The sequence below is a fragment of the Mesocricetus auratus genome, unplaced genomic scaffold (assembly GCF_017639785.1).
Source record: "Mesocricetus auratus isolate SY011 unplaced genomic scaffold, BCM_Maur_2.0 Super-Scaffold_100013, whole genome shotgun sequence".
In the NCBI taxonomy this organism is placed as follows: domain Eukaryota; kingdom Metazoa; phylum Chordata; class Mammalia; order Rodentia; family Cricetidae; genus Mesocricetus; species Mesocricetus auratus.
In genome coordinates this window covers 61,720,972-61,847,888 of record NW_024429196.1, presented here as the reverse complement: position 1 = coordinate 61,847,888, position 126,917 = coordinate 61,720,972, and the positions used below count along the sequence as shown (strand labels likewise).

General features: G+C 45.0%; 1 protein-coding gene and 1 long non-coding RNA gene across 8 annotated transcripts; one reads left to right on the top strand and one right to left on the bottom strand.

Annotated features, from left to right (window-relative positions):
* The first annotated feature begins 19,574 nt into the window (after window positions 1–19,574).
* On the top strand, window positions 19,575–21,685 carry LOC121143765. Of its 2 annotated transcripts, XR_005881091.1 has the most exons (4): window positions 19,575–19,645; window positions 19,912–20,053; window positions 20,683–20,904; window positions 21,556–21,685. It is a non-coding gene; the product is annotated as an uncharacterized LOC121143765 (long non-coding RNA). The 2 variants fall into 2 exon arrangements; XR_005881090.1 differs by having other exon boundaries at window positions 20,683–21,685.
* Window positions 21,686–29,028: 7,343 nt separating this feature from the next.
* Gcnt2 (glucosaminyl (N-acetyl) transferase 2 (I blood group)) lies at window positions 29,029–115,347 on the bottom strand. Of its 6 annotated transcripts, none has more exons than XM_021224978.2 (3): window positions 113,903–115,331; window positions 33,595–33,687; window positions 29,029–29,433 (listed from the first exon to the last, which is right to left on the bottom strand). In XM_021224978.2, exons 1-3 carry the CDS (start codon window positions 114,813–114,815, stop codon window positions 29,243–29,245), a joined length of 1,197 nt encoding a protein of 398 aa, XP_021080637.1. In that variant the 5' UTR covers window positions 114,816–115,331; the 3' UTR covers window positions 29,029–29,242. The 6 variants fall into 6 exon arrangements, with proteins under 6 accessions (XP_021080637.1, XP_005066422.1, XP_005066423.1 ...); XM_005066365.4 differs by lacking the exon at window positions 113,903–115,331 and adding an exon at window positions 89,156–90,711; XM_005066366.4 differs by lacking the exon at window positions 113,903–115,331 and adding an exon at window positions 57,524–58,780.
* Window positions 115,348–126,917: the final 11,570 nt, after the last annotated feature.

The following is a 126,917-nucleotide window of genomic DNA, read 5'->3' as shown; positions in this document are numbered from 1 at the left end:
AGCACTCTTGCACTGTAATGTGAGTGTCCCCAGACATAGCCAAATGCCCCCGAGGGGTGAAGCTGTGCCCTCACCTAAGATGACTAGAATAGGACCGTGATTACCAGGCTCCAGGAAGATGTGTTTAGACTGAATCAGAAAGCTCACCCTGGGATTTGACAGTCAAATGAAAAGGACACAGATACAAATCAGCAGGGCAAAACTTTAAATTTAGTTAAGCAATTCTTTGTTAGAGAAATGACCACAAATCCATATTGCTTGCATATTTGTTTTAAAGGAACAGCCAATTTAACCTCATTTCCATCCGTCTTGTGTATAAATAAAAAGAAGGGTTAGGGATAGGGCTCTGCAAAGTGCTTGCCTGGCACGCATGGAACGGGCTTGATCCTCAGCACTCGGTAGACTAGGGATGGTGGTGCACACTTAATCCCAGCACTGGAGATGGAGGGGAAGATGAGGCGAGCAGGCTCTTTTCTGTTTGTTTAGGTTGGGTTGAGTTTTTGAGACAAGGCCTCCTAAGTGCTTGGAAAACAGGATTTTTTTTATAATGTGGCTAAATGAAGCCAGAACAAGAGATGCCTTTGTTCTCTTGGCCTTTTGAGTCTTACGTTGTATGTAGCTCGAGCTGGCCTGGAGCAAGAAGCCATCCTCATCCCTCAGCCTCCCAAGTGCTGGGATCCCGGGTGCGAAGCCCCACACCTGGGTCCAGATAAGGACTTGCTACTGTGCACACTGTCCTGTCTTTCTAGCAGAGATTCAGCTGTGAGCTTGAAGAACGAATGTTTAAGGAGAACAAGAGGCGACCCAGGGATGCCGTGTTCTAGTAAAGTTTCACTTACATGAGCAGGTCAGGTCTAGCTCCCAAGACAACAAGCCCTGAGTGGGTAGAGGCTCCCTCAGAAGGCAGTGGCCAGGCGGTAGCAGCAGACTATGAGAAGGGACCATGAAAGCCAATGGAAATATACACGGAGGAAAACAAAAGTCAGGTAGCCCATGGTTCTGGGGGGGAACAAAAATGGTTAACCAGGAGCTGTGTGGTATTGAGATTGTGAATACCTTGGTTTGGAGACAGGAGGACTCTGAGATCTGACTGGCTATATTGTGAGTCACTGATTGTCGAGTCTACCAAGTTAGACCTTTTTGGAAATACTCTCATAGCCAAACCAGAGATATGATTCCCTGTTTGATTCTAAATCCAGTCAGCTTGACAATGAAAATGACCCATTATAGAAATCTCATGATGTGATCCCCTCAGACTGTTTCAGCAGAAGACTCCCTAAGCTGGTCGTGTCTGCTGCCCAGCCTCCAACAACAGTAGGTACCACTTTTGTACTGCAGTAACTCACTCCCGAAAGGCTGCCCTCTGATCTCTACGCAAACACTAAGATGGGACACATGCACTCATTAATAAATAAATGCATGAAAAAATGGTATTTTGTCTTTTGGGTTTTTGTGTTCCAGGTTGGCCTTAAACTCTTAACATTTCTGCCTCAACCTCCTTAGAGCTGGGCTTACAGGCTTATGTGTCACCAGGCCCAGCTAAAATTTTGTGGCAGTAAAATATACATAAGGTAAATTTTATTGTCATTTTAAGAAACATTTCAATAGGTATTTTTTTGTTTTTTGGTTTTCTGAGACAGGGTTTCTCTGTATCTAAGCTCTGGCTGTCCTGGAACTCACTCTGTAGAGCAGGCTGGCCTCGAACTCACAGAGATCCACCTGCCTCTGCCTCCCACATGCTGGGATTAAAGGCATGCGCCACCACTGTCCAAGTTAATAGTTTTAATACACATGTAATTGTTTAACTATCACCACCATCTATATCCAGATTTATTCCTCTTCCCATGATGAAAGTCCATATCCATTGGACAATAGCTCCTTATGCTCTCTCTCACCCCCTCCAGCCAGAATTCTCTTTCTATAGTAAAGGACTTGCTTTTGGTGTTGCTATTTGTGAGCTTTTGTGTTTGATGCATTTTCAATTGGCATATTTTCAAAGTTCATCTATGTTGCAGCATGTGGGAATTTGTTTTCTCAGACTGAGTTGTATTCCACTGAATAGATTTACCATATTGTACTCATTTATCCATGGGTGGGTATTTGGGTTGTTTCTAACCATTGGAATGATTATTATGCTACTATAAATTCTTAGACATGATGCCCAAGCCAGGCTTCTTAAATTCTGAGATGTATGTGCAAGCAATATGCATACACTCCAGTGTGGCCCATGCTTTTTGTTTGTTTGTTTTTTGAGACAGGGTTTCCCTGTGTAGCTTTGGAACCTGTTCTGGAACTAGCTCTCGTAGACCAGGCTGGTCTCAAACTCACAGAGATCTGCCTGCCTCTGCCTCCCAAGTGCTGGGATTAAGGGCGTGCACCACCACCATCACCACCACCGCCACCGCCATCGCCACCATCACCACCACCACCACCACCACCCTGCCCAGTGTGTCCCACTCTTGTTGTCTGATAGAAACAGTGTGGAGAAAGAAGACATGATTCAGGGTCCAGGCAGATTTGTTCTAGGCCATGATTTCCTAAACTATGGTTTATGGAACACATGAGTTCTATAAAGAGATGAACAGCTTAAAACAGAGGCAGTGATTCTATGTTCAAATTCATTGAAGAAAGGCTGTGTTTTTCCTCTCTGTGTTTTCAGATGAAAGGCTCTGACAATGTGCCATTTCTAAGCATTTCCCAAATGGACCAGACCATACAATAAGCTTCTTTACCTGACACACCTAGCTGGTACTGGAAAGAATCTTCTAAACTCATGTACTGAAGGTGTGTTCTGCAGATGGGATGGGCTGTTGACTGTGCTGACACCGACATTAAGTTGAATGTAGATATTAGGTCATAGTAGAAATCCCTCTGGCAATGTGGCAGGTCCACAGAGTCCAAGCAACATTGCACTTTCTAATAATTTACTCCGTCATATTTTGAAACAGCACAATTCCAGAACTGTATGCAAATAAAATACCAATTCTCCATCACTGATGGAGAGGGAAGTAGTCTAGAGGCAAGTGCAGACATTTGAATTTCATGGGTTTGAAATCATAACAGAAGACAACCATTAGTATATAGTGGCCAGCTGCTTTTAGCTTTAAGACTTGCACTCTCTGTTCCTTTCATTTCACATTTAAATGTAACTTTTTAAAAAGGTTTTTTTGGAAATGGAGTTTCTCTGTGTAGCCAGCCCTAGCTGTCTTGGAACTCACTCTGTAGACCAGGCTACTTCAAACTCAGAGATCTTCCTATCTCTGCCTCTCAGAGTGCTGGGATTAAAGGCATGTGCCACCACTGCCTGAATAAATATGACATCTTAATAGTCTTTAAAAATGGACTTGCCGAGAATGCACCTCAGTGGTAGACTGGGTACTTAGCATGTTGTCAAGGACCTGGGTACAAACCCCAGTACCATGTAAATAACATTTAAAAGAGAATGTATGCAGTTGGCAAGATGCCTCAACAGGTAAATGTACTTGCCACCAAGCCTGAATTGATCCTTAGACCCTACAGGGCAGAGGTAGAGAATCAACTCCCCAAAGTTATACAATCTCCAGAACCAAGACCAAAGGGGAGAAAGAATTTCTTAACATCATAAATCCTTTATACTTCAGAAACAATATTTTCTGAAAGCCTTGCCTCATTCTACCAAGGGTCTATATTGTACTTTAAGTGTTCAATGTCCCCCACCAACCCATGTGTTTGAATACTCTGTCCCCAGTTCAGTTAGTGGCACTCTTTTGGAAAGTTCTAGAACCTTTAGGAAATCAGTGCTTAGTAGAAGCATGGGTCACTGGGGGTGGGTTCGAGATTTAATAGCCTGGCTCCACGTCCTATCTACTCTCTGATTCCCGACTGAAGAGCCAGTGTGACCAACTACCTCACACTCCTGCTGCTATGCTTCCCCCACCGTGACAGACTGTGTCTCCTCAAACAATAAGACAAAATAAACCTGTCCTCCTTGACATGACCTGCAGTCTGGTATTCACTTACAGCACAAGAAAAGTCACTAATACAGCCCATAAGAATGCCACTTCAAAGTGGCCTTCTCACCTACCAAGCTGTGGAAAGTATTAGCAGCAAAGAGTGAGTTCTTGGCTGCTGGAACAAGGGATGAGAAAGGGAAGATTTCTCCCCACACTACTCTCTGAAAGTTCCAGAAGCAAGATGAGAGCAGCTTGTTCATGTGAGTCACAAATGGGACCTTTAGACCAATCTGAACCCCAAGACGTAACAGTTGTAGCATTTGCCTATATATTCTATTCACTGTGGAGACAGGGCCTTGCTCTATAGCCCAGGCTAGCCTCTAACTTGGGATCCTACTGTTATCTGTACACTTTAAATCATTTTGGAGTCACATATACTACCTAAAGCCAAGCAAATGGTCTGTAAATAGTCGCCACCCTGTCTGGTTTGGGAACAATGACCAGAAGTCTGCACATGTTGAGCACAGACAAAATGTTTTTTCTTGAATGCTTCCTGGCTGTAGCTGACTGGCTCTACAGTGTGGAAGCTTCATGTCTGAAGCATTGTCAGGCTGGCATCTATGACATTTCCTTTTTTGAGTCCTAGAAATTGTATTGATAGTCTTGTGTACAAGGGAAAAACACTCTCCCTCTGAGATGGATCCCCAGCCCTTAAATTTTTTTCGGGGGGAGGGGTTTCAAGACAGGGTTTCTCTGTGACTTTGGAGGTTGTCCTGGTACTAGCTCTTGTAGATCATGCTGGTCTTGAACTCACAGAGATCCGCATGCCACTGCCTCCCGAGTGCTGGAAAAAAATTTTTTAAAGAGTTTTGAGACAGGATCTTATTAGATTGATCAGTCTGGTCTTGAACTCACTGTGTAGCCTGGACAGGCCTTGAACTTGCAATCCTTTTGTCTGAGCCTCCAAATTAGCTGGGATTATAAGACTGTGCCACTAGGCCCAGCTCATTCCATATTTATAGTAAGGTTTCATACAAACTATGTGTCTAAATTTCTAAAAATTGATTAATAACTAAATTAAAACGCATGCATTTCCTTCTGTTAATGGGGATTACTAAAGGTGAGGGGACATTAGGGTCACCTCCACACTTCCTCACCTCTCCATTCCTCATGTTGAACACAATGGGAATGGCCCAGGAACAAGAAATGCCTCCCACTGATAGTCACGCAGCATAGTGTCAAATGTTTGTAGAGGATGACAGATAGACTGAGTGAGAGGGACCCGCCTCTCCCTGGGCACTGGACAGGTGTTAGCATTGCTAAGATGGAATCACTGTTAGAAATCTCTTTAAATCTCTTTAAATCTCTTTAAATCCCTACTAGCATTGCAATAACTTAGAATTTTGTTGTAAACACCCCCCTGTGATGCTCATTTTATATATGCTTGGTAGGGTAGGGAGGGGAGCTAAGACTTCCTAAATGACCATTGCATCCTGCTTCCCTGGCTGCCTTCAGGAAAAGAACTTTCAGTTAAAGAGCCAGCTCGACTACTCTTGGGCCAATACCAGCTGTTTTGAACATTCCCTGGGTGCTTTGAAACACTATTGCTTGCCCTGGCTCCTGGAGGAAACGCAGTTGTAGCTATTTTAAACAGCACCAAGAAGTGTTGCTGTGGCAACCAAACCTTAGTAACCTCTGAAATAACACTGTAACCTGTGTCTTCTCGGGCCAGAGGGGGAGCACTTCCCTTACTGCTGCAACTGCTACTAAAAGGATAATGCAGTGAATGGTGCAAACACAGACCTACATTTGCATGGGAGGTTTGCTGTGATTGGTGCGGCATCCCCCTCCCCCTTTCTAGTTATATAAGAACTTCTGTTCATTTGGGGAGTTGGAGGAGAAGCCCAGCCATTTGACAGCTACAGGGAAGGCAGCGGAGCAGTCTGAGGAAATGACCTGGTGGGAGCAAAGGGGACAGTGGAGGCCGAGAGAGGATGAAGAATTGAGACAGAAAAAGCATAGTGGACTGTAAAGAGGCAGGCATGGTGGAGCACGCCTTTAATCCCAGCACCAGGGAGCTCTGCAGAGACCAGTGGATCTCTGTCAGTTAGAGGCTGGTCTGGTCTATCACGAGTTCCCGGTCAGCCAAGGCTACACAGTGAGACCCTATCTCAAATGCACAAGCAAAGCTAGAGAAGAGAAACTGCAGACCCTGGTCTCTGAAAGAGTTCTAGAGAGCTGTCACGCCTTTGGGACCAAGGGTCTTGGATACTTCTGGCCTGAAAGCTACACCGGGCACTGTCAAGGGTTGAGCAATCGCAGCTTCATAGATCCACACAAGTGCTGTGGCCCCTCTAGCGTGGAGTCCTCTTAAGCGACCTGTGTGAGAACTGCAACCCTAGAGGGCACCACCTGCTGCTGTGCCTGCCTACTGGCTGCCAACAAAGCCAACGGATACAAAACTTGGTGCATACCACCACTTGAACCTTTCTTCTTGCTTGCCCATAGTTTCCGTCTGGGTAGAGTCGCAAACTGACCCCAGCCAGCCAACTGACAATAGTCCCAATGAGAACTGTCCATCCCTACAATCACAGAGGCCTTAAGGAGTTCCAGTTTACCATCTCTTCCTTCCAAGGGGGCCCCAGACAGCAATTGTGCAATGGTGAATGTTCATCCATTATGTTATTGATATGCACATTTTGATGGAGGGATCTTTCCCCATTCTGTTTCTTGATAATTATTATAAGAAAGCTAGGAAATGTCTCATTGTTTACTTTTACTTGATGAACTTCATAAACACTCTGGTTATTTCTAAAGTGACTAAGTTAGCCTAGTTAGATGTATTCATGTCTAGCCTTTTAGGAAGTTACATAAGAAGGAAAAGAAAAAATAATTTCTTGAGTTCTAGATATGTTAGAGAGTGTCTAGTTGTCTCTACCCAGCTTTGAAACAACCGTTTGGTCAGACTTTGTAAAAAAGAAATCCATTAAGGAATGCACGGTGTCTTGGTCTGTTCCACCAGCCATGGAGGGACAGAATGACATGGAGATTTGTTATTAATTATGAAAACTCAGTCTATAACTTAGGCTTCTTCCTAACTAGCTCTTATAACTTAGATTAACTTATTTCTATTAATCTCCACTTTACCTTGTGGCTTTTTACGTTTCTTTCATTCTGTTTGTCCAGCTCCCTCCATGTCTTGTTATCATCCTCTCCTTTCTTCTCCCCGGAGCTCTCTCTGCCCTGAAGCCTGTCTATACCTCTCGTCTGGCTATTGACCATTCAACTTTTAATTACGCCAATCCCAGCAATACACCTTCACACAGTGTACACATATCCCACAGAACAAAAGAAGGGCTAATGTCTATCCTAATACTCTGGCGAGGGTTATAACAGAGCTTGTGCTTAGCATGTACAAGGACGTGTGTTCTACCTCAGACTCTAGCGTCAGAAAAGGAAATTCTGGTGTATCTATGTGTTTTCTAGTATTGAAGACTCAAAGGAAGACCATACCAGATCTTTCTGTGTTAAGTCACAGAGCCGCAAAGCCCTTCCCATACAGTCAGGCTCAGAATTGGCAAAGACTTTCTCCAGTCTAAGTGCAAATGTTGACTTGTGTACAAGTGCCAGTGTCCAGCACGGATAGGTCAGTGTGCACAAACCTAGCAAATGCACTTTCTGCCTCCAAGAGGTTTACAGCCTGAGACTGCTGGCTCTCAGACTCCTACCCAGTCTAGCTGACACCTCTCCCTGTGCTGTACACAATGAAGACACTGAGACCCTGCACTGTGGAGTAGGAGATGCGCACCATCTGAACAAGCCTAGCCACCTGACCCCAGTTTTATTGTACCAGGGAGCAGATATCCTCCAGTTAGGAATGCAGCCAAGCTAGCACATGGCTTTAGCTCTGTGAGTCCAGGCCTGATGCTGTGTTGTTGGACTGTGAGATGGTGATGCATCTGTGTTGTGAGTTGTCAGAAACAAACAAGCAAGCAAAATTGATATGAAACTAATACAGACCCTGACATAACAGGATCTTGTCAGTATATATTGTTTTATCATTGAGCTTTGGTGGCTAAGGAGGTTGAGGGGATTGGGAGCATCTGGCATTATGGACAGAGGCACAGATAACCATTTCTGAATCCTTGTATTCTGGTAAGGCATACTGATTTCAATGGACTCCAGAACTGTAGGACCTGTGCGGTATCAAGTGTGATGCTATCGATGTTACCAATGAAGCTGCATCTGGATGCTCAAGGCTGTGTGCAGAGATGCCTCTGCTGGGAGCCTCTGGGACTCAGGCAGGGACAAACTACATGAGGGCCAAGAAGCTCCAAGGGAGAGCCATGCAGACTAAGAAACGGATATGTGCTTAGAGAAAATGAGTTCTGGTCCCTGCCACCGTGGCCTATGGACTTCCTTTCACAGAAGGAAAGACCCCAGGCTCAATATGAGTGGCAAGAGCTTTCAAAGGATTTGAGAAAATCATTTTCAAGAATTGAGGACAAGCTGGGCGATGGTGGCACATGCCTTCAGTCCCAGCACTGGGGAGGCAGAGGCAGGCAGATTTCTGTGAGTTCAAGACCAACCTGGTCTATAAGCGCTAGTTCCAGGACAGTCTCCAAAGTCACAGAGAAACCCTGTCTTGAAAAACAAAAAAAAGATTTGAAGACAAATTGAATCTTCTTGTTGGAAGTGCACATTGAGGGGCAAGCATACTATTTCTTTAAAAATTCATACATTGTATGTTTCCTAATGAAATTCCATGCTTTCAAAGACAAGGAGAAAACTGCAAAAGATCCTAAAGAGAGAGAACAGAATGCATTACTTGGAAAAGAGAAAAATCTCACTGGTGCCAAATTCCTCATTAGGGACACTTGATACTAGCAGTGACCAAAGTAGAGTTGCAATGGAAATTACTTTAAATTCATATTTATCTATAATTTAAGAATAAAAATGAAAACCATAAGCAGTTTGCACCACTTTCAAAACACTTATTAGATGATTACTCAAAGCTGAAATCTAATCATATAAAATATTAATCCAAGGAAAAGATAAATGGAATTTAAGAAAAATTACAGCAAATAAATAATGTAAACTCATAGATAAGCCCAAGTAGTGCTAATGGTATTGCATTGAAGCTTCTGGTAATAATGGAAATGTCCCTAAAAGTCCAGGCACAGGCTGGGTAAGTATAGCAAAGATTCCTTTCTTGCCTTAAACTCTACATATAAGAGAGAGACTGGGGAGATAACTCAGCAGCTCATACAGTGACTCACAACCACTTGTAACTTCCATTTCCTTCTGGCCTCTGTAGACACCAAGCATACATGCTGAGCACAGTCATACATGCAGGGAAACACTCATGAATGCAAAATTTAAAATAAACTTTAAAAAATAGATGGAGATGTGCTTTTTATTATGTACACATGTACCCGTTTGTGTGTGTGCACATGCACGGACACCTGAGCCTGTGCACAAAGACTAGGAGAAAGCACCAGTACCTCCCTCCATCACTTTTCCTCCGTCACTTTGATGCAGAGTCTCTCCCTGAACTTGGGGATCTGCTAGGCTGGAAAGCAACAAGCCTTAGAGATCCTCCTGTCTTCACCCTCCTTGGAACAGTTGTGCACAGGATGCCCAGTTTGTTATGTGGGTGCTGGCTATCTGAACTCCTGTCCTCATGATGGCGTAGCAAACATACTTAACCATGAGCAAATAGCAGCAGCAGCCTCTCTCATACTCAGAGGACATTGGCGAATCTGGACCAAGTCCAAACACTCATTGTGGTTTTTCAGCCAATCACCATCTCCTCCTCCACCTCACCACCCCCATCCCCAGATCCTTCTAACCTCAACCAGGACTTCAGCGGATTCCAGCTTCCGATAGATACTGCGCTCAAATGGATATCAGTGATGGGAAGCTTCAAGCCAGACTTGCAGCTTATCCCATTTTTAAACAAAACAGTACCTCGTCGTATGGTCCTGATTTTCATGGTGATGGCAAGAAATGAAATATGTTAATATTTGCACTTGGGGTTGCTTAAATGAAACTTTCTGATATCAGGATGTTGTAAATGAAATACCGTCATTTCAAACTAAAGCTACTGTAGAAACAAAGGGTTTTTGTTTGTAAAGTTTCTTGGTAGATTTTTCATAATATGAGATGGTTCCCAAATTTGTAACTTTTTCCCCTCTCCCCACTTTTTTCTTAATTATTTTTTTTCCACACTGTGGAATTCTTAGGGAATCTGTAGTGTGTTTCCATTCCCGTGTGGAACAGAATGCCCACATACTGTCTAATGAATACATTTTAATGATTTTTTAGATTAAAAATATATAACAAGACCATATATATATATATATCCAATATGACTGGAGAAAGAAAAGAGAGGCAGTCAGAGGCAAGGTGGGGGGGGGGCTGCAGATTCCATCAAGGCTTCAGGCTTTAATCTGGGTTGGTTCTTGAGGCCTGAAACATCAGATTTGTGATTTTCCAGCATCACAGTGACTACAGACTGGATGACAGGACAAAAGGAGGTCTTAGGAGCTCATTTAGGAAATGGTTGCAGGAGGCCAAATGATGATTGCAGAGAGGTGGGGAAAGAGTCCATGCCAGGAGAGATGCAGGATGCAGACTCAGCGTGACCCGGTGTGTGTCGTGAGGGACCTTGGCATATGTTGACTTTAAGGTCACAGTGATACATCCAAGAGAATTGTTTGTTTGTTGAGCAAAGTCTCACTGTGTAGCCCTGTAGGCCTTGAGCTCACAAAGGTCCACTTGCCTCTGCTGGGCCTAAAAGGCATGCTCACTACACCCAGTTCTCCCAAGGATGGATGCTGACCAACTTCAACACACATGTTGGAAGGGGAATTAAAGGTTGGCAGATTTAAATTTGGTGTTTACTATGTTGAGATGGTTCAATAGGTAATGGTACTTGCTTTCAGGCCTAACCACCTGAATCCCATCCCTGAGCTCACGTGACCACAGCCTGAGTTTGATTCCAGAGTCTATATGCTGGAAGAAGAGAACTGACTCTTACAAAATGTCCTCTGACCTCCAAATCATGGTGTACACAGGCCCATACATACTCATGCAGAAAATAATTTTTAAAAATGTTTTCATGTAGGAAGTTTCTGTATGTGAGTTACAGCTGTGAAGAAATCACTTATATCAGGCAGAAACTCTGGCCTAAGAGCTAGCAGTGTTCCCTGTACAGCCTACAAGCTAGCTATGACCTGTACCAGCCCATTTCTTACTGTTGAATGGGACACCTTTGGCCGAATCTCTTACGAGAGCAATCAATTGGGTTGGGCATGTAGGTAAGTGGAAGGATGCTTGCATATCATGTTTGAGGCCTGGGTTTGATCATGAGAAAGAGAAATAAACAAGCAAGCAAAAGAAGAACCAACCGTTCAAACACTTGAGCCTGTGGGGGCCATTCTCTTTGACACTGCCACACACCCCACTTCATGTGCTTTGATGGTTGAGGAAACACTCCAAAGTGGGGTGTGTGTGTGTCTGTGTGTGTGTCCGTGTCTATGTGTCTGTGTGTGTGTGTCTGTGTCTATGTGTCTGTGTGTGTCTGTGTGTGTCTGTGTCTATGTGTCTGTGTGTGTGTGTCTGTGTGTGTGTGTCTGTGTGTGTGTCTGTGTCTATGTGTCTGTGTGTGTCTGTGTCTATGTGTGTCTGTGTGTGTGTCTGTGTCTATGTGTCTGTGTGTGTCTGTGTGTGTCTGTGTCTATGTGTCTGTGTGTGTCTGTGTGTGTCTGTGTCTATGTGTCTGTGTGTGTGTGTCTGTGTGTGTCTGTGTGTGTGTGTCTGTGTGTGTCTGTGTGTGTCTGTCTGTGTGTGTGTCTGTGTCTATGTGTCTGTGTGTGTCTGTGTGTGTCCGTGTCTGTGTGTCTGTGTGTGTCTATGTGTGTGTCTGTGTGTGTGTGTCTGTGTCTATGTGTCTGTGTGTCTGTGTGTGTGTGTCTGTGTGTGTGTCTGTGTGTGTGTCTGTGTGTGTGTCTGTGTGTGTGTGTCTGTGTCTATGTGTCTGTGTGTGTGTGTCTGTGTCTATGTGTCTGTGTGTGTATCTGTGTGTGTGTCTGTGTCTATGTGTCTGTGTGTGTGTCTGTGTCTATGTGTCTGTGTGTGTGTGTCTGTGTGTGTGTCTGTGTCTATGTGTCTGTGTGTGTCTGTGTGTGTGTCTGTGTCTATGTGTGTCTGTGTGTGTGTGTCTGTGTCTATGTGTCTGTGTGTGTGTGTCTGTGTGTGTGTCTGTGTCTATGTGTCTGTCTGCGTCTGTGTGTCTGTCTGTGTGTGTCTGTGTCTATGTGTCTGTGTGTGTGTGTGTGTGTGTGTGTGTGTCTGTGTGTGTGTGTTGGGCATGTAGCCCAGGCTGGCCTTCACTTGCCGTGTAGCGAGTTGAACTTCTGATCCTTCTGCTTCCACCCCTGGGTGCATACCGATATTGCAGTCTCAGCTACTGAGTGCTGGGATCACCGTGTACACTGCTATATTCAACGAGCATACTGTTTGCTAGTATGTGTTTTTTAATTAGTATACAAAGGAATAAATTTCATTATGGCACTTTCTTCATTTTTTAAACATTTATTTGTTGGGTATGGGGAGGTTAGGTACACATGCCAACATGCCATGTGAAAGTCAGGGGGCAACTTAGGAGTGTCACGTCTCTCCTACTATGTGAATTCCAGAGATCAAAATCGGGACATCATGTTTGGTAGCAAGAGCCCCTACTCTCTGAGCCATCTCACGGGCCCCAATACATCCTTTTCATACTTTGATTCTGTTGATTCTCCTTTTCTCCTTGTGCTGGTCAGTTCTTGTCAACTTGACATCAACTAGAGTCGTCTGAGAAGAGGGAATCTCAGTTGAGGGACTGTCTCCACCTAATTGGCCTGTGGACATGGCTGTGTGGGTATTTTCTTGACTGATGATTAATAAGGGAGGGTCTGGCTCACTGTGAGCAGTACCACTCCTAGGCAAATAATCCTGGGTTATATAAGAAAGCAAGCTTGACAAGCCATGAAAAGAAACAAGTGCCAGGCAGTGGTGGTGCACTCCTTTAATCCCAGCACTTGGGAGGCAGAGGCAGGCAGATCTCTGTGAGTTTGAGGCCAGCCTGGTCTACATAGCTAGTTCCAGTTCCAGGACAGCTAGGGCTGTTATACAGAGAACCCTGGATATATATATATATATATATATATATATATATAGATAGATAGATAGAGAGAGAGAGAGAGAGAGAGAGAGAGAGAGAGAGAGAGAGAGAGAGAGAGAGAGCAGCAATCAGTGTTCCTTTGTGGTCTCTGCTTCAGTATCTACCTCCAGGTTCCCCTCTTGAGTGACTACCCCAACTCTCCTAGATGATGGGCTGTAGGATGAAATAAACCCTTTCTGCCCCCAGGGTTACTTTTGGCCATGATGTTTACCATAGCAACTGAAAGCAAACTAGGACATCCCTCTTCTCCCCTGCCTTGTACCCTTCCATCCAAGCAGACCCTTTTCAGCTTGCTTGTTTGCTTTTCAATTTTTTTTATGCTCATTGGTGTAAAGGTGTTAGATTCTGAGTTGCAGGCAGTTATGAGCTGCCGTGTGGGTGTGGGGAGTTGAACCCGTGTCCTCTGGGAGAGCAATCTGTGCACTTAACTACTGAGCCATCTCTCCAGCCCCCCCTTTTTAACTTTTATGTTACAGGTATTCTATTGTGCCCCATTCCCTAACTCAAAACCTCTTTTTTTCCCATCTGTGATCTCCTTTCTGGTTATATGACATCTATCCAGGCTCACACTCACACATATATATTTATAAACATAAATTAGAAGCTAGGATCCACATAGGAGAGATATCATATGGTATTTATCTTTCTGTATCACTTAATTTAAGAGTGCCCCAAACTATTCCTTTTTATGCAAATTTCCTTTTTCTTTATGACAAAATAAATTCCATTTTGTATTTATACCACATTTTCATTAGCCATTTGTTCATCGATGAACAAGTAGACTGGTCCCATTTCCTTGCTATTAAGAATAAAGTAAAAATAAACATGGCATGTAATAGGGCAGAGAATCCTTTAGGATTCTGTACAGTGGTATTTTAGAACTCCCTCACCTCTTGCTTTATCTGGCCCAGCCTCCCATTTGACCTTTTGCTAGTTTTCGGATCATTTCCATTTAATCTTTGGTCTCACCCTATCTATCCAAACTGAACTTGCATGATTGAATGAATTAGAGCACAGATAGAAATATATCCATGTGCCACTTATCATCTAGGGATGTGCTGTAAAATGTGTCACCAAGCAGTTTCATCTTGTAACAAACACCACAGAGTGACTTACATTACCTAGATGGCCTAGGTCAGTCACTACCCTGGTCATGATGCCACCAAGCTGTGGTAAACATGAGATGTTAAAGGCGGATGCCCACACAATGTGGCCTGTTCTTTTCGTTTGTTTGTTTTGTTTTTGTTTTTTATAAGCTAGAATAAACAATGCAAAAGATGGAATAGTAAATGCATAAGCATTGCATTGTTCATCTTTGTATTGCTGTATGCATTCCTCTACAAGGCAGGAAGTATGTTTGTCCCTCATTGCCACACACAAGAGGACTGTTTTGTGTTGATGTAACAGACTTGGCAAAAATGAAGGTATTCACAGGAGAAACTGTATCTCTCAATCTATCAGATGATGGAAACACTAGACTCTAAAGAAATGAGAATCCCCCCACCCACCAAAATCTCACTCTGGGAGAAGGAGAGGGTCCCAGCCAGAGGGGAACTTGTCTCCCAGAAAGAGATTTCACAGAATTCTAACAACAGTCCACGTTACAGGGGGAGACGGAAGCCCAGACAGTGATGGGCCATACCTTGTTGTGGACTGCTAGATGTGTATATCCTTGGTCCTCTTTTTAAACTTTAATCTCACTCAGGACACCAAAGATGGAATTGGGAAGATTCACCAGCTCACTTTGTCCTTTCCAATGTAGCCACATTAAACAAATCTCCTTTTTCTATTTGCACTATTATTGGACTCTTTCATTGGCATATCAAGGATAGGCGACTGAACCTTGATTGGGACACAGGCTATGACTCTTAAATCTGAGCTGCTAGGATGACTTTTAATGTCATTAAGCAGTAAGAACTCCTCAACTTCATTATAACCTTCTACAGGCACTGTGTTCAGCCCACTGTTGTATTGTTTTGAAATAAAGTCCCACTCTGTAGCCCAGGCTGACTTTGAATCTTCAGCAATCCTCTCACCTCCGTCTCTTGGGTGTTGGGATTGTGGTGTGAGTTATGCGCAACTCTGTGCAGTCCCTGGTTAGTCATGATATTATTACACAAGATGTGACAGCATTTCAACATGGGAAATTCTCTCTGCGATAAGATAGCAAGTCCTCTGTGAAGTAATATAGCAGGAATGGTACAGTTGTGTCATGTGGTACAGTTTTTAAACTCCAAAGCTTATGGGACAAAATATATGTATAATTGAAGGCAAGAAACTAAATATCTGCTTGTTTTGTTACTCTGATTTTGGAAGGAAGGTCATCTTCAATGGGAAGTAGATGGAGGAGGCTGGCAGTTGGGAGTGTAGAAAATCTGAAGCAGTCATCACAGGCAGTGGAAACGTTCAGACAACATAGAGCCTGGGTGCTAGTGAGGCCACATGAGGGCAGCAGGCAGTGATGGTGCCCAGCCTGGTACAGCAGTACTTAGGGCAGGAATGGAGATGCTGGCTGCCCAGATCCATTCTGAGACTTCTCATGTCCAGATTCATGTAACTAGTAGGCAAAGGGAGGTGGGAATTTGAGAAGGCTGGCTCAAGGGAGGTTTATGTGAGAGATCATGAGTGGGAAATTGAAGCATCATAGGGTGGGAAGCCGAGGGTGTCTCAGCTGAGAGGTGGTGGCACAAACCTCTAACCCCAGAACTTGGTGGGGCAGAATCCAGGAAGAGAGAGGGGAAAAAAGGAGAAATAAGAGGGTAAAAATATGTAAATTGGGGTGATAGACGATGTTAGGCAAGCTGCAGGGAGATGATGAAACAATCGGGTTTCTTGGGGGTGATGGGTAGATTGGAGGAGGATGTTACTATAAATATTTCCTTTATCATAACATCTCTATTCTAGAAAATGTCAAGCTGTCTTCCAACTAGATAATTTTATTATGAGATTATACAGTGGGGCCAGAAGAAATGGCTACATGTCAAATAATCTGGTCTGAGTGTTCTATTTACAACTTGTTGGCTGTGTGACAATGTCTGCCCCTACCGAGGGAAAATCATAACAGGGCTTGTATCATGGGTCTCTTGTGATAAACTGAGACAATCCACCAAAAGCTCTTAATGCAGTGTTTCTCAACTTTCATAATGCTGCGACCTTTTAATACAACATTTCTCATATCGTCACCACCCCCAGACATAAAATTATTTTGTGACTACTTCATAACTTTAATTTTGCTACTGTTAAGAATCGTAATGTGGGGCCAGACAGTGGTGGCACATGCCTTTAACCCCAGCACTCAGGAGACAAAAGCAAGCAGATCTCTATAAGTTCAAGGCCTGCCTGGTCTACAGAGTGAGTACCAGGACAGCCAGGGTTAAGTAGACAAACTCTGTCTCAAAGCACAAGAAGAAACAAAAACACCCCAAACCAACCAACCCACAACACAAAAAGCATCATAATGTAAATATCTGGTATACAAGATATCTGATATGCGACCCCTTGGAAAGCATTGTTCGATCTTCCAAAGGGATCATGACCCACAAGATAAGAACCACTTGGTGCTACACCTGGCACATTACAAATGGTAGGTAGTAGTAAATGTTGTTTCATAGGTTCAAACAGTTCCCTTTGGTTTAGAAGTTTGTGATGGTTAATCTTGGTTCAACCTGACTACATTGGGATCAACTAAAACTCAAGCAGCTGGGCATACATGCAAAGGATTTCCTTGATTAGATCATTTGAGGTGAGAAGACGCACACTGAATCTGGGCACTACCTTCTGGTGACAGCCCACATAGAAGGACATGGAAACAGGAAGTTTTTGCTTCTTGCCTGCTTGCTGTGGCTGGCAATTTCATCTATCTTTCTGCTGAGACATCCCTTTGCTGGTATTAGAACCTACTTCAGGATGAACATACGATAAAAACAAGCCAAGGCATCCAGCCTCTTGGACTACTGTGTTCTTGGTCTTTCTGTAAGGAAATAGACATTGTTGGATTAGCAGGACCACAACCTGTAAGTCACTCCAAAAAAATCTTACACACACACACACACAATCACATACACAATTATAAATACACATACATACACAGTATCAGTTCTGTTCTTCTAGAGAACCCTAACATACAGTGATTGGGGTGCCACAAGTAACTCTTTCATACATACACAGCTGATCCCCAGTATCTCTAATTTATCTATGGACATCAGCACAAATTCTATGGCAGTCACATGGGCCTTGTTAATGGCTACTGTGAACATACCCCTCACCCCCAAAGATGCACAATCATATCACTCTAGTCTGAAACAATAGATTACAAATTTTTCATTAAAAAAATAAGATTATTTTTATTTATGTGTATGAGTATTTTGTCTCTCTCTGTGTGTACACCATGTTCATGTCTGGTGTCCAGAAAGGCCAGAAGAGGCCACCCTATCTCCTGGAACTTGAGTTATAGATGGTTGTGAGCTGTCATGTGGGTGCTGGAAATTGAACCCAGGTCCTTTTCAAGAGCATCAAGTGATTTTTTTTTTTTTTTTTGGTTTTAGGAGACAGGGTTTCTCTGTATTGTTTTGGAGGCTGTCGGTCCAGCCTGGCCTGGAACTCACAGAGATCCGCCTGCCACCACCGCCCGGCTGCATCAACTGATCTTAACTGATGAGCTAACATCTCTCCAGTGCTTGTAAATTTATCTTATAGCTACATAAAATTACCAGCACAAAACTAAATTACTGTCTTAAACATTTAAGTATAACTTAAGTACAATAAAGGCATAGTAGTAAAGATAATACCTTTTATTAACTTTATCCAAATATTTGTTATTACTTGTAAGGAGGTATCTTTATTCAACAATAAACATCCCTTCTCTTTCCTCCTTTCTTTATTCCTTTCTTTCTTTCTTTCTTTCTTTCTTCCTTTTCATTTTTTTGAGACAGGGTTTCTCTGTGTACCAGCCCTGGTTGGCCTCCAATTGTAGACATTGCTGGCCTTGAACTCACAGAAGTCTACCTCACTCTGACTCTTCAGTGTCAACGACTCATACCCTCCCCCCATTAGTTACAGAGTTGGGAGTCTGTCGAAGCAGGATCTTGATTTATTCTAACAGGCAGGAACTTATATAGGGCTAAGGTAGGGGATGGGAATCTTAGGATGGGGTAAGGTGACGTGAGTAAGGGCCAATAATATTCCACCAGGCAGGCAGGCAGCTAGGCAGGGGGCAGTCTTACATCAGGCCCTTGCTGAGTCACCCCATGTGGAGGGTACAGGTCAGAGACAGGTCACCAAACTCTAGCCAGGCTCGGAAGGTTACACTGGGCCTCACATCCAAGCTCTAAACTCAAGTCAGGTTCGGGAGCTTACACTGGGCCTCATATCCGAGCCTTTCTTAGGCCCAACACTTGAGTGCTGGGATTAAAGGCGTGCACCACCACTGCCCGGTTTGTGTTAGGAAATGAAGGAACTGAATAAGACTTTGTGTATTCTAGAAGGTGTTCACTCTGGATACAATGAGAATCATGCATTAACTGTAATGTGAGAAACCTAATCTTAGAGGAATAACAAAAGTGAATGGGAAGGGAGAGGAAGGGTTGGTTATTCTGCCTGGAAAATTCAAAGAAATGAACCTGTCCTTTAGTGGTTCTGTTCATTTTAAGCTTCTTCAAAGGCCTTCTCTGCTTAAAGAATGGAGAAGAAGAATTAAAGACAAAGGAGGATTCTGGAACGTGGGAGCCAACCCAGAAGGAATATGTAAGCTGTTTCAGAAGATTCTGCCTGAAAGGAAGACAGGTGGATGCAGAAAGAGCACTTGTAGGAGGGAGTGGGTAGATTCTCCCAGGGGCATATTCGTGGGTGTTTGCAAGAAGTGCACGTTGGAAATCACTCAGTGCTTATAGCATACGCTAAAAGGGGGCAACTGGCAACTATATACACGGGATCAGAACCCATGTAGAATACTCAACCCCACCTGCCAATCAAACCTTAATATAACCATGATTTGCCATCCAATTCCTTCCAGTCTGCAGGAAGTGACAGTGTAACAAGTCAAGAAATAAAGTAAGAATGCAATCAGTCGTTTCTTGAGTATGGGACAGTCTACAACAAAAGAGCTAACGAAAATGAGTTTCAAAGAGATTGTGAACAAATTCAGAGGAAATCTTGTTCAGGTTCTTATTTCCTTGAGTCAGCTCTATCCATTTTTAAATGACTTATTTATTTTTATTTTATATGCATTATTGGTGTGTTTTACCTGCATGCATGTCTGTGTGAGGTGTGAGATCCTGTGGTACTGGAGTTACAGACAGCTGTGAGGTACTGTGTGACTGCTGGGAATCAAACCCAGGTCCTCTGGAAGAACAGTCAATTCTCTTAATTACTGAACCATCTCTCCAGCCCCAACTCTACATGTTTTTAATATTTAGAGAACTTTGAAGTGGAAATTCAATTAACTGAAGGAATTGATCTTATCCAGGGGATGATAACATTATTTTGGGTGAGAAATGTCCTAGTTTTTTCTTCCTGTAAGATGCACAGTGAAAGTATTTTGAGGTAAAGTTACATTAAGTCCTAGATAAGATTTTAAGTATTCCATTTTTGGTTTTAGGTGGAAGGGGATAAGTGTAGTGTCATACAGACAGTTGTGAAGTTGATTGATAGGGTTGTGAGAGGTCACTGTACTCCATTTAAAAGGATTCTGGGAAACTTCACACTAAAACAGTAAACGTAGGCTACATCTGAACAAATGTGTGTCATTGACAGGAGGAGAGAAGGCATGGCTAATGATGGAAGTGCAGACCTGAGAAGCTGCCCCATGCGAGAGTTCCTGGGTGTGTGTGTGCTACAGCTGAAGTTGTGCTGTGCCCACCAGGCAACAAGACTTTGTTGCCATCAGTTTTCTAATGTAAATACATGATAAACTGATTCAGATGCCTCTATGGAGTCCCCAAAGCAGAGTCCTGCCCTGGTTCCTTTTCCTGTTGCTCTAATAAAATCACCTGATGACAGCGACTTAAGAAAGGGTTTGATTTGGCTCACATCTCAGTAGCAGTTTCCTCTGAATTGAAATAGCTCACCCCTGAGGGAAGTTCATTCAGCCTCAGGAAGGAATGGGACTGACCCAGACCCCCTGAATGTGGGTGTCAGTGAGGAGGCCCAGGTAATCTACGGGGCCTTGGGTAGTATTTATCCCTAGCATACAAATGGACTTTGGCTGCCCATTCCACAATGAGGGATGCTCTCTCAGCCTGGATTCTTGGGGGAGGGTCTAGGCCCTGCCCTGGATGAAATGACAGACTCTGGAGATCCTCCATGGAGGGCCTCACCCTCCCTGGGGATCGGAGTAGAGATTGGGGGAGGGGAGGAGATGGGATTGACATGTGAAGCAAGCTTGTTTGTAACTTAATAAAAAAAGGAAGAAAGCAAACAAACAAAGAAAAAGAATAGTGGTAGGGAAAGCTTGGTGCTTTGGAAGATGGTGAAGGGGAAGAGTTGAAAAAATAGACTAATCAGTGTTGTCTGTTTATATTTCAGATAAGCAGAGTATTAAGTGAATTTCTACCTACCAATATGATTAAAGCTGTAGCAGCTCACATCAAAAAAACAAAAACAAAAACTCAGGAAGTCCCTATAAGCAAGTGCTCACGATCCTGCTCTCCTCATGGTGACTGCCCGTAAGGACAACTGAGGAGAGGAGACTTTCTCACTTGTCGAGCTGCCTGCGTGATGCAGAGAGCACTCTGGAAGGCCAGCTTTGTGAGTTACCACCCACTGTTGGGTAGACTTTCAGGAATGTAGCTGCTTTTTAGTCATCCCGACTCCTAGGAGTAACCTGTCACACACACTCCTGGAAGAACTCATTGGTTCATCAAGTTGGACTTCAGTGATATTGTTACTTTGGCCTGTGGTCAGTTTCCTATCTGGGATCACTAGATATTTATTCACATCCCCCTAGGAAAAGTGTCACACAACAAGGGTATAGTCAACTATGACAGGAAAGTCATGGCAGTAGGAGCCTGAGGTCACACTGCATCTATATTTGGAAAGTAGACACCAATGAGTGCTTATGTCGATCTTACTTTTCTTTTCTGTGGTCTGGGACACTGTACATGGTGGGGGGAGGGTCTTTCTAACTCAATCTAATCAAGATAATCTCCCAAGATATGCACAGAGGCCCGTCTGCCAGGTAATTGAGGGTCTCAAGTTCACATTTGTTATTAATACCATGACTACCCAACATATTGCCTGAAGTATTGACTGTTGGAGAATTTCTCTTTACTGCTCTCCTGGAATGTGGAATATTACGTTCTCTGAAGCTGTAACACATGGATCAGGGAACCAAAACCTTCAATGGGAGTGGCTCCATTGTGGTATTTAATAATTTGCCTTTCGCTGCTTTTACCCTAGCAATTAGCTGAACAATATGTGGATCTTGGAATTCAGCAGGGGAGGTGTGTGTTAATCCAAAAGATGGAGAAGAAAGACCACTGACCTAAATCATCATGGCCAAATTAATTAAAGCAAGCAATTAACTAAAGCAAACTTTTTTATTTGTATTCATGGGCTGCCTCCCCTAAGGTGGGGTTTGAGAGGTCAGCATTGGATGTGAGGAAGACAAGGCTTTCATAGCTCAGGGGTAGGGGGTTTCCAAACCCGGGGTGGGAGGAGTCGTTGGCTGGCAAAATACTTAGTGTTATAAAAGCAGGACAAACGAATTAGTCCTAAAAACCTCTTGAAGCAAAGACATGAATTGCAAGGTGGGTGTAACAAGATAGTCACAAGTGGTCATAACATTTTTTTGAAACAAAGGTAGGGTTGCAAGATGGTTATAAACATTTGAAACAAAGACATGATTGCCATTCTTGGAATAGGCAGTACAGAATCATTTGTAGTTAAGGTTATAAGTGGGGCATATCCCAATCCTTGAGAAACAGAGGCTTAATCATTAAACAGGAATGAACCCAGTTTATTCTTACTATAAGATGGCTTTTAAGCCTAAGATGGAGGCAGGCTGGTTCCTCAGTGTGGTTATCAGACGCACAACAGATCTGTGGCTTCCAAAGATGAGGTACTGTTTGGTTATTCCAAGTTGCTAATGCCACTTAACCAAAACTACTGGGGAAAATGATTGATTCAATGCTTCAAGAAGCAAATTACACACCCAATGGAGGGGGGTTGGTGTGCAAATCAAACACTGGAACTTAGATAGAGCACCTCTTAGTACTTCCAAGCCCAATCACAAAGGCTAATTGAAAACTACAGCAGACCAAAGGAAACAAAACTATTGAGGGTCATACACTTCATAAAGGATGATTTCAGTCACTTCATGAGTGGGAGAAACTTAGCTGGCTGAGGCCAGGCTGAAGGCAAGGGGAATGTGAGTGGCGGAAAGGATTCACGGAGGTAGCCTACAGTCCTCTGATGCACTTTGGAGGTAAGGATTTTGTAGCTTTGTGCGCTTCCTATTTGCACATGGTAATGATTTATAATCTCTCTTCTCACTATTACTTTCTATATCAGTTACGGGATGTTAAACTTTACAGGGCATTCCTCTGGGTTGTGATTATTACATGGGTTCCTGGTAAGAAAGGAACTAGCATGTATTCACTCCAGAGAGGACATTGATGACACACTAAAGAAGCCACTCCACACTTCTAGTTTCATGAACCAGTTAGTGCATTCTGGTTATTCACAGGAGCATGGCCAGGGTAAGGAGGCAGCTACATTGAAGAACTATTAAGACTAAAAGACTGTATTCCTAGAGCTGCCTGTTTATCTTGCAGGCGGCCTCGTAGAAGAGTGTCTTTTCCTACAGCAATTGCTTGCTGCTCATATGAATGGGGATAGGGGCCTGAGTCTGGTAATTTTCTGCACCAAGCTTGCTGGTTTTCTATAGCATCCCTCCTCCCCCAAGGATGTTTCAGCATGGAGGAAATTGCTGCCCAACAAGGAATTGATCGTCTGCTGATTATAGGACAACCTGTTCTCCAGTTTGGGAGAAGTGTCTTTGTTGTAGGATATTTGTACACTGTGTGAAGATGTATGGCTGTGATAGTGTAATAAAAATCATAATGGCCAATAGCTAGGCAGGAGGCATAGGCAGGAATTCTGGGCAAAAAGAGAGTAACTGGGAGGAGGAATCTAGGTTTGTAATTTCACCAGCAGACTGAGAGCAAGTCCGATGTGCCATGTGACAAAACATAGATTAAAAAATATGGGTTAATTAAGTTATGACTAAATTGGGGAAAAGCATAAGCTAAGGCCAAGATTTCATAATTAATAGTAAGTCTCCAGGTCATTATTTGTGGGCTGACAAAAAGGCTTGCTACCTGTCTTCAGTTAGGGGGCACTGCGGTTGGAAGCAGCACTGTGATGTTCTAGGGGAGCTGACAAGCAATGGAAACTCAAGAGCATGGTGTGGACAGTCAGTCACAGTTCCTCCCTTTCAGCTCTCACGTGTGTTTCCTCCCAACATGGAGCTGGGCCTTTAAACACCTCTCCTTTGCCGGCTCACACAGAGTTTCACCAGCAAAGGCAGAAAGAGGGCTTCCGCAAAAGCAAGTGGCCTCCTTCCTAGTCATAGCAGGCATTTGCCTTGAGTCTGGTAGCTTAGAGCTGAATTCAGATTCCCAGTGAGTTTCAGTGAAGCCCTGCAGGTGGCTTCTGTGTAAGTGGCACTCGGGCACTCCGAGGCTGAAAGACACCCAGTTCACCTCTGGCGAGTTGTGTGGGCATCCCAGAAAGCAGCTTCTGAGGGAATGTTGGCAGCATCCTAGTTGTTACATTCACAGAAGGGTTCAAGTTGTCCTGCTGAAGGGCTTCCCATCATTTCACCTGGGGAGCCTTGCAGATGCTGGCCCAGCAAACTTGGAGAGACTTGGCTACACCTTCTTACTGAGTTCTGAGCCCCAGACTGTATCAGGGTCTTACTCTGTAGCCCAGACAGGCAGGCCTCAAATTAACAGTCTTCTTACTGCCTGTGTTCTGGGATTTGAGCGTGCCCCTCCATGCCTGGCTGATGTGTATAATTCATTGACCCCGCATGTATAGCCAAAGTGCTCAGTAAATAGCCCTAGGACTGGCGAGCTGTTGCAGCACATACTTAGTTTCCTAACAGCTCAAGAGCTATAAATACTAACGCTTCCCATATCCTGCAGTCTTGGTCCCCAGATGTGTTGTTCTAAGTCTCCCACCTTTTCCTACTGGAGATTTCCCAAGAGCAGCTCAAGCAGACTCTTACCCTGCCAGCTTTACCCAGCTGTCCTTGCTCGTTCAGATAAAGCACACACCGGTTTATTCATGCCTTAGACAGAGATGCAACCAAAGTATAGAAGCCAGTCTTCCTTCTGTGTGTTTGTCTCCGGCTGTCTCCTCCTGGTTGGGGGTTGAGGATGGGCTGGGCACTCAAGCATTCCCACCAAGACATAATTCACTCCTAAGAGGATGCTCTTTCACGCCCTTTGGGCTTGGCACATATTAGAAAAGGATGTGTAGAGCAGGAGATCACAGTTTCCAGACACTGCAGGGGGGCAGCTTTATCAGCACACAGCCCATGTTTATACATCATCTATGGGTCTAACCGCAGGAGTGAATAATTGCAATAGAAACCATGTGACTTACAAAGCCCAAAACAGTTACTGTCTAGCCCATCACAGAATCAGTTTGCTCAGCCCTGGGTGAAAGAAGGAACCGTGACTCATTTGTTAGCTGATTGTTGGAACCAAGAGCAGGAACTCACTTCAACAGCCTCTTTCACATTTTATTAATGTGTGTATTTTGTACACGCATTCATATGTATTTGCCCTTGTGTGCTATGCATGTATTATTCACGCTTGGTTTCTTATTTAAGTTACTGGGTCACAATATATTATTGTCACAATTTTGATGCAGTAGGAGAGTTCACGGCAACTCTTGAACCTGTGACACGTTTGTCACCCTTTTAGGACTCTTGTTGCAATAGCTTGTTCCAGGCTCATCTCAGGTCTTCCCTGCCTCAGCTCTGGAACCAGCCATGTCCCAGGGAGTCTGTGACTGACTGGAATTTTCCCAGGACTAGGGGGAAATGATGAAAGGAAACCGCAGTGTCCAGCTAGTCTTTGTGTTCGCCTGCAGAAGACACGGTCGCAGTGCAGAGCATCCATCAGGCAGGTCTCCCTGACGGCCTGGTCTAATGAAGCCCTTCTCCCACACTCCCATGCTACCACACTGTTCTGGTGGCTTTGTAGCACTCTCTGTTAATACTTCATTGGCATATTTCAGAATTTCTCTTTTCTCTCTCCATCTAGAATAGAAAGAATCTGCCTTTTTAAAAATAAAAATTAATGGTGACCAGGAGAGATCACGTTTGACTCGTTTCTTGCGACATGTGACAAATACCATTCACATCCTATTGTTGACAACCTGATGCAGACTGCTCCTGAAAACTCGCTAACTACGTGTGATCAGCTCTGTGACACACGAGTTTGTCTGTTGATCTCCAGTAATTATCTCAGTACCTACCAGGCAGGGTGCAGTTAGTTGTCTTTGCAGGTAGCCAGAATAGATGCACAACTTTTTGTGTAAGAGGCAAGGACTCCTTGGAGAAAGCAGATTGCTGGGAGTGTGTCTTTGGGACCTCTACCTTGTTCCGGCTCCCTCCTGAATCCCTTTTCTGTTTCCCAGATGCTCTGCCATGCTTCCCCCCCTCCCCCATGCTAGACTGACACTTCCAAATCCGTCTGCATTTAAACTGCTTTCCTTGAGCATCTGATCATAGTGACTGACCGAAAGCCTGATGGACACAGAAGGCAATTTTAAGATGACTTATGCCTGGTAAAATGTTTGCTTGGTAAACATGAACACCTGAGTTTGGATCCCCAGTATCTGTGTATAAGCTGGAGAAGGGAAGGGGGCATGCCTATAACTCCAATCCTAGGGAGGAGTGGAGATGGCTGGACCCTAGGGGTTCATTAGTCATCCAGTCCAGCCAAGATGGCAAGCTCAAAGTTCTGTGAAAGACAGTTTCCAAGCATACAACACACACACAAATGTATAAATAAAACCAAATTTCTGTTTCATCCTGTTATACTCAATTGCTCTCCCCTCACCCCACAAAGGGAAATGTCAATTTTTTTTAGTGAATAGATTATTTTAGACAACTACACATACATAAATGTGGGGTTTTTTTTTGTTCTTTTTAAAGCTGGGGGAACTGTACCATTGAACATATTAACTAGGTATCAAATAAATACACACACTATCCTTGAAGGTGGAAAACAATATATTAATTTATTCCCAAGAAAACAAAAACAGAAAACATGAAAACCAAAATGGATACTATACAGGAGAGACAGGAGAGTACCTTCATAGCTAGCTCACTAGCTCAAATGCTACTCCCTTTCAATATTAAAATATTTATGATAAAGAGGTGATCAGCAATGGGCATGTAAACTTCTATTCCAGGAAAAACTTCTCATTTCAGAGATCCAGTGTAAAACATTTCTTTTCAGGTGTTCTCATCTAAGTAACAAATAAAAAAGAGACCTGTTATAGACCTCACCTCAATCAAGAGCATCCCTGCCTCTCTACCCTTTAGTACCCGACACAGGCCCATTTTATTTCTCAGTAGAAGTTAACGAAGTTTTCCATGAAAATGATTCCCTTTAAAAATGGTTAACATTCAGCAGGCACAATTACAGCACAAGAATGAAATGATGGCAAGTGATATCATTTAACGCAAGTATTTTCTTTTTCATTAGGACAAATAAATATTTATGAATGCAAGATAGCTAAAAAGATGATCACATCCCTAAAGTTACATTTACTCATTTGTATGTTGGGGAGTGACTATGTGCAACAACACATGTTGAGGTAAGAGAGTAACTTGTGGGAGTGAACTCTCTCCCTCCCTTGGGTGGGTCCCAGGAATTGAACTCAAGTTGTTATGCTTGGCAGCAAATTCCCCCACCTGCTCAGTCCTTACCACACATCCTTCTGAATGACAGAATTTTTTCTCAAAGTTAACACAGCGTCCGTTCTTAAACTCTGACTTCTTTGGATATATTAAGTATGGCTTTAATTTACCTTCTCTCAACAACCCTAGGGAAATGAGCTGAGAGGATCAGAAAGACAGCCTAAATCCTTAGAATTTGCTTCCTAATGATCATTAGTCATCCCAAGGCTTGTTACATCATCTGCAAGACATAGGTACTCATGTCACCCTTGAGACAGAGGTGTGTGAGTTTTGAAAAAAATGAGACAAGAAGGAGCTGGTAGGGGCCAACAGGCTTTAGCTTTTGTTTTCTCCTTCCTCTGTGTCTCTGGAATAATTGACTAATTACCAATCCCTATGGCCTGCTATAATACGGATCCAGGTCGGGGCATGTGTGCAATGTAGGCATTTTGTAAGACTTAGAGCAGGGCTCAAAAGCTGATACCACTTGTCAGTTTTACAGGAGAGAAAATATGTCTTGTTTCCCTCCAGTGTCAACACGTGTCCTGAGGATCACAGATGTTCAAGAGGCGTTTAGTGAATGCAGGCTGAACCAATGGATGAATGAATGACCGAAAAATGACACATTAAGTCCACCTACAATCAAAAGCTCTTAAGTATCCAGAAATTCCTGTCAGCACCAATCTTTGCAAGCTACCTGGAGGCTGTCCTGGTGTGGTTCAAGCTGTGTATAACAGAACCCAGTCCCCATCTCATATAAAGAAAGGGAACCCCAGACATAAGTTATCCACAGGTTCCAGACCCACGCAATAGCACCTTTCCTGTGGGAAAGAAAGAATTCCTTCATTCCTGTGAGAATGTTTCAGTGTTCTCTGCGGAAAAGAGAACATTCTGGAACAGAACACGGAAATGCCCAGCATCCCTGAGGTCCTCTTCCTGCAGCCACACAGTGGCTCCTGTCTTAAGCACATGTTCTGTCATGTTAATGGCTTTACACTGCATGCACAACTTCAGACACCAGTAATTGAGAACTGCAGTGTTCACAGTCTGTCTGTGATGCTGGAGACGGAGTCCGGGTCTGCACATGTCAGTCAAATGCTAAGACACTGAACTATCCAGTTCCTCAGCTCTTCAAGACCGGTTCCTTTTGTTTGGTTGGGTTTTGCTCTTCAAGGCAGGGATTCTCTGTGTAGCTCTGGCTATCCTGGAATTCGCTCTATAGACCAGAACTCAGAGATCTGCCTGCCTCTGTGTCCAGAGTGCTGGGATTAAAGGTGTGCACCACCACCTCCAATCAGTTCTTGATTAAATGGAATTGGTAAGTTACTAGAAAGCTGTCTCTATGCCTTTCTGAGTACATAATTGCTATAAAGATGGTATAAAAGCCTCCTCCTCAAATAAAACAGGCTTTGATTTTTTTCAGACAGTGTTACCCACCAGTCTCCTTTCTAAGGGCATATACTAATATAAGTATCTGGCACAGAGAACTGATGCACTTAAATTTATCATTGACCATGGCAGTAGATTAAGATGCCGATGAGCATCAGGTGACTTGCAGACGTCAGAGCCAGGTGTGGTTGTACACTTATAATAGCAGCACTTGGGTGGAGGGAGGCGAGAGAGCTGATGAGAGTTCAAGGCCATCCTGGGCTACCTGGCAAGAACCAGGGTAGCCAGAGATATATAGCAAGAGCCTGTCTTTAAAAAAAAGAAGAAAAATGTTGGGTTGTGGTAGTGCACGCCTTTAATCCCTGCAGAGGCAAGTGAATCTCTATGAGTTCAAGTCCAGCCTGGTCTACAGAGTGAGTTCCAGGACAGCCAAGGCTACACAGAGAAACCCTGTCTTGAAAGACCAAAACAAACAAGCAAACAAAAATAACAACAAAAAACGAAAACAAAATAAAGAAGAGGAGGAAGAGGAAGGAAAAAACATTCAAAAGAAATGGCTAGACTAGCTAAAAATGGCGGGACAGCTGCACAGAGCCATCCTGTCAATGGATCACAGTGTCCAGTGGATATTTTAAGCATAGTCGTGAAGCCAGGTCCTGACGTTTTCCTGAAAGCAGGTTTTGATGCCTTCAGCACAGCCAGGGCAAGAGTCTCTTGGAGAGAAAGGCTCCTCTTTATGCCTTGGGTTTCCCTTTAGGCCAGAGCTGCTGCATATCAAAAATACCAGCTGGGATGTATGGCGGTTTCACTCTGGTTTAAGGTTCTCTCTCGAAGCCGCAGTTCCAGGCATTCCACGGTGAGAGGGTACGTGTTGAGCTCAAATTTGTTAGCAAATAGGCTTTCTGAATTTATTAGCCATTTTAAGTCTCCGTTTCCATAGATGCAAATGTCATGTACATAGTGACCTGTGGGGAGAAGGAGGCAGAAAAACAGTCAGACATCCCTGTCTTTAGAAGTCACAAATGGTGAACTTGAGGTAGCGGAATCCTGATCAAGTATGATGAGATGCAGTGAAACATGGCTGGGCTGCCCTAGCCCACCAGGAGCTCAAACCGCTTAGGACAAATGGCACAAAAATGCACTTGAATAAGATGAGCATTGAGCACAATGGAAACCGTGTCCTGAAGCAGTTCATGCGACAGGTAAATTCTAGAAGCACAGGGATGAAAGAAGACCTTTCGCCTTGTGTTGTCTCTTCTCTGAGCTCTGATGGTGACTATGGAGTGTCACCTCCACCTCAGTAAGCCTCACTGATGCAGCATGTCAGCAGCGGACTCTGAGACAGTTTCTGTATGCAGCCCAGGCTGCTCTTCAATAGGCAATTCTACTGCTTTGTCTCCTGAGTGCCGGGATGGCATGTGTCACTCTTGTGCCAGGATAGCATTGAAGTTCTCAATCCCATCCCTTCTCAACTGCTCCTCTGTAAAGTGTCCCCACCATCCTCTGCAGCTTCCAGCTTCCTGTCTGGACTACTCTAAAGGGCGGCTCCTCCGGTGACTCCGTGCCCTCTTAAACACACACAGTGTGGCAACCAGAGAGATCCTGTTAACACACAGGTGGAATAGATGTTCTCTGCTCAGAACTCTCACCACTGGCATTTGAGACTCCTGACCCTGGTCACTCTTTGCTCTTTTTCAATCACTTCAGACACACCTGCCAGTTGCAAGCACAGTAGGCCCACTTTCTCTGACTCTCCCAGGGGCTCGCCCATACCCCTATAACCCTGTTCTCTCGCAGATAACATAAAGCCCAGCTCTTGTCACCACCTCGAGATCAGTTTCTCAGTAAGGCCCTCCCCAACGCATTTTCCTCATCCATTTGTGTTTTGATATGTGTGCGTGTGTATATCATGTAGGTAATATACATATAAATATACACAAACTATACAAATTTATGATTTTATATATACATTCATTTTATGTTTCATAAATATATCTTAAAATGTATAAGGCTGTAAATGACACACATAAATATTTTATGATATACGTGACATTCATCTGTTTGCAGGGTTTTATATATATATGAAAGGAAGAGAGATACTATTTCTTGTCCTTTCTAGGCAAGGCCTTCCTTGCTACTCTTGGGCTGGGGAAAAGTGGGGATTTTAGGCCATTTTGCCCCTTTCTGAATTCTCTGCCTCCAGAACAATGGTTGGTAAATATTTCACTTGCATTAGTAGCTGTGGAGTGATGGGATGGAGAAGGCCAAGAGGGAGATGAGTGGATGGGTTCATCCGGGAAACACAGTGTGACTGGCAGTGGTTTTGGAAAAACTGAAGTCAATGTCTCTGGGAAATTTCTGTTGGAATACGGGTGGAAAATTGGAATGGTCCCCAGAGCTCCGTGGCGTGCTATGAGAGTCATTAAGGGTGAGAGCCAGTGTCCCAGGCCCAGTAAGTCAGGTTCAACCACCTATCTTTAGTGTGCCAAACAACTAATGGGGAGAAGCAGAAAAAGGAAATGTATTAAATGTGGCCCCATTGAGAAGAGGGACGACGACACCCAGTGACTTGCTCCACGTCCATCTTTGGGGCTTAATGGAGGGCTGGTGGTGGGAAACGGTCCCAGTTACGGTGTGGTCCCACCAGGCACTGACCCACCTTTGCCTCTCCAGCAAGATGGTCAGGCAAGCTGTCAGGCCTGTGTGAAGCGTCTACCAGGGAGACAAACTCTCCCAGTGACTGGCACCAGGCTTCAGACCTTTCCTTCTCCCAGCAGGAGGTTCCTGGGAAATCCTTGTGCCTTGGCGTGCTTTGTTTCAAGAGTCTAAAGAGAGTGTGAACACGTGGGTGTCCTTCCAGAGCCTCTTCTATGTCGTGTGACTGAGTCGCTGCAGTGATGGACCGCAGTGCCCCGCCCCTGTGGACTCTGCCTCTCTCTTCCTCTGCATACCGGTTGGGAGGACAGTGTTTACACCCTTAGCTGCACGCAGCTTTCAGGGGTTCATCCTCACGGTGGGTATTCAAAGGAGAAAGATGAAATATGAGTCCAAGGTGGCCTTGGGCCACTCAGGTTCTGTACTGTTAGCTTGGTTCCTAGCTCATGATCAATAAGGGCACCTGCAAAACACAAGGCTGACCAGTCTACACCTTCTTGACCAAGAAGGGATGGGGCATGGGTAAAGGCAGAGAGAAGAGGCTCCAGGTCTGCACTGGTGGGATGGACAGTCCCTTCTCTGATAGCGAAAGGCTATAGCTCAGGCTAAGGATGCCACCTGGGCGACTAGTGTGGATGAGGCAGTTCACAGGGGACTGTACGAGTGCTAGGGAGAGATAGTGTGGCTGGCTTGAGGCTGTGGTGAGGAGGATGTATACAGACCCTGGGAACCTGACTGGGTTTTTGTTTTGTTTTATTTTTTGGAGACAGAGTCTCACTATGTTTCTCTGACTATCCTAAAATTCACTATGTGGACCTGGCTGGTCTCGAACTCACAGACTCTATTTGCCTCTGCCTCCCAAGTGCTGGGATTAAAGGCATGTGCCACTATGCCCAGCTCTGAGTGGAATTTTGTGAGAGGAAATTAGGATACAGTGAAAAGACACAAGAGGACACAGGGAGAAGTCATTTAAAAGCCCCAGGAGAAAGGACAAGAAAGGAGCCGTCTCCATGAGGTGTGACCTTACATTTCTAGTCTTCAGAAAAGGGAGGAAATTTCTGAAATGTAAGTTGTCCAACCTGTGGTGCTTTGGTCCAGCAGCAAAATCAGGTAGATAAACTGCTCACTATGTGCTATGGTGTTGGAGTGGATGATACCCAAGCCTGATGGAACCCTTCTTCATAAGGGTCTATGGAAATGACAATGACTAGCAGAGAGTGGGGAACATTTCTGCAATCCAGCACTTAGGAGATAGAAGCAGGGGAATCCAAATTTCAAGAGCTTCTTTGGCTGCATAGCAAGTTCTAGGTTACTCTGGGCTACACGAAACCCTGTCTCATTCCATCCCCTACTGTGCCACAAAAAGCAATGACTTAGGGTCTCTAGTTTTTGTCTATTTAGGGAAGAATCCTTTGATGTCACCTGCATGTGCCAGAGTGATCACAAACATCTGAAGCTCTCCAAGGACTGTTGGGCCTAAAAAAGGCTCAGGTGTGCGGCCCAGTGTAACCTCCTGAGCCTGACTAGAGTTTGGTGACCTGTCTCTGACCTGTCACCTCCATGTGGGGGTGACTCAGCAAGGCCTGATGTAAGGTTGCCCCCTGCCTAGCTACCTGCCTGCTTGGTGGAATATTATTGACCCTTACTCCTCATGTCATCTTACCCTATCCCAAGATTCCCATCCCCTACCTCAGCCTATTTCGCCCCCCCCCCCCGGTAACTAGTAGTGGGGAGGGTCTGAGTCATAGACACTCAACAGCCCCGGGAAGAGACGGGCTGGACCAGCCCTTCTCCCACTCTACCTGCAGGAGGACCCGGCACAGGACAGCCAGAGCTGCTACACAGAGAAACCCTGTCTCAAAAACAAACAAACAAACAAACAAACAAACAAAAAACCAAAAAAACAACAACAATAACAAAAAAACCACCACCACAACAAAACAGAATGTCTGAGAAACAGAAACTTATCTTCAGGAGACAACATGATGAGGCATCAGGCCTCTCTAACAACCACAGATCAGTCGGTGTACTACTGCACAAGAACCCCCTCTATTAAGTTTACAATTACCCTTGTGCCAACAGCAACAGGCAGTATGGCCTGTTGGGGAAGTCCTGTTATTTGCCTGTTATTTGTCAATAAAGTACTGTTGAGCCTATAGGAATCTAGATAGGTGGGGCTAGGAGTCCAGGAGGATTCTGGGAAGGAGAAACAGAGAGTCGAGATGTAACGCTATTGGGGTAGGAAGCCCGGAAACCTCTCCGGTAAGAGACATACTTAGAGTAACAATTATGGGGTAATTACTTAAGTCAGAGCTAGCCAGTAAGAAACAAGCAAGGCCAACAGCTTCATAATTAATATAACCTCCTGTGGGTTTATTTGGGACTGAAGCAGCTCTAGAACCAGGCTGGCGGGAAGGCTCCTCTCAAGAAAAAGCTTCTCTTAACAATGGCCTCAGAGCAGGAGACCTTACCATGGCAGCCTCCATGCTTATCTTCCATATCCATCCACTTTACGGCTCTGAGGTTGCCCGTCCAGGATGCGTTTGGCATGGCGCCGGGGACTCCTGCAATGATAATAAAATAGCAATAAGAACCAGGAGCTCAGCACTCTCTTCCCAAAAGTGACAACCAAAACTGTCGGCAAACATTGCCTCATGTCCTATGGGGAAGCACCATTGTCTCCTTTGAGCAACACAGTGGCAAATCATCTCAGTAGTCTCAATAAATTCTGGATAAGTCATGAAAGAGCCCACTTAGCCACACAGGGCAGTTACACCCTCAAATAATACAAAACTCATGACTGGAAATGGTGGAGGGTTTTAGAACCTATACCTCCAAGGCATTTGAGAGTGTGTATAAGAATCAGTACAAACATGAAAGAGGTATACTCTGCTTTGTGAGAACTTTAGCATTTTTTAACCACAATGAATACAATATAATTTAATTTATACAGAATGTTACTTAGAGGTAATGATGCTATGCAAGTATCTGTACTCAAAATGTAATAGTCCTCTCATAGGAAAGTCTAAGATGATAAAACATACTTTGGAAGAGAGGCTAATGGTCGTTTTACACACACACACACACACACACACACACACAAACACACACACACAGTCTCAGTCTCAGTCTCTCTCTCTCAATACTGGAACATGTGGCTATTATGTGGCAAAGAGGAGTGGTGATTGCTCTTCAGCTGGGCTTCAGCTGGGGTTATCCTGAATTATTTGGATGAGTGCAATTTCATCACAGTAACATTACCAGTTTTAGGGCAAAGGCCCTAGCACTGGGAGGCACGATACACTATACTCAGCCTTTCACTCCAGTGTACCAATCAAAGATAAGATCACCGTCCAAGGCAGAGAACAAAGACTGCATTGCACACTGGGGAGTACAGAGAGGGGGCCAATGACCCCATCTTCATCTTTGGGGTACTGGCGAGAACTTTAAGTTTAAACAGAGGGAGAACTGTTTAAAGAATGGAGTCAAGAGGCAGGCAGAGTAAGCTAGTCTTATCAAAGCCTGATCCGGCCAATTATTCTCTCCCCTTTGGTTGGGCAAGGTGGTTGGAAAATGTTCAGATTGCTTGGTGGGCCGAGGCAGTTCCAGGAGGTGGCTGCCCCTGCTGGGGTGTGATCTCACCAGGGGATAGGCAGATCTAGGAGGTTCTGTTGCTCCTAGGACTCAGCACAAGTGCGGGTTCAGGACAATCACTAGAGACTTCCTGCCACCTCGTTGGAGTGGGGCTCAGAGCAGGACGATGTAAAAGCTGACAGGGAGGGCCTGTTCTTCTTATCTTTATGCCTTTCGGCCTCAGTGAGATGAGATAGTTTTAGTTTAGACAAACACCCTCAAGTGCAGAGGTAAGTAAAATTCACGAGGCAGGTGCATCAGGAAGGCAAACAGAACAGCCAGCCTTTAAGTCTTCGTCATCCTGTGATGAGGGTTCAGGCCTTCCCAGGATCCAGTTTATGGCAACAGAGGGAGAGAAAGGCAGGAGGGGTGGTCAGCCCTGGTAGTCTGAAGGTAGGGAAGGAGCCCAGAGAGGAATTCAGGGGCAAAGGCAAGGAGATGGAGGTGCTCAGAAGAAGATGGGAACACGGTCCAGCCAGTGTCTGGGTTCAGTGTTACTTCCAATCTCAGAACAGCAAGACGATCTCTGTGTTGTTTAAACTCTAGATTTGGGGTAATCTTACTGGACTTTTTAGGGTAAGGGCTTGGGCTCTGGTGCTCCCATAAGCCAGGACTGTCTACTGTCTGTCCTAGCATGCCAGCTAATAATTGGACATAAGCAGCAGTGGAGAGCAGAGAAAGTTTACTCAGTGTGGTCACAATGGGAAAAACGAATCATGGGGTCCTGACCCAACAGGTAAGCAACAGGTAAGCCACTCTTTAGTGTCCTGCTGTGAGGGTTAGGTTCAGGGAATGTGCATAATTCAGCAGCCTTGGTTATGGTGCGGTCTCATCTACCATTGACTCTCTGCCCTGCTTTGTAAGGTGGTCAGAACTGTGGGAAATCCCTTCCTGGGAGGGGAGGTCCCCCTCCGTGGTACCAGACCCTCAGCTTTCCCCTTCTCCCATCAAGAATTTCCTGGGGAATTTTAACTCTCTGGAATTCACTGCCTTAAAACGTGATGGCTGAAGGGAGGGGCTAGTGTATCTCTAGATTATCTTTTTCCCTTCCAGGACAGTTAGAATGTAATTTATTATAATAGTCTCAAATGGAAAACTGACTATGGAAAAAGATGACATTTTCCAATAAGGGTAGGGGGTGAAATCTAAGACCCAAACGTTGAAAGAGATTTAATACGATTATACATTTAAAACTAACCAACCCATCTCAGCCGGGCGGTGGCAGTCATGACCACCTTTAATCCCAGCACTCAGGAGACAGACGCAGGTGGATCTCTGTGAGTCTTGGTCTACAGATCGAGTTCCATGACAGCCAAGGCTACACAGGGAAACCCTATCTTGAAAAACCAAAACCAATAAACTAATGCATCTCATTAAAAAAATAATGTATATTTCAGAAGAAAACAGTCCTGTTCTGTCGACCTGCTGACACACGATAATTATGTTCCAGTCTAAATCTAGAATTGTATCAAGTCTCCCAACTAAAATGCAATGCTGTCTCATCCCTTCCTGCAAACAGTGTGAATCTTTTAACCCTTGTAGCTCTCTACCACTGCCCCTTTCTTCTCTTGTCTTTTTGGTTCTGTCTCCAAACTTGAAGGCATTCCACAGAAACGCTACCACAGAGGTACCACTTCCTGCTACCCTGTGTTTAAACACATTAAAGTGCTGTTATAGTGCTTCCCTAGCCAAAAGAAGCTTTCTTATTTTGCTCTTGATACATACTCTTAAATAACCTCGATTAAAAGAAAAAGAATTCATATTAACACTTGCCTGGGGAGCACGGAAAGCCAGGAGGGAATTCAATTTATTTTACTTTGTCAAGCTAATCTGTGTGTGTGATGTTTATGGGTCTATTTAGATTAAATAAGCACACCAGGCAACTGAATAAAACATCTGCCTTTCAGCTCTTATCTTTAAGCTATTACTCTCTAAGCAAGCACATGTCTGAGAAGACATCTTTCTCACTCATGCTCATTAATACTGATTGCGCAAACTGAGAAGTGCATTTCATTATCCCCGTGATAGGATCAGCACCTTTGCAATGGATGACCCCTACCTTTTGAATAGATAAACACACTCATCAATCTCCAGCTACTAAAATTCCAGACTCCTGGGCTGAAGAGATAGTGCAACGGTTAAGGCACTGACTTCTCTTCCTGAGGACCTAGGTTCAATTCCCAGCACCCACATGGCAGCTCACAACTGTCTGTAACTCCAAGATCTGACACCCTCACATAAACATACATTCATGCAAAACACTGATTCGAATTAAAATAAATAAGTATCTAGATAGATAGATAAATAACCTAACTCTTGAAAAGAAAAGAAATTCCAAACTCCTATGCTTTTTGTCTGATGACAGGCCTCAAACATGTCTGTTTAAATATTATCTGTGGTTCATATTTGTGCATAAAATGACATTTATTAACGGAAGAGGGAGCAATTCCACTTTGTCTCCCCTGCCACCATCCCCCCCTCCCCATCTCCCATAGTCTCCTGGGGCATAGAGAAGTCTGGAAGAAATGAGTGTAGCTATTGGCATAGAGAGAGTTGTTCTAATGTGCTTCTTGGACTGCAACATTGGCATCACCTGGAAATTCAGTAGAATTGCAGAATCTTGGGCCCCACCCAGACTTCCTGAACCAAGAGCAGCACCTCCCTCCCTAGGGCTGCAGAATCCTCTGCTGGACCAAGTGTGAGAAATAATGAGAGGCACTGTTAAGAGGATACCATGGAGGCTGGAGAGATGACTCGGAGGTTACGAACATTGGTGGCTCTTCCAGAGGTCCCGAGTTCAATTCCCAGCATCCACATGGTGTCTCACAACCATCTGTAATGAGATCTGGCACCCTCATCTGGCCTGCAGGCATACACGCAGGCAGAACACTATATATGTAAGTAAATAAATAGTAAAAAAACAAAACAACAACAAGAACAAGACCACTCAAATCTACTCCAAAGGTCAAATTGTTACTCTATATCCTTTCTTCAATTTAATTAATTTATCTCCATTGCTAAGACATATGTATTTGTTTCTTATTTTATGTGTATTTTGCTTGCATGTGTATCTGCATGTATATATGTGTCTGGTATCCTAGGAGCCAGAAGAGAGCATTGGATTCCCAGGGACCGGAGTTGTGAGCTACCACATGGATGCTAGGAACCAATCCCAGGTCCTCTGCTCAGCATTATGGGGCATTTTCTTTTCTTACTGTCTGAGAGCTTCTGCACAGATGAAGTGAGTAAGTGAAACCGTGGCATTTTAGTTTACACTGCATGCATCCCACGGGGAGGGACATTACATCATCTATTTCTCTCTCACATTCAGATACTACAAACAGATGTTCCGTAAAGCAGTGCTCAGGCTTCTTCCACGCATGACATTTGTTTATCCTGCTATCTAGCTTCCTTTAAAAAATTCTGGCCAAAAAGAGCTAAGTGGGGGTTGGAGGTGTAGCCTAGGTGGTGGAATGCTGACCTAGCACACACAGCCCTGGGTTTGAGCCTCAGCGCGGAATAAACTGGGTGTGGTGGCAAAAGCCTGCATGCTGGTAAATCACACCACCCGGGAGGTAATGGCAGGAGGATCATAAGTTCAAGACCATCCTCTACCACATAGTGAGTTGGGGGTCAACCTGGGGTATATGAGACACTGCGTATTCCAAATACTGTGATGGGAAATAACTACTATATGCAGGCTTCAATTCTGTTGTCATTGTCCCTATTATTATTATTATTATTATTATTATTATTATTATTATTACTGGTCAGGGGCCTGGGAGGGTCCTCACAGGGCATCTGGGTGAGACAGAGTTTATCTTTGACTCACAAGAAACCCGACAAAGCCTGGTTTTTTCTCATTATTTCCAGGGTAGGGCAAAAAGAAGATTGTCAATGTTATCAGAGAAAACATTTTCACCAAAAAAATCCCGCTTCTCTCATTTGCTCTTCATGGGCTTCTGTAAACAGAACATCTGAGGTAAGGTTTGCAGGGGGACCTGGAATGTTTTTCTTGGATCTCAGCCTTTACTGGTCAAATAACTATGTTTGTTAAATAAATGAATAAGATTCTTTGAAATGCGAGCTCTATTTATATGAACCTCATTTCTCCTCATTATCTTCCCAGAACTTCTTCCTCATTTGGGGAAGTTGTGCATGACAACAAATTCCAGCAATTGCTTGATTCAAACTCAGATGTGTCCTCTGACACTCACTTGTTAGACATGAAAGGAATTTAAATATATATCAAATATTGAAAGAGATGTCTCACAATTTAATGATGGTACTAGACAATGAGACAATTCTAGAATGAGCTCGGCTAACAAGTAAGAAAAGCTACCTTGACTGCACTCTGCTTTTGTCCATTCAAACCAATTCCTTCAAAATAAGATAAGAAAATAATTTTTGGAAGATATAGATCTATGTGAAGCTTTTGACTGTGATATCATTACCCATACTGACTGACATACAATTCGGAAGTCATGACTTCAGGTCTGTCTACAATTATTAGTTGTTTGACTTTAAATAACTAATCACTCCCTTGAAGGCAAAGTGTAACAAATCCTGGCAGGATATTGTCAGTACAGCCATCTCAGGCTACCCTTGGGGGACTGGATCCAGGGTCCCCTCCCCCTGCTTCTTTGGGTCAAAATCTGAACAGGATCTGCCCATATAACTGACCCGGCAGGAAGGAGGATAGTCTGTTTTTGTTGTTGTTATTGTTTCATCCCCCCCCCGCAAACAGGGTCTCTCTATGTAGTCCTGGTGGTCCTGGAACACTCTGTGTTGTCCAAACTGTCCTCCAACTCAGAAATCTGCTTGCCTCGGCCTCCTGAGTGCTGGAATTAGATGCGCCACCATGGCCAGCCCAAGAAGGATATTCTAGAGACACTGTGACCCTCCCATTGGCTATCTGACTACTGAACCAATGATCCCCAAGGAATATGGGTGCTGTTAGAAGCTGGTGCCAGCCAGAGGGAGAACTTATCTCCTAGGAACAGATTCTGGCAGGAGGACTTGGAGCAGAGACAATGATGGACTAAACTACACCTTGTCCAGGGCCTGCTTAGCTTCATGTGCCTCAAACCCTCTACTTCAACCTAAGCCTCACACCAGGAGGGGCTTGGGGGTGAATCTCTTTGTCCTTCCGAATGCAGCCAACATTGACTGAATCTCCTTTGGCTGCTTTTCACTGTCAGCTCTTTCTGGGGGCCGACAGAGAGTGGGTGGCCGCACCAGGGTTGTTAAGAGTGTCAGAACTCAGGCTCTAGTAACTCCGGCAACATCGGAAACAATTTGTCTTTGGATCACGTATGACCAACAGAATGTAATGCTGTGCCCACAGTTCTCATCCTGTGTTGTTTAGGGAATAATCGTCTGTACATGCTCCACAGAGATTTGGTTATTTTGTTCTTAGCACTTTTGGTTTGTTGTTGGCTGAATTTGCAGATGTGGAATTAATGGAGGGGGACAGACAACTAGTAAAAGAGACATAATGCATGAACTGTGTCTAGCAATTAATCACTTCCTAAAAATTTGAAAACATAATCCTTCTATGAAAGCCTCAGGAAATGTGGATGTTTCTTTTCCATTGCTGTGATGAGAAGCAACAGAGAAAACCATCATTTTGACTTACAGTTCCAAAAAGATGGAATCCATCACGCTGCAACCACTACTTAGGAAGTAGGCAGGGAACAGCAAGTGGGACAGGCTATAAAACCTCAAACCCACCCCCAATGATGTAGTTCCTCTACCAAGTTCCCATTCCCTGAAGGCTCTACAATCTTCAAACAGCGATACCAGCTGGGGACCAAGTGTTTCAACACATGAGCTCCCAGAAGACATTTTATATTCAAACCACAACAGCTTACATACGATTCTCTATTGTGGGATGTCCTGTACAGTGCTGGAAATTTAGCAACAGCCCTGGCCACTGCCCATTAGCAATCCTCCAATCCCAGTGTGTCAACTGAACATCTCTCTCTACACATACTGCAAAACGTCCCACAAGGCTCAAGATTACCCTTCATTATATAAAATGGAAAACAACAAACAAAGCACCACAAACACCCAGGATATCAACTTGTATAATGTTAATAACCAGGCACAAACACTTGCATGTAAAATGTAAGTCAAGCAGAGCTAAAGATATGACTCAGAGTTTAAGAACACTGGCTGCTCTTCCAGAGGACTCAGGTTCAATTCCCAGCACCCAGATGGCAGCTCACAATTGTCTATAACTCCAGGTCCAGGACTTCTGACACCCTCCCACAGACAAACATGCAGTCAAAACACCAATGCACATAAAACAAAAATAAATAAATCTTTAAAAGAATGTGAGTCAGGCCGGGCAGTGGTGGCCCACGCCTTCAGTTCCAGCACTCCAGAGGCAGAGGCAAGTGATCTCGAGGACAGCCAGGGCAACACGGAGTCACTGAAGTTGGGGAACTCTTTGCTGATTTTTAAGAGCAGCAGCAGTTGGTGAGGACTGAACGAAGAGCCAAACAGGCGCACATGGGTGCAGGAGGCCAGGGAGACATCTCTCCGGCCTTATCTTTTAGGTTTCCATCTCTGCTTCTAGCTTCTACACACAAGTGTTTCCTCACTCTGGCTGCCCAGTAGAAGCATCTGAGGAACTCTGAAAAACAAATACCAAGCCCAGCACCTCCCCACCGGTGTTGCACAAGAGTGGGATTCCAGCAAAGGAGAGGACAGATAAGGCTCGGAGGATTGTGTCTCCCGGGCATGCCTGGGCTACATACACTCTGAGACTCTGTCACAAACAAACCAATCCCGAGCTCCCTCTTGGGGATCTGCATTAGGACCAACCATGGCTAGGCTATTGTCTGTCTGGCCTGTGACACCAGTATCCTCTGGTTATTGCCACCCCAGGGCTCAGAGTAAGAGCAGCCCCACCTCCCATTGATGGACAGGTTGATTTTTTTTTTTTTTAAAGAAAAGGCTTACGTAGCCTGGGTTGTCTTTGAACTCACTATGTCAAACTTACAGAGATCCTCCTGCCTCTGCCTCCTGGGTGCTGGGACTAAGGGTGTGTGGCACTATACCAAGGTGTGACTTCCAACTTGGATTTTTTAAAAATGTGAATTCTGAGGATCAAATTCAGGTCCTTCAGCTTGCAAGGCAAGCACTTTGCCTACCAGTCCCCTCCCCCTCCCTTGTCTAAAGGTCAAAAGGGAACTGACTTTGATGTTTTCCCATGAGGTACTGGGAAATCAACTCAGATCTTACACATGTTAGTAAAAGTCCCAAGCTACATCCCCTGGGTCGCTGTTTTTGGTTGTTTGCTTGCTTTTGAGAAGGGTGTGTTTAGACGGGGTCTAACTCTGTACTCTGGGCTGATCCCAGCCTCACCACATAGTACAATCTGGCCTCAAAATTTGAAGGACCCTCCTGCTCCAGTTTCCTGAGTGCTGGGATTACAGACGTTAGGCACCACGTCTGCCTGAGGCCTGGTTCTTCACGGACGGCCTTCCCTGGCTCCATAGGACAGGCACCTGCAGTATCATCCATGCCACCTTCCACAACACTAAGTGCTGAGCATCAGTGAGAAGAGAGGTTTTTTTTTTTCTTAATCAAATCTTTTAATTTTTATTTTCAACTTTCAGGAAATTAAAAGGTAAAGTTTGAAGAAGCAGCTCTTTATTTTTCAATTTACCTAAAGTAGCTACTGCTAGCTTCACATTTGCGTTATGTATCTATGATTTCCCTCAGCTTGGGGGGGGGAGGTAATAAGGGTGGATTTTAAAATGCATAAAAGTTTAAGCAGGTCAAAGTGAAAATACACAGATACTACAAAACCTAAAGCCTACAAATAATAAATTGATAAATGTAGCCTACTATATAAACAAACTAAAAGACAAAAGCCACATGACCGCCTCAGTAGATGCAGAAAAGGCCCAGAAAGAACTGCTAGAGATATCACTATCCCCACTTTCAAGTTATACTGCAAAACTATAGTAATAAAAACAGCATGGTATTGGCACAAACATATACATTCACCAATGGAAGACCCAGATATAAATCCATAGACCCATGAACTCCTGATTTTTGGTAAAGAGGTAATAAATACATACAGGAAAAAAGATACATGGTGCCGGTCAAACTGGATGTCTACATGTAGAAGAATCCAAGTAGATCCATATCTATCGCCCTTCACAAAACTCAAGTCCAAGTGGATGAAAGAACTCAACGTGAAAACAGGCACACTGAACCTGATAAAAGAGAAAGCAGGGAATAACCTTGTGTGCCTTGATCCAGGAGACGATTTCCTGAACAAAACCCTGATAGTGCAGGCACTAAGGTCAACAATAAATGGACGTCATGAAACCGAGAATGCATGGCAAAGGACACTGCCATTCAGTCAAAGCAGCAGCCTACAGAATGGACCAGCTACACATCTGATAGAGCACTAATATAATATATAAAGAACTCAAGAAACTAGACATCAAGAAAACAAATAATCCAGTTAAAAAATGAGGTATAGATCTAAACAGAAGTCTCAAGAGAAAACTCAAATGGCTGAGAAACACTTAAAGAAATGTTAAACATCTTTAGCCATCAGGGAAACGCAAATCAAAACTACTTTGAGATTTCACCTTACACGTGTCAGAATGGCTAAGATCGACAAGCGACACGTGGAGTAAAAGGAACGCTCACAGATTGCTGGTGGGACTGCCACTATAGAAATCAGTGTGGCAACTCCTCAGAAAGGTGGAAATTGATCTCCTTCAAAATCGGCTATGCCACGCTTGTGCATATGATCAAAGGATGCTTCATCGGACCACAGAGACACTTGCTCAAACTCGTGCATCGATGCTCTATTTATAATAGCCAGAAACTGGAAACAACCTAGAAGTCCCACAACAGAAAAACTGATAAAGAAAATGTGGTACATTTTATCCAATGGAGTGTTACTCAGCCATTAAAAAAATGAAAGTTGTAGGCAAATGGATGATAGAACTAGATAAAATCATCCTGAGTAGGGTATCTCAGACCCAGAAAGACAAATACAGTTATGTATTCACTTATATGTGGATATTAGCTATTGAGTCAATGATAACCAAGCTACAATCCACAGAACCACAGAGGGTAGATATAGAGTAATGGGCAAGAGAGGCCGTATAGATCTCATTAGGAAAGGGAAATAGAAGAGACAGAATGCATAGGAGGGGGGCTGGAATGGGAGGATCAAATGGGGAGAGGGGAAAGAGAAGGGGTACGGGAGGGAATGATGAGAAGAGACTAAACTTAAGGGCTTCTGAGAGGCAGTATGGATACCTAACTTACTATGCAAACAAAATGACCTTGAACTCATAGAGATCTGCCTGCCTCTGCCTCCCGAGTGTGGGAATCAAAGGCGTGCGCCACCACTCCAGGCTGTGTGGGTTTCTTTAACTCAGAGTTCAGGTGTCTCATACACATTTGGAGTTTTGCTGGGCTTGTGAGAAAAACGAAACAAAAATTTAAAAACCTATTTCTTGAGAACGTACCTGGGAGGTTCAAGATTTTCCTGCAGCCTCTGTCTTTAGGTACAGCTCAAATGTTTCTATACAGCCTGGGTGAAGTGCTTTCAATCCGTGTGGTATTGACTAGGTTTTATGTGACTGTCAATTTAAAAAGTTCAGCATTGATTTACCTCCTGCAGGAGCATCCTGCTTTCCTAAAGTCATCAGAACGTCCTGGTTGGTGCTGTTTGTTTTACTGCCTAGAGTAAAGCCCTTCCAGACTGTTAGCAGACTCATTTTTACTCTATACACAGGGCCTTCTTCACTTTACAAAACAAGGCAACAGGCTACATTCGATTGGCTGCAACTCAAGAATTTATCTACAACTTGTAACCATCATCCCGCGTCCCCCCCCGCCGCATGCATGCACAAAGAGTCACACAGGGTGGCTGTCTAATTTTAACCCTGACTCATAGTCCAAACCTGGTCAAAAGTTGTTAAAGGTCAGTGACAAACTTTTGTTGTTGCACAAACTGGGATATATATAGGCTGTTAGTTCTGGGAACTGTCTATCCTAGCCTTTTCTGCAAAAGAGCAGTACAATTCTATTTGCAATACTCTGTCAGCTAACTTAAATAGAAAAGAATCATAAGAGAAAGGTCTTGTCCTGGGCCTGGGGTACATGGGTGCCCTTGCTCATGCCCAGTCCTCAGGAAGCATGCAACAATGAAGAAATCTAGGCCTGTATCTTTTCCCAGCAAATATCCATTTAGTCCGAAAATTTGGATGAAAAGCACCAGGCTTCAACTAGAAGTTGCATAGCATGGGGACTGGAGATGTGACTCAGCAGTCTGGAGCATGGGGTTCAGTTCCCAGCATCTGCACGGCAGCTTACAATCAATCACCTGTCATTTCAGTTCTGAAGGATCCTGTGCTCTCTAGAAGTTGCATAGCATGGGGACTGGAGATATGACTCAGCAGTCGGGAGCACGGGGTTCAGTTCCCAGCATCTACACGGCAGCTTACAATCAATCACCTGTCATTTCAGTTCTGAAGGATCCTGTGCTCTCTAGAAGTTGCATAGCATGGGGACTGGAGATATGACTCAGCAGTCGGGAGCACGGGGTTCAGTTCCCAGCATCTGCACGGCACCTGTCATTTCAGTTCTGAAGGATCCTGTGCTCTCTAGCCTCTGAGGACACTGCACAAGTGTGGTGCAGGAGGTACAGACACACCATGCATAAAATAAGAATAAATATTTAAAGGAAGCCGGATATCTAACGTGTGAGGTCAGAATAATCACTCCCGTGGGAAGTGACAGCAAGTGAACCCTGGATGGTTCAGTACTGAGACTGTACTTTCCCATGTGGGGAGTGAAACCTCAATCAGTGCTCTTGACAGCTGAGCCATCTCTCCAGCCAATATCTATCTTTTGCTCCAATACCTAGAATATTCCAGAAAACACTGAGAGAAACACTAGGTACACAATGAATACTGAGGCTGGAGAAATGGCTTAGCAGTGAAGAAAGCTTACTCTCTTGCAAATGATGCAGGTTTGGCTTCTAGTACCCACACACTCGGTAGCGCATAATCACCTAGAACTCCAGTTCCAAGGGGATCTGACAGCTCTGGCCTCCACGGGCACCCACACTCACATGTGTATGTATATGCCCCCCACATATAATTTAAAAAATGAAATCAAAATTTAAAAGCAAATACATTGCTTTACAGCTTAGAAGGTCTGTGGTGATATTTGTTTATGACCTAACAAATAAAGCTTGCCTGAAGATCAAAATGCAAAGCTAGCCACACTAGTTAACCATAGAGGCCAGGTGGTGGTGGTGCACACCTTTAATCCCAGCGCTTGGGAGACAGAGGCAGACTGATCTCTGTTAGTTCAAGGTCACTCTGGGCTGCATAAGATTGATCCAGTCTTAAAAGAGAAACAGAGCTCGAGCAAAGGTGATCTCAGCACTTGGGATACCACGCCTTTAATCCCAGCACTAGAGAGGAATATAAGGCGGGAGGAGACAGAGGCGTTGCATTCTGAGGAGCAGTGTATTCTGAAGATGCAGCCTGAGGACAGGATCGCCCCTTCAGTCTGAGCATTGGCAGAGGTGAGAACTCTCTAGGGACTTGGCTGCTTTGCTTTTCTGATCTTCAGCTTTAAGCCCAATGCCTGTCTCTGGGTTTCCACTATTTATACCAACTAGAATTCATGCTACAAAGGTCTATGTTTTGGTGGCTGGAGAGATGGCTCAGCGCTAAGAGCACTTGCTGCTCCTCCAAAGGACCTGGGTTCAGCTTCCATCCCCCACATCAGGAGCTCATAACTGTTTGCAACTCCAGCTCCAAAGGATTCAAACTCCGGCCTCCAAGGGTATCTGTACACATGTGCACACACCCACATGTAATCAAAAGTAATAAAAATAAATCTTTTAAAGCCCCATCCTTTACCTCAGCTCAGCTGCTAAATAGTGTCATGTGAACTGACCATTTTCTCTTCCTAAACTGGGTCTCCTCCTTCTTCTTTACTAATGAGACTACTTACTCCTAACTTCAGCTTGAAGTCACTCACTCAGTCTACTCTGCCAGGTCATGCTGTTGTCCTTGGGGTAGGCATTTCCCTTACTCCGCATCTTCTTGAACAAAAACCATCGCCACCACCACATTCAGTACTTTCTTCACCCGAGCACTAACTAGGGCCGACTGTGATAAACCCCTGGGGATCAGACACCGGGGTGGTGTGCAGGCCCAGTGGGATTTTCTATGTGCCAGACTGGGTGCTCTTTGCTTTGGAGTTCTATTACATGCTACCACAGAGCTAGCATTCATTTCTCACATTATATACACTTTCTCTCTAGTCCCCCGCTCTGTCTGATTCAAGCCCCCCAGCTGTTGATGGGGAGAGCCCACTTTTCTCTCCCCTGCCCTAGTTCTCAATTCCACATTGCTCCAGAGACAAACAAGGCCGAATCTAATTCATTTGACATACCCTTCCCTACCCATGCCCCTGATGGGACAGAGGTCAGAAACCGACAGGAAGACTACAAGATGTCCCTCATAGGCATCTCTTTCAAGCTGGCTCTGGTGTCCTTTCATTGTACAGAAACAGTATTGGCGGTTTGTTTTGTTTGGACTCAGGCTGTCTAGAAATTGCACAGAGCTGAGACACCTACACTGTTAGGGTTGTTGGTCACTGTGTTCTCTAATACTAAACACCTGATGCTCTACAAACAGCCCACACAGTACGATGGGTCCCACTCACCAGCACAAATTCTTAGTTGCTCTGTTCCTCTCACTTCCCAAAGAAGGAAGAGCCCTAGTGAGATGGAAAACTGAGTGAAGGAGGCCTTCAAGATGATCGTGGCTTCGCTCTAGAAAAACCTTCCAGATTGTTGCATTAATCTCAGAAGCATCAGGAGTTTTGTATTTTTTCTGCTTCTTGTTCCTCATAAAATGCCTTTAATAAAAGAAAAGGAACAGGGAAAACAAAACAAAACCAATGCCAGTCACCAGACACCTAGGCACTTTACTACGCCTTAATCCGCCATGCACTCAAGGTGACCACTACCATTTCCAGTTTACAAACACAGAAACACCCAGAGGTTTGCTTTGTACATGAGAGGTCTTCAGAGCTTGTTCTGAAGCCAAGTGGTTAAGAACAAGGGGACGTCTCCTCTGTCTTCGTACACTAACCACTGTCTGGTCTCCCATTTATGGGCGCACCAGAAAGCCTCTCTAGAAACTAGAGGGAAACATTCCATATTAAAAGAGCCACAGAAGAGGAAATGGTACATGCACGCTCAGAATCTAGTTTCCTCATTGGGTCCATACACCACCCTTGGGCACTGTCCTGAGTCCATAGTTCTGTCAGTGGTGGTGAATGGCACCTGCATATGGACATAGTCACTTGGACAAAGAGAGAGACTGATTGTGCAGAAGCCATTGTTCCATCAACCCTGCAGGTCACAGTGTCACATAAATAGGAGTCATTGCATTTATTAATAGAAAGAAACAGCAGGGAAAGTCTGAGATGATAAAAAGCACTAAGGATTGGGCTGGAAGCCAGGCTCCCAGGCCCTGTGACTCCTAACAGTCTTATGAGATCAGTACCATATGAGTAAGCTGGGATGCTTTAATTATTAGGCATGAATCTCTTTTGAGATCACCTAGTCCAATCTGTTCTTTTATGAAGCAGGAACCTGAAGCCCAGGAAGTCATATGACATACTCCAGGACAAACAGTAAGGACAGAGGTTAGGACTTAGATAGTAACTTTATTGCATGAGTAACCAGGTTACTGCCCTGCCCCTCCTTTTTTATGGTGCTGGAGACAGAGCACACCTGTAATCCCAAGGACTCAGGAGGCAAAGGCAGGCGGATCTCTATGAGTTCGAGGTCAGCCTGGTCTACAGAGTGAGTTCCATGGCAGGTTCCAAATCTACACAGAGAAACCCTGTCTGGAAAAACAAACAAAAAGAGTATAGAGTGATACATATAACTTGGTGGCAGCAGCAGTTCTCTAATTGGATGTAAGACCTGTTTAACAAGAGGGAAAACATGCCTGGTACCGGAAGGCTAGCCAACTACTCAGTGCTAGTGAAGTCATGGTTATTGGAGGAGAATTTACAACCACTTATCTTTTAAACCAGAATGATGCCTAACAGCAGTCTATAAACATTTGTCCTTATACCCACAGAGAAGCGTAATCTTCACACCTTATCAAGGAAACTTCTCTTTGCAACAGACAGAAAAACCACAGGGAGAAAAACACACTACAGAAAACCACAACTAATCAAAATGCAGAATTGGGAGCCCACTCCCAATGTATATATTTACAAAACACTTCAAAGGCTCAAGAAACACTGTGAAAGAAGGAGCAGAAAGAGTGTAAGAGCCAGAGGACAGGGAGTTTGCTATGAGATTGTGTCTCCTAGTAAGTTCATCACAAAGTCTCACCAGCATAACTGCCCAAACAGTGATGACATTAGTGGATGTGCAAAACTGAATGGGAAAAAGGCCACGAGGACTCAACCATGCACAAGGAATTACAGGGAACTGGGTAAAAGCAGGCAGCAGGAGATATGGTCCTCTTTGGGAAAGAGCACACCAACTGATTGTCCAGTGTCAAAGGTCAGCCCTGAAAACGTGCAAACAGTAACATTATGTAGACTGGACAGGTTATATTTAAGAATACATAGGTGTACACACACACACACACACACACACACACACACACGCACACACACGCCCACTAACAGTGAAAAGAGATCGTGAATTTGAAGGAGAGTGGGGAGGGGTATATGCAAGACTTTAGAGGAAGGAAAGGGAAGGGAAAAACGTAATTTTATTATAATCTCAAAAATGAAAATAAATAGAAAGTGAGTCGAGCAGAGGCATTCGTTTGCTTTCTTCTCTCTGACTGCGGGCGCAATGTGAGCAGCTGCCTCAGGGTTCCACTCCTGTGAGTGCCTTCCCGCCACAGTCTCCTCCAACTGTGAGCCCACAGATCACATCCAGGGCTCTGGGATGCCTCTAAGACCCGGCTGTGAAAATTTCCTCTTCCAAGTAATTGTTGCACTCTACACAAACAAGTTCTTTCTGAAACTAAAGAAAATAAAGCCGTCAGTTAGCCCCAGTTCCTGTTCCTTTTATGCGGTACGATTTCAGAAGGAACTCCCAGATGTGGCTGCCGTCTTTGTGCTACTGTGGACGTTTAGTGGCTAACACGCTGCTGTGTGGCGCAGACTCAGTGGTGGGTGGGGGTGGGGTTAGGAGTCTTAGAAATCACACCAGTAACATTCAAGCAATTAAAGAGTCTCCCTGAGCCGGGCGTTGGTGGCGCACGCCTTTAATCCCAGCACTTGGGAGGCAGAGGCAGGTGGATCTCTGTGAGTTCGAGGCCAGCCTGGTCTACAAGAGCTAGTTCCAGGACAGCCTCCAAAGCCACAGAGAAACCCTGTCTCGAAAACAAAACAAAACAAAACAAAACAAAACAAAACAAAACAAAAAAAGAGTCTCCCTGAATCTCTGGTCTGTTTGGGGGGAGTAATATCTAAACCTAGTTTTACATGGTGGGTTAGACATGTCACCTGCATCCTTTGGTAGTGAAAAAGACTACAATTAATGTCTTTTTTTTTTTCAAGATCTTCAGGGTTTCTGCAATATAGGAACTTAGACTATTTTCAGGCTTTCTTTATCTTCACGTTAGTCAGTAGATACTTCATGCTTACTGTTAGTTCTTTTAGAATAGTTTTTAAACATTTTTTTATTTACTCTGTGTGCGGATGGCTGCTCTGGAGCTACTGACAGCACAGGAGGGCAAGCATGGCTTTATTAAGAAGTAGCAATGGAGAAAACTAACCCCTGAAAGTTGTCCCTGTGACAAGGAGGGTCTCCAAAATGGGTTGCTCCCAATTATTGTTTGAGAACAGATACTGATACTGGTCTTGAACTCATGATCCTCTTGCCTCTTTCCTCTTCCTCCTGAGTGCTAAGATTAAAGATGTGCTGAACCATGCCCTCTGCCCTCCCGTAGGCCTCTTCCCTCATGATGTCTTATATGCGTCTATACATAAATGTGCATCTATAAATTTAAGTATAGACTCTGCATGAGAGAATACGGTAAACACAAGGAAGAGTGGAAAGAAACGCTGGGCTGTTCAGTTAAAGGAATAGGGTAAAGCTATTTCTGTTACAGAGATAATTATGATATCAAGTATGTATCTAGCATCATATCTAGCATTATATACACTGAAATGTACCTATATCAACTATATGTGGCTTTGGTATAAAACTAAAATCGAATCATTGAAATGTAATTACATTTTTGTTGTTGTTGAAAAAAGAAAAAAAAAAAAGGAAAAAAAGGGCCCTTCAGCTTCCAGAAAAGGTTTGTTATACAGTTGTCAGAGAATGATGGATGGGTGGTAGAGTTGAAATAAAGCAATGTTGCGAGTTCTAAAGTAGCAACTGTAGCAACCTTTTCTGCAGGTATTTAATTCATGTTAAATTCAGTTTAGCAGATGATTGCCAATTATAGCTGCATTTGTACATAATTAAATATTCACATATACTTTTAATCCATTTTGTAGATAAGATCTCACTATGAAATCCAGGGTGGTCTTGAACTCATGCTCTTCCCACCATCTTATCCTCCTCTGGAGTGCTGAGATTTTAGGTGCACAGAATTATGCTCAATTTCCAAATTTTCTTATCTTGTAAAAAGGTCTAGAAATTTGGAATTAAATGCTAATCAAGAGAAATGCTTTCTAATTATTTCATTCAGGATGGGTAGAGAGCAAAGACATCTGGGCACAGATTCTCCACTAAAGGAGTGGCACTCACATTGTTTTATTGGAGCCCAAGGCAGACAGATTCCAATGACTCTACAAACGGCCACAGTGTCAACATTGTTTATCATCCAAAAGTGCTGTGATCTTCTCTGCAGTGTTAGACTCATGAGTCTAGGTTACAGAACACCTGGGAACACTGCAGATACAAATCTTTCCCCATGAGCCTCATGAGCCTTATGTTTGGGCACGGTCCAATCTGTCATATTCTTGCTCTATTTCCTAAGCCAGCATTATGACACACCTTCACAGGAGCAGGCACTGCACAAACCATGGAGTAGCCCAGAATGGTACCAACAGTGGGATGATGGGGATGACACAATGCCGGGCGTGGGAGAAACACAAAGCAGGTGTGTATAATGCGAAACTTGGTGGAGGCGGCTGTATGCATTGCCTGTTGCTGCCCTGTCTGGGCATCAGGTTCCGACTGCATCACTGTCCTAGGGTGGCTACTTAGAACCATATTTTGTTTTTTTTAAATGACTTATTATCTTCAGTTTCTGTTTTAATGACTTATATTTTTATTTTCTAGTTTTAATGACTTATTATTTTCACTTTCTATTTTACTTTATGTGCATTGGTGTTTTGCTTGCATGTACGTCTATGTGAGGATGTCAGATTCCCCGGAAGTAGAGTTACAGGCAATCGTAAGCTGCTGTGTGGGTACTGGGAATTGAACCCAAGGCTTCTGGGAGAACAGCAGGTGCTCTGAACTACTGAGCCATCTCTCCAGCCCCCGAGAACCATATTTTTAACAAAGTCCTTGGTCCTATTAGCATTCCATCTGGAACTCTGAAGCTTACTGAGTGTGCCTCCCTGTCTCCCTCTTCCCCCTCCCTCCCTGACAGATTCTATTTGTATACCTGACTGGAACATGCTACCATGCACTGTTCTACCTACCGTTCTCTTTATTTCTTCATTATCAAATTTTATCCCCACCTCAGGTACAGGACACATTTTTATGCCATTCCTACATTTAACTGTTCAACTCTTCTCTGATCTTCCTCAAGCTCTATAACTATCCAGCATTCTGTCTATTTTCTGTGAGCATGGTGACAAATGGCAGTGTGTGCTGTGCAGCAGTCACAGGGAACACAAAGATGGCTGTCCCATTTCTTGCTCTCAGATATTCCAATGCTGAAGAGGTGGAGGTGAGATGTTACTACTGAGTGACTGTTACTTGGTGCTGGAAGCATCAGCCTTGGCTGTAGAAGAGCTAGATATGGAGCACCAGCTGCCGGGAGAAGGTACCAGAAGGGCCAGAGAAGACGTGTCACTTACTGTGGTCATACAGCACGAAGGGAGGTTGGATTTGAATGGCAGAAAGGGAATCCTTAACGATAGGGTGTCATAAAACAACACAAAATAGGAAGGTGTAAATTGCAGAAGGTCGAGTAGTAGCTGGAGTATGAAGAGTGGGTCATTTTATAAAAAGAGATGAGGGTAAGGAGATGGGTGAGGTTCTGGTGATGGAGGTCATGTCACTGTCAAGGTCATGGCCCTGAGGATAATGGGAAGCCATGGCAAAGCTTTAAGCAGGGATGGACTGTGTTCACAAGCCTGTCTGGCCACACTGGACATTTACTGCCATCATACACTGGGGTAAAAGTTCCCCAGTCACCAAGCCTCACAGAACTCTTGAGACCTAGATTTTAAAATGCTTTAAGATAAGTAATTGCCTTTTGAATTAAAAATACCTCCCCACATGTCTGCCTACCACCTGTTTAAATAACAAATACATCATGCAGACTCTTGTTCCTAAAGGCAGCATGGGGACTAAAAGAAAGGCCTTTTTTTTTTTCTGGACATGTTTGTAGTGAGCTTATAAAACACTTACTTGTAGTGTTTCCTACAAAGTTTTGTTAGTAGTATTATTCAAAAACATAAACAATACCTGTAGTAGGAAAACAAAGAAACAATAAGTTCTTGCATTGTGTAGCTGGCTGAACATAATCTTCACAACTCTGAGCCTTTGAATATTTTTTTCAAACTTGTGTTTGCACTGAGAATTGAAGCCAGGGAGGGCATTGTGTATGGTGAACATGGACTCTGGCCCCTCCTATTTTTAAAGTCATTTATTTTATGTATATGGATGTTTTGCCTGCATGCACGTCTATTTGCACACCAGAAGAGGTCATCTGATCCCATGAGACTACAGCTATGGATGGCTTTGAGCCACCATTCAAGCCTGGGAATTGAACCCCTAAAAGAGCACCCAGTGTTCTTAACTGCTGAACCATCTCTCCAGCTCAATATTTAAAAACTAGAAACAGATACCAAAGAAAATAACAATAAACGAAATCCAAACCAACAACAAACCCCAGCCTCCTGCCCCCCCCCATAAAAAGCAAAGCAAAGAAACTTGAGGGGTTAAGGTGTGGGGGGAGAAATTAGCTCCAAATCAAAACAAACACAAACACTTCATGCTCATCCATCCATCCATCCTACTCGGCAAACTCGATAGTATGGAGTTGCGTCTGCTTCTGGCTGCGCACTCAGCACGTAGAGCAGTGCTTGTTACAGTGGAGAACTAAGGAAACTGTTGATGTCTGAAATTTTCGTCAATCCTGCTCACTGATGGCATGTTTGAGTCAATCCAGCTCACGGATGGCGTGTGCACACAGTACAATGAAAGGATAAAGGAAAACAGCTCATTACTTGGAAATATTTCTCTTCCAGTGTGTGAGAGTGAAGTCCTTGAGACGCTTCATTTTCTTTCTCCTTCACAAAGATCTCCTGGGGTAGGGGATATGTAGCCCAGTTGGTCAGAGTGACTGCCTCACATACACCAGGCCCTGGGTTCAATTCCCACCACCTCATAAATCGGGCATAGTATCAGAAGCCTGCAATCCCAGGCTCTGTGGTAAAAGAAGGAGAACCAAAAGTCCATGCTTACCAAACACATTTAAAGTTAGTCTGCACTACATAAAATTGTCTCACAAATAAATAAGAATAGAAAGAAAGTAGGGTGCCATATTTTATGAACGCAACCTACAAATGCAGAGCATAGAGACAAAGAAAAGAATCCTTCACCCTAAGGAGTGTTCACTGCACAAATAGTGGCGACGCTGCCAGCTCGATGGGTTGAGGCGACAATGACCTGCTACAGCTTAGACCCGTGTGCCATTATCTTGTGTGGCAGCCCTCCTAGCCCCACTTCCTGGCTTCCAATGTCTCCTTCCAGAATCATAACTGGTTTGATTACAGTTTCATCTGAAGTCACTGTGGGGGCTGGGGTATACATAAGGAAGGGGTCATCAGGGAAAGAGACACAGAGAATAAGAGTCCAGTAAGGATTTAGCCAACCTTGTCCTTGGTTCTTGACCCTGAAAGTCTATTAAGAGGACACAGTGACACATGAAGTCAGGTGCACACACCCAGTGATGGGGAGAAAGCGAGAGGATGTGGCAAGAGGGTAAGCATCATTTCTCTTATTGCCAGTGGTTGTGGACACTGTCTTGGCCCAGTTGCTGGACACACTCCCAGCCTCTGAGAAAGTTCATTGATGGACAGTCCCCATGTTTGCTGGCTGGTTTAGAGACGAGGAGACAGACCAAAGCCTGCTTCAGGGAACACGAGGAAATTGGCACTGCAGGGGGTGGTGACGACTAATTCCAAAAAGGATACCTTATGGCTTGGTTAACACAGTGGGCCAAAAAGGCCTCATGTGCTTGCTGCCTTCCAACACACAGACACACACAGCACACACACACACACACACACACACACACACACACAGAGTCTCGCAGTGCTTGCTGCCTTCCAACACACAGACACACACACACAGAGTCTCGCAGTGCCTGCTGCCTTCCTACACACACACACACACACACACACACACACACACACACACACACACACGTCCTTGCTAACCTAATTTCCAGGTCAGTCAGCTTACTTCCACAGTCCTCATTTTCCCCAACCCTTTGTCCTCTCTGTAGGACATTTCTTTCTGATATGAAGAGAAGAAGAAGTGCTTATTCCTTCTTTTCCTGCCGCAACAGAAATAGTTGAAACTTCAGGCTAGTTGAACCTAGGGCCAGATCCCAGCTTGACCTGGGACCGACTGTGTGACCCACATATGTGTTAGCACTACTCCATTCTCAGGCACATGGAGATAACAAAGGTGAACCTAACACCTGGTACAAACTATACCAGCAAAAACAATACCAGGTGCCCCGCGCAGAGTACTTACGTGTGTCTTAAACAGAAATTGGTCAGATGGGCAGCCAGTTGAGCAGGTATACCTGCATAATGATCTGAGTTCAGTCCCTGGGAAGAACTCCACCAGCTGTCTTCCAACCTCTCTACACATGGGCCCACATACATACATCATAACCATGAACACAATAGTAACAAAATAAAAGATTTAAGAAGAAGAAATGGGTAGACTATAGAGTTATTAATGAGCCATAATGATGCTGGCTCACTCCCCCTCCTGTGACTAATCCTTGTGACTGAAAACTTGGAATCTCTGAAATAAATTCTCATGGGACAGCCTATCTGTCTGTCCTTAGCCAGAGACTTGTCCACTTTCTGCCTCTAAGGAGAACTCTGTGACTACCCTTCTATAGAGTTCAGCTATTAAGGAAGGGACTTATTGGAGATCTACATATGTCTAACTGCTTTGACTCCAGTATGAAGATAGTTTCCAACAGCTGTCAAAAGTGTGCCAGACATAAGGCTGCCACTCACAAAGTCAGGAACTAATTCCAAGAATGGCAGGCATAGGGCCACCCTTACCTAGAACTGACACCCACAAGCCACAGTGCAACCCTGGAAACCATTGTACTGGGACATTCCCACTGCAGCTCACACAACTTACGGGAAACACTTTTGAAAAGCATCCCACATCTGACTCAAGGGAGGAGTTTGTTACTGTCACTAGCTTACAGATGCCTGGCATACCTTGACTCCATTTCCAAATCACCATAAACAATCAGAAAGACTCCCCTGTGTGAAAACACGAGACTGTAAACAGGAATTGCTAATAAGAAAATACTGTACCCTGAAAGTTGAGAACTCTATTTGGATCGACTCCAGCCACAAGCAAGCACTCTCCATGTGTCCGACTCCAATCTGCTACCTCTAGGCAACAAAAACTTAGGCTAGGGTTGTTCAACAGAGACTGAGACCTAGGCACCAGAGTAAATCAAGAGTGACAGTTTATGAACATCCGAAGAGATTTCCAATGTGCTAAAAACAGCCCCACCCACAATGGTGCACGGAGTTTGCTCAGTTACTTCCCGCAGGTAGAAACACGGCCTGTTTCACCTCATGTGTTCTAGAGTGCTTACTTAAAAATCCATCTCCTATATGACTTGAGTCCTTGGCCCAGGGGTAGCAAGAAGCAGGCAGATCTCTGTGAGTTCCAGGCCAGTCTGGTCTACAAAGAAAGTTCCAGTATAGCCAGGGGAACACAGAGAAACAATGTCTCGAAAAACAAAAAACAAACAAACAACAACAAAAGAGTTCAGTACTTATCACAGACTATGACCAGGGTTAATTCCAAAAGATGGGGTGAAACCCCAACACCCATCTAACACACGGCAGAAGGTACAAGCAGTTTGGCCAGTTTCTGAGATATCCCTTAGGTTACTGTTCCTCAGATATTTTTAAGGTCACAGAGCCAGCACAAAACTGTCAGTAAAAGCAACCAATGTAATCATTTTCCAGAATTTTAAACACTTTTTTCAAGTAACTTAAATGAAGGAGTTCTTAGAACTCAGTAAGAAGTAGCAACGGGACCATTGAAGTAGATGGGTAGGAAAAGACACTTGCCACCCAACCTGGCGCCTGAGTTCAATCCCTGGGACCTGTTTGGTGAACAAACAGAATGACTCCCACAAGTTGTTCTGACTTTCCACACAGACACACATTTGCAATCTGAAAACAGAGTAAATAGGCAACTTAAAGAAGCATTGTCAAAGACAATTTAGCACTGACCTGGAATCCTATTGAGTGTTACCCAAAAATGTTCATCAGGGCTATAGGTATCTTTAGACCACTCTAAGAGATCAATGGCCCTTTTGTCAGTCATGACAAAGCTGGCAAAGTCTCTGGTAAGGGCCACATAGGCTGTGCCAAAGTAGATGGTCAGCTGGTGTGGAGGTGGCGTTTTCAAAGTGTTTGTTTTTTTCATATAGGCACCCCCTTTGCCTATATGTTCTTGGTAGACGTATTTAGTCCGTACAACTGCGTGCTTTGGAGGCAGCACCCCTGGGGTGATGTTTTTCCCCTTAAATCTTTTCAGATGGTGAACTATTTCCTTGTTGGTTTTCAGGGGGAAGTCCTGCCCGCAGGTGTTGAGAACATATTTCCAGGGGACCTCGGAGGTCACCAGATCTTTCATGCAGTTCAGGTCAGCCTGGAGGCGGGAAAAGCCCCCATAGACCACCTTGTTTGCCTTAGAAGCCAGGAAAGCGTTCGGGAAGCACTGTAGCAATTGCCACACCGCCCTTTTAAACTTCCCGGGGGCTTTTTCATCCACGTGCACGCAGTAGACATTCTGAGGCATATAAATGGCCCTGAAGAGCCTTTCAAAGGTGTTGAAGTCTTTGTGGATTACCATAATGTAGGCCAGGGGGAAGGCAGCCTCTTCTTCGGACAGGGGTCTGGTGATATAGTGGCTTTGGGTCTGGTACAGTTGGCAAGAGATTCTTCCCAAAGGATGTGGCAATGTGTTTCCCCATGTGAAGAACATATGATTTTGCAAGCCGTAATCACAGGCGATGACAGACGTCTTTTCACTGGAGCTGTTGAGCGACTGGTAGAAGTTGGCCGGGCTTAGCAGGCTTTGATAAAAGACCACAAAAATCACCACACTGAGCGCAGTGAAAGCGAAAACGCAACTCATCCATAGGTTCATTATTTTGGTTCCGGGCGGGAAGAATTGTTTCTGGAGACTGAGAAGCGATCACAGTTCTAAAAGTCCAGACGTGAGAAGCGGACCTGATTCCCCCAGATTCGCCAGCTTCTCCCGGAGAGTTGCCGGTTCGCGCTCCCCAGTACTCACGGCGCAGGTCTCTAGTGCTTCTAAGTCTGGTCCATCCTTGGAAATAGGCTGGAGATGCGCAGCTTTCCCCCCGCTCGCTGGCATCCGAAACCTGAAGCCTAAAGCTACCAAATCCCCGCCTGTAGGAGCCCCGCCCCGCCCAGTCTCCGGGAAGCCTCTTAGTTTGCAGGCCAAAAGCAAGAGCAAACTGTGTTCTGGAATCGAGTGATGGGACCTGGAACCGACTTCTCAAGCATCAACCCCACCCACCTCTCCTCCTTCCCTTTACAATGCCCTGTTGTGTTCTCGAGTACACTCCTAACTTTTCAGAAGAGGTGGCTCTGAGTTTTCTGGCCAGCCTTAGGGCAACAGCTACTCGGTGTTTATTTCTTTTCTTTCTAGTTTTTTTTTCCCAGTATTATCTCTGCCTTAGGGGGCAGAGATAAGGAAAAGGGGTATTGCAATAGGTCTAAGTAGATAATCAGCAGGGGGAAGAAAAAAAAAAGACTGTGGTGAGCTGTGCCGGATTAAATCATTTCGATGTGCTGTGCCAACCCAGACTATGAGACTAAGAATCAAACCGCGGGACACTATTTGAAGGTGACTTCTCATATCAGAGGGTCTGAGCTGATGATGTACTATGTCGAAATGTGATAGCCATTGGTTTCCGTTTCACATAGAGCTTCAGATGTCTTGAACTGTCAACACAGTATCATTCGCAATATTCGAGCACCTAGTCACAAAGTCTCTTTTAACAGCAGGATGCCATGGTATTTGTGGTCACTTTTTTAAAAACTCCTGGTATTCTCGAGTCTCTTTCCCACCCACCCTACCCTCGCACTTCCTGGACTCTAAAGAAAAAACAAATGCTTCTGGGCCGTTGTAAAATTCCTGGAAGTATCAGTCATTGTGACTCGGGAAAACCAGGAAGAGGAGGTCTGGTTACAAGGCTCGGAATTCTCTTAGCTTACCTGTGCCCCTGTGGCCTGCCAGCTCATGGAGAAAGTGGAGTGCTCTGGGGGACCAGGGCTGGTCCTATGATTCTTCCTAGGCAGGATCCACAAACATGAGCTAATACAGACTGGCGCCACACAGAAGGATACCACACCGGGGCTCTTTGGCAGTTGCTCTAGGGAGCAGTTCCTTGCTGCTGTAAGCACCAGGTCCTCCCTCTATGAAATGCCAAAGAAACGCTTACCTACAGCTCCAGTTTGATTAAGTGAGATTGCTCCTGATCACACTGAGCAGGAAGCAGGCCTGGACTGAGTGCGGATTCAGAAAGTGTTGCCTTCGGTTACTCTTTTGTTTTTGTTTTGTTGTTGTTGTTCTTTTGTTTTTTTTGTTTTGTTTTGTTTTTTTGTTTTGTTTTGTTTTGTTTTTTTGAGACAGAGCTTCTCTGTAGCTTTGGAGGCTGTCCTGGAACTCACTCTGTAGACCAGGCTGGCTTCGAACTCACAGAGATCCGCCTGCCTCTTCTTCCCAAGAGCTGGGATTAAAGGCATGTGCCACCACCGCCCTTTGGTTACTCTTTTTCTTCTTTTGAAAAACAGTCTATACTCCTGACCCTGCTGATGAACTGATATTTTGATTTCTGTTCTTAATAACATAAAAGAAAAACTTTGCTTAAGGCTTTTAAGTGGGTTAATTAATCACCAAAACTCACACCTTACACTGAACACGGTGTGGCAGTACATGCCTGTAACCTCAGCACTTGGGAGGCTGAGACAGAAAGATTGCAAATTCCAAACTCTAGGCTAGTTTGGACTACCAATGGCATCCTGTCTCAGAAAACCGATCAAGCTGGGTGTGGTGGAGCAATCCTTTAATTCTAGCACTTTGGAGGCAGAGGGGGACAGATCTCTGTGAGTTTGAGGCTAGCCTAGTTTATATAGAAAGTTCCAGAACAGTTGGGGTTACATAAAGAAAGCCTGTCTCAAGCAAACACACACACAAAAGCCACTACTTAAACAAAAGTTTTTCTTCCTTTATCATTTACCTCCCCAGTTTGGCCCAGGAAAAAAATAATTACAGGTAATTATACACACACACACACACACACACACACACACACACAGAGAGAGAGAGAGAGAGAGAGAGAGAGAGACAGACAGACAGACAGACAGACAGACAGACACAGAGAGAGACAGAGTTATATAAAGGGAATGCCTGAACTGACCATTCTGATGGCTATATTCATTTATACAAAATATATCAATGGCTGGGCAGTGGCTAATGGCAGAGGGTAAATTAGAGGTTCTAATTTTGCCCCTTCCCTTTGTCCCAGACTGATCTTACAAAGGGAGTACCAGTGGATGCTGAATAAAGTAAACTCAAGGATTCATCACCAAGCACACTGTACCAGAGGGGCAGAGTGGATGGAGATAGAGTGGGAGGCTGGGTGCTGCCACACGATTTATGACTTAAAGCTGACCCACCATCACCACCACCAAAACCATACCTCACAAAGCGCTTCTGTAGTTTGTGCTGGCATGCCTGCCCTGGCTCAGACGAATGGGCCGAGAGGAATCTGTGATGTCTTTTTATTGACTAGCCTAAGCAGTGGGTTTGTTTTGCCTAACCTATGTGGTAACCAGGTAGGCATTCTTCTTCTAGCAAATGATTGGGAGAGCTGAGCGTTTAGCTTCTGACACGGGCATTATTTCTGCTGTGTTCACTCTAGTTAGACATAACCACGAAAAACTCCTCAGGTGATAATTTTGTATCTAGCCTCTCTGTGGCTCAGGATAACCTTTATGGTCACAAAAGAGACAGAAGAAGACTAACAGCACACATGGGTGTGCCCACACACCCACAAAAAACTAAGCAATCGGGAGGCAGACGTAGGACCATCGGCCCTGCAAGGACTGACTTCTCATAACTTTGCAGAGGCTTTACTTCCAGTTAATGAAAGCAGAACGGGGCTGTGAATCTAGGTGTGATTCTTGGCTATAGAACCAAGGTAATGCTTATTTATTGACTGACATAATATTTGCATATGCAGGGAACAGTATTGCCATTCAGCATGCTCCCATATCATACGGGGTCACATCATAGTATTTCACATTTTCATTGCTCAATTACCATTGCTTCTCTGTTAGGAGCCCTCTCTCTCCTTGCACTGGTTACTTTGAAAAGCAGAATTAATTTTTGATCATGGCTGCTCTCCCATGCCATACAGCACAAGGACTCTTCTTAGACTCAGGCTGAATCCTGCATGGTCCTGTTCATTTGTGGGAACTCCAAAAGCATGGGTTTGATTGAGTCCTCCAGGTTCCAGCCAGATCACTCCATCCTGTCCTGTATGGAAGGCTTCCGTTGTGTCTGTCCAGCAACTTCTAACTCCTCAGCCAAAAAGGAGTTCAGAAAGTAAACAGAAAATCCTCCACCAACAACACGATGCTCAGAAGTTGTGGGTAGGCCTTGTGCTCTCCCATGCATGGGAAATGAAAGCACGGTGCTGGTGGAGGCAGGAAGGCAAGGCTGACCATGAGCTAACAGATGCAGCTACCCCAGGTCATCCCTCCCAAAGCAAGCATCTCCCCTGCCATGCTAGCGACTAGCACCACACTGGGCCGGGGACCCGGGGCTGCCAGCTCTTCTGATGTTCAAAAGCATGGGAAAAATCAGATGTTCAAAAAGCATGGGAAAAATCTGACTTTCATCAGAACAGTTCACAGTTTTTAAATTACTATCAGACAATTAACAGATTTTAAAATCACACACACACACACACACACACACACACACACACACACACACACACACACACTCGTACCTGGTCTTCAGGATAATGCTTTTACCACTTTCCATTCACACATCAAAACTCAGGCAGTGCTGGTTGCTTTGGAAGCCGGCCTTCGCTTGCATACCATCATAACAAACTTTCTCAGAGCCAAGCAGGGATATGGGACCAGCAGACCGAAGTACTCTTCTGTGAGCCCCAGGGGATGGTCCAAGAATGAAGCAGGTTCAGGTTCAAAACCACATGAGGTCATTTGGATTCCAAGTAGCCATCATGGTATAACTCAGAAACCATCCTTTTATTTAGATTCTGTTTATGTAGCCAACAGTGGCTTTGAATTTGCTTAGGTAACCCAGGATGTCCTCAAACTCTCAGCAGTCCTCCTTCCTCAGCCTCCCAAGACCTGGGATTACAACCCCGTGCCACCTACATGTCTCCTTTCTTTCTTTTTTTTTTAAAAGATTTATTTATTTATTACATATACAGTGTTCTGCCTATATACCAGAAGAGGACACCAGATTGAATTGTAGATGGTTGTGAGCCACCATGTGGTTGCTGGGAATTGAACTCAGGACCCTGGGAAGAGCAGTCAGTGCTCTTAGCCTCTGAGCCATCTCTCCAGCTCCCTACATGTCTCCTTTCAATGCCTATCTTGTTACCTGTAAGAGAAACACCTCAAGTCTACAAAGCTGGGTAAATTATTAGCTGTGAAAACCATGACATCAAGTCTAGATCAACGCCAGATGCTCCTCTGAAAATAAGCAGAGTACAAAGGCTAAAATAGAAATACAGACAAACTAACAGACATATAGTCTGCACATTCCTTCTGAAAAAGTGGCTTCCGTCTTCCCTGAGAAAATGGAAAATGACATATGCTCCAGGGACCTGCCTGCTTGAAAGGTCACAGATGCTTCAGCAGTGGCCTCAGGGGACCTTGATGGCTTCCCAGGACTGTGGTAGAAGCCTGGGGCCAGACCACAGGGATCATGAAAGCAGAGATGGAGACCAGAAATAGCTTCCCATCACCAATCTGGGATGCTGAGTCAGGGGTATAAAGAGCAAGTCCCTGGGAAAGACCAGTCTTTTCCCTCTGACCATCAAGGGGTCCAAGACCATGGCTTTTTCCTGTGGGTATCCCTCAAGGGTGAAGCTCTGAGGATCAGGCTGGTGTAGAAGTAGACTATTAGCCATTAGATGAGGTTCAAGATTTTGTCACCATTGGAAACTAAAATGGTCATGATAGCTTTGGTGTTAACTACTCCATCTTGGCATGATCTCCACTGATCCATACAAATGACTAAGATGACAAGGTCATTAAGCACCCTGCCATCCCGTGACAGACCTCTCTCTGTACTGCTCCCCTTCCTCCTCTTCTGTGTCCAAGAAGCTGATGCAGATTTTAGTGACCACTCTAGATCAACAGAGGCTGTGCTGACACCTGGGTGACTTCACTGAGGCCACTTTGGATGTTGTTTCTAAGACATATAGCTACCTGACAACTAACCTCTGCAAAGTCCATACCATGTTTATCAACTTTCCCCGAAGGAATTCATAGACCATCTTCTGAAAACTCATGCCAGAGTCTCTCTGCGTAGGATATGGGACCCACATATGTATTTGTTGCTGCTGTTGTTTTTGTTTTCAAGACAGAGTCTCCTGTCTCTCAGGCTGGCCTTGAACTCACTATTTGGCCAAGGATGAGTTTCAATTTCTAATCCTTTTGCCTATATCTTCTAAGGGCTGGGATTACAGGCATGAGCCAACCTTGCCTGGGAAAGTACTATGTCTACTGAGCTATATCCTCAGCAGTCTTACAGAGTTTTTTGTTTGTTTGTTTTTGTGTTTTGTTTTGGTTTTAGTTTTTCAAGACAGGGTTTCTCTGTATTGCTTTGGAGCCTGTCTTGACACTCACTCTGTAGACCAGGCTGTCCTTGAACTCACAGAGATCCACCTGCCTCTGCCTCCCGAGTGCTTAGATTAAAGGTGTGCACCACCAACGCCGGGCTCCTTTTAGAGTTTTATACAAGAATAATCAAGTGAGTTAAACCTGTTTTTTAAACAATAACAGAAATGCCACAGTTTTGAAACATATCTAATAACTTTTTGTATAGTGCTGAGCATTGAACTAGTGAAACACTCTACAGCTGAGCTGCTCATCAGCCCTGAAGTATGTTTTAACTACTCACTTTGTGCTTAAAAGAGTAGGCTTGTGTTTTCTAGGAAACTCACAGTCATGATCTAACTTTTCCTTCAAAAGTCCCAGGCAAATATGTTTATCATACTGTATCCATCGGTAATACCCTTTCTGAAGGGACCAGGTAGTAAATATTTTAAGCTTGTGGATAGCTCATTCATTCATTCTCCTGCTGCCATAGCACAAATGTGACAAAATCATACTATGACCGTTTTAAAGTCACACTGAAATCAGAAAGCAACACACATCGAGAAGCAATGTGTTTGTTCTTTTAATGCTGTTCTCAACTGGTTGAAAATCAACCAGGTGGGTGGTGGTGGTGCACACCTTTAATCCCAGCACTCAGAAGGCAGAGGCAGGTAGATCTCTGAGTTCGAGGCCAGCCTAGTCTACAGAAAATCAAACTAGGACTGGAGAGCTGACTCAGCGGTTAAGAGTAAGGGGTATCTTTGCGGAAAGGAGAGCTGGGTTCTAGCCCCAGTACCCACATGGCAGCTCACAAGTGTCTGTAACCCCAGTTCCAGGGAATCTAATGCCCTCTTCTGGAGCCCACAGACACCAGGCACATACATAGTGCACAAGCATACATGCAAGCAAAACTCATACACATGAAATAAAATTTTAAAGAGAAAAAACTGAAGCCTGGCATGCTGGCACATGCCTTTAGTCCTAGCACTCAGGAGGCAGAGACAGGAGGTTCTCTTTGAGTGTAAGGTCACTCTGGTCTACATAGTGAGCTCCAAGATGGACAGGGGTACACAGAGAAACCTTGCCTTGAAAACAAGCAAACCAAAACAGACAAAAAGGGGAGGAGGAGGAGGAGGAAGAAACAGTAGACAATACCAAAACAGGCCAGAGTAAGGTCACAGGTGGTCTCTGGCTGATCTCTGCCTGAGATTTTTAATTCTACCCCTCAGGCTGAATGTTGCCTCTTAACTGTTGCTGAAATCCACTGTACCATCTGCAGCTTTCCCCAGGAGGAAGTATGGAGTGGCAGAAGCCTTGATCATCCTTATACAGACAGGGAGGCCCTTTTACCTACCCTGTTTTACAGGGCACAGTGCTGGGCTTAGGAAGAGTTTTGACAAGTAACTGACACTGTTAACCTCAAGTTCCTCATCTGTAGGATATAGATAGCAGAGGCTACGGCGCTGAGGAGATTAAATGGGCTGGTGCCCACAAAAGCACTTGTATACACATACCCTGGTGCCACCCACCCCTGGTTTCTGAGAGGGTGACAGAAGAATCAAGAGTGGACAAGTTTGTTTGGCTACCCCTAGGCATGTCAGGGCAGAGTCTAATGTTGTCATTATGGTGGTTGCTCCTGTATGCCTCAGTTTCCTTTCTTCATCTATAAAACGGGGATATTAAAAACACAGCTGAATGGGGATGGAGAGCTGGGTCAATAGGTAAGAGCAGTTATTGTTCTTCTAGAGGACCCAGGTTCTATTCCCAGTGCCCAGATGGCAACCCCCAACTACTGGTAACACCAAACCCAAAGGATCTAGCATCCTCTTCCGGCGCATATAGAAGCAACACACACGCACACATACACATAAGAAAAAAAAGAAAAAGAACTCACAATTAGCCTTACAGGCTTATTACAAGACTGAAATACCCAAGCACAGCACAAAGTGTGGTGGCTCAATTGTGTAACCCTGAGAACATTTGTTGTCCTCAGTGTGCCTTAGTTTCTCTATTATTAAGTTTAATTGGGGGGGGTGTTATTTTTTTGAGACAGGATCTCATGTAGCCTAGGCTGGCCTTGAACTCCTGATCCTCTTGATGGCCCCCCCCAACAAGTGCTGGGATTTTAAGTGGTATGCACCTTCAGGCTCAGCTAAGTCTTCCAATTAAAAAAGAGAAAATCTAGGAGAACAGTGATGGCATCTGCCTAATGAGCCACTTGTGTCATCTTCCCCTAAAATCCCTCCTGCCTGGTTCGTTCTTTTCTGCCTCCTTAGCCAGTCCCACTGGGTGGAGGTGTTTGCTCCTTTCACCAGCTGTATCTCTACCTAAGCAAAAACCAAACCCAGCAGAGAACAGGAAACCTCAACCCTACATTTTAGATGTTCCTATTTGGTTCCATTTCAAAGAACAGCGTAGGTAACCATTTGTCTTTTGAAACAACCTTTATCTGATCTCCAATGTCTCCTCTGGGGGGGGGGAGAAAAAGTTGCAAATTCATGAGACAAGCTTCCCCACTTTGGGTCCAAATCTGCATATTCTTGGGGTCTCATCTCACACCAACTACTTCCAACTTGCTCTCAGACCCACAAGGGTTTGGTTAATTAAGCTTGTTGTTTGTTTGTTTGTTTGTTTTACAGTATTGGTGCTGGGAACTGAATCTCCAACTCCCACAAGCTAAGCATGAAGTCTCCACTAAGCTCCAACCAGACTGGGAGACCAGATATTTTACAACACAGACTCTGCCAGGAGTCTGTATATTTAAGATCCCATTGTCTGGACATTTTCAAATAAATGGAGACAAAACAAGGCAGCTGTTTGCTCCAACTTCTAATTTCAACAACCCTGTAAAATTTTTTATTTGTTTTTAGTTTACCCAATCCACCTTTTCACAACAGAATCTGACGTTTGCTTGAGTTTAGACAGTTTGGACAGAGCTCTTAGGCAAATCACCAAATTCAGGTATTTCTTCCACTCCCTTGGAAATTACAGCTCACACAAACCTGCCTGCAGGTTCACTAGTAACACAGCTCTGTATCTGTGGCTCCCCCTGTATGAACTGGCTTTAGTTTCAAAGTGCTGATCCAGCGAACAGAGATATTTAATTTTTTTAGCCACAATTCCTTTTCTTTTTTTCTTTTTTCTTTTCTTTTCTTTTTTTTTTTTTGAGTAAAAATGAGCACTTACTCTAGCTTCAAAGTTGCTGTGGTTGAATTCACTAATGTTTGAAATAAACTTAACTAATCTATAATCTTGCTTTTCCTAAGACAGTAAAACTGTGTACTCAGCACTTTGCTCCTCCTGTCACAACGTGTTCTTTTTTTTTTTTTTGGTTTTTCGAGACAGGGTTTCTCTGTATTGTTTTGGAGGCTGTCCTGGAACTCACTCTGTAGACCAGGCTGGCCTCGAACTCACAGAGATCCGCCTGCCTCTGCCTCCCGAGTGCTGGGATTAAAGGCGTGCGCCACCAACGCCCGGCTCACAACGTGTTCTTAAAGTATCTGGATGCTTGCTGAGCTGCCGAAGAAAGTCTTTCTGGACAGCAGGTCGGTTGCTAAGCAGTTATCACAAGAGGCATCAGTGAAGGGAACAGAAAGATTTTAAGAACTGACTCTGGCCTGAAACCAGATAGCTGAGGATGGCCTCGAACTTCTGGTCCTCCAGTGCCCACTTGCTGAGACCTGGGATTTTAGGTGCTTGCCACCATATCAGTTTATACAGTGCTGGGGCTCAAACCTAGGATATTGTGCATGTTAGACAAGCACTCTAGCAACTGGGCTACATCTTTGGTCTCTAATTCTTGATTTTTAACATGCTTTGGGGAAAAGGGTGAGTGGGAATGGGGCCAGGAGTCTTGGGGTGACTAGATATCCCTGTTAGTCCAGAGCTGAGGGAGTTCCCAGAACATGTGGTGCTCAGTGCTAAAACCTGGTAAAGTCCTAGGCAAGCCAGGAAGAACTGGTCCTCCTGGGTACCTTTGGCCCCATCTACTCCCAGATTGAGAGTCATTACCGGAAAGGTACTACTGATTATAGAATAGCCACTAATTGATCAGAATGAAAGGGAAAGGGAACCCCACACCACTGGCAAGGCTGGGGAAAGAACCAGACTGCCACCATGTCTAGAGCACACAGAAAGTAGAGTGGTTAGTATTCACAGGATGGATTCTCAGTGGACCCAGAAGAATGTCTCCAAACCAAGCTAACCACAAATTCCCCACTCCCACGCATGGACATGAGGCCTTAGTCCCAAATGATGGGGAAACCTAAAAAGATGATAATTACCATAAACGATACCATATCTACACCCCTTTGCCCCAATGCATGTGAACTGGCGGTCTTGCTATGTTGTATGGCATTAATTAAAAATAGGGGGATGATTTTATGAATGAGAATGCTTATTTTAAGGTGGCCAGGAAGTGGTAAGAGGCTTGAAAATCGTTTTAAAGGGCAGGCCAATCAACCAGACATTTCATCTCTCTGGCTCATAATTTCCAAATCCTTGCATTAGGTTTGGAATGGAATGTGCTCCATGGCTCCCTTTGGTTTGAAATGCCATCATTGGTCCTGCTTCCAGCAAAAGGGGGGGGAGGCTGTTTTTATAGGGAAGTTGCAATGGGACGATTGGTTTAGACCGAGGGGTTGCCAGGGGAAGCCCAAACGCTGTAGGATGATAGAAGAGAGATAAACGGCTGCGATGTGGGGGAGAGGGCAGCTAGCTCAGGGGCCGGCTGTGCCGGAGAAGAAAAAAAAAGCAAACAGGGAGTGGTGGGCTCTTTCCTGGCACTGCTGGGTCTGGAGAAGGCAGTGGGAAACTGGAGAAGAATTGGAGCTGGAGGCAGAGGTTTTCTTTCTACGGAACCCCAAGATCAAGATGGAACTCAGACTTGACTAGAGCACAGCTCAATGGGGGGTTATGCAAGGACTGGGGTGCAGAAAGGAGATGGCTGCAGAGGCGGTCGAACCGGAAGTGTCCGTAGAGGGCACAGGCTAAATCCGTTAAGCTGGCCTGAGCGAGCACCCCCTTTGAGAAAGAACCACGCTGTATCCTCCTGTGCGTTCACAGTTAAAGTTTGATCTTTTCAGTCAGGCTGAAGAGAAAGACCATGAGGTATATGAGACTATGGAAATACAATGTTCAGGGGCACAGGCTTTGATCTGGCAAACTCCACCCTACTGTTTCCTAGAATCATAACACTGAAGGGACACACAAGGTAAGCACGCTTGGGAGCAACTCTCTGACACTCATGGCTTTGTCCAGAAGCAGCTTAAAGAATCACACGGTGTGTGGGTCAGAGGGCCAGAGGGGACTCTGAATAGCTCTGTCATGGAGAATCACATTAAAAGGTAGTTGAGATGGTTAGGGAGATGGCTCAGCACATCACCACAAGCCTGATGAAGTGAGTTTGGCCTGAGTTCTAACCCCAGAACCCACTCATGAAGTGCAAAGCAGATGAGTCTGTGCGCTGTTGTAATCCCAGCACTCCCAGAGTGGAGAAGGGAGGCAGGCAAGAATCAGTCTTCGGTCCAGTGTAGGGAGCAGAGGAAGCCCTGAGTGAACCAAGTCCTGAGTGAGCATATATTTTGACATGACCATGGCCTATGGAGAACTCCAGAACCAACTGGTCTATGGTAAACTGAAAAAGCCATGTGGGCCAGGCTCAAAGGGAATGGCGAAGACTTCCTTGCAACCACAGACTTCCGTCTCTAGGATGTTTACAGCCCAGGACTGCTCCCCTGCAGGGATCTCCTGTGGATACTAAGCCCCACCCCTTACCCCAGCCCCCCAGAGAGGAGACTGGAAAGAAAGACTGGGACACTCTAAATACCCTGTGGGAGTGGTCTTGAACATCTCTGGGGGAGGGGTAATCATTTGTTGGGCTTTCTGAGATGCAGCAGGGTTTGGAGAGAGATAGGGGAGGGGACTTGGGGTGAAAATTCCATCAAACATTCCAGGCTCTTTGAGTGTTTGGATGCCAGGGGCTGAGGTAAAGCTTCCACCGGAACACTTTGGAGTTTCCCTATTCTCCACCCCACCTTAACTATTCAGCACCAATATCCCAGCCGTCACCAACAGCCAATGTACCACAGATGTACCACAGGTGTATTTTCCCTAAGCACATGTTCCATACATCCTATAATGCCCGCCATCATAGCTTGTCCTGTCCTTATCTCTGTCCCTGCCCAGAGACAGCCATTTTACATACCCCCCACTCCAATACATCTTTTGCATGAGGTTTTGTGACATTCTTGGGCTTTTATGGCCAAGATACTCTTGTCCTGCAAACCCCTTTCATTGGTCCCATTAGTTCACCTCTGGCTCACCAATTGCTCCACCCTCCACCCGTCACTGCCAACTGGTAAATGATTCGTCTCAGTCAGTGTAAACACAGCCCTGAGTTCAAGGAAGTGATCAGTGAGTGTCCAGTACCCTCTGGTACTCTTGGAGGCAGAGGTACCCCTAGCCATGGTCTTTAAGGCCATGGTCTGCCCTCTTCACCAAGCCCAGTCTTGACCCTTTCCTTTGGTAAAACTTCATTCCTGAGTGGCTTCACTTGAAAGCCCTGGTACCAGGCACCGAATCTCCTCGTGCTATCTCCTTGAGCTATTTGCCCTGACCCTTGCTGAGTGTGGCGATGACCCACTGAACAGCTTGTGTCTTCCTCCAGTCCACCCTGCGTCCTGGGAACACCCTTGCCTACAGGCCACAGTGACATTTTCCCTCCCCACCTTCTCTCTCATCCATGAGAACAGTGTCTTCCATCTGGTACCCGACCTAAAGGGCCCCAAGTTTATTCACTTTTGCAATAAAATTTAGCCTCTAATATCCCTTAGATAATCAATCCAAATGGCTACCTATGGTACCCTAGATCTCAATATTATTCGGGACCTTTACAAATACTGCCCTCCTTCCAATTGCTGAGATACTCTTTTTGCCAGAAAAACCCTTTCAAGCAAGATCATCTCCTAACCTCATGACAGGTTAACTCCATGAAAAGGGGGGGGGGCTTTATAATAATCCAGATGTGTTCTTTGAAGCATTGACCTTTGGCTTGCATTGACTGCTCATGTTTGCTTCTTCCGTGCACAATGTGGCTTGGTAGGTAGGCACACCGCATTAGCCACTTCTCTGTTGCTGTAATAAAGCACCCTGACCAAGGCAACTTGTAGAAGGAAGGGATTATTTGGAGTTTACAATTCCAGAGGGATAAGAATCCTTCCCCATCAGGTAGGGAGTAAGTAAAGTCCTGAGTGAATGTGTATTGATTGGCATGGGCACAGCCATGTCAGGGACTAATGCCTCAGTCCCACAGGAGTGGCAAAGTCTTCCCTGGATGAGGTTCAGGGATGCCAAAGCCTCCCAAAGATCTGAGTGCAGATGTTAATAGTGTGTGCAGAAAACACCCACTGTTCTCTCGTAGGATGTTTATGGCCTAAAGACTGCTTCCCTATAGAGACTGCTCCAGTCAAGATTACCTAAACCTGCCTCCTAGGTCCACTGTATATAATAACCCTACCTTCTTGTTTATCTTAATTAACCACCCTGTCTCTTTGTTCAGCTGTATACAATAACCACACATCCCTGTTCAACCATAAATAATAAACTGACTGAGCTTCCTGGACAGTGAGGCTTTTCTCTCTGAGAGGCCAGCCTACCCACGTGACTCAATAAGTAAGAAACTTTTAGAATCAACAAATGCTTTTGTCAGAGCTATGCCTTGATGAAAATATGTCCAGAGTTAGACTATTTTGAAAGGGCACAGGCCAGGGACCATCTGCATGGGTCAGAAGGCAGTGAGTTTATGAGGATTGAAGGGCCTGAGGTAAGGCTGGTAACTGTGAGAACCAAGAACTCACTAGATATCTTCACAGGCAGATGCACAGAACATGCTGGTTGGATGGGAGGAAGGGAGCAGCAAGTCCTGGTGGAGAAAACTTGGCTACCAGAAATAATGGTGGTGACTAAAGATATGAGTTTGGCAGGGGGTGGGGGGAGGAGGCAGATGGAAGGGAGGATGAGTAGGAAATTAGAAACAGTCACCCCAAAAGCAAAGGGAAATGTAGGAGAGGGGCAGGTGAGCTATGCATGGTTTTAGAGATGCGCTGCCAATGTCAAGATCACCAAGAGACAAGGAACAGTGAGAGCCAACAGGGAAACCAAGAACAGAATTAAGGAACATGGTCACCAAAAACTTTGAATCCCTTCATTCTGATTTCCCCGAGAACAGTCAGGCTACACTCAGCTGGTATCCCAGAATACACAAGGGACAAAATTATCCATCTCAGTGGAAGTTTCCCAATGAGGGATTAGCAAAACCATGAACTCTGACCCATTTGGCAGTGTGACAGCCCTGTCATGATCTTGAAGCTGGAGTTCAGTTTCATGACAAATTCTTAATTCAAAGATAGCTTCTGTCTTTCTCTGTGATAGATTTATTCCTGCTTACTTATTTTTAATTTTTGTTCTATGTGTATGGGTGTTTTGCCTGCAGGTACGCCTGTGCACCATCTGCATGCCTGTGCCAAGGAGGCTAGACGAGGACACTGGATCCCTTGGAGTCACACACAGTTGTGAGCCTCCATGTAGGTACTGGAGAGCAGCCAGTTCTCTTAACTGCTGGGCCATCTGTCTTCTTAATGTGAGACAGCTTCTAGAAAACAAGCAGCAACAACAGGCATACAACTCGAGAAGAATGATTCTGCGTATTGTGTTGTGAACAATGGACAGAACGTTGAATTGCATGAAAAAAGATAATGAATTTTCTGTGGCTTTGCCAACTGCTAGCTGCTCTACAAATTCAGTGAATGGAATCCTTAAGGCAGTTTTATATATCCTCACAGGCGTCAGGCAGCAAAGTCAGTGTATTACTGGAAAACTGTGATGTTGACACTCATAATCCCTTTAGGGAAAATCTCTTGGGAATGTGTCATACTAAGATGGCATGCAGTCTTTCTATCATTCCAGCACAGACAATTACTCCTTTAGTCTTGTTCCGGATGGCTGTTCCTCCTAATAAGCAACAGATGAAGAAGCTGGCTAACCCCGATGTACCCTGTGCTGTAACATTAACCAGCACAGTGGTCAGCAGAGTCCTTGCCTCTCTGTGGACCCCAGACTCATGGGATGGAAGAGAGGCCAAGCTGGGATGATTCCCACCACTTAAAAGAAAATATATATTTTTTTGAGACAGGGTTTCTCTATACAGTCCTACTTGTCCTAGAACTCACTTTGTAGACTAGGCTGGTCTTGAACTCACAGAGATCCTCCTGCCTCTGCCAAGAGCTGGGATTAAAGTCATGTGCCACCACCACCTGGGCCCACCACTTAAATTTATGTAAAATTATGGGCATACACCTATAATGTTAGCACTTGGAAGGCTGAGAAAAGTGGAACATGGGTTTGAGGCTAGCCTGGATTGCAAAGTGATGACTCAAATAGAAGAAATAAGGAAATAAACCTACATTACAGAGTATGAATACTATGGTGTTTCCTCAGGATTGAAACTTCTATCCTGGAGAAAGGAGGGAGGTTTGGATGGAGTCTTATGACACCCATAAGAAACTTTTAGAACTTTTTTGGACAGGGTTTCTCTGTTTAGCCCTGCTGTCATGGAACTCAGTCTGTAGACCAGGCTGTAGATGCACCTGCCTCTGCCTCCTCTGAGTGCTGGGATTAAAGACCAGTGCCATCACTGCTAGGCAAAATTTACAGAACTCAGCCGGGCAGTGGTGGCACATGACTTTAATCCCAGCACTTGGGCAACAGAGGCAGGTTGATCTGTGTAAGTTCAAGGCCAGTCTGGTCTACAGAGCAAGTGCCAGGACAGGCTCCAAAGCAACACAGAAAAACCCTGTCTTGAAAAACCAAAAAAAAAAAAAAAAAAAAAACAACAACCCAAAAACAAAAACAACAGGCTAGAGAGATGGCTCAGAGGTTAAGAGCACTGACTGCTCTTCCAGAGGTCCTGAGTTCAATTCCCAGCAACCACATGGTGGCTCACAACCATACATAATGAGATCTGGTGCCCTCTTCTGGTGTGCAGACATACATGGAGGCAGGATGTTGTATTCATAATAAATAAATAAATCTAAAAAAAAAAAGCCAAAAAACAAAACAAAACAAAAACAGAAAACAAACTTATATAACTCTAAAGACGCCTCTAGGGTATTATAGGCACAGTAAATGTTGCTACGGGAGAAGAGTAACTTCAGATGCCCAGGCTCTCAAGTTGTACAGGAAATCCAGGGACACTGTTTTGGGGCTATTCCAGGACACAGCTCCTGTGTTCCTGTAAGTAATCTCCTACGAGTAACCCCTTACCCACACACATTTTTCCTCCACCGGAACACTTTGTCTGGTGTGCTGTGACCCTATCGGGAGTGAACAGGCATTTCTGTGCCAATCCTCAGGCAAAGTCAAGGGCCAGCATCCAGTCCAGTGCGTGCACCTGAATATAAGGCTCCTCTGCACTAAGCATTGCTAGTGTGTGTATCCGTGTTGTGGTGTGTCTAAAGGAAAGCTGGGCATGAGTGTTACTAGTTGCTACCGAGGAACATTCACTGACAGCCGAAGTGTGGGAGCCCAGAGTGAGAGTGAGAATAGCTTTCTAGTGAATGTGATTCTAAGCTGCATTTGGAAAGAAAAACATCTGCCAGTCAGGTATGGATGAGACTAGAAGAACGCCCCAGAACATCCTATCTTGGCAAAGGGAGTAGCAGGGATTGTGACAGAAAGCTGGATATAGCACAGCTGGGCCCCACAAGGTATCTGGTAGAGCTATAAATGGAGCCCAGATAGAGGAGGGGCTGGCAAGTCCACAATCCAAGTGGCAGTGAGCATCATGGGCCCAGCCAAGAGGCTAGGATGTCACACTATAGGGGTAGATGCATGTTTCTAAGAAAAGAAGTGACCATATGACCAGAGACGCTTTTATAAAGGTCATTCTGTCACTGGGGGATAGGCCAAAGTGCCTGGAGAGGTGAAATGGCTTAGTCCCATTAGACTGATGACCTGAGTCTGAGGCCCAGAACCCACAGTGGGGAGATAGAATTGACTGTAAGTTGTCCTCTGACCTCCACACGTGTGCTGTGGCATACATACACCCACCGTAATAAACGGGACGCACAAACCATTCCTAGAGTGGTCTGGAATGGAGTCAGGGTTAGAAGACATGAAGAGAGAGGTGCACGGATACTTGACGGAAGGCAGAAACAGGGAGGCAGCTGGTGCCTGGGGTGCTGGTGGCTGGGGGGGTGCTGGTGCCTGGGGGGTGCTGTTGGTTGGGGGGTACTGGTGCCTGGGGGGTGCTGGTACCTGGGGTTCTGGTGGCTGGGGGTGCTAGTGTCTGGGGTGCTGGTGGCTGGGGGGTGCTGGTGTCTGGGTGTGTGTGCTGGTGTCTGGGGCGCTGGTAGCTGGGGTGCTGGTGGCTGGGGGGTGCTGGTGCCTGGAGTGCTGGTGGCTGGGGGGGGGTGCTGGTGGCTAGGGTGCTGGTAGCTGGGGTGCTGGTGGCTGGGGGGTGCTGGTACCTGGAGTGCTGGTGGCTGGGGGGGGGTTGCTGGTGGCTAGGGTGCTGGTGGCTGGGGGGTGCTGGTGCCTGGGGTGCTGGTACCTGGGGTGCTAGTGGCTGGGTGCCGTTTACTGAATGCCTGTACCTAGTGCTCAGCCTGGCAAGCGCTTGCCTCGTCTCTGGCCTCACCTGCTGCTACTCCCTGGGGTATTTGTCATCCTCCAGCGTTCACAGGAGAGCCTACAGAGCTCATGCTCCGCCCACTTCGCCTCCGCCCGGGCTCTGGCCCTCAGCCCCTTTGCCACAGCCACACAGTGGCTTCCAGCCCCCTCACCACCGGGTCTCTGCAGCCCCTATTCTCTCTGCCCGACTTCCCTCCCAAGAGTGTGCATGGCCCGCTCTCATCTGGAGACGCAGATGGTACGCCATCCTTGCCAAGAAGATTTTGTAACCTACCTGCCCCCAGGCAGTGGGGGCACATGCCTTTGATAACAGCTTTTGAGAGGCAAAAGTAGGCGGATCTCGGTGAGTTCGAGGCCAGTCTGGTCTACAAAGCAACTTCCAGGACATTCAGGGCTACACAAAGAAACCCTGTCTTGAAAAGCAAATAAATAACAACAACAAAAAAGAATGTCCTTTCTTGTGTCATAGGGTTTACCATAATCTATCATTCTCTGACTTAGCTTCCAACATTTTATTCTTTCTTTCCCTTCTAGAATACCCACCCCACAAGGTAGGGCCTTATTTGTCAAACTCATGACTAGTCAGCATCCGGCTCCATATGTATCTATTTACTCAATCACCACTTGACAGATGAAGCCATGCTCTCCATTAAGCATCCCTAATCCAAACATTCAGAGTCTGAAGCACTCTAAATACAGGCAACACAAGTGGAGAATTCCACCCTGGAAGTTTGTGCACCCAATTATTAAAAACATCAGATGAAATTACCTTAAGGCTATCTGTATATATAAAACATAGATGAATTTTATGTTTGGACTTGAGGCCCATCTTTAAGGTACTTCATTATATATTTGTTCAAGGACTTAAGCATTCTAAAGTCTGGAACATTTCTGGATCCAGATATTTCAGACGTGGGATACAGAACCTGAACTCCAGTGACCACAAACAGTAACCATTCGGCCTTCACTCAAAGCTCTGGTCTAATTGGTTAAAGCCTCATCATGTATTTGACAAGGCGGAGACACTGGGATACAAAAGCTAGGTAACCTATTCAACATACATAGCAGAAACCAGATTCAAACTTGGGGCTACAGGATGTTTGCATTTAGCTGTGGCTTTGGAGGTTGTCCTGGAAGTAGCTCTTATAGAACAGGTTGGCCTCGAACTCAGAGGGATCCACTCGCCTCTGCCTCCCCAGTGCTGGGATTAAAGGTATGCGCCAACATCGCCCAACCTAAATCTGCTTTCAAACAAAGTTTACAAATGGTAGATTTCACGGCTGGGCCTGAAAGAGCCAGGACTCTGACTTGGTCCACTATGACTTGGAAACCTGCATCCCAGACAGAGCCAGATCTCCACCAATGAGGGTGAGAGGCAGTGGGAGGCATCCTGGTCTTCAGGGTAGGGTCCTGCAGAGTGGAGCGCGTGAGCTCATCTGTGTGCGTGGGTGGTGCAGCACCGGATGTGTGCACGCTTCTGTGCTCCCACGGTTTCCGGTACAGCGTGATTGTTACTCATTCGCCCAGGGCACATCTACCCATTTGCAACACTGATCTAAGTACCCACCAATAGGATTCCTGTGAAGATTCAACAGAGATGATGTAGACCCATAGGCAGATGTTCAGTAAATGTGAATTTCCTTCCCCTTTCTGGGATCTCTCACATGAAAAAGCCAAGGTTTCTGAGAAAAAGGATCATTACGAGGAATGGGAAAAAATTCTTGTGGGTCCAATTATATAGCCACTCCACAGCTTAATAAAATGAGAATCTGTCCTTTCATTATCTGGACTCTTGGAGTTATTATAATAATTAAACGAAGGACTAATAAAACCCGGTTTAACTTAAAATTAGTACATGATGTGTTACTTTGCTTTCCCCTGTTAATTCTATGGTTCTGTTTGTTTTTTCCTTCTTACCAGGTAGACTTAATGTTTGTATTTGCACAAGTTTTTTTACTTCTTTTTAGAAAAAATTTTTGGCAGCATAGAAAGAAATGGGTGTCACTGTGACTTTTCATACACATGTATCACTGTGTGTGTGTGTGTGTGTGTGTGTGTGTGTGTGTGTGTGTGTGTGTGTGTGTGTGTGTGTGTTCCCGGGGGTCAAATCCAGGGTCCTCTACCGTTGTGCCACTGCTCCCAGGCCAGGACACTTGATGCTTTTCACTCCTCCCCCGTCATAAACTGTCAGGTTAAACTTCCTCATCTGTCCATTGGGAACAGCAGGCCTCCTTTCACAGGACCGCTATAAGCACTCAAGAGATCCAGCATTAGAAATTCTCTTGCAGACTAGGTCTTATAGATGAGTGTAGTTTTCAGGCCTCATCAGATAAGTTTCTTCATGCAGTGGATTGCGGTTAATGCCGAAACTTACAACTGGTTAAGTTCTGAGTGCAGAGACTAAATGTCTGTGGGGTGCTCTGCCACAATGAGACGTCTACACCATCCACCTGTGCACCAAAGCTTGGGGACTGTTGTGGAAAGAAGACTGGAAAAACTATAAGAGTCAGAGGTTGGGGGAGAGAGATTCCAAAGAAACAGTGTCTCTGGGACATGACAGCTGCATTCATGAACTCACAGCAGCCATGCTTGACTGAACAAGATCAGAGTGAGATCAAGTCAGTCAGCCCTGGAGCATGGATCAGGGAGGCTCATTAGGCTCTCACAGAGGAGCCATTGCTAGGTGACGGCTTCTGGGAGAGAGTCAATTTTCCTTAAGGATATGGCTCCCGGTAGGTTGACCATGTTCTAATGGATTGCTCCCAATCAGAAGCATTTGGGAAGCACAGACTGAACTCAGGTTATTAAAAAAAAAAAAAAAGCCAAGGGGCTGGAGAGATGGCTCAGAGGTTAAGAGCACTGACTGTTCTTCTAGAGGTCCTGAGTTCAATTCCCAGCAACCACATGGTGGCTCACAACCATCTGTAATGAGATCTGGCACCCTCTTCTGGTATTGCAGACATGCATGGAGGCAGGATGTTGTATTCATAATAAATAAATCTTAAAAAAAAAAAGCCAAGCAATTGGGAGCACATGGGGAGGTAAGAAGTAGATATGAGAGGAGTGGGAGTAATTATGATTGAAATACATTGTTGTATGCATGTATGAAATTCTTCAAGAAGCAATCTAAATAATATATATTACAAATAAGTATTTTCTGCAGGAAGAAGATATAGTGAAGAGGTCATGCCTTCCCCACAAAGATACATTCCAAGTTATAATTTCTCAGGTGGTTAAAGCCGCATAGGTGGTTCCCCTCTAATACCAAGTGAGGACAATATGAGCAGCTTTCCCGTGTAGGACAAGGAGACACCCTGCCACAGAGCCATCCGGAAGCAGGGCTGGCCCTCGGCCTTTCGCTTCTGGACAGGTAAACAACAAGAGAGAGATATGCCGGCACTTTTCATCCCCTGGCTTTTCTTACTGATGGAAATAGCGACAGAGCAGTACTAATGTGAGGTCCTCCCTCCTTGGCCTTCATCTGTCCCTAGAACTGCCAGGGAAAGGTCTTCCCTTCCTCCCAGGAGAGCCAGCCAATGACGTAAAGCTGGAGCCGCTTCTAGCCTGCCTGATACTGTGTAGAGAAGATCTGCCCAAGAGACGCTAAGCCAGAACAAGGCAGAGAAAGGGAGACCAACTCATCCATGTTGCCCAAGGATGTGTCTGGTTCTAGTCACTAAAGTCCTTGCCCCACCCCTAGCTCCCCCCCCCCCAGATTTGGGCAAATAGGGATGGCTGGTTCCCTAGGGTAGAGGACTTTGTAAGAAAAATATTGAACACTTTGTTTTGCCCTTGACCCTACTTGATTTGGAGGCCAGGTCCCTGGGATGTGGCTTCATGAGTAAGCCCTGGGATTTGTTTAAGTTTCTTTGAGCTGAGTTCCTGACACTTGCCACCTAAAATGTTAACACACTCTCCGAAGAATGTGTCACAGCTAAAATGACAACATAAATCAAAGTAGGAACTACGTTATTTTTAGAACTTAAAATACAAGGAGGAAATGGGATCATGTGGTCTCTTCTAAGGTGGAGATTATTTTGTTTGACAAAGAAGCATTGAAAATATATATATAGTGATGGAAATAAAAAACAGAAAAGAATCAAATGAAAACACTGTTAGGGTCGGAAACAGTCATGGCAGAGAAAGGTCAGATTGCTCACGAGCAAAGACCTCCACAGACAAGCAAGGCTGTTGGGCAGGCATGGGGGGAGAGGGAAGAAGGCCAGAAGCCAAACTAACTTCACCGTTTCCTTAGACTCTGACCTGCCCCTAAGGGAGATAAGACAAATTAGCTATCCCAGCAGGCACACTTGACCAGCCAACACTTCCATAGATGGTGATCCATTTCACAAGACTCGAACCAGAAATCTTCAGGAGGACTGGGGGCGAGGGCAGGTGGGCTCAGTGGGAGAGATCTCCTGTAGCCTCCTGTGAGGCTCACCTGACTTTGTTCCCAACTTTTCCCCAAATACAACAAATCACAATACAACACTGCATGACCATACAGAGCTACGTGGCTTCTAGAGCTCTGTCTGGGGCAGGCAAACCTAAGTATGACAGGACAAGAAGAGCTAAAAAACAAACAAGCCAACAAACAAAACCGAGCCTGTCTTCAAGGTGGCCTGTAACAGTGAGAACACGGAAGCGCTGGCTGTCAAGATGTCGATGCTGCCTGTGTCACCTCCTCTGAGAACGCCACTGGGAGAAGGGTCGGCTGCCAGTGTGCACAAGAGCCACCTCAGAACGGCAGGCACGCTCCGTGGCTTTCGAGGGCCTGAGAACCGGGCCCCCCTGGGCTTCTTCGTGATCTTCCCAGGTAGTTTCTTTTCCTTCTCTCTCTTTCTCCCCATAATCTTTTCTCCTCCCTCCTCTCTTCCTCCTCCTCCTCCATCCCCTCATCCCCAGCCTCCCTTATACCTGTTCCTCTCCTTTCGCTTTCAGACCCCCTTTCCTCTTCTGCCCCTCCTTCCCATCACCCTCCCTCCCTCTCCTCCCCTCCTCCTCTCCTGTCCCTCTCTCCATCCTTTCATCTTTATCTCAAGGCCTTGCCTGCCAGGCAAGGGTCCTACCACCAAACACACCGCCACCTCTCTCGCCTTGAAGCAGCTCTTGGGTTTTATGCCCCGTTCTTTCTGACTCATGCCCTTCTCTCCTGCCTTAGACCATTTTCTTAGTGTCTTTTAGAGTGCTGGAGAGAGCATATCATCACACTGGGACGCTCTCATTGTCTTTAGAGGTTATTCTCATACTTGTGGGGTTTTTTCCTCATAGTTGTCTTTGTACAGAAATTAACCTACATATTTTTCCATTGGTTCATTTTTATGGGAACCCAAGTTCCTCAATTTTTTTTTTAATGAGACAGGGTTTCTCTGTATTGTTTTGGAGGCTGTCGGACCAGCCCGGCCTCGAACTCACAGAGATCCGCCTGCCTCTACCTCCTGAGTGCTGGGATTAAAGGCATGTGCCACCACTGCCTGGACAACTTCCTCAATTTTTTAAGAGGGTGAATGCACTGAGTATGGCTAACTTTCAGACATACTTTCTGCTTTGTTTTGTCTTGACTTTTTATTTATTTGTTTGTTTGTTTGTTTGTTTTTGTGCTAGAGATGGAACTCAGGGCATTACACATGCTAGACAAGTGCCATTCAGCTAGGCTACAGCCTCACCCAGACACTGTTTCTACTGCTGTGACTAAAAACTAAGACGTAAGCCATTCTCTCCATCAAAAGACAACTCAAGGAAAAAGAAAGCAAGAGCAGTGTGATGTCATGTGGCACAGGGCTGCCCGTCAGAGTAGCCTTTCTTCACAGCCTCTTAAATGATGCACACTTTGCTTTCTAACACCATATCTGATGCAACTCAGCCTCTCAGTCATATTTCTCTTGGGGACATTTTGGGGAAGGGATACATTCAGGTAGCGTCTTTCGAACACTGACAAACAGATGAGGACTGTGAGGGAAGAAATAACCCTGTTTGCACCTGCACATGAAGGGTGAGCATTGGACAGCCCCCCCAAAAGGTGACAATGCTGAACAAGGAGGTCATGTGATTAAAAGCTACCTGGGCGTAGAGAATCAGACAGACTCCCTGAATTTTAAATCACAAGGATGGCCCCACAGTCAAATGCCAGAGTTAACCGAGCACATAATTGGATTGTTTACATTGATTTGAAGATTGGAAAGTGCTTTTAGTGGTTTGTGCTCCAATTCACTTGTCATTTGGGAAGGCTCCACCTAACAGGATTTCCTCTCCCTCTAAACCAAGATGTTCCCAACTAGCCAAGAAAAGGAAGAAGGCAGAACCCCAGGAAGTGTCCTATTATCCTGACGTGTGTCTCATGCCCTGGCATGGACTGCCAGTTGCCTCCTCCACAGGGAGCTGCTCAGCTGAGACACTGTCCCCCTCAGCTCCTGCAGAGAATGGAGCACGCTCAATGAAGCTGGCCCCCAGCACGGCCACCCATGTTAGTACAGGTGCTGTGTGGGAAATGTGATGTTCTGTGTCTTCCGCAAAGAGCGGCACATGTAGGAACAAGTGGACTCTTCTGCCTGAACCTCCCGTTCTGTAGCTGGGGACAGATGAACCTGAACACTTTACTCCAGGATCCACTGTTAGTGTGAGAAGGCAGAAGCTAGCATGCCACACTACAAGACCTCCAGTCAAAAAGGTTTTCTCTCCTGGATGAAATTATTCTACTTTAAAGATGAGGCCTTGTTATGATGCCCAGAGCAGCCTCCGGCTCCAGCATCCACACACTAGGACAGCAGGTAGATGTCAAAATCCTGGTGACACTGGTCATCATTCTTTACCTCTCATCTTATCTGTTGACTGGCAGGAGAGAGGAAGGAGGTTGAGGGAGAAAGGAGGTTCCTCTGTCCTTGTTTTTTTTTTTATTATTTTGTTTTATATGCATTGGTGTTTTCCCTGAATGTGTCTGTATGAAGGTGTCAGACCCTCTTGAACTGGAGTTAGACAGTTGTGAGCTGCCACGTGGGTGCTGGGAACTGAACCCTGGCCATCTGGAAGAGCAACCAGTGCTCTTAACTGCCGAGCCATCTCTCCGGGCGCCTGTCCTTGATTTTTTTTGCACTGATGTGGCATGGATCAAACTGGACACCCCTTGCTGAAATAATCAGAGATAGTTAACAAAAACCCAAACCCAATTTCATCTCTGCCTCCCTTTCTCGTTCTCTCCCTCCCTTGTTTCTGAGGCAGGGGCCTGACGTCTAAGCTGCCTGTCTTTGAACTCACATCCTTCTGGTCATCTCTTGTTGGGCCGGATGCGAGGCCCAGGGTAACCTCCTGAGCCTGACTTGAGCTTAGAGCTCGGATATGAGGCCCAGTGTAACCTCCTGAGCCTGACTTGAGTTTGGCGACCTGTCTCTGACCTGTAACCTCCACATGGGGGTGACTCAGTCAGACTTGATGTAAGACTGCCCTCAGCCTAGCTACCTGCCTGCTTGGTGGAAGGAATATTATTGGCCCTTAACTCCTCACGTCACCTTACCCTATCCTAAGATCCCCATCCCCTACCTCAGCCCTATATACCTGTTAAAATAAATTGAGATTCTGCTTCGACACCATCCCGCTCAGCCCCGGGAAGGGACCGGTAGCCCTTCCCCAGCTCTACCTGCTGGAGGGCCCGGCAGACTGGTGCCCCGTGTGAGGAACAACTCTTCAATGGAAGAACGCTGATGGACCAATGGGTCTGTGGGTGAGTGTACCCCCATAAATTATGGGGCAGTCTTCGTCCAACTCTAACCCGACCCTAGAATCCTTATGGGTCCTACTTAAAAGTAGAGGCCTTAAACTTTCTGATAATCAGGCTCTCCAGGCCTGGGGCTGTTTGCTCAAGATTGCTCCCTGGCTGCCAGAGAGTAACCTTTTTGATTGGGATACTTGGGATAAGGTTGAAACCCTAATTAGGAGAGCACAGATGGAAAAGGGGGAGATCCCCCTCTGGGGACCCTCCCAACAGTGTCTGCCTTAAAGGGTTGCTTCCCCCCTCAGCCCCCTAGGGAGAACAGTGGGACACCGACCCAGGAAGGGACAAAAGGAGATAAAGAAACTCAGGAAGAACCAAAGCCAAATCCTAGTGTAGGGAAAAGGGACCAAAGAAACATACCCTGAGCAGAGCCAAGGGAAGGTTACACTCCCGCTCTCCACTCTCCATTCTCCAGGAGCAGAGCTGAACTGTAGCAACTTCGCCCAAGAAACCTCCTGCAGAGCAAAACTGCTACACTGGGCGAACATCCCCAGCTAGAAGACCCTGTCCTGCTGGAGCAGAGCCCATACACCGGGGAAGCCTTTCTCTGAGGCAAGGCTGTAAGCTGCTAAGCTTACTACAACCTGTGGTGGTCCTTGGCTCCCAAGCTCCAGGATACCCTTCCATCTGAGCTGTGTAACACTCAGTATCCTTGGCTCCCGAGCTCCAGGATACCTTTCCACCTGAGCTGTGTAACACTCAGTATCCGTGGCTCCCGAGCTCCAGGATACCTTTCCACCTGAGCTGTAAAACATTCAGTATTCTGTGACTCCCGAGTGCCAGAATGCCTGTCCCATCCTGATCCACCCAAAATGCCTACACCCAGTCCCTCACACCACCCTGCGCTCCTATATCTATCCCTAGACCCCTTTGAAAGTGCTCCTTGGCCATCTAGGGGTATGCCACTTCCAGATCCCCCTCTAATCCTTTCCGGAACCCCACTGCACCTCTGCCTTACTGCGGGGAAGGATGCTTCTGGGAGAGAAATATCTTTTTCCTGTCAATGTTAACCCCGGTGGCAACCGCCTGGTATCCCTGGGAAGATGATTTAAAGAAACTCAAAAACGCCGTCTCAGAGGACGGACCTAATCCCCCCGGACAGAAACGATCCTCCAGGGCTTAGCCCACCGTCAATGTACCACTCAGGATTGGAAGGACCTTGCTAGGGCAGTGCTTCCCGGATTCATGTTTCTGAAGTGGGGCGCATTTTCTCAGGATGATTGTCACATCCAGGCAGAACGAAATCAGAAAGCCCGCCCTGCGGTCCCAGTTACTTTTGGCAGGCTTCTGTCCCCTCTGACCAGTTCTCAACAGGCCTCCAACAGGTGGCCATCCCTGATCCTTATCAGGACCAGGTTCAAGCACTGGGGCTTGCAGCTTGGAAAAGGCTAGAGGAAGGCCCGACAGAGTCCCCTGTTTCATAGACTCCAGGGCTGATCATAAGGTGATAAGAGAGGAGGAAGTCCCCTCCTGGCAGTTGGTCCCTGGCCCACCCTTGCCAGGTGTGGGCGGACAGTCAACATCATGGGAAACATGGGAAACTGGCAGCCCTAGACTGATCCTGATGGTAATTGTGGGGAGGTACGCCCTCTAGTGGTGTGGGGCTTAATGGCCAATCTCCTGGGTCAGGATATACTTGGAGAAGCTAAGGCCTATATTATCACTGATCACAAGGACTTCTATGAGGAGATACTAGACCAAGAAGACTATGAACAGCAATTTAAACAAGGACAGGTCAGTCCCCCTAACTATAGAGATTATCCTTATTTTGAAAAAATCAGACAAAAACATTGCCGGGTTCACCCCTAATCCTAAGGGCCACTGCTCACCCTCTGGTACCAAAAATTCAGTGGGTGCCTGGAAATCCCCTGGGTTGAGCAGTGGCCTATATCCACCCATAAATTACAACAACTTCATATATTGGTTGAGCAACAATTAGCCTTGGGGCACGTGTGGCCTTCAACAAAGCCCTGGAATTCCTCAGTTTTTGTTATTAAAAAAAAAGTCCAATGGTTCTTGGAGGCTTTTACATGACTTGAGGATTAAAAAAAAAAAGAGAGGCAGGGCGTTGGTGGCGCACGCCTTTAATCCCAGCACTTGGGAGGCAGAGGCAGGTGGATCTCTGTGAGTTCGAGGCCAGCCTGGTCTACAAGAGCTAGTTCCAGGACAGCCTCCAAAGCCACAGAGAAACCCTGTCTCGAAAAACCAAAAAAAAAAAAAAATGAGAGGATGATACATTTTGGGAGCGCCCAAAGGGGACTCCCCTGGATTCCAGCCATTCCCAACACCCATTATTTAACTATTATTGATATTAAGGATTGTTTTTTCTTTATCCCATTACATCCAGATGATGTAGAATTTTCCATCCTTCACTAATTTTGCAGGCCAGATCTAAGATTTGAATGGACCATCCTACCCCAGGGCATGGCAATAGCCCTCCTATTTGTTAGTATTATATGTTACATATTTTTTCTTCCTTGATTGATCATCCTAAAATATTATTCTATATTTATATGGATGATATTATTTTGGGTTGTCCCAACCCATCTGACCTCCAAGATCTTACTACCAAATGTCTTGCCATATTAGAGTTCAATGATTTTAAGGTAGTTCCTAAAAAGATTCAGACTAGTCCTCCTTTTAAGATTTTGGGTTCCAAGTTATTTCTTGATACTGTCTTTCCTGTTAAACCCCAACTTCACATACAGGATTCTTATACCTTGCCCCAGCTCCAAAAGACATAGGGGGAAATTAATTAGATGAGGCTCTGGATCACCCTATCCTATGATTCCTATCCCCTACCTCAGAGCCCTATGTAAGTTCATACCTGTTAAAATAAACTGAGATTCTGCTTGGACAGTCTCGAGGCTCAGTGTGAATCCATCCATTACCCCCCCCCCCCGTCACACACACACACCCATAACTCGTGGGTGGAAGGTTCTCAGCTGTCAACATTCACCATCCTGCTCAGCCCCGGGAAGAGACCGGCTGGACCCCCCCCCCCAGCTCTACCTGCTGGAGGACCCAACAATATCTTTCTCCATTTTAAAAAACACGACAGGCCATTCTTTGGTGGAGTCATATAATGACCTTATCTCATGCAGTACCATACCCAAGATGCACATGACTAGACTCCAAGTCTCATGAATTTTAAGAGAATACTGGAAATAGAAAAGGAATAAATATTTAATTATGAAAATCAGTTTCTCAGTGCTTAATGTCCCCAAATTGCATGCCAGTAATAGAAACAACAGAGCAAGGGTGAAAAGATGATAGGGCGTGCTGAACCTAATAGGTGGCTGTGCCAGTCACACTGGGATTCAGAGACCAACCCGCCTGGTATTTTCCAGAACACGGATATGTTTATTACCCAGCAAGCCTTGCCCTGCTGCCCCAGAGCACTTACCAGCATTCCCAACTTGGCCTTCCCCCAATGGCAGAACAATGATAGCTTTTCTCTCGCTGTAATAGTGCTTTCTAGCTCATTAGCAATCCATTTGTCTTTTTCACTGAGTCCAAAGCATGCTGTTGCCTTCCAAAGCAATTCTATCACATTTTGCATAGGTTTTGAGGAGCATGATTCACGGCTCATCAGATTAAGGCAACTGCTGCCAAGATTGACTAAAGTTTGATTCCCAGAACCCACATGGTGAAGGAAGGAAGCCAATTCCCAAAGCTGTCCTCATCATTGAACTCGGGGTCCCAGTATGCACCCTAAGAAGTTAAAGAGATCTTCTAGTGATGCTCTGCATCAGTCTTTCCACTGAGGCCACAGATAATAAATCTCTTTTTACTTTTTACTGCTAATGTGGCTGTGCTAGTTGACCAAATTTAGTTTCTTCGGGTATAGAATATGGCACTGTGCTGTGACATACTCTGCCTCCCCACAAAAATAAATAAAATTGTAGTAAAAATAACTTACCTAGTCAATGATTAAAGGTAAAAACATTTTGATGAGAAAGAAGAGGCTTTGTCTTGGAATCGCATTATTTGTATGAAGTAAAATGTAAGGTTTTCCTTTTTCTTTTTTTAACACACAATTTATTTCTTAAATTACCTGTATGTGAGTATGTCTGTTGTGCACGTACTTGCATGTGAGTGCAGGTGGCTGTGGAGGCCAGAGTCAGATCTCTGGGGCCGAGTAACAGATGGTTGTTGAGACACCACGTGTGGGTGCCAGGAATTAACTGAACTCTGGTCCTCTGGAAGAGCAGTATGTGCTCTTAACTGCTAAGGCGTCTCTCCGCATGCATGCGTGCATGCATACATATCACAGTGTAATGATATTCTCACAAATCCAAATTTCTCTCAGCATTCTGCATCCCCACAGCCAGCTGTGACCCCACACACCCTTTCCTCTAACAAACTACTGAGCATTTACTGTGTGATCTGCTCAGTGGGAATCTGCTCACACCCTTTCCTCTAACACACGTACTGAGCATTTACTATGTGATCTGCTCAGTGGGAATCTGGCAGTCATTGATTGAGACAGAAAATGATCTCAATTCCATGGAGCTCCCACAGAAAAGGCCAGCAGCAAATCCTTGCAGATGAGGATAAATGAGCGTTACGCAGAGCGGCTCTGCAGGGAAAAGTGGGCAGTGTGCTGGCACAGCACCGGGGGGTGGGGACGGAGCAGGCAGCTGGCCGGAGTAGCCCTCCTCTGACAGCTGTGGTCTGGTCGGTGAGAAGGGAGATGTGCGGTTCTAGGGCTAGGCAGGAAGGTGGCTCAGGTAAAGATCTTAGGCTCAGACGAAGTCTGATAAATCTGTGGAGAAGGAAAACTTCTAGTATGAACTAAACACAGTGTAAGAGATGACTGCAACAGACGTGAGCTGCCAGGGGCAGGAGGGAAGGCATTGCTTGGGGACGAACCCGCAAAGAGCATCATGGGCACTAATAAAGAACTAAGGTGAGGGTTCTACACTGCAGGCTCCATCTCTAATCCCTTTTTTTAAAGAGGCAGGTTCTTCAAAAGTCCTTTAAACAAAGCCACCCCTCAGCATCCCTGGGGAATTGGTGCCAGGGCCCTCTTTGGGTGATGAAAGCCTGTGGATATAAGTCCTTTTTATCAAATGGTGTAACATTTTCATATAACCTACGTACACACATCCTCCTGTATAGTAATATGTTCTCTGCATGACTTGTAACCCCTAGCTCAGTAGAAATGCCATGTGATAATTGCTAAATTGCATTGTTTTAGGAGTCATAACAAGAAAGTTTATGTATGCTCAATACAGGCACATTGGTTTTTTGTTTGTTTGTTTTTTTTTTGTTTTTTTTTTTGTTTTTTTGTTTTTTCGAGATAGGGTTTCTCTGTATTGTTTTGGAGGCTGTCCTGGAACTCACTCTGTAGACCTGGCTGGCCTCGAACTCACAGAGATCCGCCAGGCACATTGTTTTTTCATGAATATTTCCCATCCAAGATGGGTTGAACCTGAAATGTGGTACCTGTGCATAAGGAGACCTGCAGGTATTCCTTTGCATGTAACATGACTCTCACATACCTGGAATCCTATTGAGCGTCACCCAGAAGTGCTCATCAGGACTGAACGTGTCTTTGGACCAATGGAGCAAATCAACCGCCCGGGGGTCATGGAGAACAAAGTTGACAAACTCTCTTGATAGAGCCACGTAGGCAGAGCCAAAGTAAATGGTGAGGTTGTGGGGAGGTGGAGGCTTCAGGGCGGTGGTTCTGATCACATAGGAAAGCTCTTTGCTCAGGTGTTCCCGGTGGACGAACTTGGTCCTTCCAATTGCGTGAGCTGGAGGCAGGACCCCTGGAGTGAGGTTCTTCCCCTTAAGCCCTTTCAGGTACTGAACTATTTCCTTGTTGGTTTTCAGGGGGAAGTCCTGCCCACAGGTGTTGATGGCGTATTTCCAGGGAACCTCGGAGGTGGACAGATCCTTGATGCAGTTCAGGTCAGCCTGGAGCCGGGAGATCCCACCATAGACCACAGGCTCCATCTTCGAGGCCATAAAGGCATTGGGGAAACAGCTCACTAACTGTTCCACTGCGCCTTTGAATTCAGCGGTTGCCTTTTCGTCCACATGAACACAGTAGACATTCTGAGGCATGAAGATAGCCCTGAAGAGCCTTGCAAAGGTGTCAAAATTGTGATGGATAACCATGACATACGCCAAAGGAAATTCGACCTCTTCCTGAGATAAAGGGGCTGTGATATAGTGGCTTTGGGTCACATATTCTGCGCAAGAAGGTTTCTCGTGGATCGTTAGTTTGTTTCTCCACGGGAAAGGGCTTCTCCCGTTGATAAAGGATGTGCACACCTGAGTCAGCATCACGGAGTCTGAGATGTTCAGCTTCTGGTAGCTTTGATCTCCCCCAAAACTTAACACGTAGAGCACAATAAAAACGATAACAGTAGTCACAGAGACTATGAAGAGGTAACGCATGGACGGAGGCATGCCTTAAAGAGGGGCGAGATGTCAGAGCTGGTCAAGCTCTGCAAGTCTCTTCCCAGACTTACTTTTCCCTGGGAGCTTTCACCATGGTACATGCTCCAGCCACTGTGAATTCCGGCCGCTTCATCTTCCGGAGCCCGGCTGCTGGCTCTCTGCTCAGGCTGATATTAGAATCTGATCCCGCCTCTCTCAAACCTCTTTTGTCTAAATCCCAGCAGCAGGTTGCCGAGGTCCAGCCTTTTTCTCCTCTTCCTTGGGCCTTCGCGTTTGCATGTGCGGGGGTGTTTCACTCGCACTGCTACCCCTTTTTCGATTGAGTTTCTCGCCTCTCCTTTCGTTCTTTTCCCTCAGGGGTTTCTCCTAGCTCTTCCTCCTCCGGTTACAATCACCACCGCAAACGCCAAAGTTGAAGGGATAAGACGGGCTGAGCGTGGGGTTTCCTCCCCTCTTTGCTGCTTCTCTCGCCGGCTCTGTTGCCTACTCTCCGGGGTGTGCCAGCTTAACAACCCAGGGGATCTAACACAGCCTGCGTTCTGTCAGCTGCAGTTTCGGGAGACTCTGCTCAAATGACACAATCTGAAATAAAGGCACACCTCCTCCATCCCAGCTCCATTGTAATGTTTTCTGGCCCCACCCCACCAGTTTCCAAAACAAGAGCTCCCAGGGGGAGGAGTTCCGGTCCTAGGGGATCCAACACCGCAGAGGTGTGTGAGTGGGTGGGGGCATGAACCCCTCTCCTCTTACTCAGGCATCTGCTCTAGTGTTACAGAATGTTGGGGTCTAATGAGGAGGTAGTGAGCTACACCCTCTAATTTGGATGAAACCTGAAGGCTTCTCAGAATGGAGCGTGAATTCTGCCCACTTTCCGATCTGCATCTAAGCAGCGTTAAGGTTTTAACCATTTGCATTCTTCCACTTTTCCGTGACTTTATTTTCAAAACAAAACAGGGTATCGAGCAATCCAGACTGGCCTGGAACTCACTATGTAGAGAGGCTAGGTTTGAACTTCTGATCCTACTGAGTCCACAATGCTGGCTTTCACCCACACCCAACTTTCCATGGCCTACTTTCCAAGTGGTTTTAAGCATCCCCTTGGCCACTGATTGCCTTTCCATTTTCCTTCACTGTTTGTCAGCGCTTCACAAGTTAGAGTCTTTGCCCTGTGTATTGACTCCCAGTGGAAAAGGAGCTCTTGTTCTGGCCTGTGCAGAAAGAGGGCCCTTCAGTGCCCATGCTCCGTCTGCAAAGTCTCTGCTGATAGACTAGAACAGCCTGCCGATCCCTTCCTACAAGTAGGAACATGAGACGCCAAACACCCAGACGGCAGCCTGACGGCGCCCGCCCTGAGCTGGAGCGTCACTCCTCGGCTCTTATTTACATGTTTTGTTTTTCTGCTTACGTATCATTTTTCTTTCCTCCTTACTAAACTCTTTCTGCACCTGCCTCAAACAAATGTTCTGAGGAGCCCTCCCCTGGGTCTTTAGGTCAGCAGCAAAGGAGACTGCAGCCGATTCGTAAAGCAGCTCCCTTCCCTCTTTGGTGCCCTGAGTGCAAAGGACAGTTCAGTCTCCAGCTTCATCCTTTTTCCAGAAATAACCCTGTTAAATATTAGGTTATTATGCCTGCTGTGTCTAAACAACAGAGGGTAATTTTGGCATCTGTAACTTCATTTTGGCAAAGCCGTGTGGCTTAGAACTAATACTGAAATAGTTGCAGCCTGACAAAGCATTCAGTATACAGATACATAATTTAATTAGGGTAACTGACTCTGTTTACATTACCCTTTCCAACTGGCCAATAACATGGAGGTTCAGATTTACACAGACCGAGGGGATAAACAAAAATGACATTACCATATTAAGAAGTACAGATGCTGACAAAAATAAGACTCTCCAATGCTTTTGAATTTAACCTAGTACCACACCAAATGGTGCTGTTTACATATTCAAAAATACAGCTGTTGTTCCTCTTTTGCCTGCTCTTGAACCAAGCCCCCCATTCTCGGTCCTGGATTAGAAATCCGTCTAGGAGAATGTTTTACAAAGCTGGTTATCCTCTTAGAGGATGCCTGGTCCTGCTACTCCTCCTGAACAGGTGGCAGTTCAGCCTGCTTATCCAGAATGGATGCTGTGAGCTTTTTACTATTGACACAGGATGCCTCAGCCTTCCCTACCTGCCCTTTCCTACAGTCAAGAACAAAGTTGACACTCACAGGCTTAGCAACCATGCCCTTGGTCCTCACTTTGGAAGCAATTACTCCTGAACTAGCCAATTAATCAGGCTAGACATGTCTATCTTTCCCTGGGGCCATCTTAAAGGCATTCTCTCTGCTGCAGACAGAAGAACCCTTTATGTGGTGAACACTATTCAAGACTTCTTTTTGAGGGTGTATGTATGCTGCTCAGGGGTAAAGCATCTGTTTAGTACTACAAGGCCTTGGTTTCAATACCTAGGTGCATGCACGCGTGCGCGCGCGCACACACACACACAGAGTTATTAAGCTATATAGAACACCACCTCCAAAATATAGAGAGTATTGTTTATCTGAAACAACAGAAGACTTGGAACCTACTACAGTCCTGTTAGCCCAGCATTTTAGAGACTAAAACAGGAAAGATGGCAAGTTCAAGGACAGCCCGGGCAACTTAATAAGACCTATTTCAAAATAGAAATAACAGTACTTGGGAGACAGAGGCAGGTGAATCTCTGTGAATTTGAGACCAGTCTGGTCTACAAGAGCTAGTTCCAGGACAGCCTCCAAAGCCACAGAGAAATCCTGTCTCGAAAAAACAAAACAAAACAAAAAACAAAAACAGACAGAAAGAAAAGAAAAAATAGAAATAAAAGTATTTTTTAAAAAAGAGGCAAATGAGAGCATAATGAAATGCAGTTTAAAAATTTTTTCAACTGGGTCTGGAGATACAGCTCAGTGGTATTCGCACGACGTACAAGGCCTAAGGTTCAAATCCCGGCACTGCAAAAAAGATAGGAAAGAAAGGAACAGCAATCAAAGGTGGGTGAGAAGGCCTGTCCTTGGGGCACTCAGCACCTCCGACTTTCCCTTAAAGGAGGGACAAGATGGAGTTCACATGACCCGGCAAAACCCAGAGAAAATCGAGGTAGAGGCACGGCACTGGAAAAGTTGCTGCTTGGCCCGCCCAATCAGCTGAAAGGGTGGAAAGACTCGGGTGTTATGCAAAAGCAAAACAAACAGTTTGGGTTTAATCCTGTTGCCCAGAAGTACACAAAGGATCAAGTGCAGGAACACCTCCGGGCAAGCCGGGGCAACTAGTGGAAGATTTCTGGCTTCCTCGTGAATCTTCCCTTGGCTGAGCTGCAGTACTCTTCATTATGCTTTCATAATTGTTCTGGGACTACTTTTTCATCCCCAATTAATCATTATTCTTTGCTCAGGGACGAGCTTGGGAAGGCACAGGTTCATACAGAAACACCCGATTAGTAAAGTTAAACAATAGCACACAGGAAGCTTGGCCGGGAGAGTGCTGACTGAACATTTAATGTGGTTGCATTGAGGGGCCAAGTTACCCAGGCAGAAAGGGCGAACTTTTGAATTAGTTCTTGGGCTTCTCTTTGGAAGGACATTTTTTTATGTAGTTTGCTTTGAGGTTTGGTTTCATTTTGTGGCAGTGCCTTTATGAGTAGCCCAGGCAACCTCGAATCCTCCATGCTCTTGCATTAGCCTCCTGAGTGCTGGGATGACAGGCATGTGTCACCATGCTTGGCTCTGCCACCATGCTTGGCTCTGCAGTTGGCTTTGTTATGGAAGCAAGTCAAATGACTCAAATGACTCAGGGATTCTTTCTTAATTTAAAATGTAGGGAGCCGGGCATTGGTGGCTCATGCCTTTAATCCCAGCACTCAGAGGCAGAGGCAAGCGGGATCTCTGTGAGTTCAAAGCCAGTCTGGTCTACAGAGTGAGCTCCAGGAAAACCTCCAAAACAATACAGAGAAACCCTGTCTCAAAAAAAAAAAAACAAATAAATAAATACAATGTAGAGATTTGGTTTTCACTTTGAAGTAATCTGAGAAAGTAGAGGACCTTGACACCCCTATTTACTTGGTCTAACCAGCTAAGTAACTCCAGCCCAGGGTGATGGGTTAGAAATGATGCTCTTGGTTTATGTTTTAATGGTGATGCTCTTGGTTTATGTTTCAATGGTGATGTGATGGTCATGGCCCTAAAGTAAAGGAAGAATACATTTGCAAAGCCTGTCTTTAACCAGAACAACAATTCTTTCACAACTCAGACATCTTCCAATGGTGTCCTCTAGGGAAACCTTTCTCTTGGGGCCAATCATTTTGCTTTCTATTCCTTTGATCTAATTAACAACAGAATAAGTTGTTATCTGATCTGCAAAACGCAAAGCATTATTTTAGATTCTTGTCTAAGTGTAGGAGGGGACATAGCTAACACAGAGAACTTTAAAGACCCCAGCGGTCACCAGTCCATGGCATCATAGGTGAGCTGGAGGATGCTGCACCTAATGTTGCTGAGGCAAAGGTTGACCACAAAGACTCTTTCCAGCTGCAAGGTAACCGGTTTGAAGCAAATACTTACAAAACATAGTTTACAGTGTATCCAGATAAACTCATGTTAAGGTGCATGCCGTGACAGTATTGCATTTAGCAATCAGAAACAATAAGATTTTGGCTTTGGGGGCCTTAGAGAATGATAGGGCCTCAGTCTGTTGTCCAGGTTGGCTGACCTGGAGCTCACTATGAACCCCAGGCTGGTCTTGAATTAGTTCTCTTGCCTTAGCCTCAGTGCTTGGCTTGGTAACACCTCCTGACTCTGAATCATAGTTCAAGATATAATTTACATTCACTTGTAGAGATTAATTGTTTAACCTTGGGAAAGTAACAACTCCTTAATTATGTTACCAAAACAAGTGTTCTGCCAAACTGGGTGTGTCTGTAGTAGTGGGGTAAGGACAGAACAAATCAATAAATCAATGGCTTGCCTGGGACTGGGGTGGGGGTGCTAAAATACAAGATCTGAGTTTCACCCCAGGAGTTCAGTAGGGACCAGTGGAGTCAGATGGCACTCATTTCAGTCTGAGATAATGGTGATAGTGCAGATCTCTGCATCAAGGTTTGAAAACTCATGGGCCAGAGACCAAAACTCCTTGATTCCCTCCATATTCCCACCAGACTTCTTTTGCTATCCCTGAGTAATATTGTATATGAAAAAAATGTTTAGTGACAAAAAACACTGTACAATGTAGAAAAAAATTAGTATGAACTAAAATGATCGATAACCTGATCCTTAGAGCACAATTTATCATGGAAAATGAATGGGTGGAGTGTCTGGCCCAGAGCATCAGTAATGTAAAATATTGGTTCTCAGGCACCCTCTGATCCCCACCAGGGTACCAAAATCTTGAATGCCCAAGTCACTTATGGAAAGAGACTTAATATTTGCATATACCCTATGTAAATCCTCATGTATATTTTAAAATCACCCCTAGATGTCTTCAAATACCTAGTGCAATATAATTGTCATATAAAGCATTGTCAGGCTTTGCTATGTAGGGAGTAACGACAAAAAAAATGTCTGTACACATGTAGTACAGATGCAATTATTTTTAAGACAAGGCCTCATGTAGCCCAGGCTGGCCTTGAACTCACTGTATAGCTGAGGTTGACCTTGAACCCCTGGTCTTTCTGCCTCTACCTCCCAAGTACTTGGGTTACAGGTGCACGCCACCACACCCAATTGCCAGATGCAATATTCTTTTGAGAGAATATTTTCTATCTGAGGTTTGTTGAATCCATGGATTCAGAGCTATGACATGAAGGGCCGACTGTACAGAGAAGACTGTGAGAAGTTGAACATGCAGACAGACATATGGTGGCTGCCGCTGAAATAAGAGAAACCCCAGCTACAAGTCACTCATCCCCGATGCATCTCTGATTACTGTGCACAGCCGGTACCCTTGTGTGTGGTCCGTCCTTCACAAGCCACTGGGAAGGAGAACTTAACAAGCACTACTGTGTGCAACATCTAGTCTTTCTGAATTAGGGTGGAGAGGTGTCTAAAGAAAGAATTTAAAAAAATAAAAAACACAAAAATGGCTGGCCTGGAGCGCAGTTGCTACGGCAATTGCAGAGTGCACAGGAAGTCCTGGGTTCCACATCTAGCTCCCCATAAGCCTCTGCACAGGAAGTCCTGGGTTCCACATCTAGCTCCCCATAAGCCAAGCACTGGCAATTCATTCCTCTAGTCCCAGCACTGAGACAATGGAGGCAGGAGGATCTGAAGTTCAAGGTTATCCTATGGGCTAGCCTGAGAGGCTATGGATGTGACTTAGTGGATAAAAATTGCTTTCCACACAAGTGTGAGAACAGGAGTTCAGTTCCCTAGCAACATACAAAAGCCTGGTGGGTGTGGCAGCCTGCCTTTGATGCCAGAGGAGGGAATCACAGGGGTGAGACTGGCTTCGTCTTAGAGTCACAGGTCAGAGAGACCTGCCTCAGCAAAAAAAGTGGAAAGCAATGGATGAAGACATTTGATGTCAACCGATGACCGCACATGTACCCACACACATGTGAACACCACACACACATATACATCACCTATACAGGGGGAACGAGAAGGGGGGGCAGTATTAATGAAGGCATGGATCAATGAGAACCTGCTAAAGAGGAGTAATTAGTACCTCTTAGAGAAATTGACAGTAATCCAGCAGTCGTTTCGTCTCGACTGGTCCCATCCCTGCCTCCCCCCACCCTACTCACTCAGGAGAAAGATACTTATCCAAGGGCATATAATTCAGTCATTTCTATAAACTTGTGACTCATACTTGACCTAAAGTAAAACAATCAAATGCCTGTTAACAGTTATTTCACAGTGCATTGCTCAACCCTAGCACTGCTGACACCCAGGGCCAAAACGCCTCCTAAGGGCCTGTGTGTGCATTGTAGGATGTCTGGAGGCCATCCTGTCCTCCTACTCCAGATTCCAATAGTATCCTCTGCCTCACCCTCCAGCTGTGACCACCACAACTATCTCCAGGTCCTGTTCCTTCTCTGTATTTGGTAAGAAATCTTGAACATAACTCAACTGCCTGTCATAAGAAAAAGTAAATTTCCTGAACACAATGTTGAGCCGAATGTGGTTGCCATGTTGCATATTTCTATAAGGACACAAATGGGTGCATGTCACCTGTGCTGTTACACATGAGAGTGTCCCCTGGAGTGTTGCTCACAGGAGTGTATGGCATATGACAGGGCATCATACTGAACACGTATCCGTTTATCAAACATGAAGGGACAGTGAGCGATCCCGGTTCTGAAGCTGACACTTGGAACTACTTTTGCTGAAGAGCACTGACTCTTCACACAGGCTCACAAGTCACTCCCAGCAGGATGACAGCCTGACGTCTCTGCCTTCATTTCTTGCCTGTCTCTTTTACTTTGGCTGAAGGCCCAGATGTAGAACATTGTCCATAACTGTTCTGCCTGAGTCACCTGGGAGTCCCTGAGTAGCAGAAACTGACACCTCCACACCCGATGAGGACAACTGCCACCCGTGATGAGGCTGCAACCTGGCGTGGAAGGAACCATCTCTTGAGAATCAGAATGATGTCCTCCGCTGATGACAGCCACGGTGGGAAAGAGGTCTTCGGGCTGCCGTAGAGAACCGGAGAGGGAGTGTCATCAGCCTGACCTCCCAGACCGACTGGGATGGCGGAGTTAGCATGCCTGTGGCCCTCTGCTTCACTTCTTTCTTTTCATAAATCCAAATTTCCTATCAGGACCCTGCAGGCTGATTTCACCGGACCCCAGTGTGGCCACATTGAAAGAATTCCATCATCCACTCCTCATTGACTGCTTTCGTCATCATTTGGGAGCCTGTTGTGGCTCCAAGAGGTTAGGCTTTTGCTCCCAAAACTCAGTTACGTTCCTTTCTCCAGAAAATACTTTTAAGGTTAGTGGGGAAATCAAGAGCCCCTTCCAAACCATCAATAGCTCCAAATACCCTGTTGAACCACATCCCAGATCATTCTCCACAAAGGGCTTCTTCCTAAAGCAGGGACCATTCAGGGTTTTCTACCCTGGTTCTTTAGACACCAACTACCTGGATATCATATAGCTGTCACCTCCCAGTGAACAATGTGAAGCAGAAAACCAATTAAGAAATTCAGGTTAACACTTAGTCCTAGAGGACACTCTGGGAACAGAACGAGGCATTGGCCCTTTAAGGCAGCTGGGTTCTGGATCATGTAAAGAGGGACAGGGACCTCACAGACTGCCAGATTGATGTAGAACGGAAGCCAGGATCATTGACCTTAAGAGCAGCTATAACCCTCACTTTCCTGATGAGAAAACTGAAATTCAGAATGTTAGGTCACTAGTGGGATACTATCAAGCTTGAGAGTCACAGAGGATGGGCCCATAACTCACAATCAGCAGCTTGTAAAATTGTTGAGCCCTGCTCAGAGTTACTCTACAATGAATAAAGGTGTGACTTGAAGCCTGAGCATCACTTCATCTGTCTCCATTTGGGGCACAAACACAGAGGCAGGCTGACTGTATCTCACTGTATACACAGACATCCACACCTGCCCAGCACCATCCGAAGCACAGACCAACAAATAATGTTCTTAAAAGTACACTTATATGATGAGAGATGTCATCCTGTAAATCTGTCTCTTATTGGTTGTTGAATAAAGCACTCTTGGCTAATAGGGAAGCAAGATAGGTGGGACTAGGAGTCAAGGAGGATTCTGGGAAAGAGAGGCACAGATAGACACAATGCAGGCCACCAGAGTAAGAGGACCAGACCCTTTTCTCCGGTAAGAGAAATACTTAGATTAAGTCTAACCATGTGCAGTGAGTTCCCTCTGAGTCTGAATTAGCTAGCTGCCTCTGCTTCCAGGAAGGCTTTCACCGCTGTAAAAAAAAATTCCTTTTGTCCACTGTGAAGATTTGTCACTGGGATTGGTTTAATAAAAAGCTGATTGGCTGGTAGCCAGGTAGGAATTATAGATGGAACAACCAAACTAGGTAGGAGAATGATGGGAAGAAGAAGGGCGGAGTCAGGGGAGTCTGCAGCCAGCACTGAGGAAGCAAACCATAGACAAGAAATATGGGTTAATTTAAATGTAAAAGTTAGGTAGTAACAAGCCTGAGCTATGGACCGAGCATTTACAATTAAGTCTCTGAGTCAGTTATTTGGGAAGGAGCAGGACAGGAAAACTCCACCTACACCATGTGCAGTGAGTTCCCTCTGAGTCCAAATTAGCTGCCTCTGTTTCCAGGAAGGCTATCACAACTCCTTAAACTTGTCTGCAGGCCTCTTTAACCCTCTTTTATTCATTGTGTAATCTACATATATATCCACATCTATACATATAATTACTGAGTGATATATATTGTTTGATCACTAATTAAGATTATGAACTAAGAACCTGTGTTTGCTAGTAGCCAGCCATCAGCAGAAATGGGGACCAGCTTGCACATTGTAGCCAGAAAAACTGATGTAGCCTGTTATTGATCAATTGTGACACTGTGAAAAGATGCAGATATGTCTTTCTTGATTTCTGGCATAGCATGTCAGCATCTCAACAAGATTGTAGCATTCTAATTGTTACCTACCCCCTCCCCCAAAACCAAGTCAGTTGGGGAAATAGCTCATGCTGTGCAAGCATGAGCACACGTGTTCAGTCCCCATAATCCATGTGAAAAAAAAGCTGAGTATGGTAGAACAATTACATAATTCTAATCCCAGGTTAGGAAGGCAGAAACGAGTGGATCCCTGGGCAGGGAATCCTCAGCCTAACCTAACTGGTGAGCTTCAGGCAAGAGAGAGCTGCTGCCCACTAGATGAATGAGACCATAGGTTGACTTTTGCCCTACACACCACAAACACAAACACATACACCACACACATATACACACCACACACACACACACACACACACACACACACACACACACACACACACACACACCAGGCAACAGAAATCAGAGGAAGAATACTTTTAGTTAACTCTCACAAACACAGTCCCTATTTTCCAAAAGGGAAAGTCTCTGGGGCTTAAGGGGCAATGGGTGGAAGTTTCCCATGCTTGGCAGAATTCCTTGTCTATGGACTTGTTCTCTGACCTCTGTGAGGAACACATCTGCAGGGTGCTGGCTTGCCCCACCTGCTGTGTCCCTACAACCACACTGATTTTTAAAATATTTATTAATGTGTTACATTGTGGGTGTTCACGCTATGGCATGGGTGTGGAGGTCAGAGGAAGTTACATTGGTATACTGTAATAAGATTCCATCTGAGTCCGTTGTCATTTTAACGGAAGTTACACCATTTCACCAACTAGCTTCCACATGGCCCTTTCAGCCCCTACCCTGCTTCTAGCCACCCTATGAGAGGACTGTTCTATATAAAGAATGTCAGTGAGCTCCCGCTCTAGATGGGTGTGCCAGTGAGGACGCAAAAGGAAGCTAAGCCTGCCTCAGTTTCCACATAAGAGAAGGAGATCTTGAGTGCACCCAGTGCTAGAAAGCAGCTTGGTCACTAATACTTGATTCCCTGTTGTCACACCATTCTGCTTGTCTGAACAGCCCAGCTCAGTCCGTCCCTCTGTCCTTCCTTCCTTCCTTCCTTCCTTCCTTCCTTCCTTCCTTCCTTCCTTCCTTCCTTCCTTCCTTCCATTCCTTCCTCCCTCCCACCCTCCCTCCCTTCCTTCTTCTCCCCACTCTTCTCGCCTCACCTCTTCTTTTCTTTTAGAGGTTTCTTTTCTATTTGAGTCAGCCAGTCACTAGTAGCCCAGACTGGCCTGAAACTCTCATGGATTTGCTTGCCTTAACCTCTTGAGTGCTGGGATTGTCAAGGTGATTTTAGCCCTGCTGTTGCTGGTCACATTAGCATAGCTATAATCTTGAACTGGAGTCCCAAAGTCCCTGTTCTCCAAGAATTCTGTCCATGAAGCATTTCTTCTTTTTATTTTTTACCTTTTTTTTTAAACTCTCAGGTAGCTCTGGCTGGCCTTAAACACATTATATAGCCAAGAATGACCTGCAACTTCAGAACCTCCTGCCTCTAACTCGACATGGTTTGGGATGACAGATTGTCACCTTACCTGGTTTATGTAGAAATGTTTGAGCTCAGTGCCTTGTACATGCCAGGCAAGCACTCTCCCAACTGAACCACATTCAGAACCCTAGTACATTTTTCTAACCATTCTTAACTCAAGACCAGGAGTAAACATAGCTGGGTGGTGTTGCACACCTTAATCCCAGTGCTCTGGAGGCAGAGGCAGGAAGAATGTGAGGCCAGCCTGGTCTACAGAGTGAGCTTGAGTTCCAGGGCTCCAGGGTTACACAGAAAAATCCTGTCTGGGGGAGGGCGTTGACGTGGAATCAATGCAATGGGGAAACACGTATTTTTATCAACAGGAGAAAGCACTTACAAGCTGAGAAGATGAGAAGCGTGGCCGGCTTCCAAGAGAGAGAGGACTTTTGCTTTCTCTTTCCTTTATATTCTCGCCTGTCCTCTGTACCCCTGTCCATGCTCCTTTGGGTGGGCTCACCCCTACAGGGTGTGTTTCATTATATTTTCCTAGGCTGGGTGATGATTGTACACACCTTTGATCCCAGCACTCAGAAGGAAGAGGCAGGTGGATCTCTGAGTTGGAGGCCAGCCTGGTCCTCAAAGCTAGTTCCAGGACAGCCAGGGCTACATAGAGAAACATTGATTTGATTAAAAAAAAAAAAAGGAAGTAAAAAATAAAAAAATAATGAGTAAAATTCCATTATTGATTGTAGGCATTATAATATTCCTTATAATTTCTTTCTACGCTGGCCGCATATGAATCCTGCCTTTTCTATACGGTGCTGGGACAGGAAGAACAATGGGTTTGCTGAAGACACAGGAGCTGAAGGCTCCCACCAGCCAAGTCTGGGACACCTGGAGCAGCAAAGTAAGAGAAATAGCAGTGTATTGTAACCAATTGACTGAACAAGGAATCCAAACAAATAAATTCATGCAGATACAGTATGGCTCTACCTTATAGCCAGATGTCAGCTAACAGAGAATGAAAAGTTAAAGGAAAAACAGGATTCAGCAACTGTTAAGGCCATAATTGAATATTTCAAAACCAATCTGTAAGAGAATGAAACAGGACTGAACATTTGTCAAACAGGGTATCTAAAAAGTCTAGAATTATCTGTCTATAAAATGTTAACTATCTCATAACAAATGCAAAATACTATAAGTTCACTTTACAGAGAAAAAACTTGGCAGGCAGACTTAACCAACTGATAAAAAGTAACCTCATCACCATGGAGACAAATAAACATAGCAGGCCTTTGTAACATTATTTCTTTAGGATTGCTGCCCAAAAGATAAACTGAATCTAGTTAGGGTTTTTCCAATCTGCATTCTTCAAAGAAGATAAAGTCACCAAAGAGAAACAAAAATTGTTCCAGGTAACAGTCAAGTGCACAGTTCAAGACCCAGATCACAGATTTGTGTAGGCCGTTTTGGCATTGTTCACAACATGTAGTTCTAGAATTGGGTTTGTGGATTAAATGCCATGAATATCTATTGATTATGTAGGAGAGCCTTTGCCAGGACTCACTTGGAAATGTTCATGTAATTGGAGAATGACAGAAGGAGGGAGAGTGGGAGGGGGAGGGAGAGGGGATTATGATGGGGCAATGTGGCTAATTATTATGTGTGGCACAAAGAACTCTGTAAAATTCTTTTTAAGTGTAATAATTTTGATTACTAGAAGTTGAAAACATTAAAAATCTTTAGATATTTTCTGGTGATTCAAATATTAGTATCTTCACTGAATACTTTGCTTGAGCTACAGGAACTTGTGAACGACCATGCACTGGGGGGCTTGTTAGATTAAGCAATGCCACCCTGGCTTTGGACTCACCTTCCTTGTCTGCAAATAGAAGATAACAATTGCCACCTCTTATTTTTCTTGTTAATGTGACCAACTGTCTGATAAGAAGCAATGGAAGGTGCTGGAAAGGTGACTCAGAGGTCAAGAGCACTTGCCGCCTAGACAGTTACGTTCTATTGCTAAGAAGAGACACCATGACCCAGGCAACTTCTAAAAGAAAGCATTTAATGTTGAAGAAATGGCTCAGAGGTTAAGAGCACTACCTGTTCTTCCAGAGGTCCCAAGTTCAACTCCCAGCACTCACATGGTGGCTCACAACCATCTGTAACACTGCATACATAATAAATAAATCTTTCTTTGCCGGGTATTGGTGGCACACGCCTTTAATCCCAGCACTTGGGAGGCAAAGGCAGGCAGATCTCTGTGAGTTCGAGGCCAGCCTGCAAGAAATGCATATGTGAATACCCAAAGGAAAGCAAATACATGGGGAATGCTGTCAGCCATTCGCCCAAACTTGACAGCTCAGTAACATACGCTGCAACAAACGAACTCAAAACCGTGCCTGAGTGAAGTTGCTCCCACACAAAGGAGCCCCAACCATCTGCTTCCACTTACACAACTTTCAGAAAAGGTGACCCTAAATTAGAATTGGCATGGGAAGTAGCTGTCAGTGGCTGGGATTACAGGTAAAAACCATCATATCTGGGTAGGTTTCCTTTGGAGAGGGCATTAATTCGTTTCTAGGGAGGGTCACAATATGTAACCCTGGCTGTAGTGAAACTCACTAGGCAGCCAAACCTAGCCTTGAATTCATGGTGATTCCTTTACAACATAAGGGAACTCACAAAGACAGAAAATTCCTGTATCTAGCAGGTGGTGGGGCAGAGGAAACAAGTTTGGGAGAATGCAGAGGTGGCAGGAAGGAGAGGGTGACATACCTGAGTGGTTCACATTGGCTTAGCCCCCAGCACAAAATAATTAATAAGAATTCTAATAATCAATGACAATAATTGGCTTTTTTCTTTCCAGAGCAAAGAAGGAGGGTAAAGCTGGCATAGAAGTCTATCTGGGAAGAACAGTTACTCAAGATTTCAAATCAGAGCCAAACAACCCACTTGGACTACATTTTCTGGATATTTTTAAACCAAAGCCTCACAGGGCCAAAATCACTCAGGCAAATTCCATGAATACTTTTTATTTTTCCCCCACTTTTCTAGACAGGAACAAAAACCACACAACTTCAATGTTCAGACTCATGAAGAGGGTTGTTTATACTGAGCAGTCTGATGACTGAGAAAAACCCCACAGATCACCCACACTGCCAAGAGTGTTTTCTGAATGGTGTCACAGAAGTGACAAAGGGTATACCTTTTGAAGAAGCTCATGCGGGTGAGGGCATGGTAGGATAGGACTCCTCCCTATGGGCTTCCAGAACTGCAAAATCATAAGATAAACTTACTGCAAGAGAAGGAAAAGTGTGTTTGTAGACAATATTTTCTGAGACAAGCATGATGGTACAGCTTTCTCTGGGTACCTGTGGAGTTCTAGTTCCGGACCCCTCGGTGAACTCTGCAGATGCTCTGGTCCCTTCTAGACCATGGCATAGTACCTGCATGGAACCTAACATCCTTTGTAGACTTTAAACCAGCTGGATGACTTTAAATACCTAACATAATGTAAAAACAGTGTAATCAGTGTTTGTATGATTATATCTTATTGTCTAGGCCCTAGGCTCTAGGGAATAATGAGATAATGCTGGTTTGGGGTCCTTCCTGTTTTCCACCTGAGATTAATTGAATCAGGATGGAAAGTAAACCTGTCCAGAAGAATGATGAATCTTTTCTGCCCTAATCATGTTCCTCATTCCGCAAGCTTTTAGCGCCCCTCTTATGAGGTTAGATGAAATCTAGAATGTGGTTGCAGTCATTCAATTAATTTCCTCACATCTGCTATTGGCAGAGGATGCAGGAACATGTCACAAGGGGCACTGAGACTCACTTTACACAATGGAGGTGTCATAAGGGAAGTATGTGGGGCTGGTTCTGGGGGAGGAGAAAGGAATGGAGAGCAGGCGTTTCAGCTAAATCTCAAGGGCAGCTGATTGGAATGAACAAAGTAAAGAACATTCCATAACAAAGGGAGAGCAGGTACAAGGGCATGCAGGACATTTGTCTTGGGAGCAGTGACCTAAAGAGACCTAAGCTCTTAGGAGAGACTTTTTTTTTTTTTTTTTTTTTTTTTTTGGTTTTTCGAGACAGGGTTTCTCTGTGGCTTTGGAGGCTGTCCTGGAACTCACTTTGTAGACCAGGCTGGCCTCGAACTCACAGAGATCCGCCTGCCTCTGCCTCCCAAGTGCTGGGATTAAAGGCGTGCTCCACCAACGCCCGACTTAGGAGAGACTTTTAACCAGCCTCAGAGTGGTACTTCCTGGAAAAAAGAGATCAGACAGACACAGGTGACAAAACCCCTGTGGCCACATTCTCCATCCTAATTACAAACTTTACCTGATGCCTTCCAAAGCAAACTCGCATGGACTTTGTTTTGCTTTTCTTAACCTTACACAGGCATTTTAGATAGTAATATGAAACCCTCAAGAGTCAACAGCAAGAAATCCTTGTTTGCCATGTGGGGGGTGGGAATAGGTGAGGGGGACACACCTTTAAGATGCATGGTCTACAGAGTGAGTTCCAGGACTGGTAGAGCCATATAGGGAAACCATGTCTCAAAATATATATTAAAAAAAGAAAGAAAAAGAAAAGAAACCCATGTTTGCTCCTCTCTTTCTTTTAGCAACAAATGAGTGCCTACAATGTGCCAGGGTCAGTTTGTGTACTCTTTAACCCTTGTACCAGGCTTACAAAGAGATAATTCATCCTCAGGATCTAAAAGATAAATTAGGCTCTGAGAAATTAGGTATTTTTCCTGAAGCCTGTTAGTGGTAGAGCCAGGCTGTAAGCCAGGTTATTTATTGGCTGCTAATTCCCATTGCTGCAGGTTGGTGGTGTAGTCAATGGCAAAGCAGTTGACTACCCTCGGTTGCCACCCTCAGCACCACAACAATAGTGATGACTATGGTGATGGTGATGGTGATGATGCTATACCTCCAAGGAGTACCATCTGACTGTGCAGAGTAAGCAGATGTGTAGATTGTCTGTGAAACCACTCATATAGTCCTCATAAATCTAAAATGCATTTCAGTTGATGTCAGCGGTTCTGGTCCCATTGTCCTCAACACTCAGTTTCTTCAATCTATTTTTTTTACTTAAAACAAGTCTTTAAATTCATTCTTTTGGGTATGTGTATATGTGTGGGTTCTGGGAACTGAACTCAGGTCATCATGCTTGGTGGCAAGTTCCCCTACCCAATAAGTCATATTGTTGGGTCTGCCAATCTACTTTTAAAACTTCCTCATGCTAAAATTAAGATAGGTCACCACAGGATGAAATGCTTGGCTGAGAGAGACAGAGAGAGAGAGAGAGAGAGAGAGAGAGAGAGAGAGAGAGAGAGAGAGAGAGAGATTGCTGTTAGGGGACAATGCAATATAAAAATTGGCTTATTGGCCCTGTTTGATCCTTTGAGGTACTGAAAGACAATAAAAGGGCAACATAAGCAATTTTAAAAATATTTTATTATTATTTATTTGCATGGACATATGTGTATGTCTGTCTGTATATGTGCATGTACTTGAGGCAGGGCCATTCCCTGGAGTTCCAGTTACATAAGCTGCCTTATGTGGATGCTGGGAATTGAACTTGGGTCCCTTGCAAGAACGATAGATGTTCTTAACTTCTGAGCCATATTTCCAGCCCTGGGGCAACATAATCTTTATTATTCTTTTCTGTTTATGTGGGTGAGAGTACACAGGTGTGGGGGGGTCAAGAGGAAATCTTGGGTGTCATTTCTCAAGTGCTGTCTGCTTGGTTCTTCTTGAGGCAAAGTGCTCCCATCACTTAAAGCTCTGCTCCTGGCACCTGGGCTCAGCAAATACACCAATCTCAACTGCTTACAACAGAGACATACTAGAAATGAAAATGCAATGTGCAGTGTCCAGGATGGATGCTGCTACAGGCTGTGACAGGGTTGGTTCAGAATCCAGCTCCAAGGGCACTGGAGCATGGAAACAGTGAGAAACATGGAAACAGTAGGAACATGGAAACAGGTAGAGTCTGTTTTCCGGGACCACCATCTCCAATTTTTCCTTTTCTCTATTCTTTCCCCTTCGGGCACTGTGCTAGTTTGGAACTCAAATATCTTTGCAAAAACTGGTGTGTTTCAGGCTTCTCCCCTAAGGCAGTGGTGTTTTAGGAAGAGATTAGGGAGGTGGGGATTAGGTCGTGAGGGCTCTGACCTCATCAACGGTTTCCCAGTTTAATAGGAGATTGGAAGATGATAGGAAGCTCAGGAGGTGGCTGAACCTGTTGGAAAAAGGTTCCCTGAAGGCATGTTTTGTCCCTGGGCCATTCTCTCCCATGTTTTGCTTCCCAGTAACCTTGAGCCAAACAGCGACCCAGTGGACAGTTCCTTTTTGCTTTATTCTTTGGTTCCTGCCTTCAGTTTCCTGCCTTGGTTCCCTTGAAGATGGCTGTAGTCTGTAAGTCAAAGAAACCCATTCCCTTCTCCAGGTTGGTTTTGGTCAGTGTAAGGCAAACAAGGACCAATGGAAGGTGGAGGAGAAAACAAGAATGGGCATTTGGGTAAATGCGCCAAGTCTAAGAAAGACATGTGTGAAGGTGAGTCAGGAAAATAATTATTCTGTACCATCGTTGTTTAAAAATGGGCTGTGTTTGGTGATGCATGCTTTTGATCCCAGCACGTGGGAGGCTGGGGCAGGTGGATAGCTGTGAGTTCAGAGCAGCCTGGTATACATGTTTCTAGATCAGCCAGGGTTTCATAGTGAGACCCTGTCCCAAAAGCAAACAACAAAACAGTAAGAATAAAGCTCTGTTTTTGTCACACCAACAGAAAGCTGACTAACGTGGGGACCTTGGCATTCTTTTGTTTCCCCCTCCTGCCTCTAACAAACAATAGTCTCCAAAGGCTCTTCTCTCATTCATTCATAGTTTAACATAGATTTGAAATGCATTCTGATCCAAAATACTACGGTGCAGCAAAGACCTTGAGCTAAGGGACGTGTGACCGATGAAACTAACCCACCATGATTTCCTAATCAGGAGTGGAGCCATTCAACTCATGTGATCAGTAGCCCAGAGGGAAAACGGCAGGTGACAATCACTCAACAACCCAGTACCGTGATGGTCTAAAAGTTAGACATCGTCTTGCGGACTGGATTAGAGATGACTGGGTAAGAGTTAGTTGGTTGGGAGAAAGGCAAGAAAGAGGTGAGAGTGGGAAGTTAGACCTGAGAAAAACCAATTCCACAGCCGGCTCCCTCGCCCACAAGTCAGGGTTTCAGAGAGGAGCCCCTCACTGGCTTTGGAGGTCCCTTTTATGAGGAGGGAGAAAACAGGTGTTGAGAACATTCTCTGTTAGCACCTGGATGGAAGAGTGGGGAACTCGGGGCTCCAGGCTGCCTGTGTGGAGTCATAGAGGCATTGGGAAGACACATTTTAGTAAGACAAAAGGGGCAATCATCTCACAGGTTCAGTAGTTTAGCAAGACAAAGGGGTGGGTATACATCATGGGGTCACAAGTTCAGTGTAGGTTGAAAACCATGGTTTGCAGAATACACTAGCCCTAGGAAACAGACACTTATTATTATAGAGCGATTTAATAACAATGTATAACAATGTTGCTCCTGTTTTGTTTTCAGGGACTTCTGCTTCACAATGGTGACCCAAGTTTATTGGGTGTGAATTCCCTGTGAGCTAGCCGGGTCTCCCAGTTTACCTGAGTAGACACAAGGAAAGAACGTCTCAAAGGTTATATGTGCAGGTAGCCATGTTTTTGTTTCCTCCTTTCAAACCACAGGACAGTACCACGTGGGTTCTAGTAGATGCTCCACTTGGAACATACATTCAGGCAACTGTGTGCAAGGAGATTAATGTCAATCTCACAGCATTTCTGCTGCAGGATCTGCAAATGACATTCAGAGACGCACGAGCACAGAATCAGACATACACTCAAGTGGAGAACGTCTGAGTCACAGGTTAGTGCATCCCAATAAGCAGGAACTCTGGAAAGCAAGGAAAATAGGCAAAACGAAACAAACTGAGACAAGCTGATCATTGCTTCCTGGCAGCCTGGACTGGTGTATGAACAACATGATCCTGTCGTGACAGACCCCACCCACTGGTCATGTGGAGAAGTGGTATTTGTGATTAACACACTTACCAACACACTTAAGATGTTGTTTATATCAACTTCACCGGTTTCTTTTTGTTTGTTTTAGTGTGGCTCCTATGAACTTTAAAAGTAGACGTGTGGGGCTGGATTGGTGGCTCAGCGGTTAGGAGCACTGACTGCCTGGGTTCAATCCCCAGCACCCACACACACGGCAGCTCACACTGCCCATGACTTCAAGATCTGACACCTTTACACTAACATACATGCAGACAAAACACCAATGCCCATAAAATGAAATAAAAAATTTCAAAAAGTATACATGTGGTCAACACTAAATTTTCTTGGGCAATGTTGGTCTGGTTCTCCATGAAAGTGAGATTTAGAATCTGTTATCCTAGATTCTTCTTCCAAAATTAGTTCCATTTTTCTTTCATTAGAGAATCTTAATTTATTCTTATCTGAATAAAAAAAATTGTGTGTTTCTATGCATATATGTTTGTGGTGTGCTCACTTGTGAGCACATGCATACGGAAGCCAGAAATCAATGTTGTCTTCTTCAATTGCTAGTTGAACCTAATTTTTTTGAGACAGGGTCTTTCCCTGAGCCTTGAGTTCCTGGTTCAGGCAGCTGATTAACCAGTCAGCAAGGCCCAAATACCCTCCCATCTCTACTCCCTAGCAATGAAATTCCGGGTGTATACAGCCATACCTAGCCTTTTCGTGTGGCTGGCAGCGACCAAGCTTGGGTGTAAGTCTCCTAATTCAGGCAGGCCTGGCTCTTCCCCTGAGAACCCAGCTCAGCAGTGCGCCACCCTCTGCACACTTGGCAGGCGTACCACCCTGGCCCTTTAAGAAAAGAACTCCACCCATTTCCCTCTCTCTTTCTGTCCTCTCTCTGAGGAGGCATCTCTTTTCTGTCTGTGTCATCTCTTTTCTCTTTCCTTCCCTTATTTTCTTAACCCCCCCCCCATAAACCTTCATACAAGTCACATCTGCAGTCTGTTTCCCGTGGTCCTGACCTTCTGCCGTGGGACAAGCCAAGGTTCCCACGCGGTAGTCACCTTCACGTGATATTCCTAACAGTAAGCACTTTACAACCTGAGCCACACCCCTACCCAAACTTTTACTTTTGAGCTGGACTCTCATATAGGCCTGGAACTTGCTGTATAGCTAAAGCTCGCCTTGAACTCCTGTCTAGCTTCCACCTCCCTATACGACAAATCTTTTAAGATTCTCCAAATCTTTTTCAATTCGAAGATTCTTTTTGCCTGCCCTGGTCCAAGAATGTCCAGTCTTTTGACATCATGACATGACTCTGTCCTCTACAGATGTGTCGGGCCACACTCAAAGCTATTCCAGGACACTGCAGTTTGAACTCACTTACTTGCCCTGGTCCTTTCCAGTTGTGAGACCTTTCCCTCTGTCCTTTGCCATCATTGAGAATCTTCATCATAAACCTCTAATCACTGTGACCAACATAATAATTTATCCTCTTGCCCAAGCCTCACACATCACTAGAAGAACCCTTGCCACAAAAATGCCGCTGTTTTTCAAGTTGGCAGACTAACAGTTGAACAAGACAAACACCCAGGCCTCTGATTCACTTTCGCCATCTGACCCAGGTCTATATACAGGCCTGCCTAAAGCAGAAGAGTGGGCAAGGCCACACACTGTTCTGCAGCAAGGAGGCAACCTCCACCCTCTTAACCCAGGAGCTACTCACAATCCCATGAATCAGCACCTTTGGTTTCCCTTGCTTTGCTGATACCATTGCCCACCAGGGTACAAATCAAAGCCCTGGTCCAATGCATGAATCATGCAGAGACAAGGTGTTGCCAAATGTTATTGGAACTCTGTCGCCGCTCAGCTAGCCAATGGAAAGGAGCGGTTTGTTCCAAAGGGCAGAGTTTTTATTGGGAAGTATGTGACCCAAAGATAAGGAGAAGCCGAGGAATGCACCTCTTTTGGGATGAGGAAACAGGTGGGGGGGGAGCTGGTGACCCGTTTCAGACTCCCCATTATTTCTTGTGATAATAACCGGTAATCGTTTGCCTTCATCACCCAGTAGTTTCTGTTCAATAAACTGGCAACAATTGTGGACACTTGGGTTGGGACGGAAGAGACTCTGGACCATACATGTCCAACATAGGGGGTTCCTCCACAGCTCTCTCCGCCTCTGCCCCCTTAGCTTTGCTTAGCGTTACACAGCTGCCCACTGTGTTCCCAGAGCCTCAGCTTCGCAAGCTCCTGTCTACTGACCCAGACCGGTTTTCCCACACTGCGGCATCTGTTCTTTCTTTAGTGACAAGTTTCTTCATTGAGACACTTCAGGTCTTTTTCAGATCGAGTATCTTTTTGTTTATCTTAGTCCTTTCTTTTCTCTCTCTTTTTTTGTTTGTTTGTTTTTATTTGAGACAGTGTCTCTCTGTGTAGATTTGGAGCCTGTCCTGGAACTCACTCTGTAGACCAGGCTGACCTTGAACTCACAGAGATCAGCCTACCTCTGTCTCCCAAGTGCTGGGATTAAAGGTGTGAGCCACCATTGTTCGATTTATACTTTGTTTTTTAAGTTTTGGTTTTTGGAGACAGGGGTGTAGACTAGGCTGGCCTTGGACTCTTGGTGTTACCCAAAATGACATTGAATTCCTAATCCCTCCATCTCCCAAATGCTGGGATTGTAGACATAGACCATTTGAAAGGATAGGAATTTAACCAGGAGGTAATGGGTGCAAAAATATTCAAGTCAGCACTCAAATCATATTTTTATTATTTAATCTTAGTTTTATTTTCCTTTCCAACAAATATTTTGTTTTTTCTTGAATTATATATATGTATGTGTTATCTATGTGTGGGTATCTGCAAGTGAGTTAAGGCGTCCTTGGGTACCAGAAGAGGGCATCAGATCACCTGGAGCTGTCTGATGTAGGTGCTAGGATCCGAACTCTTAATTGTTGAGCCATCTCTCCAACACTATAATGTTTTTCTTTCTCTCTCACTCCTCCCTTTCTCTCTCTCTCTCTCTCTCTCTCTCTCTCTCTCTCTCTCTCTCTCTCTCTCTCTGTCTCTCTCTGTCTCTGTCATATCAATGTAGTCCTAGATGGCCAGGCACTCATTTTGTAAACCAGGCTGTCCTTGAATTTATAGAGCTTAGCCTGATTTTGTTCCCCAAATGATGGGATTAATGATGTGTGTCACCTCTCCCTGCCTCATAATAGTGTTACTTTAAAATAGGAATTAGCCTGGCGTTAGTGGTGCATGCCTTTAATCCCAGGCAGGCTGATCTCTGTGAGTTCGAGGACAGCCTGGTCTACAGAGCGAGTTCTAGGACAGCCTCCAAAACAATACAGAGAAACCCTGTCTCGAAAAACCAAAATAAATAAATAAATAAAATAGGAATTAATTTCACATTTTTTTCCTTTTAAACAGTTAGTGTTTCCTCAGCCTCCTGCCTTGTGTCAGGAGAAAACATACATCTAGGATGGGTCTATGGGCCCAGAGCTGATGAGGTGAACAAAAGCAAAGCCACACCATCAAGTTTTCACCTTGACTCTGCTGATCTAGTTTTCATCTATAAAACAGGCTCGAGTCATATCTCCCTGTCTGTGAACAAAACTCCTGTAAAGAATTTTTGTTTCTATTGACAGCCATGTGATACACACACACACACACACATATGGTATGTATATATGCATACGCACACACACATAAACACACAAAAAAAGGAATGGAACTCAGTCTTTCAAAAGGTGGAAGCTGGTCATTTGTAACTACATGAATAAATTAGGAAAACATGATGTAAACTGAACAAAGCCAGACACTGGAAGATAAAATACCATATGATTTCATAGATCCTTGAACCCTAAAAACATAAAAATAAAAAGGAATTGATAGAAGAGTAGAATGGTGTCTGTAGGGAGTGAATAGAGAGTTGCTGACCAAAGGGTACAAAATCCCAGACAGACGGAGGAATGAGTTAGAGAAGACAGCGTAACAGGGTGACCGACAACTGCACACCAGCTAAGACAGCAACTTTCACGAGTCTCCCGTAGAAATGATAGGTAAGCAAGGTATGCTCAGTAGCTTGTCATTCATCCATACTGTTTGTTCACATCAAACACATTCTACTCATCAATGTATAACATCACGATCTGCCAATAAAACTAATAATTAAAAAAAACAACAATGAATATATATTCCACATTCCACATTCAAAACTAACATTGGAAACTGCCAAGAAGTTTGTTATTTTAAATTCTTTTTTTGCTGCAGAGTGGGGGGTGGGAGGGTGTTCCCATGCCTTTGATCCTAGCACTAAGGGAACAGAGTTCAAGGAAAGACAGCCTGTTCTACAGAACGAGTTCCAGGACAGCTACAGCTGCACAGAGGAATCCTGTCTCAAAACTCCACCCACCCTGCCATCTAAAAAAATCTGCTTTTGTTGTTTATTTTTATCATCTTTTGAGAAGCTTATACAGCATGGATAATGTCATATAAATTAACGAAAATGAAGACAAGCATAGTGGCTCATAACTGTGATTGTGCAGATAGATACTCAGGAAGTCATGACATTTCAGGAACTCCAGGCCAGCTTGGACTGCACGCAGCAAAACCAAGTCTTTTTAAAATAATAATAGTAATAATAATAATAATAACAATACCACCATTGAGAGGAAGGTGAGAGTGGAGAAACAGTATACATACCAGGAATCCTATTGAGTGTCACCCAGAAATGTTCGTCGGGACTGTAGGTGTCCTTGGACCAGGAGATTAAGTCCAGTGAACGCTGGTCTTTGAGGACAAAGTTAGCAAACTCGCGGGTGAGAGCCACATAGGCAGTGCCAAAGTAAATGGTCATATTGTGAGGAGGAGGAGCTTTTAATTCTGATGTGCTGTGCACGTAGGGATTCTTTCGGTTTAACCGTTCCTGGTGGATGTACTTGGTCCTTCTGATGGCGTGAGCTGGAGGCAGGACCCCTGGGGTGAGATTCTTCCCGATAAACCCTTTCAGGTACTGAACTATTTCCTTGTTGGTTTTCAGGGGGAAGTCCTGCCCGCAGGTGTTGAGGACATATTTCCAGGGGACCTTGGAGGCCACCAGATCTTTCATGCAGTTCAGGTCAGCCTGGAGGCGGGAGAAGCCACCATAGACCACAGGCTCCATCTTAGAGGCCAGGAAGGCATTGGGAAAACAGCTCAGTAATCGCTGGACGGCGTCTTTGAAGGTCTCTGTTGCCTTCCTATCCACATGCACACAGTAGATGTTCTGGGGCATGTAAATCGCCCTGAAGAGTCTTTCAAATGTGTCAAAATCTTTGTGGATTGTCAGTGTAAACGCCAAAGGGAAGCCGGCTTCTTCTTCGGAGAGAGTCTCTGTTATATAGTGATTTTGAGCCCTGTACTCGGAACAGTTTTCCAGGGTAGTTTTCTTTGGGCTGTCTGCTGTATAAAATCTCTCCCCACTAAACACCTGCAAACAGACTTCTGCTAAGATTGAAGCATTGGCAATCACTCTTGGGAAATAATTGGCTCCCCACAACTTGCTGTTGTAAATAAATATAAACGCCAAGGTAGTAAGAAGAGACAGACTAAAAAGACAGTAGTTCCAGGAGCCCATCTTCCAAAACCAGGAAACGAGCAAAATGTCTTTAGAGAGAGGATTGGAGCAGAACTTCCTTTAACTCACATTTTCTCCAAGTCCAGGCGTCATCCTACCTGAATGCGATTCCGATGAGCCGCGTGCAGCTCCTTGGTCCTTTCTCCTCTCCCTTCCCTCTTCCCAGCTTGCTTATATTTTCATTTGTCATTGAACTACTTCAGCAGCGCCTCCACTGTCCAGCCTCTAACCAATTTACAGACAATTACTACACAAAATTGCCCCACCCCAGGGAGGATCATGGGGTCAGTGACCCTACCTGTCCCTACAGGGAAATCACTATCAGTGACCTTCGTGCAATGCATCGCTCTGGAACTCCAAGCCAATCCTCTTTGTCCAGTGGAAGTCTGGTAACTGCCTGCTCCCCTGGCTTCCAGTTAATCATTGCATTCAAATGGCTGGGTTTGTTTGCTTAACCAGCAATGCCCTGCTAAATGCTTCAGTTTGGAGCACGTGACACTGCCTGGAGAGGGAACCTGTCAATTGAAAAAGAAAAGTGTCATGCCTGACAATAAATTGCTAACCCTGCCTTTTCCCACACATACTCCCGACTCCTTTCCTCACTGGCTGGGTAATGCTTTAAAACAAGGCGGATGACTGACAGTTGCGCCAAATTCTTTCCTGGGCTTACTTTTCAACACTGTAAGGGAAGGCCCTTAAGAAGGCATATTGACTACTACGAGGACCTCACCTTCTAACTCTCAACTGGGACACTCTGAATAAAGGCTAATTGTTTAAAACAAAGCAAAAAATTCCCAAAGAACCAACAGTTTCCCATCACCCCAAAACTCCATGGAAGCTAAAGTTACTAAACGTCAAGTTTTAAATATTACAGGCCCGCAGAGACTTTTAGATCCAGAAGCTTTAGTAATTCATTGCCCAGGCTGACCTCTAACGCCTGACCTCAATTGATTTGCCCTCCTCATACTCTTCAGTTTTACCGGGGAAACGGAGACTCTTAGTCTCATTCACACAAGAATTTAGAAATGGACTCCGAGCCATTTCTAAGTGTCACACACTTTCAATCCCAGCACTTGGGATGCAGAGGCAGGCGGATCTCTATGAGTTTGAGGCCAGCTCTGTCTACAGAGCCGGTTCCAGGACAGCAAGGCTACACAGAGAAACCCTGTCTCAAAAACAAAAAAAAACAAAAACAAAAACAAAAACCAAATCAAAACAAACACAGGGACTACTTCATTAGTGTTTGAGAGAATAACACAAGGCAGGTTAGGTGAAGAGCCTGGGCATGTCCTGGGAGGAAGGAACAGTGGGGGGGGGGCATCTCTCCTTTTAAGTTAGAAAAAGGCAGAAGTAAACAGAAGGGAAATGCACGCCTGAGAATGGATGTGGGCTAGGATGCTGAGAAAAGAAAGAATCTTGACAGGCAGCATTAGGGTCCTTTACAGCCCCCACCCTCCCTGGTTGTAGTCTGAGGGCTTTGTTTCTACACACACTGTATTCTGTAAAATGAAGCTGGGCTTAGAAAGGGCTTCCAGTCTTCCTGTACAGCCTGACTTCTTTCAAATGGTAATCTCGAGGGAGCTAGGCTTAGTTCCCACTCTGTCACCAGTAGCGGCGACCACAAGTGTGTGCCACTGTATCCAGTTAGGATCTGTAAACAGTTTAAAAGGCGTGTCTTTGTGCATAGGGAATAAGAATGGTTTTTATCACCATAGGTCAAATACAAGAATAAACTTCAGATAATATATAAAAGAATTCTTTACCAAATGGAGTTGAGACAGGAGATGCAGCACAGTGCCAGAAAGAACAAGAAACATTTCTCTCTCTCTCTCTCACTCTCTCTCTCTCTCTCTCTCTCTCTCTCTCTCTCTGTCTGTCTGTCTGTCTCTCTGTCTGTCTCTCTGTCTCTCTCTCACACAAACACACACACACACACACACACACACACACACACACACACACACACACACACACACACGGCAGAAGGAAATCCCCTAATACCCATACTTCCAGAAAATGATGTTGCTACTGTCTGTTGTTTGAAATCTTACTCCCTGGTACCCTTCCTCCTTGAGCTCCAGCCAAGTGTTATGTGTCAGAATCCACTGAAGAGTTCTGTATCATTTGGTAGCTGCTGGCATGTGGTGTGGAAGGACATCTCTAAAGACTTGCACTCATGTGTCCCCATCTGTCTGTTGTTCTCCACATTATTTGTACACAGCAATCAGATGGACACTGACTGAAATGCTTAAGCTTTCATTTTCCTGCTCACTTTAGTGGGAGATTCCAGGCAATGGTGATTTATAAGGGAATACATACTTATACCTGTAAATGTGTCAGATTAAACGCCCATTTTTCTAATGCATCCTAATCATAGAGCCAGTATAATACTGGAGTTTTCGTATTCTGTGCTTCCATCCGACCCCTACTCACAGCGTATGCTTCATAGTTGTTCTTGCTGACTCCATAATCACTCTTCTAGAAGGTGAGGCCAGGGTCACTGATGGCCCGATTCACCACAGCAGCTGAAAGCAATGTGGTCATGATCGTTCCCAGCTCTGTGTCGTGGGCATCATGGATCTAGGGAACGATAACCAGAGAGGGCCTGTGGGCAAATCCGAATGATAACCAGAGACCCCTGACAGTCTCTAGTTGCTCCAGGAATGGTGGTGCCTGTGTGATGCAGTTGTACATAGCCTTGTCTGTATGATACCAACACGGATAGCTCTTTCCTTAAGGACCGTTCAGGTGTCCATCTAGAATGCTTTGGAACACACCACTTCCTCCTTACGGAAAAAAAATGTTTCCAAAGAGGAAAACAATTTCTCTAATTTGTACTTCGTGTTTTGTATCCCTCTGGGTAAACACTGCCCACATCAAATGAGCTTGACTATGGTGAAGAGGAAATGAAGACACCAACGTCTAATTATGTTTTTAGAACCTGTGCAACCATTCTCAGTCTTGCTTCCTAAGTGACCTAGATGATGGTATCAGCTTTGTTCTGGCTCTCACCTCAATCCTACCCCTTAAGATACACACAAAACCCTGAATCACCTTGCTGTTCCTTGACTTGCAGCTCTCCGGGTTTGACTGTGAAGCCATAGTTGTAGCAGTTGGTGCTTGGTTGCATCTCGTGCCTCACCTGAAATGCCATAAGGGTCCTTCTAGAAATGTCTGTGATTACTTGCAGTGTTACTACTTGCCATTTTAAGGAGAACGAGTATGGGCCAGTGAGATGGCTTAACAGGAAATGCACTTGCCAACAAACCTCACCACCTGAGTTTGATCCCTGGGACCCACATGATGGAAGAAGAGGAGATTCCCATAGGTTGTCCTTTGACCTCCATATGTACGTAGAGGTACATACATATGCATGCGCACCCCCTATAAGTAATAAAAAATGAAGATGATTTTATTTTCTTCTTTGTTTTAGATTTATTTTTATTTTGTGTATATAAATGTTTCACCCACATTTGTATGTGTGTGTAGCATGTGTGTGCCTGGGGCAGGAGAAAACCAGAAGAGGTTGTTGGATTCCCTGAAACTGGAGTTGTGGACAGTTGTGCATGGCCCCGTGGGTGCTGCCAACCAAACCCAAGTCCTCTGTGAGCACAGGAAGTGCTCTTAGCCTGTTGCCTCATCCATCTAGAGCCACTGCATTGCCCACAGGCAGCCATTCTTCCGTATCCTGAGTTCTATGCTCTCCCAACAGGGCAGGGCAATAAGTGACTCCAGAGTAACAGAGATGGTTCAGTCCAGCTTGAACATTAGATCAAAGTGACCACCCCCACACCCCAAGTTCGGGAGGTGACCAAGCAGGATAAAGAAATCGGGAGCTGGTGTAGACCGGCTTATGACTCAGTAAATCTCAGGGTGTGTATGTGTTTCAGAGGTCAGCGGAACACACTGCTCTGTCCTTAGGGCGTGCATACTCACAGACTCTCACTGAAGGACATTAGCCACATTTTATTACATCAAGACAACTCTACTGAAAGCTGATTTTACGTCTGCAATCACAGGAGCAGCTTTCATCAGTCTCACCTATGCCACCCAAGGCAGCTTTCCCACAAGTCATTTCGTCACGACATCACCTCTGAGTCCAAATCTGAAGCCAGTTAAACTGTTTGGAACTTTTGAATCTAGGAAAACCTGGTGAGGTTTCAGAGAGAGAAAGAACCTGGATTAAATTCATTTTTTAAATATCAAGTTCGCAGGCATCTGTTGAATCTGGAGCCCTGTCTTACTCTCCTGGGCGTCTGCAGCCACAGGAAACAGCCCGAAGCGCCCGGGTTTTAAAATAGCCAGGAAGCCTGGTTAAAAAGTTCCCTGAATTGTGTGAGGGGAGGTGGCTCTCTAAAAGCCATGTGTTCTCATGCTCCCAAGCTCCGTCTGAGTGGAATTTGAGACGACAAGCCCCTTCCCACCCCTTCTGTCTCAGGCTGGAGAGGACCCTCCAGGCAATCTGCTCCTGTATTTGGGTGTCCCTTCAGAGCTAGGTCACTCACTGGTCTCAGTTTTGTTTTGTTATTTTGTTATTTTGTTTTGTTTTGTTTTTCAGTCTTAAGGAAAAATGACACTGGAGTCTTGCAGACTTGGGAAGACTGTGGCTTCAAGGCGGCTATAGCTAACTTTAGACCTAAGACAAGCCACAAGGAACAAAAGATAGCAGGTAGAAAAATGGCTCTATGATTTAACTCAAAATGGCTGGACACAGGGTAACCGGGAAGGGGAAGAGAAGCAGAAGCCGGTCTCGTCAAGCTCGGTGAGGAGGTGTGACTGAGGTAAAACAAGGCTGGAACTGAAAGCTCTTGGGTACTAATGAGTCTTCCTTATTCTGCATGCAGACAAGTCCCTGGCTGCTGCAGGCTTCATGTGCTAAGTGCTAAGGAAGGAGGTGAGCCCTAAACCATGGGAGCTTTGGAAATCCCTTTTTGGGGCAGAAAATCATCAGGATTGACTTGGGTATATTTGTAGCATGAGTTCTAATAGGTCTTAATAATAATAATAATAATAATAATAATACCAAAACTCAAAAACAAAAACCCAGAGTCAGATATAGGGGTAAAATGTTGATAGGTCAGAGAAGTAAAGGAGCCAGTCACAAGAGAAACCTCTTACCTCTACTGAATCCTCAGACCAAAAGAGATGATCCTGTCCCTATGAATCCTCAGACTGAAATGCCCTGAGCTCCTGTCTCCTCCCACCTTATATTCCTCTCTCCCCCCTCCATAGCCCTTCCTGTCTCCACCTCCCTAGTGATGGGATTAAAGCTGTGTGACTCCCAAGTACTGGGGCCATCCTACATCATTAGCAATAGAGAAAATGATTGACATGTCTAGAATGAAGAGACCCCAGTTGAAGGATTGCTTCCATCAGACTGGCTAGTGGACGTGGCTATGGGGCATTTCCTCATTCTAGACATGCCAAGCTGATAACCAAGTTTAGCTGTCACTAGTATTTTGTAGGTTGGATATATTTTATGTGTTGGATATATCTTTTTTTTTTTTTTTTTTTTTTTTTTTTTTTGGTTTTTCGAGACAGGGTTTCCCTGTGTCTTTGGAGGCTGTCCTGGAACTCGCTCGGTAGACCAGGCTGGTCTCGAACTCACAGTGATCCGCCTGCCTCTGCCTCCCGAGTGCTGGGATTAAAGGCGTGCGCCACCAACGCCCGGCTTTGTGTTGGATATATCTTATACACTGGCACTATACTGTGGGAATATTTCTTATACACTGGCATTGTATTATAGGGTGAAAGGTCTCATCAAGGTGGCAATCTGATTTTGACGTCAGAGAAACAGAAGATGGCTGCTGTGGGTTGAGAATGAACTCGGAAGAGTACCAGGAGGGAACATCACCTCCCTTCTCCCAGTTTCAATGCTCTGCTCATTAGTTAGAGTAGTGGTCAAAGGAACAGACCCCAAGCTGCAGAGTCACCAGGCTGCAGGACGCCAGGCTTCCTGTGTCTTAAAGAGCAGTCTGCAATGAACCAGGCAGCGCTTTACTGTTTGGCCCATGTGTCACCTGTTGAATAATGAGACTCCACTAAGTTCCAACAAAGGCTAGAGATGGGAGTACACACCAGTCATTTCAGCCCTTGGGGACAGAGACAGGAGGATCAGGAGTTCGAGGTCAGCATGAGCTACGTGGTGAGAGTTTTTCCTCGAAAGTAGATAAGATTCAAAAAGAAAGAAAAACAATCTGTTAATTTGATTAGTTGATCTTTAATATCAGAAGAAAGGTTTCCATATACTGGCAACTCTACAGGGGTCAGGGTTTCTTTCTTTCTTAAAACAAAACAAAACAAAACCTACATTTGTGTATATGTGTGTGTGTATGTATGTGTGTCTGTGTGTATATGTATGTGTATATGTGTGTATGTGTGTATATGTATGTGTGTGTATATGTGTGTATGTGTGTGTATGTATGTGTGGGTATGTATGTGTGTGTCTGTGTGTGTATGTATGTGTGTCTGTGTGTGTATGTATGTATGTCTGTATGTGTGTGTATATGTGTGTATGTGTATGTATGTGTGTCTGTGTGTGTGTGTGTGTGTGTGTGTGTGTGTGTGTGTGTGTGTGTGTGGTGATGGTGGTGGTCATAGGACTACTTATTTTCTCCTTCCGTGTGGATCCTGGAGGATTGTACTCTGGTCCTCAGACTCGGCAGTAGGTCCTTTTACCCAGTGACCCATGTCACTAGTCCCTGGCTCAGGGATTCTTTTTCATTTTAGGCTGCTTCTGAGTGAAGTTCAATCTTCACTGGAAATTTTCTGGGAGAGATGGGTTAATTACATTTTCAAATCCAAGTGCCAAGTATCTATTACATTCTTTAACCTTTCTCCTTGTCTGAAGGTGAGAAACACATTGTTACAGTCCATGTTCAACCTGAGTTGCTCTTACAGTTCATGAGAGTTAAGGGAGGCAGGCATTAAGGCCTTCCCTCTCCTGAATGGTCTCTGACAACCGCTTGCCACCAAAAGATCAGAATGGGGGAGGGGCAAGCTCAAGCCCCAAATTCTTCATTGGATGAGGCTTTGTGTCCTTGGCCAATGAGATGGGGAGTTGGAGTTTGGGAGTACAAGTTCAAACCGATAGGAAAAGAGGACAGAATTTTAACAACCACTGTCTTGCCAGCCTGCGGTGGCTCAGGCCTTTAGTCCCAGCACTTGGGAGGCAGAGATAGGTGATTCTCCGAGTTCTGCGACAACCATGTTGTGGAATATTATTTTAAGATGTGTTACATTTGTTTATGCTGTGGAACATGAGTTTTAATCATGCAAAGATGTGTTTCATTCTTTTACGTTGTATTCGATTAACTCTGTGAAGCTGTGTTATTTTGCCTGTCTGAAACACCTGGTGGTCTAATAAAGAGCTGAACAGCCAATAGCAAGGCAGGAGAAAGGATAGATGGGCCGGCAGGCAGAGGAGCAAGTGAGATCAAGGAGCAAGAAAGGAAGGGACCAGCCACACAGCCACAGGGCCACACGGCCACACAGCCACACAGCCACAGGGCCACACGGCCACACAGCCACACAGCCACACAGCCACACAGCCACACAGCCAGCCACAGAGTGAGAGTGAAAGTAAGATTACAGATGTAAGAAAAGAAAAGAAAAAAAGAGCCAGAGGCAAAAGATAAGGTAAGAAAAGTTGGCTAGAAATAAACTAAAACTGGCATTTATAAATATGTGCTGTGTGGTTTATTTGGGAGCTGGTGGCAGGCCCCTAGAAAGAGCAAAGAACAAAGAGCAAAAAGCTAAAGAGTAAAAATGCAACCGACTACACAGCCACAGCAGGTACAGAGAAACCCTGCCTTGGAAAAAGAACAAAGAGCAAAAAGCGAAAGAGTAAAAATGCAACCGACTACACAGCCACAGCAGGTACAGAGAAACCCTGCCTTGGAAAAAGAACAAAGAGCAAAAAGCGAAAGAGTAAAAATGCAACCGACTACACAGCCACAGCAGGTACAGAGAAACCCTGCCTTGGAAAAAGAACAAAGAGCAAAAAGCGAAAGAGTAAAAATGCAACCGACTACACAGCCACAGCAGGTACAGAGAAACCCTGCCTTGGAAAAAGAACAAAGAGCAAAAAGCGAAAGAGTAAAAATGCAACCAACTACACAGCCACAGCAGGTACAGAGAAACCCTGCCTTGGAAAAAGCAAAACAAACAAACAAACAAACAATAAACCCACTGTCTTAGGCCACTTCCAGGGCATTCACCGGTTTTACCTTTGTCTTTGCCAGTGTCCCTTTCTACAGAACTTTATATTAAAGATTGCCTTACTTTTTAACAGTTTCTTGAATTTTTAATATCTTATTTCCAATAAAGGGAACTGGGGAACATAATATAATCATTAGTCTTCATAAAATGTCATATGTCATACTGCAGCTATCAATGGATACTAATGGTGTAGCAAGACAGAGAGTAAGTACTGCCCCTCTGGGATGGACCCAGGGCAGGGGGTTGGGAACAGAAAGGATTAGGTGGGCTGGAGGGAGAGAGTGCCGAGAGACAACTGGAATTGGGGGGGGGGTCATTTCCAAGGCAAGATAGAAACCTAATGCAATGGAAACTCCCAGGAATACACAAGGGTGACCCTGGCAAAGACTCCTAGCAAGGGGAGATAAGGACCCTGAACCTGCCTGAACAAGGCCTCCAGTGGAGGGATTGGGACACCAACCCAGCCACAAAGCCTTTGGCCTACAATTGATCCTGCCTGCAAAATGTGCTGGGGTGAAGGTGATACAGAATTTGTGGGAGTGGCCAATCAATGACTGGTCCAAATGGAGACCAATGCTGGGAGAGGGAGCCCATGCCTGATACTGCCTGGAGGGCCAGGAAGCAGAGACTGGATAGACAGCCCAGAGACCAAGGATGGAAGCAAACAGGCCAGGCAAAAATAAATAAATGAATGAAAGGAAGGAAGGAAGGATTTCTAATGATACTCTGCTAAACTCGTAGACCAGAGTCTAGCATAATCGTCATCAGAGAGGATTCATCCAGATGCAGAGACCCACAGCCAAAGATTAAGCAGAGCTCAGGGAATTCTGCAGAAGAGGGTGAGGAAGGATTGTAGGAGCCAGAGGGGTCAAGGACGCCATAAGAACATGGTCCACAGAATCATCTCACCAGGGCTCATAGGAGCTCACAGAGACTGATGAGATTGATCTACATCCTCTGAATATATGTTACAGTTGTGTAGCTTGCTGTTCCTGTGGGACTCCCAACAGTGGGCATGGGGTCTGTCTCTGACTCTTTTACCTGCTTTTGGACCCCTTTTCCTCCTGTTGGGTTGCCTCATCCAGTCTTAGTATGAAGGGATGTGCCTAGTTTTATTATAATTTGATATGCCATGTTTGGTCGGTAGCCCTGGGAGGCCTGCCCTTTTCTGAAGGGAATGGAGGAGGAGTGGATATCTGGGGGGGGGGGGGGAATTACAGTCAGAATGTCATATATGAGAGGAGAATAAATAAAAAGAAAGAATGCCTTATCTGCCTGTGCTGGAATAAAAACCACATACACATGTATTGGGGTTTTTGTTTTCTTTCTTTCTTTTTTTATGAATACCAACCCCAGTATTTTTCCACATCCCATATTATCATTTGCTTTAACATTCCTTTGCATTTCCCCCATATTTGTGTAAGTACAGTTGCTAAAAATACTTTATCTTGCCGGGCGTTGGTGGCGCATGCCTTTAATCCCAGCACCCGGGAGGCAGAGGCAGGCGGATCTCTGTGAGTTCGTGGCCAGGCTGGTCCGACAGCCTCCAAAACAATACAGAGAAACCCTGTCTGTAAAACCAAAAAAAAAAAAAGATACTTTATTACATTCTAATTATGTATTCACTGAGTAAAAGTGGAACTATAGTAAGAAACAAACTATTAGAGTGTTACTATTTTTGTTTTGTCATTCATATATGTATCCGTGTACTTTGATTATATGCACCCCCTTTTTCTTCCAACTACTCCAGGACCTTTCTCCCTGCAATAAGATGCTCCTTTAAAATGTCTTCAGAAACAGAAAACTGGGCTCTTTCAGAGGAGCCGGGTTCAATTCCCAGCACCCACATGTCAGCTCACAACTGTCTGTAACTCCAGTTCCATGACAAAACACCAATGTATATAAAAAATTGACAAAAAAATCTTTAAAAAATAAAGAAAAGAAACAGAAATCTTAGGTGTCACAGTCCAATGTGACCCCGACCTAACCTCCTCGGTCAATCATTGTACTTGTTTCTGGAAATATACGTGTAGTCCGAATGAGTACAAATCTCGTGGGTCTTAGCTGCCGTGGGGGCACTGAAACAGAGGTAATGGTGGGAAGCCAGTTCCTTCCGACATTCACCTCCATGTATTTTTCCAGCCACTTCTCTGCAGACATGGTTCCCAGAGGGATAAACTTGCCTGGAAGCATTCCATAGAGGCTTTCCCTGAGAATTCTCCTAGCCTCTGGGATGAAAAGGCAGTTAGTTCACTGCAGTGTTTGTAAGTGGAGCAATAAAAACTGGAATGTGCAAATGGAAAGATCTGTTTGCCTCCAGTCACACCCCAGAGGTTTGAAAATAGTGGCCTCAGGAAGGAAGCAGCCACCTGAGGTCCTGATTCCCCAAGCTACGGGTGCCCAGGTATGACCTTCCCTCCAGAACCCTCCTGGCTCCAGAAGTGCCCTAAGAAGAAGGGGCTGGGAAGGTACTAAGGTCTAACTGCACCTTCATCGAAGGGGCAGCGCTCAGGATAGTCTCCCCCTTAACCACTCAGAGCTTGCCTCTTCCGGAGAGAACATTCTGGATTTGTTGTTCAAACCCTTTCTTCAGGTTCTGCCCTGACGTTTAGTTCTCAGTTAGAAAGCCTATATGGTTTTAGGATTGAATGGAGAAAGAAATAAAAAAGAGGAGGACATGACTGCTCCCAAAGTATGGAGAAGATTTTTATTGTAGATCTGACAGAGAGTATAGCTAGAAGCAGACATCTGGGAGAGTCCAGCGTGAACAGGACTCTGAGCCAGACTGTGGGAGGAGATGGGGGCTGAGTGTTGGAACTTCTGGCATCATGCTGACCCCATCCCTGACAACAGGCTGGCCATGTCACTCATTATGGGACTTAACTCTCTACCCCACCCTCTCTTCGCTCTCTCCATCTCTCCCTCCCTCCCTCCCTCCCACCCCCCTCTCTCCCCCTTTCCTCCTTCCCTCCCTCCATCTCCCCCTTCCCCCCCTCGCTGCTGTAATAAATAGGGTTAATGTACTCTCCATGGTTTATGCACCATTCCGCCGGTCCCGGTTCCATCTTGCACCCTTTTGCCTTCTAATTTTTAAACTTTTACAAAAGAACTTATTGGCGTCCAACGTGGGGAAGGCTCTCTCTGTGGCCTCTCTTGCACCCCCTCCCCGCCCCACCCCCGCGGGCACAAACTTGTGGGGACCCTAAAATCTGAACCGAAGTCTCACTTTCCATCTACCAGTCCGCTGGGACCTTACATGCCACACAAACTACGATTTGGTAAGGAAGCCCCCTCTCGGTTGGCATAAAGATTTCCCTGAACCCAAAGGATTGCCCATTGAGCGTCCCGTCCGGCAACCTTCTGGTGTTCTTGGAAGCAGGGGACCATCTGGTCACTATCTTCAAGATTATGGTCGACCCCCCTTGCCGATGATTACTTCTCCTAAACCTCCCACGGATGAGGTCCATCACCGCATTCGCTGAGCGGTGTTTTGGCTTTAAGCCTTGGCAGTTTTGCCATCTTTTTGGACTTATGTGTCCTATCGCTTTGCTTTCTGGTTTTGTTTTTTGTTTTTTTTTCCCTTGGCCTTGATCTCAGGCTGATGAGTTCTGAGATGGTACTGAGCCATCTTTGGCCTCATCCACGGGAAATACACTTCAAATTGGGAGTACATTGTACCTGACCTTTCCAGTTACCGCCAGTGGACAGGTAAATGAAAGGAGTCTCTGTTTTTCTAAGCTTCCGCCTCTCTGCTGCCCTTCTACCATATTTCTTCTCCATGAGGATTCCAGCGGCTTGCTGAGGCCTGGCCTGGGGTAACGTCTGCTTGGGACGCTCTAAAAGTTTTTCGTTTTTTCCTCCATGAATGAAGTTTGGGATTTT

Excerpts from the sequence above, each read along its gene's own strand:
- Gcnt2 (XM_005066366.4), bottom strand. The coding sequence starts at position 58,445 with ATGAACCTATGGATGAGTTGCGTTTTCGCTTTCACTGCGCTCAGTGTG. Across the intron at positions 33,688-57,523 it reads AACACTCAATAGGATTCCAG|GAGTCCCCGGCGCCATGCCA; the intron begins GTCAGTGCTAAA and ends TTATCATTGCAG. Across the intron at positions 29,434-33,594 it reads TAAGCATGGAGGCTGCCATG|GTCACTATGTACATGACATT; the intron begins GTAAGGTCTCCT and ends TTCTCCCCACAG.